Source organism: Macrobrachium nipponense, chromosome 37, assembly GCF_015104395.2.
Source record: "Macrobrachium nipponense isolate FS-2020 chromosome 37, ASM1510439v2, whole genome shotgun sequence".
Lineage (NCBI taxonomy): Eukaryota > Metazoa > Arthropoda > Malacostraca > Decapoda > Palaemonidae > Macrobrachium > Macrobrachium nipponense.
Genome location: NC_061097.1, coordinates 17,492,337 through 17,636,515, shown reverse-complemented (window position 1 = coordinate 17,636,515; position 144,179 = coordinate 17,492,337). Strand labels below are relative to the sequence as shown.

General features: G+C 40.3%; 1 protein-coding gene and 1 long non-coding RNA gene across 2 annotated transcripts; one reads left to right on the top strand and one right to left on the bottom strand.

Annotated features, from left to right (window-relative positions):
* Positions 1–30,971: 30,971 nt before the first annotated feature.
* LOC135209041 (methyltransferase-like 26) lies at positions 30,972–87,992 on the top strand. The gene is made up of 4 exons (XM_064241584.1): positions 30,972–31,129; positions 49,409–49,700; positions 69,625–69,843; positions 85,582–87,992. Exons 2-4 carry the CDS (start codon positions 49,413–49,415, stop codon positions 85,720–85,722), a joined length of 648 nt encoding a protein of 215 aa, XP_064097654.1. The 5' UTR covers positions 30,972–31,129; positions 49,409–49,412; the 3' UTR covers positions 85,723–87,992.
* Positions 87,993–88,251: 259 nt separating this feature from the next.
* LOC135209042 (uncharacterized) lies at positions 88,252–108,711 on the bottom strand. Its single transcript, XR_010313286.1, has 2 exons — positions 93,937–108,711; positions 88,252–93,639 (listed from the first exon to the last, which is right to left on the bottom strand). It is a non-coding gene; the product is annotated as an uncharacterized LOC135209042 (long non-coding RNA).
* Between the last annotated feature and the right edge of the window lie 35,468 nt (positions 108,712–144,179).

Below are 144,179 nucleotides of genomic sequence, written 5' to 3'. Positions count from 1 at the left end.
CAGACAAATTTAAGAATGGACAAGAAACAAATGCCAGATGCCCCGCATGCAAGGGGAACCACCATGCGTGGAACAGAAAATGCCCGATAAGGCTACAGAAGATAGACACTCTTAAAGGAACCACACCTCGGAGCCTCCCTGGACACACACACACACAGACCAGACCACAACACACGACAGCAGCTCCCACCACCCAGCAGGGATCAAAGTCCTTTGCTGCTGCAGTTAGGGGGTCGCAACAAGCCCCCAAAAACACACAGACACACCCCCAGCATAAGACACAGTCCTATGCTGCTGCAGCTGGAGGGCCTAGACCCAACAGGACTCAAAGTCAGCCTCAAACTCAGAAAAAGGAACACAAAACACTCCCCAAACCACACCCAGACCAACACACACCAACGAAACAAATAACAAACACTAGAAGGAAAATCAGCTTCTCAGAATCGGCCAAGCCGACCAACACATACATCCTAACCTCTCCTGTTCCCGAAACCCGACAAATCCTCCTAACTCCAAATCCTAAAACTAGCTCCACTGTTCCTGGCTCCCCAAAGCCATATAACCCAGTCTCCCCTCCTCCTCCCACCCCACAAAGCAACAGGTTTGAAGTTCGCCCAGAACTAAAACAAGACAAATATATCGCACAGACTCAAGACCTCACAAATCTACTGGTGCAAATGCTATTCAAGTTTGCAGAACTAACAGGATCAAACTTCTCAGAGGAAATAGCCAAAGAAGTCGTTGACAAGTGCATAAGGACGTCCAGAGGACTCTTTGCATCACCATGCCTACACTAATAAACAACAACAGTGCAAATGGCACTACAAATACACCCGGTGTCAGTTTCATTCCAAGTAATAGTACCAGGTACATCTCCAGTGCCAGGACCAACCTCAGAGTTGGTAGTCAAGGCACATCAAGTGCAAATGACGAACTAGGAAACAACAACAACACAAATGACTGCAGAGACACAGACACAATAAAAGTCCTCCAGTGGAACATACTAAGTGCAAACAATAAATACGCATTCCTGCAAGCACACACACAAACAAATAACTACGACATCATAATGTTACAAGAAACACTTGTAAGGGAAAATGCCAAATTTTCATTTAAAGGGTACAAAGTGTACAAAACACCATACACAGACACTAAAAGAGGACTAATCACCCTAGTTAAAAACACAATCCCCTCAAAGAAGGTAGACAACATCCCTTGCGGAGATGATGTAGAATCACTCAGCGTAAAACTCACACTTGCAAACACAACACTGACGGTACACAACATATACAGGGCTCGGAACAACACATTCGAAGGGGAAGCACTCTTCAGTGCAGCGACACAGGAAAACACACTAATTGGAGGAGACTTCAATGCACATCACCCAAGCCTGAACTCTACACAACAAACAAACACAACTGGAAGACATCTACACCAGTTATCATGGAATTCCCAGAGGTGTGCCTATTAAACAGTGGAGAGCCAACTCACCTAAAAGGAGGAAGACTAGATCTTACCTTCACAAACTCCGCCCTAAAGGAGCAAGCAACATGGAAGCTGCACGAGACCCTCACAAGCGACCACATAGCCATTGACATTGGCCTACGGCTCAAAAAGCTGCCCCCCATACCACCGCCACCAGAAAGATGGAACCCCAAGTTTGCAAACTGGGCTACATTTGAAGCCATAATGACGAGATGGGCGAGGAACTACCTTGAAAACCCTGCAAACGATATAGAACTCTTCTATGAAGAGTTCATCAGCAAACTCAGAGAGGCAGCAAACATGTCCATGCCAAAGATCAAACGATCCAAGATCGATCACAAAGATGCATGGTACTACTGTGAAAGGGTCAAAGAACTCAATGCCAGAGTAAACAGAGTGCGGAAACTCTTCAGACGGGAACCATCTGATGAGATGCACAGACTTCTCAGAGAGGTAATAGCCCATGCAACTGAAGAGACAAAAGAAATTAAACAACAGGCATGGTATGATTGGTGTGCAAACATCAGCAGACAAACTCCAGTAACCCAGATCTGGAGATCCTTGCAAAAATTGCAGGGAAAGGAAGAACAGCGCAAAGCATCCACCCCAACCCACAAGAAGAAGCTGACAATATAGCCAGAAACTTTGCAGAAAGGACAAAATCCCACAACCTTCCCCAAACAACACGGGAAAAAATAAATGAAGTTTCCCCAGCAAGATGGAGGGAAATCAATACTGCCTGCAACACACCTGATGACACAGACACACCCTTCACTATGGAAGAACTAAACAGTGCACTCAGCAAGGGGAAAAGAGACACAGCCCCTGGAGCAGATGCAATCACTTACAGCATGCTGAGACACATGGGAGACCCTGCCAAACAGGTATATCTACTCCTGGTAAACAGGACATATGCAGAGCACACCAGGCCAAAGAAATGGCAACAGCAAGACACACAACCAATACCTAAGCCAAAAGAGGAAGGCGCATATAGGCCGATATCCCTCATCAGCTGCACTGAAAAGGTTGCAGAAAGAATGGTTCTGAACAGACTACTATGGAAAGCAGGGCCCCTACATCATAGGCTCTATGCCTATAGGGAAGGAGTAGGCACCCATGAGTGCCTTACAGATGTGCTAAGTGCCATAAATGGCAGAAAATCCATAGTGGTCTTCTTAGATCTAGAAAAGGCATATGAATTAGCCAATGCAGCAGCCATCCCTCTCCTCCCTAGTCAGAAAGAGGATCAAGGGCAACCTGCTTACATGGACAAAAGGATACATGCAAGACAGAGAAGCAAGAGTAGTGTTCCAAGGCAGAATGTCAGAATACTACTCTCTTGAAAACGGCACTCCACAGGGGGCATTCTAAGCCCCTTCTTATTCAATGTCCTTATAGAAAATGTAGCCTGTCTCGAGCTACCACAAGGAGTAGAGGTCTTCATATATGCTGACGATGTTTGCATCGTCAGCTCCAGCCCTCAAAGACAGCTCCAAAAGATGCAAGAAGCCTTGCAAAAACTTGAGGACAAGTGCACACAACTGGGACTCAAAATCAACAGAAATAAGACAAAAGCCATGGCAATAAAACATGATCAAAATCCACCCAACCTTCTACTGAAAGGAGACGTCATAGACTGGGTGGATAGCTACACATATCTGGGAGTCTGCATTGCAGATTCACTATCTCCTGAGAAGCAAATACAGCTCCTCCAAGCCAAAACAAAAATAGGGCTTAATGCCCTAAAGAAAATCACATCATTGCAAGAAGGTGCGACATACCATCTGCTCAGGAGGTTCTACATACAAACCATCAGAGCACAAGTAGAATACGCAGCACCAGTCCTGACAAATCTCAGAAAGGATCAACAGCAGAGGCTGGAAGTCATCCAAAACAACGCAATGAGACTTATACTTGGAGCCCCAATGTGGACAAGAATTTGTCTCTTGAGGGCAGAGACACAACTGCAAGTCTCTCAAGCACAGGATAGGCCAAAGAAATATTGCCATTCTGTGCAAAACCATCAGAAACGACAGAAATAGACCACACAAAAACAAAATGCAAGCGTGCATAACTTGCACGAAGAACTAGACCCGCCAAAACCTATGCGGGCAGTATACTCCAGACACTGAGAGAACTGGTATGCAGGACACAGTGAGACACATAACAAAGGATGTCCCACTGAGGGATACCAAAAACCACCTCCCTGGGTCGAAGACCCAATCCGGTATAACTTCACAATACTACCGGCAAACAAAGCACTGTGCACAGCAGCACAAATGAAAACTGCAGCAGAAGAAGCAATCGGGAACACAGCAGCTGAAAACATATATTACACTGATGGCTCAGTTGACACAGAAGCTCCAGCAACTGCAGCAGCAGTGGCTGCCCAAGACTTCAAAGGAAGCTGGAGGCTATCCAACAATGCCTCCATACTACAAGCGGAACTAATGGCAATCTTAAAAGCCTTAGAAAATTCCAATTTAAAAGAAGGACACACAACAGTGCATATTGACTCCAAAGGAGCAATACTCGCTATCAAAGCGACAAATCCAAAAGAAATGTGACACTGATAACAGCCATAAAATCATTGGCCAATTCACATCAAGCTGCTGGCAGGAGAGTCACACTAAACTGGATACCCAGCCATGTGGGAATCCAGGGAAATGATGAAGCTGACTTCCTTGCCAAAGTGCCCTCAGCTGCAGTACAGTAAGCATAAAAGTGCAACCATCCATAACACACCTAAAGGAAATGGCAAAAAGCTATGCCAAACTCCAAGAAGAGAGTGAAGTACGACGTCACTACCTACAAGAGTCAAGGACGTCCAAGTGGTATGTGGATGTCACAAATCTAACGCCGCATGACATCACAAAACAAACCACTAGAAAACTCTCAGTCATCACACACAGATTAAGGCTAGGATACCTCTGCACCTGGCAAATGATAGGAAATGAGGGCAGGTTATGTCAGTACTGTGACCGAGAGGCAATCCAGCCCTCGAACACTACCTACTAGACTGCCCGGAGACACAATCTTACAGATCAAACCTAACTGAAATAGAGCTGACACCAGCACAGATCACCAGACGACCATCTTAAATAACATAGGGACATATGGGAATCTCCTAATGTCTCACCCACCTCCCAGGTAAAAGGATGAATCACACGGCATTTCTCCATAGACACATGGGAATCTCCTAGTGTCTTGTAAACAAAAAAACAATGAAAGCCACACAAAGCACAAACCCTCTACTTCACTGGTTGCAATGGGAGTCATAAACATCTTTGGGAGCATATGTATAAGTGTGAGTATGCATGAACATGTATATATACTATAATACTTGCTTAATGTTGGTTTGATATATATTGCAATATTTTCAGATGCTACACACATGTATATATATTGCGCCTAAAATGTTTATAGGTAACGCCTTCTTTCCCTCAAACTAAAACTCGCTCCCTCCTTCCTACTCAGCACTCTTCAGCTAGGCTGAGTCTCACTGCTATAAAACTTTCTCTCCTACTGATGGGTACCGTAAGGTTCAAAGGGGTTGCAATCCTGCCTGTCACCCTATCTCCTTTCCAAAACTAACCGCCAAAGCACTGTTTTTTTGTATCTTTACAGATATTCCAGTTACGGGCTGCTCTAGGAGCAAGAGCCCGTGCCAGCACAAGGCTGGCTTAATCTCCAACAACAACAACCATTCCAATCAGTTCACGCTCACCTTTCCTTGAAAATGAACCGATGATACGGTTGGAAACGTTGGAATTCCATTACTAAGATTTGTTAATCACTTTTGTTATCATAACAATAAATTAGTAGTTTTAGAAAACATTTCTTTAACCAAGATATGAACATCGGCCAGCTATTAGCAAATATCAGCCCTGATGAGAAGAGAATAAGAGAATAATAAGAAGAATTGAAAAGACCATATATAAAATCAATTCCACTGATGCTGCCATCATCTTTAACAAAACATGTTTAAGAGAGGGTCTCCTACCTTCATATACTACTCTACGGCTACATGACCCATCTGCACAGGAAGACCCGGGCACTAGGAGCTTCAGGAGGACCCTGCTTCAACGTCAACTTTCGGCGAAGGAACGAGACAGAGTCGCACTCCAGGATGAGATGAAGAACTTGCACACCGAGTGGGACAACCTCCGTCGCAGTAACAGCAGGAACCCTGTAGCAGCCCATCCGAGTGTCCGGGAAGGCGATGCTAATTATGGAACGGCCAACAGAGACGACGATTCCCCCCAGGAACGGGCTCACCCCACCGCCATCATGGAATGTCTGCACCGCCTGGATGAGAAGGATGCCGAAAAGAGAATGAGGACGATAACGAAGAAGCTGGTCGCCCTCAACGGAGGAAAACTACGGCTCCCGCAGAAGAGAGAAGAATATATTAATTTGACCGACTATGTACCTACCGCCGAACAAGACAGAATTCTGCGTATGGGACTCAACTGCCATTTCTCTACCCGACCGAGGCCCATGGAGGAAACGCCTTGAGATCGAGTACCTGCTGGACACCATACACAAGCATGAAGATCAAGACACCATACGAACCACGGACGCCCTGCAGCCCCTCCTCTTGGCCGAGGCCCTCACGGAACGCGGTGATTACAAGAGTGATGTGATCGACAGGCGCCTGAGGGAAGCAGCCAAAGAACTCCGAGCGAAAGAGGATGTCACCGTCCGTCGGGCCTGATAAAACCGCTGCATTTGTACTCATCCGCACTGAGGAATACCACCACAAGTTGGATGAGATACTGTCAGACAGCAGCAAATTCCAGAGAATTACTAAGAACCCGGTAGATGACATTAAACGTGAGGCCAATAGGATTATTGAGACTGTCAATGCAGCTTCCAATGCCCTTCACTTGCTGCCGATCGTAGGGGACTACGACCTTGGCTATATATACGGGAATGTTAAAACCCATAAACCAGGGAACCCGTTACGCCCCATCATTAGCCAAATTCCCGCTCCTACATACCAGCTTGCGAAGAAATTGAATGCTATTTTGACTCCTTACGTTCCAGATGACCACAGTTTGAAGTCCTCTGCCGAGTTTATAGAAGCCCTGAAAACGACACCGTCCGGAGGAGTTATTGCATCGATGGACGTGGAGTCCCTGTTCACGAACGTCCCCGTGGATGAAACAATCCAGATATTCTGGATCGTGTATACAGAGACGACTCCACGCCCCCATTAAACATCCCTGAGCATGCCCTCCAAAAACTCCTTGAAATATGTACGAAAAGGGCCCCTTTCTCCACCCACAGAGGCCATATGTACACGCAAAAAGACGGCGTAGCGATGGGTTCTCCCCTCGGAGTACTTTTCGCGAACTTCTACATGGGTACTGTGGAACGTCGGGTATTCGCCACCATCGAGAAACCGTCTATGTACGTCCGATATATTGACGACACCTTCATCAGTGCCAACACGGTGGAAGAAATAGAGCGCCTGCGACAAGCCTTCCACGACCACAGCAGACTCAACTTCACCATCGAGCATTGCCGTGACCGTCGCCTCCCCTTCCTTGACGTTCTCGTCGGGCAACAAGAAGAACGCTTCGTAACACAAGTGTATACGAAACCCACGAACCTGGGCATGTGCCTGAACGGCGATAGCGAGTGTCCAGAGAGATACAAACGCACTGCAATCAGCGCCTTCATCAAGAGAGCTCTCTCACACTGCTCTTCGTGGAAGGACACGCACACTGAATTAGAACGTGTTGCCCAAGTTCTAATTAACAACGGGTATTCCAACCGGGACATCGAAAAAGCCATTCGCAGAAACATCGATAAGTGGTACCAGCAGGAGCCTACGCCCCGTCGCCCTTGAAGACGTCACTCTCTTTTACAAAGGGAGCATTTCACAAGAAATACAAAGAGGATGAACGAGCCCTTCGTAACATCATCGAAAGGAATGTCTCCCCACGGACCCTGCGAAAAAAGTAAAATTGATCATTTACTATAAAAGCAAGAAGACCAGTGGCCTGATTATGAAAAACAACCCAGCCCCTGTGATGCAGGACCCTCTCAAGAAAACTAACGTTGTCTACCAATACAAATGCCCTGTCCGGGAATGCCCCGGCGCCTACATTGGTATGACAACGATGCGATTTTCCAAGAGGATATCCTGCCACGCTCAGGAAGGCGCCATCCATAATCATGCAAAAAACGTCCACAATACCAGGATAACTCGGAAGGACATTATTCCTAATATTGGTATTATCGATAAGGCAGCAGACCACCGTCGCCTCCGCCTCTTAGAGGCCCTACACATCGGGAAGAGAGACCCAGCCTTAACACCACTCAAGAGACTTCACTCCTCCCGACGGTGGCACGTAGGGCGCTGCCCGCCGGCACCATAGAGCCGATCGAACGGACCAATCAGGTGCCCCTGCCCAATACTATGCTCCCTGTCTCCAGCGTCCGCACGCGAAGAGCAGTGCGAGCTTCCACCTCTGCAAGACGGCTTGACTCAGGGACTTAATCCTCTGTTCAGCCAATGAAAACGCAGCGCCCATCAGACAGAGCACCTGGGACACAATAAATACCGCCGAACGACCCCATTCCAATCAGTTCACGCTCACCTTTCCTTGAAAATGAACCGATGATACGGTTGGAAACGTTGGAATTCCATTACTAAGATTTGTTAATCACTTTTGTTATCATAACAATAAATTAGTAGTTTTAGAAAACATTTCTTTAACCAAGATATGAACATCGGCCAGCTATTAGCAAATATCAGCCCTGATGAGAAGAGAATAATAAGAAGAATTGAAAAGACCATATATAAAATCAATTCCACTGATGCTGCCATCATCTTTAACAAAACATATTATTATTATTATTATTATTATTATTATTCAGCAGATGAAACCTATTCATAAGGAACAAGCCCACAGGCGCTATTAACTTGAAATTCAAGCTTCTAAAGAGTATGGTGTTCGTTAGGAAGACGTAAGACTAGGTAAAAGGAAATACAAAAAGAAGAGACCACACATTAAAAAACGAAATTCAGAAATTAACAAACAGATAAAAATGTATTAAAATGCAAGGAAGGAGAATAGTAAGAAAGTAGTAATGTTTTGCACCTCCGCTTAAATTTCTGACGCTCCAATTGCACGACATCGTCTGAAGGGAGGCTGTTCCACAGTCCAAAGGTGTGAGGAATAAAGGACCTCTGGAACTGAGAAGTTCGACGGACGGCGAGGCACAATAAGGAATATTCAATTCCTAGAACATTTCGAATGGAGCTCCGAATGTTATTTTCTTATCAAAGAGCAGAGAGCAGTTGGTGCCGGGGGAGGGGGGGGGGCGGGGTAGCCTAACGACCTTTTATAGTTTAGGCCGGAAGAAAACAAGGAATCAAAAAGGTTCAAAGGGAAGTCCCCACTACAACGATAAAGGATCTACCGAGTTATTTGCGACCTACCAAAAATTAGGATGCTATCTACCAAACAACCCAATTAAGGCCTATGGCAATTACTTCCTCAAACTATATACAAGATAATTTAGTCAACAGTGAGGTATTTGATTAATTGTAGTAAAAAAAATTAAGACCTATGGCAACTACTCCATCAAACTGTATAACAAAACTATTTTGTCTTAAGTGAGGTATTTATCTAATTTGTATTCCCAAAATAAGCACTTACGACCTAAGAAATTACTTTCTCATACTATATACAAAGTTAATTTCAGACAAAATTATTCTAAAAAAATTGAGCTAAACGAACTAAGCTCGGACGAAATCTATCCCATCATGCTGGCCAGAGATTTTTTCAATATAATCTCAATTGAAGATGAAGCGGTCTCCTTTTCAAGACAACACAGAAGATGTTGTACATATTTCTGCAGGAAAAAAGAAAGAGGAACAAAACAGGAGAATTCCGGCCAACATTGAGGTGTCCAAAAAAATGGGGTGTCAAGCAACTTGGTTTCTTGAAGGAAATTAGTTTTTCCACTATACCTATTTAAATTCGAAGATCAATGCAAGATTGGGTGTGTGCGAAATTTTAGAATTAGTGTATTCTTTTGTTCCTGAAATTCCAATAGCCTTCACTGGAAAGTCGTTCACTGCCATCACTTGCTGTTTTAAAATGTGTCGTGAAGTTTGTAGTGTAATAGTATCACATCGAAGGAGGGGTCAAATGATTGGCACGCAGGAGAATCCTGTACGGATTGGCGAGTCTTTTTTCGCTGGTCGTCGTAAAATATAACCGCGGTTGAACGTTGACTGGCGACCATCTCTCGAACTCAAAAGATTCTGATGCTGAAGTTATAAAAAAGAAGAAAAAAAAAAAAAGAACCACGGTGCACGAATTGATGGACCCTGGGTTCTTGGTTAAGAAATGTTTTGATTGTCGGTATTGTATGTCCAACGAAGAGATAAGGAACCTTTGATTCCTATCACAGAACGTGAGTGTAAGTTTCTCTGTATGATCTATTCCGACGAGTCAGGCGGCCGGCCTATCATTGCTTGGGAATATCGGTTACCAACACAAAACCCTCAATCATCAACATGGATCCAATATCAGGCATTGAGCGATCGTGCCTTGATACCAAGATTGACAGTCAAGCAAAAAAGAGGAGTACCTACTCAACATTTTCAATGGCATTTGGATCATTACTGCTGGAAAATACTCGGGGAAAAACAATGATAGGTTCATTGCTCTTTACACGATAGAAGATCAGTTTACAAACAATAAAATGAATAGCATTTTTTTTAACTAATAATACAATGTATTCTACAGTTTTTTGGATGTTGATTTCTTAAATAAATTGTGTAGGTCTTTCATCATTTTTTTCTACAAACAGTTTATCCTTTCTTTCTGTATAAGTTACAAAGCAATTCATAGCAGCAAATATTTAAGAAAATGGATGGTCGATAACATACTATAGTAGAAAATGCATAGTCGATAACATACTATAGTAGAAAATGGATGGTCGATAACATAATATATTCAGAGGCGGACTGGGCCACTTTAGCTGCCGTGGCAAATGATTTTGAGCGGCCCTATTTTGTGACGTGTAAGCGTTGCTAACTAAGCCAGCGTAGTGTCTTTCAGGTGGGGATGTGGGTGTGTAGGGGGCGAATCCCCCAGAAGCAAGAGCATTTGCACCCTTTCTCATAAAAAGCTACTGTGCCGTTGTCGCGGAAATTAGATGCAAATGAGTACAGACTGGACTTCAGTTGACGCATTTGGTGTGAACATGGTTTTAGTCAAAATGACTTGCATCAAATGAATTGACGTCACTCGACACGACGCGACGCATTTGGTGTGAACGCACCCTAAAGGCTGCTTTTACACCAAGCGAGTCGAGTCGAGTCCATTCAAGACTAGTCAAGACGATTCGTGTCTCTTCTTGAATCGCCACATTAATTCAAATTGGAGAGTTTACACCAAGCGAGTCGAGTCATGCCGAGTCAAGGCGACTCAGAGTCAGTGACTCGGGCGGACCCCATTTTTCATCAGTCACGATGAGTTCGCTGAGAGGTGATCACAATGAATCCTTAAGAAATGGCCATTCTTTCCTCAACTGAAAGTGCACTTTCTTATGTCTGGTGCATTTAACACCACTAACATTTTAGATTGTTCAGTTGTCATTCTGAAGAAGTCATCAAACTGCTCTGGATTGTTTATCAAGTCTGGGAATAGATGTCCGAAGCTTCCAAACTCTGACCTTTTAGCTTAATCTCATGAATCCTTCATTTTTTACGCCTATGGCTACTCCTTCGCCGCCTCACCCACAGCAACACCGATATTTCAGCGAGAGAGAGAGAGAGAGAGAGAGAGAGAGAGAGAGCGTTTGCGTCCATCAGCTAGTCCCCCCTGTTGAGCAGCTTCTTGAGCTTGATTCTGACTTTCTGACTCAGTGGGAACGGCGCCGATTCAAAATGAGTCTGATCATAGGACTCGCCTTGACTCGCTTGGTTTAAAAGCAGGCTTTAACTGTACTATATCATGAACGTGAGGTCACGCTCATGGAGCTATAAACATGGAATGGACAATATGCGCGAAATCGCCGTGCGCAACTGCATGCCACCATTGCAAAGGGTGGATAGAGAGAGAGAGAGAGAGAGAGCTTTGTATCACAATGCCCACCTCGTCATATTGGAGTGTAATCTGTTAATTTTCCATGACAATATCTTTTCATCAAAATCGGTGGAAAATTAAGGACGACTGAGTGAAAAAAACGTCTGCAAGACTAGGCTCTAATAGCTTAATTCAGCGTCATCTCCATCTTTTCCTATGGCGCCGTGCAGTGACAATCAGCGTCCATGTTTATAGTTCCGTGGTTTTACTTCTTGTAAGAACTGCCCCTTTATTACAAGTTTCTCAACTCTCCTTTCTTCCCCATATGCTTTTGTATTTCATTTTAGACATTAACAGTTTCTTCCTTCATGCGTAGTTTGTATTCTTGACTAACTCTTGTAACGCCATCTGGTACATTTAATTCACCCTTCTCCCAAAGTATCCATGTGACCACTTCTCGCCATGAGTTTTTGTCTGGTGTAGCTTTCCAGTCACCATGAGCTCCATTCTTATATTAATTTTTATTGCAGAGTCTTACTGAACAATTATACAGCTGTAGGGCTTGTGGAAAGAATGCCAGGCAGTACGTTGCTAAAAAGTGTATAATTACAGAATTTACGGGAGGGAAGAGGTTGAGAAAAACTTGGAAGGGCTAGATAGATTGATTAAATATTATGGGGCTTAATATCCAGGAAGCACGAGTGTGTGCACAACAGAGAGGCGACTGATGCTGTGGGAATTGAGTTGCTGCTGAAGAGCCTTGTATGTAGTACTAGCTGTATGCAGCAACTTATGGAAGTTTTCTGCCAGTGACTTGTTTCTCTCTCTCTCTCTCTCTCTCTCTCTATCTAGAGCCGCCAAGGCTATACTCTTCAATTCGGGGAGATAGTTCAACGTGAAACACACTACAGAATCTGCAGCTATAAAAAATTAAAGGGAATTTCTATGTTCTGTTGCAAAACATGGTCTGGTTACCAAGTACAATTTATTTGTTGACGTTTTGATAAGAGGTTACATGGCTGCGTATGCATAGAACTTCATGATTCCTAATTCTAATTACTTATATTTCCAGAATATCTGGCAAGTAAATTTAAAGCTTGACCACTTTTATCAGATATTTAGTTATAAAACCATTTGTTATAATCTGATATAGCCTATCTATACTTCAGGAGTGCTGCATATTTTTCACGGTATAAGTACAGGACGATTTGAACTGCTTCGAAAAATATAAATACCTTTTATCACGGAATTGTACAAAGAATTTTCAGTAACATAGTAAGTACGGATTCTTTGGAAAGTTACTTTCTAATTAAATTCAAGATGTATATTTTTGAAGTTATAATTGACTTAACACTAAATTTAGATTATAGTAGATTAACAGCCCCTAAACCAGCAACTCTCAGGATGGGAAAGGTAACTTTTGTACACTCGAGAAATAAAAAGAAATGAGGAGGCCACCATTCAAAACCGACCTATGGTGGGAAATGACCTCAAATTTAGCCTAGTTTAAATGAAGAGTTGTCTTCTTCATCCTCTACTGGACATTTCCAAATCTGATGATCTTCTGCATGTGAATGGCCAGTTTTGGTCCCTTCGTCGGTTTAAGTTTTGAAACAAAGTCCCTTTGTCATCTTCCCTGATTTTGTCCAAAAGTTTTCTTTACACGAATACTGTTGTTGTTAGATTGATTAAGTAGTCCTTGTGCCAGCACAGCCTCTTGTTCCTTAATTAGGAGAAGTCCCGGACCTTTTATAGATAGCGACCTCCCAAAGGTGTTTTCGAGGGTCGTTATCTAGGACTAATATTTCTTTCGGGCAGGGGTCATTATTTTTATGATATTCACAGTCTTTTGTTTGTGTTTTTACTGTCATCCCCAACGGGTTTGTACTGACCATGCCACAAAGGTGAATACATACCTGGTTAAAACGTTTGGGGTCACTATCTTGGAAAGATCCGAAGACGTATTCGTTTCCTCATATTGCTAAATGGAAGAAATCGCGAACATTTTATATTCTACGGCATTATTGATATCCTCAGACTGCGTTTAGCACTGTCCATCCCTTCGCAAGATCGTTAGACCAGGAGGCTTTTTTTCAGTGAACTGATTTAACAGATAATTGTCGTTACTGTAGGGGAAATTTTATTTAGATAAACTTGTGTTTCTTGGTAATTCAATTTTATTTTCTTATTCTTAAGTAAAAAGAACAAAGTTTAAGATGTATATGTGTGTAGTACATCACACTATTATCGCCTGTCAAGATTTCTTATATGCTTACACCTGAAAAGTGCGTTTAATTCGTGTGTTTTATGTACTTTTTTGGTCAAAACGATAATTTACTGATGTAAACATAGGGATAACTGCCTTTGTTATTACACTTTGAAATGCGATTTAATAAATATCCCTCTTTAGATTTAAGCGGTGAATACGATTTTAGACATATGAAATATTGCAGTTCATGTGAATATCGATATTGGAGAAATCGAATTGGCGAAATGTTGCAGAAATTAGCGTTTTCTTGTTTGTGTGAAACTTTCAGACTGGCGGGATTCTGGAGACTGAGGTCACGGGATTTTTTCCACGGTTTTTTTTTTTTTTTTTAAACTTCCCTGTCTTGGCCTCGTGTGCATTTGGGACTTCGGTATCAATTGTTTTCAAGTTGATTTCCTTTTGTAAGTTGTCCGTTGGCGCATGTCCGCCTTTCAGTTCGTGTATTCTGTTAAATTTACGTAGATTGATTTCATGATAAAATTTTGAACCCCAATTTTATTAAAGAATTAAACTATGTAAATTTCACATATCCCACTAATAATCCCCTCTTGAATCCAAAGCCAGCATGGGTTACAAAACAATTCTTTTCAAGGGCTATGTTTTCTTTATGCAGTGAGAAATTGAGCCTCTTTTGCATTTGCACCAATGTTTGATTCAGGGCCCAAGACAGATTCAAACCTTTTTCCTGTCATATATTATCATTAGTTTGTTTTCAATAAGTAATCGAAAATAAGGATAGAATTAGTCTTGCATAGACATACGAGTTTGTATGATTATGAAATGTGCCAGCATTTTCTTGCTTTTGTTTAGTTTAGTGTTCTCAAGACAAAATTAATTTATTTTCTTGTTCACTACTAATTAGATAATTAAATATCGTAAATGTGGATTATTATGTCTCAGTTGGTGAAAACTACTGCACCAGGTAAAAAAAAAACGCTCTCAAGTTCAAAGTAAATGTAACTGTCGTTTCTCTCTCTTGTAGAGGAGACGGTTTAGTGTTATACTAAATTACAGGTACTGGAATTGTAGATAGATGCAATCCATAGCGACAGAAATTATATCTAATATCATAGGTAGGTTATTCGGTTGTATGAACATATATATACTACATAATTAATTAGTCAATTACTGAACACTTGAAAACAAATTTAAAACAATTTTATGATATAGTGTGGTTACGTAGTACTGTAGGAGTGCTGCATATTATTACTGGAACACAGCATTCTTTAAAACTACTGTAAATCACACTGACCGTCCGTCACAGAATTGTACAAAGAATTTCCAGTCACATAAGATGGATTCCCTGGAAAATGACTTTGTGGTTGATCAAAGGTGTGTTTACTTTTGTTCTTTTATTGAATTGGAACTGAATTTAGATTCCAGTTTGATTAATGGTCGCTAAACCGCATTAATTCAAAATACTACTTATTATTTTTATGTTCTCAAGTAATAAGATAATTGTGAATTGCATATTTACATCCCATTTTTAATGTGTTACAAGGAGTCTGACGATTGGAAGTCTCAAATATTTTCGACGTTCAGAAAGCTCGCTGCATATTATATTAAACAATGCGCAATGTCTTACTAACGGTGCGTTCACACCAAAAGCGTGTCGTCGAGTCACGCCAATTCATGACGCACCGTGAATCGCCAGCCCAGTTTAACACTGCTTTCTATGGGCCTTTGATAGAAACCTTTCACACGGAATGCATCGAGTGACGTCACGTCGCGCCGAGTCAAGTCACAAATAGAGCTTGGCCTATTTTTGACGTCAGTCATAGTGAGTCTTGTGCCAATTGGCCTTAAATAGAAATGGGTTTGTTAGGGTTTTCTACTTTGTTTTTATATTGCATTTTCAGTTTACGAACGCAAGTTATGTTCTAATAAAATTGTACTCTTTTATATCTTATTTTCACTTTTCTATAGGACAAAATTTAATATAATTAAATTTCGTTTTATTTTTTCTTTGTATCCGTATGATATAAATTTAAAACCTTGAAACTTACCTATAGTTTTTGAGAATCTTTATGGTCTAGTAGTTAATTATTATGTATGACTATATATATTATGTCTCTTCATGTCTCGGCTAATTCGTTTAGAACTGTATCTTTTAATTAGTTATCTTGTAGAATTCAATAAAAATAAAACTTACCATAGAAAAATGACCATTTTTTCTTGTTCTAATTCCCTGCCTGTAGTTAGTATTTTTTTTTATAGACAAAAAGGTTAATAACGGAAAATTCCGAGATTTATTTTATTAGATAAGATAAAAAAAAATCCCGCATGGAAAGAGAGAGAGAGAGAGAGAGAGAGAGAGAGAGATAGAGAGAGAGAGAGAGAGAGATCAAGAAAAAAATATATGTACTGCAAAAAATCCCTGAGAGAGAGATTTCAGTAATTTATAACACCAAGAGACAAGGCATGGTTTAAAAAATTCAGAATATTTCCTACTATATTTTGATAAATCGAAATATCTCTCCTGGAATATAGAAAATCAGCGAAAAATCGAGAGAGAGAGAGAGAGAGAGAGAGAGAGAGAGAGAGAGAGAGAGAGAGAGCAGGGTATATGAGATATGGATTCCAGTTTGAAGAAAATGTGGCCCTACCTGACCTTGGCAGCAGGTGTTGTTGGGACGTTGTTGTCCAGATGTTGTTCGAAATACGCAGGAATAGGCATTGTTTACTGTGACTGCCAATTCACTGATAAGGTTCCTCCTGACTATTGATGATGGAGCTGAACAGCCCAAGGAAAAGGAACTGAACGAGAGAATTGCGGCCTTGCGAGACACCATCCAGTGCCAGAGAGAGCAGCGGGTGAACTTGGACAGAATAATTCTTCAGCTTCAACAGAGGCTCGACCAAGAAGAGATTCAGAAGGCGGGAGGAAGGGAAGAACGCACTAGTGTGATCCAGATCACTCGGGAGGTGTTGCGAAAGCAGGCCGGGCGGGCGAGGCCTGCCAGGGGGCCTGAGATGGGCGGGCGAGGCATGCCATGGGTCTCGGGATGGGTGTGCGAGGTCCGCCACAGGTGCCTGGACGGGCAGGTGAGGCCCGCCATGTGTCCCGGGACGGGCGGGTGACGCTTGCCAGGGGTCCTGGAATGGGCGGGCCACGAGTCCCGGGACGGGCAGGCGGTGCCTGCCAGGGGTCCCGGGAAGGGTGGGCGAGGCCCACCAGCAGTCCCAGGATGGGACAGTGTGGTTCAGGGACGATCGGACAAGGCCCACCGGGGGTCCCAAGACAGGTGAGAAATGCCCGCCAGGGTGCTCAGGACCGGTGGGCGAGGCCTGCCAGGGGTTTCGGGACGGGCGGGCAGGACCCACCAGGGGTCCTGGGACAGGCGGGCTGGGCCCACCAGTGGTCCCGGAATCGACAGGCCACGGGTCTTGGGACAGGTGGGAAGGGCCCGCCAGGGGTCCTGGGACTGGTGGGCGGGGCCCGCCTGGGGTCCCGGAACTGGTGGGTGGGGCCTGCCAGGGGTCCCAGGATGGGCGGGCCTGGCCCGCCAGGAGTCCTAGGATGGGTGGGCGAGGCCTGACAGGGGTTCAGGGACGAGCAAGCAAGGCCCACCAGGGGTCCCATGACATCTGGGAGATGCCCTCCAGGGCGCCTGGGACCAGTGGGCGAAGCCTGTCAGCGGTCCCAGGACATGCAGGCGAGGCCTGCCAGGGAGCCCAGGTCGGTCGGGCGAGCTGTGCCACGGGTCCCCGAACGGGTGGGTGGGGCCCTCCACAGGTCCCGGGACGGGCAGGCAATACCCACTAGTGGTCCCAGTACAGGCGGGCGAGGCCCTCCAGGGGTCCTGGCACAGGAGGTTGATGCCCTCCAGGGGTCCCTGGTCAGGAGGGCGAGGCCTGCCAGGGATCCTGGAATGTGCGGGCCATGGGTCCCATGCAGGACGGGCAGGCAGGGCCCGCCAGGGGTCCCGGGATGGGCAGGCAAAGCCCACCAGGGATCCCGGGACAGCTACGAGATGCCCGCCAGTGCACCTGGGACCGGTGGGAGAGGCCTGCCAGGGGTACCGGGACGTACAGGCGAGGCCCGCCCTGCTAGAGGGCCTGGGACAGGCAGGCAAGGCGTGCCATGGGTCCTGGAACGTACAGGCGGGGCACTCCACGGGTCTCGGGACAGGCAGGCAATACCTGTCAGGGGTCCCAGTACAGGCGGGTGAGGCCTGCTAGGGGTCCCGACATGGGAGGTTGATGCCTCCCAGGGGTCCCGGGATGGGCGGGCGTGGCCTACCAGGGGTCACAGCCCTGCCACAGGTCCTGCCACGGGCGGGAGAGTTCCACCACTGGTCCCATGATGGGTGGTTGAGGCCCTTCAGGGGTCCAGTGATGGGTGAGGCCTGCCAGGAGTCCCAGGACAGGTGAACGAGGCCTGTCACGGGTCCTGGGCGGGCAAGCGAGGCCCTCCAGGGGTCCCGGGACAGGTAGGCGAGGCCTGCCACGGGTCCCGGGACAGTCAGCTGAGTCTTACCACGTGTCCCGGAAGGGGTGGTCGAGGCCCATTAGGGGTTCAGTGATGGGCAAGGCCCACCAGGGGTCCCCGGACAGGCGGACGAGGCCTATCACAGGTCCCTGGCAGGCGAGCGAAGCCCTACAGGGGTCCTGGGTCTTGAAGGCGAGTTCCACCACAGGTCCAGGGACGGGCAGGCGAGGTGCGCCAGGGGTCCTATGACGGGCGGGCGAGGCCTGCCAGGTATCCCGGGTTTGCCGGGTGAGGACTGCCAGGTGTCCTGGGACGAGCGGGAGAGGCCCACCAGGGGTCCTGGGAGAGGCGGGAGAGGTCCACAATGGGTCCCGGGACAGGCGAGCCGTGTTGTTGTATTGTAGTGTGTATGTGCATATGTGTTTTTCTGAAGAGTGTGAGTGAGCGAACTGTCGAGAGAGAGAGAGAGAAAGAGTGTAAGTGGTGGGTGGATAGTTAGCGATGGTTTGCATGTTGTGAGATCGTTTTGGGTTGTCTGCTGGTGTGGTTGCCGAGTCAGTCTGTCAGTATGTGATCCGAGTCGGTGATGATCAGACTGTATTTGGCAGTTTTTGGGACATTCAGTTTGGTCAGAGGTAGTGAGTTGCTTATATTTGTTTTTTTTATTGTTTTGATGTTTGTTGTGCTTGTGTCCTTCTGAAGGTTGTTTAGCTTGTGAGGTTCTGTTGTGCTTGATATGTGAGTTGTTGTGTTTGTGAGTTGTTGTGAACTCTTCGTGTTGATTGGTGTTTGTTTGTGTTGTTGATCTGTTGTGTAGTCTTGGTGTTGGGTGGTGTTTATTTGTGTTGGACTTATGGTGTTTGTTGAGCTGTGTGAAGTTTTGATGTCGAGTGTGTTTGTTTGTGTAGTGATTTGTCGTTTTGTTTTGAGTTGTTTTGTGGTTTTGGTGTTTGTTTTTTTTTGGTGTGTGATATTCAGTGGTTGTTGTCTCTCAATGACTGAATCCAGTGGACAGCACAGCGTCTCGCCCTGATTGTCTCAAGTTTCCTGGTGATTAAATGTGTCTGAGATTATGTTTTTTATCTAGCTGAACCAAGGGTCCTGTTAGCAATTAAAGTATCGTAAAGGGGAAAGTGTGGCTGGGGGAAATTTGTAAGCCAGGAGTGGTTAATGTAATGTGGGGAGGTCTTACTTGCTTTTGTCTTTTTTAGCTTTTGATTCCACCACACTGGGACGGCAGGGCAGGCCCGTCGGGGGTCCCGGGATGGCGTGTAGATATCATACTATAGTAGAAAATGGATGGTCGATATCTTACTATATTAGAAAATGGATGGTCGATATCTTACTATATTAGAAAATGGATGGTCGATATCTTACTATATTAGAGAATGGATGATAAGTATCCTACTATATTAGAAAATGGGTGGTCGATATCTTACTATATTAGAAAATGGATGGTCGATATCTTACTATATTAGAAAATGGGTGGTAGATATACTATATTAGAAAATGGATGGTAGATATCATATTATAGTATAGAAATGGATGGTCAATATTATAATATAGTAGAAAATGGATGGTCGATATGATACTATAGTAGAATATGGATGGTAGATATCATACTATAGTAGGAAATGAATGGTCGATATCTTACTGTATTACAAAATGGATGGTAGGTGTCCTACTGTATTAGAAAACGGGTGGTAGATATCATGCTACATTAGAAAATGGGTGGTAGATTTCATACTATATTAGAAAATGGATGGTAGACATCAATAGTAGAAAATGGATGGTAGATATCATCCCATACTAATCTATTAGTAAACTACAAATTGAGAAAAAAGAATCACAGCTTAATCTGTGAAGAAACTGGCGTTAAAGAGATATTTCCTCAAGAGTTGCTTGTTATGCGGGAATGAATGGAACGATTCGAATCGCCGCGCCCCGGGACAGACGAGGAAAAAATTGCAAATTTGTCACCTGAATATATCTGTGACACCTAGTCGAGCAGACGGGGAAAACACACTTTGCCCTTATACTACGAGAGACAAATGTACGAGAAAGCCAACGTACACGATACACCTGAGATAAGAGATATCTCCCCATAAATCAAGTCTCCTACGACATAATCTTCATGGCCGGGCCAAGCCCCTCATTCATTCGAGAAAAATAGTCGCTCTTCTGAGGCTTTTATTCGAAGATTTTCGGACCTGAACTTCGACTCTCTCTCTCTCTCTCTCTCTCTCTCTCTCTCTCTCTCTCTCTCTCTCTCTCTCTCTATGACGTGTGTGCCTTTGTGTGTGAGAAAATAGCTATTCATTCATACTTAAACTTCAACTCACCTTGTTTCATTCCAGCATTCAACTCTCTCTCTCTCTCTCTCTCTCTCTCTCTCTCTCTCTCTCTCTCTCTCTCTCGTATGAGCGTCTCTTGTTACCAAGTGCATATTTGGCAAGCACGAACACCAGCGAAGCTGAGAACACGAGAGGGAATGCAATTGTATCTTCAAAAATTACGGGTCAGAGTTAAAAGCGGGAGTGGCTGAAGCGAAACCCACGAGGGCGCACCTTATATGCCCGCCCATTCATTTTGGCCGGCTGGAGACATCACGTACACTAAATTCACGGAGGAAATCTTTTAATAAGACGTCCCAATATGTTAGCACCGTTGGGGCGACGGCGGTATTCTCCGTCTTTAAGTCTCCTGCCGACCTTAAGGACGTCCGTGTTAGCACTACGCAGTTGCACCGTCGGGGTCTTTTGGGTGTGATTTCGGAGAGAACTGTACAGTCTATAAGGATGAGACTTTCAAGGAAAAAATTCAGTTTCAAAAAAAAAAAAACTCAATGTTTGTTTGTGTCGTTATTATATCTGTTTCTTTTTATCCACTTACGAAATGGTTGGAAAAAGAAAAACGCCCCCATAAGCGAAGCGTTGCGTTGAGATAATCGTAAAGAAATTAAGAAATTAAACAAACGGACACACACAAAAGACAGCAGCTGACAGGAGACCGATGAAGTCAGATAAACAGACTAAAAGCTGTCAAATGCTTGTTTACATTGGTAAATCACTAAGACAATATGCAAACTCAACCGTTCTAAGTAACTTGGCCAAACAGCAGATCACGTTGCTTTGAAACCTGTTATAATAATCTTAATCATATCTATAGACTTGACGTTTCTTTTGTGGAATGCGATATGTTTTTGTCTATGAATTAATGTGAAAGAAATGGCGAGTAAATTGGAGCTAGAGGAAGAGGAAGCATGAAGTTACGCCTAGCTCCTAAGGTGGAGAACTTGAAACCACGCCAAACTAACAGCAACAGTAGTCAGAAGCAAAGATTACCTGGTAAACAGAAGCCACGACTCTGTGATCAAAGAACAGTGAACTGTGATTGTTTGATAACTAGAAATCACCAAATAGAATAACTGTGTAAACGAAACTTAATAATATTAAGACTTTAGGCAAATATACATAATCGCGTGCACAAATGTACTGCAAGACAAAACGTGAAGACCAGTGGACCCATGTTCAAGCTATGAATTAACAATTGAAATACTTTCTTCGAACCACCAAAGAGAATTAACCACCTAAAATTACCAACCCAAAGAATATTTGGTTTATATAAGAGCGCTTGGACTATTTACCTGCAAGTGGTAAGGATACAGGAACATTTCAGACTTAAATCTAGGATTTTCGAGTGATTTCCAGATAAACAAATCGGCAAAGCAATCCGCAAAAGTCAGTGTAGTTTTAATGGAAGAGGTATGACACCCAAGACTAGCATTACTTATGGGAATATTACTCTCATCACATACCCGTGGTTAGAATAAACTCGGAGTTCAAAACTGGGTACCTGAGTTGAGGGAACACTTGAGCCTTGTAGTTTCAACTACCTTTCTGCTATAGCCTATGAAAACAGAAACTTGAATTTCTTGTGCTAAAGGCTTACTTCAAGTTCTGGATTTTTAAATAAGAAACTCCATATTAACTTAAGTCTTCGTAATTTAGGTGCCTTGTATAAAAGAGGACTTCATTCCTTTAACTCCCAATGACTGAGTTGATACTGTTTTCAGAGAACTTGCTCCAACTTCATAGAATAAAGAACAACGTAAGATACAACTACCAACACAAGATGTACAGCTTAACATGGAATATCAAAATCAAATTAGTCTACCTATGATGTAAGATACCTTACAACCCTAATTACCCAATTGTCAGATAGGAAAGAAGCTAAAGCTACAGATCTCAAGTTCAAAAGATAAATGACCTTAGCTCCAGAAATAAAGATTAGCTCTTGAAATAAAGAGTGGCACTCAGCACTGCTCCGGATGTACTAAAAAATATCCCGGAATCCCTAGCATCTCGGAAAAAACGTCTGAAACTGGAGATTTTTACCCTCTTGAAAAAATCATAAGAAAATCAAGCGTTTGGCGATTCCGAGCTCTGAGTCAGTTAATGAATTGATTTTATATTAAAAGCTCTCGACAGAAGACTACAAAATCCAAGATACCTAAGATTAAAGGATTTGTGAATCTAAGAGCAGTGGTTGACATTCGGAAATAAAATTAAGTGTAAAGTGCATTCATAACACATTATTAAGTAATACTGGTACGCGGCAAGAGTCTTTGATGTTCCAGTCTCAATTGCCTTAAACGGGTTTGCCTTTTGTACAGGAAAATCTTATGGGGTTGACTGTATGTGTAAGGATGCATTTTGGCCCATGAATTTTTCGAATTGCTCCATAGAGCTCAGCGTCTTAAATGCCAGCACTTGCTGACTTAAAATTTGTTTACAAGAAATTCGTGATTTAAAATTCAATCGAAATTCTGTAGTTGGCAAGGGACCGTTATTTTTTGCTATTTTTTATTCTTGCTTCTAGAACACATCAGTGCAGGGAATTTGGATTCGTATAGAAAAGAAACTAAAGTGCGAGGGGCTTCAGTCCACTTTAAAACCTTCGGCCCCACTTAGTAGTGACGAAGTCACCAGCAGTGTGACATGGCTGAACTTTACAAAGGAAACTAGAAAAGAAGAGTTTAATAGTTAAATTGTGGTGTCAAGGAAACTAAGTGGAATTACGTACACGCTGTGGGAGGAGACAGTGAGTCTTTTTAGATATTCACAGATAAATTCTCTGTCACTGAGGTGGCAAAGGTCCTCTTCCATTATTGCTGTTTCGTAGTTCTCTATAAATGAGTTCATGCCCCATTAGGATACATTACCTTACTTTTCGTGCAGGGGAGATACTATTGATTGTGGAAATTGGGGATCTTTAACAGAATGAAAAGTGAAGAGAATGAGATAAGCGGTGTCAGAATTAGAAGAGACAAACAAATTTGTGGAAAATGATAGCCATAGTGTTCCAATAAAAGGAGGAAAGTAAATAATATGGATGAACATTAACGACCTTGGTAAACCTTTAGTTCTGCAGGAATAGAAGCTTAACAAAGAAGAAAAACTTTTCAAGAGACTCGAGGTATATACATACACCTTCCTTATGTATCACATTCCAGAACAGGTTGCTTATAAGGCGCACCCACGCAACGACGTGTGGTGGCTTGTGTAAGGCTCCATTCAAAATGAATTATCTGTTTACACACACACACACACACACACACACACACACACACACACACACACACACATATATATATATATATATATATATATATATATATATATATATATATATATATAGAAAAAACCTATAGTACACATATCACGAAGGCAAACACACACATTTAAGGATTTAGAATGTATGTAGGATGGAAAGTACACTTTCTGTGCTTTTTGCACGTGTTTAAATAAAGATTGTTTTAGAGGCTGGTACTGTATTTACGCATGAACTGTACACGTACACCTTGCATTCACTTAAATAAAAAACTAAATTCAATTTAAAAATATTTTCGGCAGAAACTTTATTTTGTTTCATGTAGTGATGAATATATGTATGTATGCACACACACACACATAGTACACATAAGATATACATAATCTATATATATATATTATATATATAATATATATATAGATATATATAGATATATATATATATATATATATATATATATTATTATATATATATTATTATATATTATATATTGCTACTTTCAAAATGCATATATCTCCTCTGTGACTGTATAAAATGTTATGTAGAATTGTGCAACATTTTTTCAGATTCCTAGATAGCTTAGAGATAGGATGTTTTAAATGTGTGTTCAGATTTCGCATAACATAATGTAAAAGAATATATATAACGTAGAATGTAGAAAGAGAGAGATTTTCTTTGTCCGTTCGAAACTACGATTGTTTCCCTATTATGTCAGCACTGTGAGATTAGAGGAACTCCAAGTTCTCCGTTTACTTTCCTAATCTGTCAACACATTTGATAAGTGAGCTCGAGACTTCATTTGTGTTTTGAGAATCTGTCATCACGTAAGATAAGGGGTTCTGCTTCGGTCGATCGAGACGAATACATGTCTTTTTTTTACCAGACTGGTCTCATACGCATATGTCTTTGCCGAGTGCCACGTGCAGATTACACATTTTGTATGTAAAATTGCGTAAGATTTCGAAGCTTCTGGAAGCATTATTGCCAAAAACGTTTTTGTGTCATCCACTGTCCAGTTTCTGCAAGGGAGAAGAATTTCATTAGATCTCAGATACTCGAGGCGTTCAGATCTCTCTCTCTCTCTCTCTCTCTCTCTCTCTCGACATCCTTGAGATTATATTAACGTAACGTAAATTGGTCACTCGTAACTTGAGAATTTCATGTTTGATATTTCTTAGAGTTTATTTAGTGTTAAATAGTGTCTTTTGTGGAATCTGAACAAACATTGTTGTTGTAATGGCACCTGGTTTTTGTGAAAGTGTAAAACAAGACTGCAGCAAAGAAAAAGTTGGTATACCAAAAAGGTAAAGTGTGTTATATTTTTATTAGTTGCAACTAATATCTAAAAACTAATAACGGATAGGAGCAGTGGTTAGATAACAACTAATAACTGATAGGAACAGTGGTTTGGTAAAAACTGATGGTTACAATGTTTTGAGTGAAAAGATTTACACTTTTACATATTGCAAATTTTTTGTGTTTTGTGTTTGTTTCATTTTGAGCAGTTTTTCATTTTCTTGTTGAAGTGTGCTTTTTTATTTTGATACTGTCCACAATTTTCGGTATTTTCATTTGCATTCACAATTTAATTGACTTAGTTATTTTCATTGCTTAATCATTGCACATTTAATTAAATTTAACACTTGTGAATTAATTTGCATTTACTTAGAATTCTTTTCAAGTTTTATTATTGTTTAGCACTTGTGAATTAATTTCAAATTTTCAATTATTGCCTAACACTTTTGAATTTCAATTGAATTAATTTTCTTGAATTTTGTGATAAATTAATTTTGATTTAATTTTACTTAATTGATTCAAGAATTAATTAAACTTTACTTTGTTTTCAAGTAACAGTAATTTTCCCTGATATTGTAAATTTCACTTGTAAATTTTGAATTTAATAATAAATTTTTGTATTTAAAATTTGTATACGTGTTTTTATTTTTATACCAGTATATTTGCATATGATTATGATTATGTTAGGTGGAAAAATAGAGTGGTAATTGATCTGCTTTCCTTCAGTTTACTTGAAGTGACTTAGAACCAGGGAATTACTTAGACTTCTGAAATCAGGGAAATACTTAGACTTTTAAAGTTGTTGATGGAGTGATGTCCTTTGATTAATTTAATTACTTACAAGATTACCTCACACCTGTTTTGATGAACTTAGTCTGATTTTCTGCAATACTGGTAAGTTGTTAAGGGATCACTGTTGCCTTTAGAGTATTCAGTCGTTTAATACCTGTGATGAGGGTTCAAGTGTCTGGCTTTTGTGAGGTAACAATTGATGAATGGTAACCAGATACTTGGCATTTCGTCACAATATATATATATATATATATATATATATATATATATATATATATATGCATACATTATATCTAATGATATTTTAGTCTTTAACCTGTCAAAATTATATGGAAATTCACAGTTATTCCCATGTTAGAATATGAAGCCATACCATAGCAAACCATATATGAAGCTATGATTGTCACTTAGATTTTATTCATTTTGACGCGTTGCTTTATTCTTTCAACATTCCCTTCTCTCTCTCTCTCTCTCTCTCTCTCTCTCTCTCTCTCTCTCTCTCTGTTAATTTTGATTACAATTCTGTATCCGCCGTGATGGAAAAAAAAGTAAATATTTAATATTCTGTAATGACTACCGTCGATGTCTGAGTCTTAGACCTTACGAGATTTCTAAATCTGTTCCAAGTACTTTTGCTTGTCTGATTTTTATAGATCGCTGGGACAAATGCCCCTGAAGGTATTGTGCTAGCACCTCTGCCTCGTTCATGTCTAATAGGTTCAATCTTAATAACTTTCGACCCCATTGGCGGGGTAGCGCCGTCAGTGCACCTCATTCGGTGCAATGTAGGCATTACTTAAGGTTCTTTGCAGCGTCCCTTCGGCCCCTAGCTGCAACTACTTTCATTCCGTTTACTGTACCTCCGTTCAATTCTTTCTTGGAACTTACTGTCCACCCACTCCTAACAATTGTTTCATAGTGCAACTGCGAGGTTTTCCTCCTGTTACACCTTTGTAACCTTTTACTGTCAATTTCCGTTTCAGCGATGAATGACCTTAGTTGCCCCAGTGTTTGGCATAATGCCAAAAATCTATATATAAAATAACTTTCGAATCTTATGACGTATTACTATCTTGTTCAGCTTGTCACGTCCTTACTGCAGTAACTTGTATATCATATCTCTCCCATTCGTTAGTTCGACCTAAGATCAAATTCATTATAAATAGTCAACTTTATGTTTCCGTTAAAAACTCTAAAATCCTAATCAGTTTTGATGTCTGCAGGGTATGATTTTCATATTTAGAACACAGCTTCCTTGTTGGTAGAACCTTTTAGATCCAACCATCCTTTGCCACAGTTTGAAGTTTCCTATAGTCGACAATAGACACACGGCAATCATACTTTGTTTACTTGCACACTTAAGGTAAAACTATTGCCTTTGTGAAGAAGGTGACCTTCGGGCCTAGAGAAGGTCAAGAAGTATGGAATGGTATAACAGGCAACAAAATGATTGGCCTATTTGTGATACATTCGGCTACATTTATGTCCATTTTTCAAACAGATAAATATATAGATGTGGAGCAATGAAACACCTTATTTCTACACAAGTTTAGAGCCGATATAATAATAGTGATACGTTCCTTTCTCAAACAATAGGTTTATAAAAGTGGAGCAAGGAAACACCTTATTTGTTCATTAGTTTATTAACACTGATATGATTTTTTAATGTATCAAGGGCGGCAACTTAATGCACATAAGTAATTCATACCGTAAGCGAATGTCCATTACCATTAATGTTATAGAAAAGTTTATGGTTATATTGATTCCAAGAAAATTTGATGGCTGATCACTGAATTAATAAATTCTAGTACATAAGGTAAGCATCCCTGATAAGAGCTGAGGTATAGCGCAAAGTAGTCGTTTTCATTCTGCGGAAGCTTTGTTCTTTTGTTGTAGGCGCCACATGAAGTATATTTATGCATGTATTATGCGAGTATCGACGAATTGAGAGTTACAACGTATATCTGTCAACGTAATTGATTTCATGGCACGTTGAACGAGTTTTTTTTTTTTATTTCAATTTGCTCCCGGGTATTAACAGGTACATTAATCGAAAACTGCTATTTTTAATCAACGGCTGTCGTTTGCACATTTGTTTGTTTGGTGTTTTTACGTTGCATGGAACCAATGGTTATTCAGCAACGGGAGCAACGGCTTTACGTGACTTCCGAACCACGTCGAGAGTGAACTAACTTCTATCACCAGGATTACACATCTCTCACGTTGAATCCCAGCTGTGGTGTCTTATGACAACTGTGATCACAGATATTGTGCACACTACTTTTTACTGGCGATGTGTATGCTATCATATCATATCATGTAGCTATGATAGCCATGTGCATCTCTGAATCAGTGTTACTGTAAGGAAGGACATGAAAAAAAAAGTAGTATACCCGTAAAATATTAGGAAACCGTTGTTCGCCAGTTTCTCTAGGAATAAGACATGGAACACGGAAGTCCGAAAGTCTGTATAGATTTCATTATTTTAGTTAATGGGTTTCAGTTCGTTCATTCACTAGCTCACGGTGTCCACAATTTCCTCTCTTAGGATGCAGAATGTGATGCTCGATATGAGTTACGCGGTTAGAGAAGTGGTGGCAGAATGTACCGTAGCCAAATTAGTGCTGGGATAAGCGACCAACGAATGCTTAGTACCGTTTGAGTACAAACCCATCAGGGGTGTGAGGGAAGGCCAGGGGCTACCAACCTTATCGTTAATCTGTGATTAGAAAGTTGCCGCAGACCATTACGAGTCTGTGTGAGGAGCATTGGTCCACATAGAAGCCGAAAAGGCCAGTATAGTGGAGAAGAATCCGACCACAGAACTGAATTATTAAGAGCAATGAAAGAGAATCTAACCGGATACTAATGTTAGGATAATTCACAGATTATGACTGTAAATGGCGCATTGAAGGGTTGAGATAAATGTAAATTATGGTATATGTAAAAACAAGGCTGCTTTACTCCGTTCATTCTTGCGTCACATACTATACTTTCACTCTCCTTCCATTCATTTACCCAAATTTTAATTTTCCTCCAACAACCAGACAATTGCATTGGTCATAGTCCAGTAAACTATCATTATTTTAAGAAAATAAATGAAAAATCCGTGTTGAAAAGTTTTAGGAATCCTCTTTGACAGCACAATAGATACTTAAAATACGAGATTCATTAGATTCAATTTGAATATCGGGCTGGCTGCTCTCACTAATCGCCAACATATGCTGGAATTTTCCTCAACTGTTTTCTCTAATGCAGTATAGCTACTTCAATTGTATTTCAATTATGTTAAGTGTAATTTCAGACCTGTCAACCCTACTGGAACTTTTGCTGGAGATTTAAAAAAAATGCGACAGACTCATAAATCCAAGGCAAAATGTCATTATTTTAATAAAATTCATCCAGTAATTCTCAATATATTGCTTTTATCTATCTACTTAGAACATAGATGCATAGTTTCATGAAAAAAATACACAAAAATTAAAGAAAAATACAAATTTTTATCCATATGACAAAATGGCGGTGTTTATAGCCTGTTGTACAGATCATTCCATGTATTTTATGGGCAGAATATGATAGTGATATAATTTTTGAAGATTAGAGTGTGCTCAGGTATATGCATAGTATGTTGCGGAATTAGATTTCACAAGTGATCTCTACTTGGTTTATACTCATAGCAAGCCTTATGGGCGAACTAATTCGTTTTACAGGCAATAAGTGATCTAATGTCCCTTCAATAATAATTAAGACTGGTTCTCTGAGAGGTGATGTTCTTATTGACAAACTGAACACCCTTTCTTCATCAGTGTTACTGTGAGGTAAGGTCAGAACTAGCTTGGCAACCTTACTGAGGAAATAATTATGTTTACTGAAAAATAAGCATTAGTAACAATTACGAACTTAAACAAATTAAGTGCGGAAGATTTTATCTAAATGGGGGAGAACCGAGTGCCAATGCGGAATGCGGGAGGTATTTTCGAAATACGGGAGACTCCTGCAAAATGCTGGAGGGTTGGTAGGTCTGAATTTGCTATACTAAATACAGAGCAATTGCTCTGCTGAATATCACATTAAACTACCGAGGTAACTAACTAGGAAGAATAGTTTCTTAGGAGGACTAATATTATTTGGAAACAATAACTGGCTTTGATTTTATGAAATATATATATATATATATATATATATATATATATATATATATATATATAATATATATATTATATATATATATATATACACGCACACACACACACACACACACACACACACACATATATATATATATATATATATATATATATATATATATATATATGTGTGTGTGTGTGTGTGTGTGTGTGTGTGTGTGTGTGTGTGTGTGTGTGTGTGTGTGTGTGAATGATTTAAGAAAATAAAAATTGTAGACTAATAGCACACATCAGTCCAATTATATAGTTGGTTACATTTTCACGTTTGAGGTATTCAAAATAGTGAATTAATTGCATCTTTTAACTATCACCTGAATATCTTTTAAATAAATAAATAAAAAATATTTGAACACGTACGCCTTCCATGCATAAACATTTAGTGTTAAAAGTTTTGACTCCCGATCAGAATATGAAATCAAACTACTTGATATAAAAACTAAAGAGGTAACAATAATTGTTATTCGACACTAGTTAACGGTTTAAGAACTGCCGAATATTTCCTCGGCGATGCATAACAAAGATCACTATGTGTGACGTCATCAGTACGTTCTTTTTATATATTAATGGGAATGCTCGATACCGCTCCGCTCAGCTGCTACTTTGAATCTACCTCATTGAATGTAATTCTAGAATGTAAACATCATAGATTTACGTCATGTCTCTTCGTACTGGCGCCTAAACTTTTTTGTATATATAATATTGAATTATCATGTTATTGCATAAAATATAAATTAGTATAAAATATTATAAGTATGGGATAAGCAAAGTCTTATTGTATAACTTGATTAAAGACCATGTCATAATTCTTAACAGATTACGAGATACATTACTTTATTAAATTAAGGATTACCATAAGGTAGAATTTTGAAGGCGTTTGACAGTTCTCGCCACCAACCCCCCGAACATATCCCACCCCCTTTTTGCTGTGGAATTCGGGTGAAAAGTTCACGAAAATTGTGCTCCTAACACGATTGCTACCGTCCAGGTTCATTCCAAGGTAGATATATTCTTTTATTATTGGTGTTATTTGTTTGTTTAGTTCCAAGTCTTGTGGTTGCTTTTCGTTTTTAGGTTATCAGAAAGCTTAAAAGTTATTTTACAGGAAAAAATAATGACACACCCTGCCTTCCGTCAGGTGTTCCAGTGCCTACGCGAGGTGCACCTCGACGGCTGCTTCTTTGTGGTCACGTAGATTTAAAATTATTTAGATACTAACACAGTTGAATTGGTTAACTATGGCGTCAGTGGTTTCGACAAGTGCTATAACTATTTCAGACTTAAAGGGTTAATATGGTAACTTAGTTCTTTATAGGCTACTTAGGCTAAGGTTAAGCTAGGGTTTGTAATCAAACAGTTTTGTCGGACTGGATTGCTCTATATAGTAGATTTTGGGGCCACAAGGATGAAGTTAAAACAAATGGATAGCTTAGGGTATTGTGACCTTGAATAAATTACAAGGATGCATTGTAACCTTATTCTACACTTGGTAGTTAGGGTAAAAAACCGCAGGGGTACAGAGTGGACCATTTACGATCAGCATGAACAATCCAAAAAAAAAAGTTACATTATAACGCGTCCTGACATCGGAGATGGGCATCAGTCGCGACTTCTTGTTGGTGAGAAACGGAGCTAAAGACCTCTACTCTCCTTTCGAAGTACCTAGCTACTTGATATTAGGGGTTGTATTTACTTTGGGTAATTTTTCGTTTGATAGAGTCCACCCAGTGATTTTTGCATGGAAAACCATTTTTTCTGCTAGTTTTCTTGTTATGTTGTGTTCTGATGTTACTCATCATCATCATCCAGGTGCCATATTCCCAAGGACGTCGGCAATCATGGCTCGCCATTCCTCTGTTTCCGGCTCTGCAGTTACTGAGCTGCAGACATTCTTCCTCCAGTCATTCTCACCAATCCATCCATATATTTTTGTCTAGGTCTTCCTCTCCGTCTTCTTCCATTAATTTAGCCAGTGAAAGAGAGATGCTCTAGCTAGTTCTTGTCCTCTCACTATGTGACCCACAAATTGCATTTGTCTACCTCTCACTGAGGCCAAAAGCTCTCTTTCAACGCCTACTCTCTCTAATATTTCATGATTATTTTTCCTTTCCATGATATTTTTAACATCCTTCTCCAAAACCACATTTCTGCAGCCTGTAACCTCTCCTCGTCTGCCTTCCTCAAAGTCCAAGTCTCAGAGCCTTACAACAATACAGACCAAACAAAACATTTCTCAAACCTCTTCGTTACCTTCATAGATATTTTCAAGTTGGTGACAAATTTCTTGATCTTACCAAATGCATCTTTTGCCATTAATATTCTCTTGATCAATTTCTTGCATTTTCCATCACTAGTGACTGTGCATCGTAAATAATTAAAACTATTGGTTTGTTTAACTGTTTCAGCATCAATTATATCTATTCTTTGGGGGTATTTCATCCTTTCTGTTTTCTTAATATTTATTGACAGACCTCTTTCTCTGCTTGATTGGTGTAAAGTACTACTGATAAAAGCTTGAAGTTTATCATGGAGTCTGCAACAATTGCTGTATCATCAGCATATCTGATATTATTAATATTGACTCCTCCAACCTTAATTTCTTCCATACCTATCTCTGAGATCTCTCATTATTAGTATTTCACTATAGCCTATAAAGTGAAGAGATCAGGTGATAACACAAAGCCCTGTCTTACACCTCTCTTGATGTGCCTAGTCTCTGATTCATCATTTTCTACTTAAACTGATGCCTCTTGATTCCAATATAAATTCTTTATCAATCTTAGATCTTTCCCATCGATATTTATCTGTTCCAGCATCTTATAAGGTCTACATGTCTAACCCGATCAAAAGCCTTTTCATAGTTAACAAAACAAACATATAGATCTTTTTTCACTTCTATTGCTCTCTCCATCAACATTCTCAAAATAAAAATTGCATTTCTTGTCCCTTTATCTCATAAAACCACATTGTTCATTGCTGATGTTACTATCTTGCGCAAAATCCTTGTTTTCCATTGACCACCACCTTAAGTATCACAACGGTAATGGGGCCACCCAGGTGGGAACTGGGGGCTTTGGGTGGGGGAAAACGAAAACAAGCAATAAGCGGAAGATAACACCAGAATACAAAAGAGCACAAAAAAAATAAACAACAGAAAAAATAGTGTTCCATGCAAAAATAAGAGGGTGAAAGAGCACTTACAGAGTGACTCGGGACGAGGTAGCTATCTTGAGCTCTTGTTTTCTGAATTTTCCCATTTTCTAAATCACGATTTACAAAAGTGGGTAATACAGAAAATGAGTAAAATAAGAGAAGCAGTCTAACCTAACAAACCCACCTAACCCAACCTAGGGGGAGGTTATCCTTACTTAGTTGGGGGGGAGAGGCTTCACCCCACTGTGACCCCCCTCCCCCTTAGAAAAATTGTGCCTTAAATGATGTACAATGACAAATTGTCTTACCTTATTGATGTCGATCCGACCTTAAAAAGCACGCCTCATCACACTTGGGGTACTTCACTTCTCTTGGTAACACAGCATGTTCTCATAAAAAGGATAAACTTTTTTCATTATTACATATAAATCGTGATAGTACTACATCAGTCTCGGTAAGTGTACCTACAACTTTCCCACATGGAGGCCATCGTTGAACTGAAAATTTTATACATTCAACTTCCCTGCCAGATATATACTTAGCTATAGACTCCGTCGTCTCCGACAGAATTTCAAATTTCGCGGCACACGCTACCGGTAGGTCAGGTGATCTACCGCCCTGCCCTGGGTGGCAGGACTAGGAACCATTCCCGTTTTCTAATCAGAATTCTTCTGTCGCCCGGGCCATCAACATTGTTGTTGGTTCCTCTCGATTGGTTTTTCTTTTTTCACCGGCAATTGATCTTCTTGACCGACTTTTGGTGACGTATCTGGATTGTTGGATTGGCATACGCTTTTGTGGACTGTTTTGTGGACTTGATTTTGGATTTTTCTTTAAAAATGTCTGACTCTGGAATGGTTGTGAGACGTTGTGTGAATGTAGGCTGTAAGGTGAGGTTGCCGAAAGCTTCGGTAGACCCTCACACTGTATGCAAGGGTTGCAGGGAGTATGAATGTTCTTTTACTAATACTTGCAAGGAATGTGAGAATTTGAGGTGAGAACGAATGGAAGAATCTAACTAATTATTTTAAAAAGTTAGAGAGAGAAAGAGTGAGGAAGGCTTCTTATAGAAGTTTAAGTAGTTCGAGATCTGAACTAATTCCTAGCTTGGGATCTTCCCCAAGGGTAAGTATTGCTACTTCTCCTTCCATTGCAGCCCCTTCTCCTACTGCAGAACCTGTAGATTCAGCGAAAGAACTTGCGGATCTAAAAGCAGCCTTCAAGTTGATGGAAAACAAAATGGCTGCCATACAAGGTAAGGCTAGTGATTATTCAGTGGACAGTGATATGAGTGTCCCCAGTGTAGTGGAGGGGGCATCTGGTCGGCTCCGCAACGCTCCTAGGTCTAGACCTCTTCCAAGCTCACATGCCCAGAGGAGAAGGAATGTCGAAAACCGAAAGGAGGTTGTGGAGAATCCCCACCGATCAGGTGTCCCTTCGGCGGTTTCTGTGACACCCCAGACTGCCAAGGATCGCTATTGTAAAAAGCGTCCTGCGTGAGTGTTTTTCGTCGTCGGGATCTTCATCTCCGAGACGTGATTGGAGGGATTCAGATCGATCTCGACCACTCAAGAGGAGTTGGAAGGCTCCGACGATTGATTCGAGCCCAGAAAACTTCCCTGAGGAGTCTCCTTCGGGAGTTAAGAAGGCAAGAAGAGCCATTCTTGCAACCAGAGTGAGAAGGAGTCAGGAGGTGGAGGCTATGGACTCCTCCCCTCCTCCTTCCCCTCCTCCCGAAGAGGATAAAGAGGAGGTTACGAAGAGGTTCATGATGGCTATGCAAGAGCAGATTTCGTCTTTTGTAGGAGTTCTGTCAAAGGAGCCTCCTAGAAGGAAAGACTCTTCCCTTCCGATCAAAAGATCCTCCAGACGTATGGAGGTATCTGCCGCCAGGATCAATGCTCCTACTCGAGGTGAGGTTTCCTGTACGAACGTGGATGAACCTATCAGACGTCTGGCACCGGCCAGGAGTGAGGAGTCACCCAGGAGGCAGGAGCCAAGAGCCAGGAGTGAGGAGTCAACCAGGAGGCAGGAGCCAAGAGCCAGGAGTGTGGAGTCATCCAGGCAGGAGGCAGGAGCCAGGAGGCAAGAGCCAGGAGGCAAGAGGCAGGAGTCAGGAGTCAAGAGGCAGGAGGCAGGAGCCAAGAGGCAGGAGTCAGGAGGCAGGAGCCAGGAGTCCGGAGTCAGGAGGCAGGAGTCCGGAGTCAGGAGTCAGGAGGCAGGAGTCAGGAGGCAGGAGTCAGGAGGCAAGAGTCAAGAGCCAGGAGGCAGGAGTCGGAGACTCGTTCCTGGAATTTATGACTCTTCTCCAAATAGGAGCTCCTCTCCCTCAGATCGTAGGAGGTCTTGGAAGGACTCTCCCTCCAAATGTGAGCTTTCTCCTTCGTCTGATCGAGGTTTAGACGATTTGTCTGATGACGAACCTCCGGCAAATGAGGGACTCTCGAGTTATAAGGTCTTAGCCTCATTATTGCTACAAGAGTTTGGAGACTCTCTTAGTCCGGCGGCTCCTCCTCTCCTCGTTCTCTCTTTTCGAGCTCGGCTACCGCAAAATCTTCGGCCTTTTCTGAAAATGAAGCCTGCAATTTCTATGAAGAAGGCACTCCATTCTTTAGATTCTTGGATGGACAAGAAGAAAGAGTTGGGAAAGACGGTATTCTGCATGCCTCCTTCCAAACTACATGGAAAGAGAGGTATTTGGTATGGGACAGGAGAGACTATGGGTCTTTCTCTGCCTGCCTCGGCAGATGCGGACTTTTCCAATTTAGTGGAGGCCTCTAGACGTCACTCCTTAGGATCGGTCAGATCGACGTGGAGCACTTCGGAGTTGAACCACTTTCTAAAGGGACTTTTTGTCACTTTAGAGGTGTTCAACTTTCTGGATTGGTCACTCGGAGTTCTGGCCAACAAATCTAAAGATCCGGAGTTTCTTAAAAACCACCCAGAGATTCTCCATAGCGTCCTGTCTTGCATGGACAAGGCAGTACAGGACGGTTCGGGAGAAGTGGCTTCCTTTTTGGTTTGCTGGTCTCCTGAAGAAGAGATCGGTATATGGATCCCTATTATCAAAAGGGGTTTCTCCGAGCCAGAGGACTGCTTTATTGTTCGCCCCTCTGTCGGATCATCTGTTTCCTTCTCAGTTAGTGAAGGATATATCTCGCTCGCTAACTGAGAAGGCGACACAGGACCTACTAACACAAACGTCCAAGAAAGGACGCCCTGTAGTGTCGGCGATTAAGGACTCTCGTCCTCCTCAGCAGCCCTTTCGTGGAGGTGCAGCGGCTCGTCCCCCTGCCAGAAAGAAGAGCTCTGACAAGAGAGGAAGGTCTTCCTTTAGACCTTTCAAGAAACCAAATGACTTGTTGCTCCTTCAAGCACCAGTGGGCGCCAGACTCCTGAACTTTGCAGGAGTGTGGGCAAAAAGGGGAGCCGACCCTTGGTCAGTGTCGGTCCTAAAGAAAGGATATGTAATCCCCTTCGAGGACAGCCCTCCCCTAACATCTACGCCTCGGGAACTGTCAGCGAGATACAGAGACCCTGTAATGAGAAAGACTCTCCTTCAAATGGTGGAACAAATGTGGGAAAAGGAGGCCATCGAACTTGTGCAGGATCCACACTCCCCGGGATTTTACAATCGCCTTTTTCTAGTACCAAAGGCATCGGGGGGGTGGAGACCAGTTCTGGACGTAAGCGCTCTGAATCGCTTTGTTCAGAAAAAGAAGTTTCGCATGGAAACTGTCCGCTCATGTAATGTCGGCTCTTCGTCCAGGAGATTGGATGGTCTCTCTGGACTTGCAAGATGCGTATTTCCACGTTCCCATTCACCATTTGTCAAAGAAATATCTTCGGTTTGTAATAGGAGACAAGATTTTTCAATTCAGGGCTCTGTGCTTCGGTCTGTCTACAGCTCCGCAAGTATTCACCAACCTGATGGCGAATGTGGCAAGATGGCTTCACCTAGAGGGAATAAACATCTCCCTCTACTTGGACGACTGGCTGATCAGGGCCAAGTCGGAGATTCAGTGCTTGGAGGACTTATCAGTAACAAGGAACATGATAGAATCGCTGGGATTACTCGTGAACCTCGAGAAGTCGCAGCTGATCCCAGCCAGAGCTTGGTCTATCTTTGAGATTCAGATGGATTCTCGGGGTTTTCGAGTATTTCCTTCGCGAGAAAGAATCACTCAAGGTTTGTCGAAAATCTCGAGCTTCTTAGAGAGAAAGAACAGTTCAGCGAGTGATTTTCTGAGCCTTTTTGGGACCCTGTCCTCACTGGAAAAGTTCTTCTCTCTGGGAAGGCTTCACCTTCGCCCTCTTCAGTTTTTCCTGAAAGGGGTGTGGAGTTGGAAGACGGGACAACTCTCGGACATCTTCCCGCTTCCACAAGAGGTAAAAGATCATTTGAAGTGGTGGATCCTTCCTCTTCAAAAGAACGAAGGCGTATCGCTTGCCCTGCAGAACCCAGACCAAGTGTTATATTCCGACGCTTCGGAGTCGGGATGGGGAGCGACGCTAGGAGCAAGAGAGGTGTCAGGCACCTGGACAAAGGAACAGGTGTCCTGGCACATCAATTGCAAGGAACTAGTGGCCATACACCTAGCCTTAAAGTTCTTCGAAGAGATAGTCAGAGACGGGGTGATACAGATAAACTCGGACAACACCACGGCTCTGGCTTACATACGCAAGCAAGGAGGCACGCACTCTTTCTCCCTCTTTCAGTTAACAAGACACCTTTTAACCTGGACAGAGGAAAGAGGCATAACTCTCCTCACAAGATTTGTTCAAGGGATAAAGAATGTGAGAGCGGACAGACTGAGCAGGAGGAATCAGGTCCTTCCCACAGAATGGACTCTACACGAAGAAGTGTGTCGAAGTCTTTGGTCCCTGTGGGGGAGACCTCACATAGACCTGTTTGCGACGTTCCTCTCCAAAAGAATAGAGATCTTTTGCTCTCTAGTGGAAGATCCGAGAGCCTTCGCAATAGACGCGTTTCTCCTGGATTGGTCAGGTGGGACGCATACGCCTTTCCCCCGTTCAAGATCCTGGGGGAAGTGCTCAGGAAGTTCGTAGCTTCAAAGAACACGAAGTTGACACTAATAGCCCCATTTTGGCCAGCCCAGGAATGGTTCACGGAGGTACTGGAGTGGATAGTGGACTTCCCCAGATCTCTTCCAAACAGACCAGATCTACTCAGACAACCCCACTTCGAGAGGTTTCATCACAACCTCCCAGGTCTCGCTCTGACTGCCTTTCGACTATCGAAAGACTTGTCAGAGCGAGGGGCTTTTCTCGCAAGGCTGCGGGCTCTATCGCTAGAGCCCGCAGAGCTTCGACGAGAAGAGTATACCAATCGAAGTGGGAAGTCTTTAGGAGGTGGTGTAAGAGTCAGAAGCTGTCCTCCTCCAGTACCTCTATAGTGAATATTGCCGATTTCCTCCTCTTTCTGAGAGAGGAATCACACCTATCTGTCTTAACAATAAAGGGATACAGAAGCATGCTGTCTTCAGTATTTAGAAATCGAGGGCTAGATATTGCAGACAACAAAGATCTACACGATCTAATTAGATCCTTTGAAACTTCAAAAGCAGCAACTCCTAGAACACCTAGTTGGAATCTGGACGTGGTCCTGAAATTCCTTTCATCGGATAAATTCGAGCCTTTACATCTGGCTTCCTTCCGCGACGTCACTAGGAAATGCTTATTCCTGTTGTCTCTCGCTACAGCCAAGAGGACGAGCGAATTGCACGCTCTAGATTCCACAGTGGGGTTGGGGTTTTCAAAGGAGATGCTGCCATCTGTTCGTTCCAGACAATGTTTCTGGCGAAGAACGAAAACCCGTCAAAACCTTGGCCCAGAAGCTTTGAAGTAAAAGGTCTATCTAACCTCGTAGGCAGAGAGATAGAGAGGTCTCTCTGTCCAGTGAGAGCTCTTAAATTTTATTTAGAGAGGAAGAGACGATGGGAGCTTGTCAACAAGGTCTTTGGTGTGCGGTGAAGAACCCCAAAAGACTCATGTCCAAGAACGCCTTGGCTTTCTTTGTGAGAAGCGTAATTAGGGACGCTCACAAGAACTGCTCGGAGGAATCCTTCGGTCTTCTAAAGGTCAACGACCCCATGAGGTGAGAGCAGTAGCAACGTCCTTGGCGTTCCAAAAGAATGTCTCTTAAAAATATCGTTGAGACTACGTATTGGAGGTGCAATTCAGTGTTTGCATCTCATTATCTAAAGGATGTGAGAGTGACCTATGAGAAGTGCTTCTCTCTAGGTCCATTTGTATCAGCAGATACAGTGCTGGGTCTTGGAGCAAAGACTGATCCTTAAATATTGTGTTTTTATCGTACATAAACCCTCTTGTCAGATATGTGCTTGGTTTTCTATTAGCAAGCTCACTGATGTCGCACGGGAGCATAGTGTCATTGCTGGTAGGGGATCAAGGGTATGTATGGCTAGTCGGGGAGTACAAAAATTTTTTTTTGTATATTTTGTAAAAATGAAAGTGTAATTATGTTTCGAGTTTTTGGTTGTTTGTAAGGAGTTCGGGGATAACTCCTTGCAATCTTAGAACTAACATGGATGTTAGGATCAGGTGATCGGGATCGGTGTTGTGCTCCTTGAACAAGGTGTATTGTCATGTTAGTGGAATAGCACCCAATGACAAAGGCCTTTAGGCTCTGCCGAGTAAGTGGATAAGACCCCATTGGCAGACCCACAAGGAACTCTTAGCCATAGATCAATATCTCGCTGAGGCTCTTGAGGCTAAGCAGACTCCAAGGCAGTAGCCGCGAAGTCTTCAGCCTAATAAGGTAGGAACCAAGGTTTATTAATACCTACAACATATGTTGTTTACCTGTCTATTTCAGTAGTTAGCTGTCTCTTACCCACCACCAATGGGTGCTAATCAGCTAAGTATATATCTGGCAGGGAAGTTGAATGTATAAAAATGATATTGTCATGTTACAATAAAAGTTTTATATATTTACCTGACAGATATATACGATTAATGGCCCACCCAGCCTCCCCGCAGGAGACAGGTGGAAGAGAAGAATTCCGATTAGAAAACGGGAATGGTTCCTAGTCCTGCCACCCAGGGCAGGGCGGTAGATCACCTGACCTACCGGTAGCGTGTGCCGCGAAATTTGAAATTCTGTCGGAGACGACGGAGTCTATAGCTAAGTATATATCTGTCAGGTAAGTATGTATAAAACTTTATTGTAACATGACAATATCATTTTTTTTGGCGGGAAGAACCTGTAGTCTTAAATGAAAAGCCAATCAAAACATAGTACAAAAATATATAAGAATTGTGACTGGGCAAAATCCATTAGCCAATAATATTACATTACATGGACGTACAAGGCTGTAATTAGAGGACCGCTATCAGGAGGTGGAGCTACTGCACACGTAGGAGGAAATTGTCACAGTGAGCAATGGGGAGGAGTCAAGTAGAAAGGATACGAACAAATGAGAGCGACTATGTGACAGTGGAAACATCAACAAAGAACTTAGAAAAAATGCATACTTACCATAATTTGATTATTTTTTCCTCCGTTATTATGCATTCGCGCAGGTATGTAATGTATTTAGAATAAATATCTTGTTTTCATGTGTTTTACCCAATAAAAATATAAATTACAACGTAGGAGGTGGGTGGACTCTACTGAAAAATGACCTTACTGTGTTCCATGGGGTCTTAGCCTAGGGTGCCAGAGATCACACATGAAATACAGAAGTTACAGTAAATGTTGAAAATTTGCCAATATCCCACACTGGACAACAGAATAGCTTTTCTGGTGTATTTCCATGCGTTTTCAACAAGTCTGATGTTGATTTTTTTCAGAAATCCGCAGTTTTGGAGTTGTGAGCATTTGAACCACAACTTCCCAAAAAATATGGATTTCTGACCAAAAATCTCCACCAAACTTGTTGAAAATGCATGAAATACACCACAAAAGCTATTCTGTTATCCAGTGTGGATGCAAAAACTCTACCTAAAAATCATGAACAACACAACTCGTCAGTATGTCACTGTTTTAGTGCGTATTTTGCCTGTGGCTTTGGTTACAGTTTTGCCAGTGGCAGTTGGTATTGTCTCACCTTATACTAAGTTGTAATTTCATGAAGTAATAATATCACGTAGCCTAGGGGTATCTACTGGTTAATTTCGTTACTGGTTACAATTTTGCTGTATAAGCTATGGTGGGGGGTGGGGTTACAATTTCATATCAAGTATTGGTAACTTATAATACAAAATTGGTAGATCTATATTACTATTCCGCGGCGGACTAGACTATAGCAGTTGCGGTTTTTCTATGCAGTTTTACCTCCTGAACAAGAATTTTAAGTAATATTTATTCGGACGACTGTAATTAACCCCCAGGGGCTCGTACTAAACACGGCAAAATACATTTGACACCCCAATTCCTAGTGGCTTTCGTATTCGCGGGGACAAACGGTGCGGAATGCTTATATAGAAATACCACAAAATTTGGCCTATTTGTCAAGCGTGTCAAATACTCTCAATTCATAAAATAAAATTATTTACCGCAATCTCTGTTGGGATCTAATAATTCCTCATCGGTGGTTTGGAAGTCTTCTAGAAGCTGATGGCCTGTATTTCCGAGGGGCTTGGGTGACAGTAATCACGAAGTCAGCTATGCAAACAGGTAAGGAACCAAGATGTCAATCATCTACATTTATATGTTTCCTAAAATCCTTTTCTGTCTCTCTCACCGCCAAAGGTGGGATTCAGCTATATATATATCTGACAAGTAAGTTTCATGAACAAAATGATATTGTTAAGATACAATAAAGTTTGATCATACTTACCTGGCAGATATATATATTTTAAGTACCCACCCACCTCCCCTCAGGAGACAGTGGAGATAGAAATCTGATAGAAAATGGGAATGGTTCCTGATACCCGCCTCCCAGCGGCGGGAATGGGTACTAACCACCCTACTCCCACTACGTGTGTCGTAAATTTTTAGAAATTCTGTCAGACTTCAGAGAATACAGCTATATATATCTGCCAGGTAAGTATGAACAAACTTTATTGTATCTTAACAATATCATGTCTATTGACCCCCGGACCACCGATGGGTTCTTGATTGTTTAACCAGTCACTTCCGAACAAAAACTCTGCCAGTCAACGCATGTTCGGTGGGACCAGTGCAGACACTTGCAGACAGTATCATGCTTGAAAGCCTTGCCAAGCCAGTGGTTGACAAATCAACCTACTATTTCCCAACTATGATGATTTGAATGCGCTGATGGAACTTCAGCCAAACAGTCTGCGATGAACATATATGAATAAATGAAGAGGAGTGATTCCAGGCGGAGATAAGATAAAGTCGGGACTATAAAAAGTTTCCGATTTTTTACGGAAGTGAAAATTCAGGTTTTTTTAAAAGAAATTTATTATTTAAGTAAATTATGGTTTGCTACTAGTAGTGGTTTTGAGGTTCAAAATGTTATTTTTATTCAGAGTCTTACTAGGCAATTATTCAGCTGTAGGATTCCTACACACGGCAGACGAACTCTCAAATTTTTGGTTAGTGTAGGTAACTTCCGGTAAACAGGTGTGACGTCCTCACACCTCTTCAATTGGATTTCTGCCGGCTCCCAAGTAACATTGGTAGCTCTGCGGACTTTCTTTGTTGTCTTTTGGAGGGTTTTTTACTTTTCCTGGATATTGGTGGCGTACAAGTTTTTTGGTGTACTTATTTCAGAATTAGCTTAGCTTATTTACTCATTTTGTCAACTTTTCTGCCTTGTTTTTGCTTGAATATGTCTGATTCAAATTCATCGGGAGTGAGGTTTTGCGCAGAGGGATGCAAAATGAGGCTAGTTAAAGAAATTTATGATCTTCGCTCTTAAGTTTACAAAATGTAGGGGTCAAGAGTGTTCGAAGGTACTGAGATGTTCCGTATGTCAGGATTAGGATGGTGACCAGTGGAAACTTTTCAGTTCACATCATCAGAAGGTTTTGCAAGATAGGAAGAGGAAAGCAGCCACTAAGGCACATAGTAAGACTAGTGTAGTTCTTCCATCTCCCCCTGTGTTGGCAGAGATCTCTCCTCCTGTTTCTTCTCCTATTCGTGGTAATCTTTCTCCCATTCTCAGTCCTCCTACCCCTTCACTTCCAACTCCTGTACCTGTTTTCCATGTTGCCTTTTCCGACACTGTTGCCAGTCTCAAATCAAGGTTCGAGAGGAAATTTGAGTATTTGTCCAATACCATGATGGAGTTAGGTGCTTCCATGAAATTGTTCATGGAGAAAAGTGAAGTAGTGAAAGTGCCCAGTGCAAGTGCAAGTGCAAGTGAAGTGCTTTCTGAGGGGGTCGCTGTCCGTTCCTCCAGTTCTCCTAAACAAAGGTCACTGTCCCCGCTCCCCAAGCGCCTCAGTGGTGTGATCGGTATGGCCTTGGCCTGCCACCTTGGTGGCCGTGAGTTCAATTCTCAGGCATTCCATTGAGGTGTAAGAGCTGTGTATTTCTGGTGAGAAGTTCACTCTCGACGTGGTTCGGAAGTCACCTAAAGGGTCCCGTTCCTGAATAACCACTGGTTCCATGCAATGTAAAAACACCATACAAACAAACAAAACTGTCCCGCTCCTCCACCTCGGGGAGAAGACATACCAGAGGTCCAAGGTAGACTGGCAGGGTTTGCCCATGGGCGGTCACTCCCTCTGTCGAATCTGAAGTGTCGAATCAGGTATAGACTGAGCGCCGTAGGAAAGGCGTCTCTTTCGGTGCGAATTTGTCTGACTCCAGTGAGTCGTCATCTCTGCGTTCACATCGCTGGCATAGTTCCTGGTCCTCTTGTCCTCTTGAGAGATCTTCAACTGCGGACATCTCCCCTCTCCCTGCCAAGAAGTCTAGGGATATGAATTCCAGTCCATGCCTGTATTGTAGTCGTGTGGCTCAGGCGTACGAAGGGGATGGTTCGACTCGTGACTCAGCTGACTCAACTGAGACTTGACAGGTGCGGGTACCTGTTGAGACGTGCCTGCTCTTCATTCAACTCGAAATTCTTTGACTTCATTTCTGGACTTTTCTGCAGAAGCAAGACGTAAACCTTCGTTGTCAGTTCAAGCTGAGCCTTCCCAGGAAGACCAGGTGTTAGCTCCTTTTCGGCAGCACTTTGAGTTGTTGTTGTCCTTCTTTAAAGGGAAGAATCCGCATTCAAGGAAGGAAGAAGCGGTCATGTCCCCTGCTCCTTCAGAGGTTCAAGAGCAGGACACGGGCCTGGAGCTCAAGCACAGGGAAGAGCTAAGGTAAGAGCGTGAGCAGGAACATGTAGGAAAGAGTGAGTCAGGACAGGTTTCGACTCAATCTACGACAGTTTACGCTTCCTTAATGAGGTTCCTCTTGGATTACTTTCCGGACTGCTTCTCTCCTGCTACTCCTTCGTCTCCACAGTCAATCTTCATGATGAAGAAGAAGAAGCAGCAGGAAGATCTGCCTAAATTAGTCCTCTCCTCTTCAACTGGGAAGGCCTTACGTTTCGTGGATAAGTGGTAAGCGACCAAGTGGGATCACCTTTACCTCTCATTACCTTCGGGATATCGCCCACAGGTCCTTAGACGCATTTTCCTTGGGACCGGTAGTGGCTGCTCAACAAGTTATGTAGCTTACCCAGCTCCTCTAACAGGACAGAGTCGCATCTCGCCTCTTTGTACGGTATGATTGATTATGAATACGGAGTGACTGGCTCTTCTTCATCCCTTTCATCCTACTCTTTTCCTCCGAGTAGAGAGTAGTGCAGACCGTTACATGCTGGACCAAGCATAGATGCAGGTAAGACACTCCTTAGAATAACCTATCTATTCCTTTGATTAGAAATAGAAGCAATATCCTCTCCTTCCCTTACAAGGCAGGGAAGGGGACCTTGACATGAGACAAACCCATAACTAGTATTTGCCTTATAGTCACCAACATATGGTTCTTCTCTTTCCCATAGGGGTGACTGGCATCTCCCCTTATGAGAAAAGCCCAGAAGACTGACTGATCTCGCAGTCCCATAACTCTGATCAGATACCAGTGGCTGGATCCTCTTCCTTGCTCTGACAACCAGGAGAGGAACCCAGGTAGGCTGAACCCCAGTCGGTTCACTGGAGCTCATTCAGATTCCTACCACCAATCAGTGAGTCTTCCTATTGTAAAGGACCAACTGTTTGTATATCGTGTAGGAACAAATCACAATTTTTGAAAGTAAATTATATTTCCTAACTATACAAACCTAGGTCCTTTACACTTAGTGCCCACCTCATGCCACCCCTCAATCTGTTACCTGGGCCGAAAGCAAATTGGAATGTTTACATCCAGTCGGAGAGACTATCAACGACCAGACTGGTAGTTAACTACCGAACCGCCGTGTTTGAGAATTCAACGGCCGTGTCCAGGCTTAACCTTAAGTAATTCCTATTGTAAAGGAGACCTAGGTTTGTAGAGTTAGGAAAAATATAGTTTACTTTCAAAAATTTTGATTTTACAGGGAATAAGCAGTTTTACATACAGAAAACAATGAGAAATAAATATAAATGAATAATAGAATGAATAATGAATATTTAACATCACTCTTACTTTTATGTTCTTGTTAGTGTATGAAAGACAGAGAGGAGGGGAGAGTGAGGAGGAGAGGTTACTGTTTGGAAGGGGGATCCCCCTCTAGAAGGACTTCAGGTATCATGAACTTTTCTGAATTACTTCTCTATGTTTTTTAGTGGCACTGTCTGAGGTAACTTCCCCACTTCGTTTTTTGCTGGCACTAGGACCAGCTTGAGTTACTGGACCCCTGTCAAATAACAAAACTGTTTAGAGACATTTGTCTCTGATGTCTCTTCCATATCTGCCTAAAATGATACAAAGCATTGTCATTAAACATGTTAGAGACAGATTGCAAGATCTTTGTTAGGACGATATGTCTACAAAATTTTTTAGATCACTCCACTTAGGAAATATTTCTGTAATCACTGAAGTAGGCACAGTATCCCCTCTCTTCCTCCTCCTTGTTGGATTCCTCATCTGCTGTCTGTTGCTGTTCTTACTGAAGGTCTTGCAGCTCCTCAGTGGTTAGCTCTTCCTTGTGGGCATCCACTGGCTCTTCTACATCCTTGCCAGTCACATCCAAGCCCATGGACTTCCCCAGAGACACATTAGATTCCACAACAGGCATAGGGTCGTCGGGGTCAGCCTCAAACCCCTCGAAATCCTTCTCGAGGTAACGCTGGCCACAATTTTTTCCAAGCAGAGTTCATTGTCCTGGAAGTCACTCCCTGCCAAGCCTTATCTATAAGGCTTATGCAGTTGTAGATACTGAAGTGATCCTTCCAGAATTCTCTTAGGGTCAATTCAGTGTCTGCGGTCACTTCAAAGCACCTTTGGAACAGTGCCTTTGTGTAAAGTTTTTCGAAGTTGGAGATGGTTTGCTGGGCCGTGGGCTGGATGAGAAGAGTAGTATTAGGGGGCAAGAACTTAACAGTGATTCGCAGGAGCATTGTCCATTACGAGGAGGCACTTGAGGAGCCATTGACTTTTGTTTAGGTATTTTTTCACACTTAGGCCAAACACTTCATTGACCCACTCAACGAAAATTTGCTGCGTGACCCATGCTTTCTTATTGGCTTTCCACATCACAGGCAGTTTATTCTTGATCACATTGTTTTTCTTGAACACTCGGGGAGTTTCAGAGTGACACACAAGTAGGGTCTTCATTTGAAATCCCCACTTGTGTTCCCACAGACAAAGAGCGTTAGCCTATCCTTCATAGGCTTGTACCCTGGCAATGAGCTTTCCTCCTGCGTGATGTAGGTCCGGTTTGGCATTTTTTTTTTCAGAAGAGTCCTGTTTCATCATAACTGAAGACCTGTTGTAGGAGGAATCCTTCAACCTGAAGATAGTTCTTGAATTCCTTAACGAATTCTTTGGCAGCATGTTTATCTGGACTCGCAGCCTCCCCATGCCATACGACACTATGGATGCCTGTATGGTTTCTGAATTTTTCAAACCAGCCTCAGCTGGCGTTGAAATCACCAAGAGCATCACTAGTTGTTGGCATTTTCTTACTTAAATCAGCATGCAACATCCTAGCTTTCTCACAAATGATCGCTTCAGACACACTATCCCCCACTAACTGTTTTCTGTTGATCCACACCAATAACAGTTTTTTCAACATCTTCCACTAGTTGCGATCTCTGTTTAGATAATGACGTGACCCTTTCCACAACATCAGCTGCCTTGATTTCATGTTTCTTTGCTAGGATAGAGCAGATTGTCAACACTGACCTGCCGTACATCCTAGCGAGATCAGCTACATGTGTACCACTTCCATACTTCACTACAAGTTCTCTCTTGAATTCTATCATATTATTGGTCTTTTCACTGAAGGGGTGGCACTTGCAGCTTTCTTTGGCCCCATGATGGGTACTTTGCAATGAGTTTTTATGGGAAAATTGGCCCAAAACACAACAAACACTTGCCGCGATGAGGACAGAGATGCTTGTTCAGCGAGAATGAAGCAGGCCAGAATGGGTCATGAGAGAAAACAGAATGCTTTCTTTGGGCGCTTCATACAGGGCCCAGTCACGCGCTAGGCCCGGATGGAGCTTTTCCGAGTGTACGAAAACCGAGGAAACGTACGATAACCGAGACAAAATTTAATATGAAAAAAGTCTACGAAAACCAAGGTTTGGCTGTACCAAGTACTATAGTGGAACCACTACTTACGAAAGTCCCTACGTACGAAAAATCCAGGTTACGAAAGCAAAGATAAAGATTTTTTTGCTTCTATGTACAAAAATAATTCAGGTTGTGAAAGGGTAAAGTCCGAGATTCGCCCGGGCTGCCGAGAAACAATTTTAAAATTCACATGCTGCCAACTCAGTAGACTCGCCACCATCCTCCCGCTCTCCCATTGGTTCCTGATGCTAGTCACCACTGTAAGATCCTCCTATTGGTCAGCATCTGTCCCATCATGCCTCTATGTAAAGGCATTCCTTGACCATTTTTTGCGGTAGCGTTATCGTAAACACCTAGAATTCGTTCGTTCACATATACTATTTCATTTGTTAACGTAAATTTGTGTAAGTGATTTTGCTTTCGTTGTACTGTAAGTTACTTTATCGTGTTGTGTGTGAACTTAATTACTTACATTATTAGCCATGGGTCCCAAGAATGTTGCTGAACTTCACGGAAAGAAGAGGATGGTTTCTATGGAGACGAAGATGGAGATAATCAAGAATTGTTAATGTTTTCTGCCATTTGTTAATGTGTTTCGTAAAGTTTAGTGTTAATGTTTTCTGCCATTTTTTAATGTGTTTCGTAAAGTTAAGTGTTCATGTTTTCTGCCATTTGCCCTCCTCCTCTGTTGCCACTTTCGGACATCGCCTCACTCGAAAGGTAAGGTTCCACATTTTACTACATATGTACGTACATGTACGTACAGTATTTCTTATACCCTGTACGCTAATACACTTTATTTACAGATACAGTCATGGTTATGTTAGGTATTGAATGATCAATTCTTGTATTTCATTGTTTATTGGTCAATTTAGCTTTTATTATGAAATTTACTGTGGTGTTTTTGTAGGGCTTGGAACAAATTAGGCAATTTACATGTAAAACGTAGTTCTAGATACGAAAAAATCAGGTTATGAAGGCCTCTTCGGAATGGATTAATTTTGTAACCTGAGGCACTACTGTATATATTTTCCTTAAAAAAATATTCTTAGTTGATTCTTGGAGTTTCTCAGGGAAGTATTAGGAAGATTAGCTCACACTAATCAGCTTTGCTTTGCAAACTAGTAGTGCTTCTTTACTCCGTGAGGACAGTGCATATTGTGGGGTAATTGCATGAAAGTGTGTGATAGAAGTTGTAGTTCAGGTAATGTAATCTTTGATATTAATAAATGTGCCAAATGCAACCAGTGGTCTGTCTAAAGTAAGTGTAAATGTTAATTCTAATTATGTATATTTAAAGTCAGTGAGTGCGCACTTAGAATGTTTATACGTACTTCCTTTAGTTTCCCCATTTCAGTCAACCAGAGTCCTCCCAATGTGTCGGCAATTTTGTTAAAAGTTCTTTTTTAAAACATTTAATTTGTGAAGCTTCTTTTATTTAATTTTCAGAATCATGTCAGAAGCCAAAGTTGTAGAAAAAGCTGCAGAGAACAACAAAGAACCCATATTCAAAGTTCTGGAAAAGGTGATTCCTGAGAAGTTTGGTGGTGATGCAAACCTGTCCGCCCTTGAAATTTCCTCAGGCAGTGGTCAACATGTCGTTTATTTTGCAGAAAGGTTCCCAAAAATATCTTTCCAGCCCTCTGACATTGAGGACAGGTGCATAAAGAGTATCAAAGAATATATTTCTGAGGCTAAACTTGAAAATGTGAAAGAGCCCTTAGTAATTGATATTTCCAAGGTGAGTTAATAGTGTTTATTTATATGTAGTCTTATTCTTATTTATTTTTATATTTTTTTTATAAATTTATAAACTGTGCAGTAATTTTTTAAATTTCAAATGTTTAGCAGTTATTTGTTAGAACCTTGTAATTAGCTAATGTCATTATTAATAGCTTTTCCTGATAAAAGTGCACTAGAGTTATGTGCGTATTCGTTTATCTGAATCACATGAAATTACAATCATACTTTTTTTTTTATTAGTGGAAGATAATCAAGCTTGTTGGCTGTGTAGATACTGTTGGGGAATGTTTTTTTATTTTGGGTGAATCTTACCTACTGTTAAAGTTAACTTATATGTGCCGATTAGGCGAATCGGTATTCAAACAAAAAATTGAATGTGTATCCGGATGACTGTCTAGTTCACCTGTTCTCCACGAGGTGTGTGTTGAATGTTTTAGCTCTTGTCAGAATTATCCTTGCCTCCATTACGCTTAGGTGATTGTTGGTATTCTAAGGAGTTTGGTTGTTTTGCACCAGTTTACGGTAATTTAGTTTCATTGTCTTAGGATGTCTTCCACCGGAAGCAAAACCAATAACATCAGGTTGTGTAGGAATGATTTGGTGTAAGCAGGATGTTGGAATTTATAGATCAAGATTCGGTTTGTACCGGCTGCAGGGGTACAGTGTGTGATCTTGGAACTAGATGTGAGGAATGTAGGGAATTGGTCTGAGGACTTTATGCCTGAATATGTCAAATATAGGAAAGAAGGGAAGCTGACAGATTGCGAAAGCAATTAATTAGGTCAGGACTTGAAACTGTCGGTTCTATCCCACCTAGTGTCCCTTCTGCAACTATCCCTACTCAGGCTAGGCATTTTGGGAGTGTTAGTATTGACACTTCCTTTGTAGCTCTGCCTTCTGCTCCCCATTCGGTTCAGGAAAAGCGTATCAAGAAGTTAGAACATGACATTAACCATATTTTAAGTTTTAGTACAAGTTGAACTGAGTTTGTGGCAGGGAACGTTCTGAATCCCTCCATAACCGGATGTTAAGAAATGGAGTTAAGCATATCAGAGAGACAGGCATACAGTGAACCCCCTTATTCATTGACTACGGATTCATGGAGTCACGTATTCGCAGATTACTCTCTGGGACATATACGTACCCCCATTATTTGTGGGAAATTTATGTATTCGTGTTATTTTTCTATGAGAAATATCCACAAATTCCTGCTTTTTTAATCAGTTTCTTCATAAAAAGCACTTTTTGTTATAAAACTTAAAAAAAAAAAAAACAGGTACAAGCAGTCCGCGGGTTACGACGGGGGTTCCGTTCTTGAGACGCGTCGTAAGCCGAAAATCGTTGTAAGCCGGAACATCATAAAAAAACCCAAGAAAACTTTACTTTTAATGCTTGGGGTGCATTGAAAATTATGTAAACTGCATTCTTATTGCATTTTACATAAAAAAAAACCTTCAAATATTGATTATTTTGCATTTTTGGTGTCATATTTCATCTGCCAGATCAGCATTGTAGGCGTCGTAACCCTGGAACATGCGTTGTAACCCTGGAAATAATTTCTGATGAATATAATTGAAAAGCACCTTAACCTTGGAACGTCATAACTCGAACCTGTCGTAACCCGGGGACTGCCTGTATACATGTAATCATTCTTAGTAGGTTTTTTTTGAGTTTGATCTAATAAAATAGGCAGTTTTAAGTGTTTATAGAGGGTTTTCAACTATTTGTGGGTTCTAGCTATTCGGGGGGGTCTAGTGCGCATCCCCCGCGAAAACGGGGGGAACACTGTGCACAAGTAATCCTGACACACCTCCATATAGGCCACACTTGTGTGACACATGGGCAGTTGATGAGCAGCCCACAAGGTCCTGCTCCCGAGTGCTCAGAGTGCAAGGTGTTTATAACTGTCAGACGTGTTGTGTGAGTGTCCAAAGTATTACAGTGGTCCCCCCATATTCTCAGGGGATGCCTACCAAACCCCCCTGCAAATAGCTAGAACCCGCAAATAGTTGAAACTCCTATAAAAATGCTTAAAACAGCCTATTTTGTTAGTTAAAACTCAAGAAAAAACCACTGAAAATGTTTATATCTGTTTTTTCAATAGTTTTATCACAAAAAGTGCATTTTATGATGAAATTGATTAAAAAAACAGGAATTTGTAGAAATTTCTCATTTAAAAATACAGACAGTCCCCGGGTATTGGGGATCCGGTTTTATGGTTTTATACATTCAACTTCCCTGCCAGATATATACTTAGCTATAGACTCCGTCGTCTCCGACAGAATTTCAAATTTCGCGGCACACGCTACAGGTAGGTCAGGTGATCTACCGCCCTGCCCTGGGTGGCAGGACTAGGAACCATCCCCGTTTTCTAATCAGAATTCTTCTGTCGCCCGGACCATCAACATTGTTGTTGGTTCCTCTCGATTGGTTTTTCTTTTTTCACCGGCAATTGATCTTCTTGACCGACTTTTGGTGACGTATCTGGATTGTTGGATTGGCATACGCTTTTGTGGACTGTTTTGTGGACTTGATTTTGGAATTTTCTTTAATAATGTCTGACTCTGGAATGGTTGTGAGACGTTGTGTGAATGTAGGCTGTAAGGTGAGGTTGCCGAAAGCTTCGGTAGACCCTCACACGGTATGCAAGGGGTGCAGGGAGTATGAATGTTCTTTTACTAATACTTGTAAGGAATGTGAGAACTTGAGTGAGAACGAATGGAAGAATCTAACTAATTATTTTAAAAAGTTAGAGAGAGAAAGAGTGAGGAAGGCTTCTCATAGAAGTTTAAGTAGTTCTAGATCTGAACTAATTCCAAGCTTGGGATCTTCCCCAAGGGTAAGTATTGCTACTTCTCCTTCCATTGCAGCCCCTTCTCCTATTGCAGAACCTGTAGATCCAGCAAAACGAACTTGCGGATCTAAAACAGCCTTCAAGTTGATGGAAAACAAAATGGCTGCCATACAAGGTAAGGCCTAGTGATTTTTCAGTGGACAGTGATATGAGTGTCCCCAGTGTAGTGGAGGGGGCATCTGGTCGGCTCAGCAACGCTCCTAGGTCTAGACCTCTTCCAAGCTCACATGCCCAGAGAAGGAATGTCGAAAGCCGAAAGGAGGTTGTGGAGAATCCCCACCGATCAGGTGTCCCTTCGGCGGTTTCTGTGACACCCCAGACTGCCAAGGATCGCTATTGTAAAAGCGTCCTACGTGAGTGTTTTTCGTCGTCGGGATCTTCATCACCGAGACGTGATTGGAGAGATTCAGATCGATCTCGGCCTCTCAAGAGGAGTTGGAAGGCTCTGACTATTGACTCGAGCCCAGAAAACTTCCCTGAGGAGTCTCCCTCGGGAGTGAAGAAGGCAAGAAGAGCCATTCTTTCAACCAGAGTGAGAAGGAGGCAGGAGGTGGAGGCTATGGACTCCTCCCCTCCTCCTTCCCCTCCTCCCGAAGAGGATAAAGAGGAGGCTACGAAGAGGTTCATGATGGCGATGCAGGAACAGATTTCGTCGTTTGTAGGAGTCCTGTCAAAGGAGCCTCCTAGAAGGAAAGACACTTCCCTTCCTATTAAAAGATCCTCCAGACGTATGGAGGTATCTGCCTCCAGGATCGATACTCCTACTCGAGGTGAGGTTTCCGGTACGAACCTGGATGAACCGATCAGACGTCTGGCACCGGCCAGGAGTGAGGAGTCACCCAGGAGGCAGGAGCCAAGAGCCAAGAGTGAGGAGTCAACCAGGAGGCAGGAGCCCAGAGCCAGGAGTGTAGAGGCATCCAGGCAGGAGGCAGGAGGCAAGAGCCAGGAGGCAAGAGGCAGGAGGCAGGAGTCAAGAGGCAGGAGCCAGGAGCCAAGAGGCAGGAGTCAGGAGGCAGGAGCCAGGAGTCCGGAGTCAGGAGGCAGGAGTCCGGAGTCAGGAGGCAGGAGTCAGGAGGCAGGAGTCAGGAGCCAGGAGGCAGGAGTCAGGAGGCAAGAGTCAAGAGCCAGGAGGCAAGAGTCGGGGACTCGTTCCTGGAGGTGATGACTCTTCTCCAAATAGGAGCTCCTCTCCTTCAGAACATAGGAGGTCTTGGAAGGACTCTCCCTCCAAACGTGAACTTTCTCCTTCGTCTGATCGAGGGTTAGACGAGTTGTCTGATGACGAACCTCCTGCTAATGAGGGACTTTCTAGTTATAAAGTCTTAGCCTCATTATTACTTCAAGAATTTGGAGATTCTCTTAGTCCGGCGGCTCCTCCTTCTCCTCGTTCGCTCTTTTCGAGCTCGGCTACGGCAAAATCGTCGGCCTTTTTAAAAATGAAGCCTGCGATATCTATGAAGAAGGCACTCCATTCTTTAGATTCTTGGATGGACAAGAAGAAGGAGTTAGGAAAGACGGTATTCTGCATGCCTCCTTCCAGATTGCACGGAAAGAGAGGTATTTGGTATGGGACAGGAGAGACTATGGGTCTTTCTCTACCTGCCTCTGCAGATGCCGACTTGTCCAATTTAGTGGAGGCCTCTAGACGTCACTCCTTAGGATCGGTCAGAGCGACGTGGAGCACTTCAGAGTTGAACCACTTTCTAAAGGGACTTTTTGTCACTTTAGAGGTGTTCAATTTTCTGGATTGGTCACTCGGAGTTCTGGCCAACAAATCTAAGGATCCGGAGTTTCTGAAAAACCCAGAAATTCTCCATAGCGTCCTGTCCTGCATGGACAAGGCAGTACAAGACGGTTCGGGTGAAGTGGCCTCCCTTTTTGGTGCTGGTCTCCTGAAAAAGAGATCAGTTTATGGATCCCTATTATCGAAAGGGGTTTCTCCGAGCCAGAGGACTGCCTTACTGTTCGCCCCTCTATCGGATCATCTGTTTTCCTTCTCAGTTAGTGAAGGATATTTTTGTACATGCAACTTCCCCGGCAGATATATACTTAGCTTATGTCTCTGACGTCCCGACAGAATTCAAAAACTCGCGGCACACGCTACAGGTAGGTCAGGTGATCACCCTCTCCCGCCGCTGGGTGGGCGGGAATAGGAACCAATTCCCGTTTTCAGACCAGATTTTTTCTGTCGCCGGTGCTGACAACATCGTTGTTAGTTCCTCCTGCACGGAATTCTGCTTGCTTTGCTAAGGATTGTTTGGTGAAGTATTCTTTTCTTTGGCTTTGGTATACGCTGATTTGGACCGTTATTTGGATTTGCTTAGGATTCTTCATTAGGCTGATGTTGTGCCTGAAACTCGTTTTAGGGTTTGTGTGAAAGAAGGATGTAAGGTGAGACTGCCCCGAAAGCGGCGGTGGACCCTCACACTATTTGTGTTAAATGTAGGGGGAATGAATGCTCAGTTAGTAACACATGTGACGAATGTTTGAGTTTGACTGAAGTTCAATGGAAGAGTTTGACTGCGTATGTAAATAAGTTGGAGAAAGATAGAATTAGGAAAGCTGCTAAAAGTTCAAGTAGGTCCTGCTCTTTGGATCAGGACAATCTTTCTATTTCTAATGTAATTTCTCCTTCTGCTAACGCAAGTTCAGCTCCTTCCCCCCGCAGCGAAATCGTAGATTCGTCTCGATCGGAGAAAGCTGCAATGGAAGCGTCGTCGATCCGTAAATTGCAAAGGCAATTACGAGAAATGGAAGGTAAGAGTGAAGTGTGCAGTGAAGTGTACAGTGTCCCCAGTGTAGTGGAGGGGGTGGGGGCGTCTGACCGACTCGCATTGCTCCTAGGCCTAGACCTCTTTCAGACTCCCATGACCAAGGGAGGAGGAATGTCGAAAGCCGCAAGGGGGATGTAGAGTATTCCCAACGGTCAGGCGTCCCTTCGGCAGGCCCTGTAAGCTCGTCCCAGGCTGCCTTGGACAGCTATAGACAAAGCGTCTTAGGAAGTGTTTGTCCGACTCGGATTCTACTTCTCCAAGACGCGGATGGAGCTCCGCTTCTAAGTCGCGCCCTCTGAAGAGAGCCTGGAAGGCGCCTGCAGGAGACGCATTAGACTCCAGTCCAGAGCCTTTTCCGGAGTATTCTCCCGCTCAGAAGAGAGAGCGATGAAGTCTCCTGTTTCTTCTCGGAAGGAATTCGTACTTCTACAAAGAAGTTCTTGGTAGGACTGCAGGAGCAGCTATCCTCGTTAGTAGGCTCGCTGTCTAAGGAGCCTTCTCGCAGGAAGGACGTCTCTCTTCCAGTAAAGAGCTCTCTTAAGAGACGGTCGTCAAGTCGGCGTTCGGACTCTGGTAGGCGCCTCTCTCCTGGAAGGCGCTACTCCCCAACAAGGCCGTTACGATACGCCTCTCCCTTTCAGGAACGATCTACTACTCCGACCAGAAGAGCTTCGTCTAGTAGGATCCCACATTCCTCTAGACGCCCGAATAAGGGCGCAAGCCCCTCTCCTGACAAGGATAGTCGACCCTTTCTTAGGAGTAAAGAATGTTCTTCTCCTTATAGGGCGTTGTCTGAGAGATACAAGCGCCTCTCCTTGCTATCTTAAGGAACAAGATAATCTCCGTTATTCACGGGGACGCAGAGAGAGAGAGAAGAAGAAGTCTCGCCCCCCAGACGTTCTCGGAGAGATTTTAGCGCCTCTCCTAGCAGGCGCCATCGTGATGTTAGAAGGTATTCTTCAAACAGGCGTTTACTCCTTCCAGACGCCCAGAACGGGACGCTAGCGGCCTCTCCTCGCAGACGCCAGGAGCCTGAAAAGAGCAGGATGGGTTCTCTACGCTCTACTCCTGTTAGGCTTTGTTATTTCTTAGGAGTTACGAGTTTGCCTTCTTACGAGAACATTCGGAAGGAAGTAAACCCCTCTCCGGGCAGGAGCCAGGATGAGAGCAGACGTTTTTCTACCCCAAGGCGTGTAGCGCCTGATAGACGCTACCGATGGAACGCTAGCGCCTCTCCTCACAGGCGCCAAGAGCCTGAAAAGAGCCTGTTACGGGATTCTCGCCCTACTCCTTATAGAGTTACCTGTAAAGATGCGAGCTCTTCCCCTCTCAAGCAGCAAGAACCTCCTGCCTCTACCAAACTTCCTTCAAAGGAAAAGAGCGCTTCTCCTTCTAGGACTCCTTCTCCGAAGAGGCATTCTTCTCCTAATGCTACCTTTGAAGAGGTATCTGAGGAGGAACTTCCTGTAGATGCGGTCGTCTCCGATTACAAGAGACTGGCAGCCCTGCTTCTTCAAGAGTTCGGTGACTCTCTTCGTCCTGCAGATCCTCCTTCGCCGGGATCACTGCTTTCAAGCACTAAAGCTTTCCAAGTCCTCTTCGTTCGTGAAAATGAATCCGACCCTTTCGATGAAGAAAGCCATAATGACTTGGAGAACTGGCTCCTCTCTAAAAAAGAAGCGGGCAAGACGGTTTTTTTCCTGCCCTCCTTCGAAAGTTGGCAGGTAAGCCAGGTTTCTGGTATGACACGAAAGAGCCAATGGGATTGGGGCCTCCCTTCTTCAGCTGATGCTGATTTTTCAGCGTTAGTGGATGCGTCTAGAAGACGCGCTCTTCATTCGGCAAAGGCCTCATGGGGAATGTGCGAAATGGACCATTTACTTAAGGGTCTATTTCGCACACTTGAGGTCTTTTAATTTTATGGATTGGGTTGCCTTGGGGAGCTCTTGCTAAGAGAGCACAGGATCCCAGACTTTGTTTCGATGGAAGTTTTAACAAGTGTACTTTCTTGCCTGGGATAAGGCCTTGATGGATGGATCTACGGAGTGGCTTCTCTCTTTGGATCGGCAGTCCTTAAAAAGAGATCTGTCTTCAGTTCTTTTTTGACGAAATCGGTGTCTCTCTACAGAGATCCTCTCTGCTTTATTCGCCCCCTGTCTAGTCACCTGTTTCCACAAGAGACAGTGAGAGATATATCTAAGTCGTTATCCGGAAAGGCTACTCAGGATCTGCTTGCGCAGTCGGCGAAAAGACTAAAACCAGCAGTACCTTTGGCTAAAGAGAGAAGCCTGCTTTTCAGCAACCCTTTCGAGGGAGGAACGAGACGGCTAGGACCCTCTCTTAGGAGTAAGGGACCGGTTAAGAGAGGAAGATCAGCACGTAAGCCCTTCCCTAAACCACAATGAAAAAGTAGTCCTCCAGACTACAGTAGGAGCCAGACTGCTGAAGTTTGCGAAAGTCTGGGCTCAGAGAGGGCGGACAACTGGTCCCTCTCTATCCTCGAGAGAGGATACCTTATCCCCTTCAGGGAGAAGCCTCCCTTAACAACAACTCCAAGGGAGTTAACAGCAAGATACCGAGATTCTTTAAAGAACCAGCCCTGCTTCAACTAGTAGAAGAAATGATGGACAAAGAGGCGATAGAAAGGGTGCAAGACCTTCAATCTCCAGGGTTCTACAACCGTCTTTTTCTTGTACCAAAAGCATCAGGACAGTGGAGACCAGTCCTGGACGTAAGTGCCCTGAATTGCTTCGTTGTAAAAACGAAGTTCACGATGGAGACGACTTCCTCCGTTCTTGCAGCGCTTCGTCCAGGGGATTGGATGGTGTCCCTGGACCTTCAGGATGCCTATTTCCATGTACCTATCCATCCCTCGTCCAGGAGGTACCTAAGATTCATGGTACAGGGCAAAGTTTTTCAATTTCGAGCCCTATGCTTCGGTCTTTTTTGGCCACGGACGGCCCCTCAGGTGTTTTCACGGGTCTTATGAAGAGAATGTCGCTCATTGGCTTCATATCGAAGGAGTAAGAATCTCGTTGTATCTCGACGATTGGCTGATCAGGGCCCAATCAAAGATCGTTGTCTGGAGGACTTGAAATTAACACTGGATCTAGTTCAGTCCTTGGGACTGTTACTAAACCTCGGGAAGTCCCAGATGAATCCCCAGCAAAGCATTGTCTATCTGGGGATTCTGATGGATTCTCGGGTTTTTTTTTTTTTTTTTTTTCGTGTGTATCCATCAAAGGAAACGACAAGAGAGAATGTTTACAGAAAGTGACGACCTTCCTAGAGAAAGAACAATGTTCCGCGAGGGAATGGATGAGTCTTCTGGGGACCCTTTCCTCGTTGGAACAGTTCGTTTCTCTAGGGAGGCTACACTTAAGACCCCTACAATTCTTCCTCAGAGAGAAATGGGATCAGAAGCACCAAGAGCTTTCGGACTCCTTTCAGCTCTCGAAGATAGCGATAAAAAGGACCTGCAGTTGGTGGTTAGAGCCAAACAGATTGAATCAAGGGCTCTCCTTCAGTTGTCGAGCCCTCGACTAGTGTTATTCACAGACGCCTCGGAAAAAGGATGGGGAGCGACTCTAGGCTCGAGAGAAGTGTCAGGCACCTGGAATGGGGAACAGGTTGTCCTGGCATATCAACAAGAAGGAACTGGCTGGCTGAGTCCTCCATCTAGCTCTCGTTCACTTCGAACCTCAAGTATTGGGTTCCGTGTTGCAAGTGAATTCGGACAACACGACAGCTCTAGCCTATATAAGGAAACAGGGAGGGACTCACTCCTTCTCCCTGTTCGAGAAGCAAAGGAGCTTCTTCTTGGACCGAGGAACGGCGAATAACTCTTCTAACCAGGTTCATCCAGGGGAGAAGAACGTGAGAGCAGATCTTTCTGAGCAGAAGAGATCAGGTCCTTTCTACGGAATGGACTCTGCATTCAGAAGTGTGCGACGAGATTTGGGACCTCTGGGGGAGACCCAATATCGACCTGTTCGCAACGAATTGGAATGCGAGGTTGGAGAACTACTGCTCTCCGATTTCAGATCCAAAGGCAGTTGCAGTGGACGGTCTCCTTCTGGATTGGAAGGGGATCGACGGGTACGCTTTTCCTCCTTTCAAGATAATAGGAGAGGTGGTAAGGAAGTTCGTTTCGACGGAGGGAACCAACTGACCCTCATCGCCCCATTCTGGCCAGCCCAAGAATGGTACACAGAGGTACTGGAATGGATGATAGATTTCCCACGAGGGCCCTTCCACTGCGGAAGGATCTTCTCAGACAGCCCCACTTCGACAGATACCACAAAAACCTCCCCCGCTCTCAGTCTGACTGCCTTCAGACTGTCGAAACAAAAAAAAAGACTCGTCAGAGCGAGGGGGTTTTCACGCAAGGCTGCAAAGGCAATTGCTAGAGCCAGAAGACCTTCAACTCTTCGCGTGTACCAGTCGAAGTGGGAGGTGTTCCGAAGATGGGCCAAGTCCCAGAAAGTATCCTCTTCCAGTACCTCTGTAAATGAAATAGCGGATTTTCTCCTTTGAGGGAGAAATGCAATCTGGCCGTTACCACAATAAGGGGATATAAAAGCATGCTCTCATCTGTTTTAGACATAGAGGCCTTAATATCTTGGAAGACAAGGATCTGCATGACTTGTTAAGGTCCTTTGAAACTCGAAGGCCAAGACTATAAGACCACCTAGTTGGAACCTGGATGTGGTCCTTAGATATTTAATGTCCGAGAAATTCGAACCTCCTCAAAATTCCTCATTCAGAGACTTGACTAGAAAGTCTCTCTTTCTCTTTGCACTAGCCTCTGCTAAGAGAGTTAGTGAACTTCAGGCTTTAGAAGGAACTGTGGGCTTTAAGGAAGATTCTGCAGTATGCTCCTTTAATCCCCTGTTTTTAGCAAAGAACGAAAATCCTTCTAAACCATGGCCAAGGACTTTTGAGATTAAGGGGACTGTCCTCTTTGGTAGGGAGAGACTTAGAGAGGACATTGTGCCCAGTCAGGATCCTCAAGTTCTACCTAGAGAGGAAGAAGCTACTTGGTGGAAATGTAGATAGCCTTTGGTGTTCCGTAAGAAATCCTAAGAGGATGATTTCTAGAATGCTCAAGCGTATTTTTATTAAAGACGTTATCAAAGAAGCGCATGCTTCCTGTGAAGAGGAACATTAAGGCTTCTAAGAGTCAAAGCACATGAGGTCAGAGCTGTAGTCTACCTCTTTAGCGTATCATAGGAATATGTCGATACAGACTCTTGTCGAATCCACCTATTGGAGGTGCAATTCGGTGTTTGCATCAAATTACTTAAGAGACGTGCGAGTCACTTATGACAAGTGCTTCTCTCTCGGACCGTTGTGTCTGCGGATTCGTTGCTGGGGCAAGGAGCTGACCTAATCCTTTATAGTTAGTTAAGTTAGTATTTTTAAACGTTTTTTGGTGTTGTGTTTTTATGGTCGATTGGAATGAGTCTTGGGAATGCTCCTTTCAAATCGTAGTGTTAACAAATGTAGTGTGGTCAGGTGGTCGGGATTGGTTTTTCGTGCTCCTTGTTAGTGATTTGGACCTAGGCTCTGTCATGTAAGAGGGTTAGTCCCCGTTGATACGACAAAGGTGAAGGCTCTACCCATGTAAGTGGGCCAGCCCCCATTGGTATGATCCAAGGACAAAGGCTCTGTCAAGTAAGCGGGCTCGCCCCCATTGACACGATCCAGAAGAGCTATCAGTGTCAGGTCTCATCCCCACTGAAACTCTTCAGGCAAGCAGACTCATAGACAGTAATCATGAAGTCTTCTGCCCAATAAGGTAGGAACCAAGGTTTTAATAAGTTTATATTTATGACCTACAACAGATTGTTGTTTCCCTGTTTTTTATGTTATTTATATTGAGTAACTATCTCTTAACCCGCCACCAAGGGTGTCAATCAGCTAAGTATATATCTGCCGGGGAAGTTGCATGTACAAAAATGATATTGTTAGTATACAATAAAGTTTGTACATACTTACCCACCCGCAGATATATACGATGAATGGCCCACCCATCCTCCCCTCAGGAGATAGGCGTAAGAGAAAAATCTGGTCTGAAAACGGGAATTGGTTCCTATTCCCGCCACCCAGCGGCGGCGGGAGAGGGTGATCACCTGACCTACCTGTAGCGTGTGCCGCGAGTTTTGAATTCTGTCGGGACGTCAGAGACATAAGCTAAGTATATATCTGCTGGGTAAGTATGTACAAAACTTTATTGTATACTAACAATATCATATCTCGCTCGCTAACTGAGAAGGCGACACAAGACTACTAACGCAAACGTCCAAGAAAGGACGCCCTGTAGTGTCGACGGTTAAGAAGGACTCTCGTCCTCCTCAGCAGCCCTTTCGTGGAGGTGCAGCGGCTCCGTCCCCCCTGCCAGAAAGAAGAGCTCTTGAAAGAGAGGAAGGTCTTCATTTAGGCCCTTCAAGAAATCCAAGTGACTTGTTGCTCCTCCAAGCACCAGTGGGCGCCAGACTCCTGAACTTTGCAGGAGTATGGGCAAAAAAGGGGAGCCGACCCTTGGTCAGTGTCGGTCCTGAAGAAGGGATATGTAATCCCCTTCGACGACAGCCCTCCCCTAACATCTACGCCTCGGGAACTGTCAGCGAGGTACAGAGACCCGTTAATGAGGAAGACTCTCCTTCAAATGGTGGAGCAAATGTGGGAAAAAGAGGCCATCGATTTTACAATCGCCTTTTTCTAGTACCAAAGGCATCGGGGGGGTGGAGGCCAGTTCTGGACGTAAGCGCTCTGAATCGCATCGTACAGAAAAAAAGAAGTTTCGCAGGAAACGTCCGCCTCAGTAATGTCGGCTCTTCGTCCAGGAGATTGGATGGTCTCTCTGGACCTGCAAGACGCATATTTCCACGTTCCCATTCACCATTTGTCAAAGAAATATCTTCGCTTTGTAATAGGAGACAAGATCTTTCAGTTCAGGGCTCTGTGCTTCGGTCTGTCTACAGCTCCACAAGTATTCACCAACCTGATGGCGAATGTGGCAAGATGGCTTCACCTAGAGGGAATAAACATCTCCCTCTACTTGGACGACTGGCTGATCAGGGCCAAGTCGAAGATTCAGTGCTTGGAGGACTTAAAAGTAACAAGGAACATGATAGATTCGCTAGGATTGCTCGTCAACCTCGAGAAGTCACAACTGATCCCCAGCCAGAACTTGGTATATCGGGGATTCAGATGGATTCTCGGGGTTTTCGAGTATTATCCTTCGCAGAGAAAGAATCGCTCGAGGTTTGTCGAGAATCTCGAGCTTCTTAGAGAGAAAGAACAGCTCAGCGAGTGATTTTCTGAGCCTTTTTGGGACCCTGTCCTCACTGGAAAAGTTCTTCTCGCTAGGGAGACTTCACCTTCGCCCTCTTCAGTTTTTCCTCAAAGAGGTGTGGAGTTGGAAGACGGTCCAACTCTCGGACATCTTCCAACTTCCACAAGAAGTAAAAGATCATCTGAAGTGGTGGATCCCTCCGCTTCAAAAGAACGAGGGCGTATCGCTTGCTCTGCAGAACCCAGACCAAGTGTTATTTACCGACGCTTCGGAGTCGGGATGGGGAGCGACGCTAGGAGCAAGGGAGGTGTCAGGCACCTGGACAAAGGAACAGTCCTGGCACATCAAATGCAAGGAACTTGTGGCCATACACCTAGCCTTAAAGTTCTTCGAAGAGATAGTCAGAGACGGGGTGATACAGATAAACTCGGACAACACCACGGCTCTGGCTTACATACGCAAGCAAGGAGGCACGCACTCTTTCTCCCTCTATCAGTTAAACAAGGACACCTGTTAACCTGGACGGAAGAAAGAGGCATAACTCTACCTCACAAGGTTTGTTCAAGGGATCAAGAATGTGAGAGCGGACAGACTGAGCAGGAGAAATCAGGTCCTTCCCACAGAATGGACTCTACACGAAGAAGTGTGTCGAAGTCTGTGGTCCCTGTGGGGGAGACCTCACATAGACCTGTTTGCAACGTTCCTCTCCAAAAGAATAGAGATCTTTTGCTCTCTAGTGGAAGATCCGAGAGCCTTCGCAATAGACGCGTTTCTCATGGATTGGTCGGGTGTGGACGCATACGCCTTTTCCCCCGTTCAAAATCCTGGGGGAAGTGCTCAGGAAGTTCGTAGCTTCGAAGAGCACGAAGTTGACACTCATAGCCCCATTTTGGCCAGCCCAGGAATGGTTCACGGAGGTACTGGAGTGGATAGTGGACTTCCCCAGATCGCTTCCAAACAGACACGATCTACTCAGACAACCCCACTTCGAGAGGTTTCATCACAACCTCCCAGGTCTCGCTCTGACTGCCTTTCGACTATCGAAAGACTTGTCAGAGCGAGAGGCTTTTCTCGCAAGGCTGCGGGCTCTATCACTAGAGCCCGCAGAGCTTCGACGAGAAGAGTATACCAGTCAAAGTGGGAAGTCTTTAGAAGGTGGTGTAAGGGTCAGAAGCTGTCCTCCTCCAGTACCTCTATAGTGAATATTGCCGATTTCCTCCTCTTTCTGAGAGAGGAATCACACCTATCTGTCTCGACAATAAAAGGATACAGAAGCATGCTGTCTTCAGTATTCAGGAATCGAGGCCTGGACATTGCTAACAACAAAGATCTACACGATCTAATTAGATCTTTTGAGACTTCTAAAGCAGCTACTCCTAGAACACCTAGTTGGAATCTAGACGTGGTCCTGAAATTCCTTTCATCGGATAAATTCGAGCCTTTACATCTGGCTTCCTTCCGCGACGTCACTAGGAAATGCTTGTTCCTGGTGGCTCTCGCTACAGCCAAGAGGACGAGCGAATTACACGCTCTGGATTCCACGGTGTGGGGTTCAAAGGAGATGCTGCCATCTGTTCTTTCCAGACAATGTTTCTGGCAAAGAACGAAAACCCGTCAAAACCGTGGCCCAGAAGTTTTGAGGTGAAAGGCCTATCTAACCTTGTAGGCAGAGAGATAGAGAGATCTCTCTGTCCAGTGAGAGCTCTTAAATATTATTTAGAGAGGAAGAGACAGATGGGAGCTTGTCAACAAGGTCTTTGGTGTGCGGTGAAGAACCCCAAAAGACTCATGTCCAAGAACGCCTTGGCTTTCTTTGGTGAGAAGCGTTATTACGGACGCTCACAAGAACTGCTCGGAGGAATCCTTCGGTCTTCTAAAGGTCCAAGACTCATGAAGTGAGGGGCAGTAGCAACGTCTTTGGCGTTCCAAAAGAATATGTCTCTAAAGAATATCATTGAGACGACATATTGGAGGTGCAATTCAGTGTTTGCATCTCATTATCTGAAGGATGTGAGAGTGACCTATGAGAAGTGCTTCTCGCTAGGTCCTTTTGTATCAGCAGATACAGTACTGGGTCTTGGAGCAAAGACTGATCCTTAATTTTGTGTTTTTTATCGTACATAAACCCTCTTGTCAGATATGTGCTTGGTTTTCTATTAGCAAGCTCACTACTGTCGCACGGGAGCAGAGTGTCATTGCTGGTAGGGGATCAAGGGTATGTATGGCTAGTAGGGGAGTACAAAATTTTTTTTTTTATATTTGTAATGAAAGTGTAATTATGTTTTCGAGTTTTTGGTTGTTGTAAGGAGTTCGGGGATAACTCCTACAATCTTAGAACTAACATGGATGTTAGGATCAGGTGATCGGGATCGGTTTTGTGCTCCTTGAACAAGGTGTATTGTCATGTTAGTGGAATAGCACCCAATGACAAAGGCCTTTAGGCTCTGCCGAGTAAGTGGATAAGACCCCATTGGCAGACCCACAAGAACTCTTAGCCATAGATCAATATCTCGCTGAGGCTCTTGAGGCTAAGCAGACTCCAAGGCAGTAGCCGCGAAGTCTTCAGCCTAATAAGGTAGGAACCAAGGTTTATTAATACCTACAACATATGTTGTTTACCTGTCTATTTCAGTAGTTAGCTGTCTCTTACCCACCACCAATGGGTGCTAATCAGCTAAGTATATATCTGGCAGGGAAGTTGAATGTATAAAAATGATATTGTCATGTTACAATAAAGTTTTATACATACTTACCTGACAGATATATACGATTAATGGCCCACCCAGCCTCCCCGCAGGAGACAGGTGGAAGAGAAGAATTCTGATTAGAAAACGGGGATGGTTCCTAGTCCTGCCACCCAGGGCAGGGCGGTAGATCACCTGACCTACCTGTAGCGTGTGCCGCGAAATTTGAAATTCTGTCGGAGACGACGGAGTCTATAGCTAAGTATATATCTGTCAGGTAAGTATGTATAAAACTTTATTGTAACATGACAATATCATTTTTTGTCTAGCACCATAAAATCTGCGATTTATGGCGCCATAACAGGCCAAGTTTTGGTTATTGGCACCATAAGATGCTGATAATAGATTTATGGTGCCATAAGGTGCTCATAACAATCATGGCACCATAACATACCCAACAGAGCCACCATTAACAAAATCTCTGTGCCATAAGCCCATAAATCTCCGAGTTTCGATTACTGGCGGTTTTCGCTTATCAGCACCCTGCCATGAACGGAACCTCTGCCAAGAATGGAACCCCTGCCAAGAATGGAACCCCTGCCAAGGACAGAACCCCTGCCAATAACCAGGGAATGCCTGTACCGCAAATAGACGAATTTCCCACGAATAATAGGGGCAATTGTTCCTGAGAGAAGTCAGTGAATGCGTGAGTCCGTGAATCCGGAGAACGCGAATACGGGGGATCCATTGTACCAGCAAAGACTGTCAACTTTTGGAAATAAACCAATGAAAGAAATTTTATCATAATCTTTTACATTTTCAGTGGTTCTGATTTTGATGTTTCTGAGGAACGGTGATTTATGTAATAAGATTTAAAGATAAGTGGTACATATATAATAAGAGCACAAAAACCTTAGAGCATTTAGTGAATTTTAAATCAGACTTTTAAAAAATTACTTGACGTATTCAGAATTTTAATATACTGTATGTACGTACCTTTTTAGCTTGTTTATGAAAACATGAGTAAATGTATTTATTGCATGTATGGATGTGTTCTAGTATGAAAGCAGGTTTTTATTTAAATTTTACTTAGCCCTGGCATTTTATCTAATCCTTTGGGCCAGCCCTATGAGAGCTGAAAGTCAGCTCAGTGGTCTGGTTAAACCAATTTATAATGATATTAATAATATTTGCAGTCCCCGGTTTATGATGGGGGTTCCATTTGTGAGATGCTTTGTAAGCCAGAAATCGTCATAAGCCTGAACATTGTCAAAAATTGTCGAAAATCCTAAGAAAACCTTACTTTAAATGCTTTGGGTGTATTGAAACTATGTAAACTTCATTTTTATTGCTTTTTTTCATCAAAAAAACTTTCAAATATTGATTATTTTGCCTATTTGAAGTCATATTTCTTCTGTCGGATTGGCTTCTTAAGTGTCGTAGCCCTGGAATGTGCGTCGTATTTTCGGAACGTCGTAAGCCAAAACTGTCATAAATCGGGGACTGCCTACCATTTAAAATTAGCCTACTTTTCTGAGTTAGCTTTAACCATAAGTCAGCTGCAGTATGTACATAACTTTTCTCAGAATATGCAAAATAGTATCGATGACTTTCATCTCCTAAATTTATTATGTTCATAATTATTGCTATTAGTTTCTTTGTCATTTATTTTGATTGCAGAGGGTAATGAGATGACAAAAATAAAGAATAAATTTTGGCGATCTCAGTGCATTTGAATGTCGCCGTCAAAGTGTAAACAAAACACTGCCCTCTACTTATTGAGGAAAATGAACACTAAACTATTTGCTGATGGGAGAAACATATTCTAGCATAGATAAAGTTTTATGCTCGCGCTTCTTACCTCTAGCGTATTGAATGAGTAGATATACCGCTATAAAAAAGAAATGATCAAAATTGCATCACCTATAAGTCTTTCAGGTACTCAAAGAGTAAGGAGTGGATATGTAAAAGAATATATTGATTCATTTAAAGATGATGATAACATATATGACTTCATACATTTTCATTACTGACAATTATTTTCAGAAAAGAAAAAGAGATATGGGATTATTTTGCTGTCAAGAAGTTGTAAACATTAAGTGGTGTTACCCTCGTGGCCGTGCAGCAAACTAATGGTGGCTGATTCAAAATCAAGTTGAGCCACCGGAGTTCCCAGACCACAGAATGCCAGTTTTAAGAGGTTCAACTGTACTGAGCTTGCACTCATCCACAAAAATACCATGTGGACATAAAAATCAATAGAATCTACTTATCTTGCAAAACAAGTCAATAAAAAGTTAATTACAAAAGAAATGGAAGAAACTATACGGATCTTCTTCCCAGCTATCAAAGATTATCCAAAATTTTCTTAACATCCTTGGAGGAAAATGCAAATTTTGTAAGAATAGTTCAGGATGACAGGTATCAGGGAGAATGACATCCTCAGCTGATTGCTGAGCTTCCAAATCTTGATGAAGCAGTTCAGCCTTTTCCCTAGGGTTAGTAACCAATCTAACCATCATCTGTTAGTAGTGGTGGAATGGCAGATGACCTTAACCCAAAGATAGATACTACAGATACTACAACACTTTTTGCTTTGTTGATCATGGAAGTGAAGGAGGACCTGTTGTGGTGAATAGATGACAGGAACCTCCTTTGGGGGTTCTGTTGAACCTCCTTTCACAGGAAATGTTCACTTCTTAAGATGTATCATAAGTTCTATGGGGCACAAACTTGAATGGCTTGTTTGTCTCAAGGTTGTGGACTCATGAAGATTTCTTACTTGCTCATCAATGTTCTTGAGAGAGCTGCAGCACTGCTAGGGTTGTGGACTTTCCAAGATTAGCTGATGTGAGACACTTGCTGATGAGTGACACCATAACTATAATTTTGTATATCAGCACACAAGAAGGTACAGTCCCCTACCACTTTGTGAGTTAGCTAGGCAGGGGCAAGAGTAGATAGCTCAATATGACATAGAGTTTAAGCCAGATTCATCCCAGGTTGCTGGAATGTGTTGGGCAATTAGCTTAGTTGCCAGGGTTAGGTACATGCAGTGGTCCCTACAAATGCATGTAGCAGAGAGGTATTCAATGGTTGATTTGTTCACCACTTTGTTAAACCTGCACTGGGCTGCAATGGAAGGCACCTTCCAACATCCTAAGGACAACCTCAGTGTTTGCACCTTTCTGTTGCTCTCCCTATATGAGTCAGCAGGTGAAGATATTGACCCTGTGCCCTGGGTGAGAGCTCACGAAGTCAGGGGCATTACTCCATCCCTAGTATTCATGATGAACTTCATTATTACAGGCACCGAGGGCAGGTGTGTCACAGCACCAAACCCTTACACCTCTTCCAACCTATGGGACAAGTCTTTGAATACCTTCTCCTTAGGTCTTGTGGCAGCTCCTTAGCTCCCTACTTAGGCAATATAGCATCACAGTAGTGAATCATTGGTTAAATGGAGTGGTTGGTACACTTTCCCTATTTGTATTGACTTTTTCCCTGCAGCCACACACTGTATTCTCACTGGCTGGTAGAGATTCAGGTAAGATACTCAACAGAGCTTCCTATCTTGGAATTTCATTAGTTAATAAATGTAACTCCCTCCATCTGTACTCCTAACAGAGGAGCTATTAGAGGATAATTGTCTGTGATTTAATATTATGCTACCATCCGAGCTGGTTGTCCCATCTTACAAGGGAGCCTATGTCCTTTTTCCTGAAGTGAGGTTACAATAGTCTATACTGGCACTGGACCTGTCATCATGAACATCACACACACTAGGGTAAACAGAAAGTTGTATGTTTCATCTTTCCACTTGCTCACATATGTGACCTGTGGGAGATCAATACCAGTCATGATCTTGAGACATTCCCTCCTGCTTACGACCATGTTTTTCCCAGATATACAATTAAAAGTCTTCAGGTTTTTACGTATATCTGAAAAATGCAAATTATCTTGAAAAGTTGCCATGATACTTAGGTTCTTATTTCAAGTAATGTACATACTCATATATGACTCTGGTTGTAGACTTACATTTGTTCTTTTCTGCTTATCATGTAGTTTTTAATATATATATTATTTTTAATATGCATATTATGAGTCTTATACAAGATGACCCAAGTTAATAATGATGATGAAAGACAATTATTCATCAGTATAGTTTCCCATTTAGTTGTAGACAAAACTTAACTTTTCAGTAGTTCAAGCAAGTTGTAGAAAAAACCTGTTTACTTTCATTGTAGTATGTAATTAGTAGTATGAAAATGTAAAACCAGTGTACCTCCATTTTAACATTAACATTGCAGCCTTTAAGTGAATGGAGCAGTACTGTAGCTGAGAAGTCTGTAGATGTCATCATTAATATCAATATGGTCCACATTACACCATGGAAATGTGCTGAAGGGCTGTTTGCTGCAGCAGGAAAGCTACTAAAAGCTGGTGGTATTATGGCTACATATGGACCTTATGCAATTCATGGCGAGATCACCCCAGAGAGCAATGTATCTTTCAATGAGTCTTTAAAGGTAAGATGCACACATTATTGACCTGCCAAGTTAGAACAACCCAGATTTGCAATACTCTCCATGCCATTCATTCTGGTCTTAGCTGCCTCTATCCTTATCATTCTGGTCTCAGCTGCAAACTGTCAAGATCTCTCTTTTCCTCTTATTTTGATTCAGAGTACATATTCTGATTTTCTTCCATTTTCCATTTCATTTCCCTTTCATGTTGCTTTTTACTTTGTGTTGTAGGGGGTTCACCAGTAGTATTCACTTAAAATGCAATGATATTTCATAAAAAATATTGTTTCTTAATAATACTAAGTACGTACTAAATTTCATGAAAATGTGGCTTTTAAAGTTCAGTATAATTGAAAGTGCTAATTGGATGAATCAGTGTTAACCACTTCCTTTTTCTTGATTTTACTTATATATTTCCTGTTTGAAAATTAGGCATGTGATATGAAGTTTGTGCTGTAATTGCTGTAACTACTCATTCGGTCTTCATTGCTGTTCCCATATACTTTATTCAAAGCTGCTACTGTTCTCATATACTTTAATTCAAAGCCACAGCATATTCATTCATTGTGCAGTCACAGGAATGTGGAAAAGATTTGTACAAAGTTTAAATATAGTAACTACAAGTCTTTCTCCAAACTTTGACAAAGTGTCAGAATACTGGGCATATCCTACTTACCTGACAGTGTTTCTAGAGTGACTTGGATTTTTGAGTTTGTGTTAGATCTTTTATTCCTTTAATGGGTCTGGACACTTAGTTTTCATGAAGAGAATATTGTAATACTTGGACTACATTTTTAAAGTGTAATTATATGAAATACCTAGTCACTTGTTGATTTTAGTGCCCAACACCCATGATATTTAGAAGTCTGATGAGCAGGTTACCATCATTTTTTGCAATACGTATTCCTCTGTCTGGGCATAAATCCTCATGTATCAAGGTACAAAGGTGCAGGTAATGTTAATTATTTGTTTGAGATGAATCTTACCTACTGTTAAAGTTAGCCTACATCATTGTGCCATTAGATGCAATTGGCATGAAAAAAAAAAAAAACTTGGTTGAGCTGAATGGACTTTCTGTAATCACCTGTCTCACTAGGGTGTATTGGGAAATTCATGTTCTTGTGAGAATTCTTCTTGCCATGCCCTTGTGCATACGGTGTAAATCTGCTGTATTAATTTGGGCTATTTTTTTCTTATTATTATAGTGTTGTGCTTATTTTTGGTGGTTTTGCATTATGTCATCTACAGCAAGTATACAGAAGCATTTGGTTCTGTAGGAACTAGTTTTTTATAGACTGAATGCATTTGGTTGGGAATGATAATCACATGGGTGTTGCTGGTAGGGTAATAAGTGTGATTTTTCTCTTCTCAGTGAGAAACTAATAAATTTGAGAGGTATTGGGAGATGTGAGAGGCAGATAGTTTATGTAGACAATCAAGTCTGGTCAAAAGGCTACTCGATCAACATTTTATTCTTCCAGTTTTATTCCTCTTTCACTCCTGTTCTGTTCCGGAGCTCTAAAAATCATTAACGTTCTTTGGCCTAATAGTGAGGCTGAAGTGTGTACTAATGAATTTTGTATGTTGTTGAAAGGGCAGCTGCTCATGCTGCTCATGTACTGTGCTAGGTTAAAATAATTTTGAAGAATAGAAATAATAAATAACATTAGTTCTGAAGGCACAGTGGTTCTTGAGGAGTGTTAATGTTACCTTGATAGAATTGTTTTTGATAGTTTAGAATGAATGTCTTGTGTTGTACAAGTAAGTTCAAAGAAACAGAAACAGTTGTGTTCATATTCATAATAATAAAGTAGCTCAAGCTCAGTGGTCAGTAGCTGTTTTTGGTGCATCTCATCATTGTCTCCTTGACCTAGACGTATTGAAGGTCATTGCTAAAGTTGACTCGAATCAAGGGAGTAGGGAATTCTTGGCACAGTGTTTGAACTTTTCCCTCAAGTGTACTGCACCTGCTGCCAGTTCCACAAGAAAATAATGTGTGGATATCAACCCAAAGTGCCCCGAAGTTCTTGTGCTTTCAGCAATCTTTTTCAAGGTCATCAAGGCTTACATTCGAAGTAAAAGAATTGCAGAGGTAACAGTAACAGATGTTTTGAACTCTTGAGATCAAGCAGGATGCCATCTACAGAGTTTTTGAAAAGTGTCAAAACTTCAGAGAAGAACTTTGCATTGTGTGGGTTTTCAGGGTGGGATATTTTATACCCTTTGTTACTCTTCCACCTATGTAGGCATCGCTGGTCTTCCCAGCCCACTTTTCACACAAAGAAGTTCCAAGTTTTGAAAATCACTTAGATTTAATGCAGGTAATTGAGTCAGTTTTAGACTAGTAACTGAGGTTTTTACCATTCCATTTTCTTTGTTCCGAAGGTCCCAAAGGGACCTGGAGACCAGTATTAAACATTTCAACTCTTAACCCTTAAACGCCGAGCCGGTATTTCCGAAAGTGTCTCCCGTATGCCAGCGGCGTTCTGGAGTGAGCGCCGAAGCGGAAAAAAAGTTTTTTTTTAAATCACAGCATTTTTGGCTCCTTTTTTGTCATTGCCTGAAGTTTAGTATGTAACCATCTGAAATGAAAAAAAAATCATTATCATATATAAATATTGGAATATATGACAGCGCAACAAAAAATTTTGTACATGAACTTTCCTGTCAGACATATACTTAGCTTACGTCTCTGACGTCACGACAGAATTCAAAACTCGCGGCAAACGCGACAGGTAGGTCAGGTGATCTACCTTACCCGCTGCTGGGAAGCGGGTGTAAGAACCAACATACCTTTCTTGCCAGATTTTTTCTGTCGTCGGTGTCGACCACACCTGTTGTCGGTACCTCTTGACAGTTGGATTCTTTTCTCGTTTTCGCCCTGGATTGTTTCTACGGACTTTTGGTGAAGTACCCGATCTTTTGGCCTGGCATTCGCGATTTGTGGACAGTTATTTGACTTTTCTTTGGATTTTTCTTGGATTCATGATGTCTGTTGATACTAAGAAAACTGCTATGTTTAGAGTTTGTTGTATGACTGAGTGTAAGGTGAGGCTACCGAAAGCTGCGGTAGACCCTCACACGGTATGTTTGAAGTGTAGAGGGAATGAATGCACCTTTAATAATCCTTGTAATGAATGTGAAAAGCTGAATGAGGATGAATGGAAGTCTTTTGTCTTCCTACTTGAGGAAGCTTGAAAAGGATAAAGTTAGGAAAGCTTCTTCTAGGAGCAGTAGTAGATCTCGTATTAGCGAGTTGGATATAGATAATCCTATTTTAGAAGTAGCTCCTTTGTCAGTTTCAGCTCCTGCTCCCTGCACCGAAGCCGAAGATGCGCCTTCGGAAGTGGCCTCCATGAAAGCCACCATTCGCAGTATTGAGAGGAAAATCAAACAATTAGAAGGTAAGAGTGATTCCAATAGTGATTTGTGCAGTGAACCCAGTGCAGTGGAGGGTGCGTCTGATCGGCTCCCTAATGCTTCCAGGCCTAGACCTCTTCCAGACTCCCAGTCCCAGTGGAGGAGGAAAGTCGAAAGCCGCAGGAAGGTTAGGGAGCATCCCCACCGGTCAGGCGTCCCCTCGGTAGCTCCTGTTGATCGTTCCCAGGCTACCTTGGATCGCTCCAAGAGAGAAATATTGCGTCAATGCTTCTCGTCTTTGCCTTCGCCTTCTCCTAAACGAGGATGGAGCTCTTCGGAAGCCTCGCGCCCTTCGAAGAGAGCCTGGAACGCTCCCTGCGCCCGTCCATCCAGCCCTGAAGTTTTTTCGGAAGAGCCTGAGGTGGAAGCGAAGAAACGTAAGAGATCTCAGGAGTATCGTTCCCCGAGCAGAGATCTAGCCTCGTCACCTGTTCAAGAGTTTGTGAATTCTCCTGCAAGGGTGTTGGCTAACCTTCAGGCGCAGATTTCGGCTCTGGCTGGCTCTTTTTGCGTGTCGTCTCGTCGTAGGAAGGACGTCTCGCTTCCTGTAAAGAAGTCCAGGCTCCCCTCTCCTGACTCTCGCTATTCGACGGAAGCGGCCCGCTCACCTGTGCGTTCGGATTCTCACAGGAGACTTTCTGCTTCGGACAAGATCCCATCTGCGTCCAAGCGCCATTCGCCTGACAGACAGGATGTCTTTGTTTCTCCTTCGGACAAGGAGCAGACTGCTCGTAGGAGATCTTCACCCTACAGACGCTCTTCTCGAGACAGGATCGCTCCCCTTGATAGGCGCCAAGAGCCTAGTAGGCGCTACTCGCCTCGTAGCCGCTCCTCGTCTCGCCTCCACTCTCCTGTTGACAAGCGCCCTAAATCGGACAGGCACTCTTCGCTGGACAGGCGTCAAGAGCTTGTTAGGCGCGTTTCTCCTGGCAGGCGCTCTTCTCCTAACTTTCACTCTCCTCGAGTCAGGCGCCGAGATCCTAGCAGGCGCTTCTCCCCTTGTAGGCGCTCACCTAGTAGGCGCTCGTCGCCAGAGATCCTCTCGCCTCGGTTCAGGCGCCAAGAGCCTGGTAGCCGCTTCTCGTATGGCAGGCGCTGTTCGCCTGGTAGCCGCTCTCCTTTGGATAGGCGCCAAGAGCCTGATAGAAGTTCTTCTTCAAACAGGCGCTCTGCTCCTGACAGCCGCCTTACTCCTGTTAGGCTCCAAGAATCTGGAAAACGCATTCCTCCAGACAAGAAGGATGTTGCAAGTAGGCACGTTTCTGAAGCTTTGTCTCCAAGACGTATACGTCTTACTTCCTCTAGAGACTCTCTTAAGAATAGTCGCGGCTCTAAGGATCATGAGGGTTCTTCAGCTCAGGAAGAACAGGATCCATCAGAAGAAGAAGGACCAAAAGACTCCTCTGTTTCCTCCTATAAGAGGTTGACAGGTTTGCTCCTGCAAGAGTTCGGAGATATCCTTTCTCCTGTGGCTCCTCCTTCTCCTCTTTCTTTATTCTCCACTTCGAAGACGTCGAAGGTTTCGTCTTGTGTAAGGATGAAACCTACTGTTTCCATGAAGAAGGCGCTTAGAGGTTTTGGGGAATGGCTCCTTTCTAAGGAAGAGAAAGGGAAGACTGTTTTTTCTTTCCCTCCGTCTAAACTGACTGGCAGATTGGGATTCTGGTACGAATCGGGCGAACCTTTAGGCCTCGCTCTCCCTTCGTCTGCGGACTCGGACTTCTCTTCATTGGTGGATTCTGCTCGTCGTTCCGCCCTCTTGTCCGCCAAGACTACGTGGGGGATGAACGAACTTGACCACCTACTGAAGGGAATGTTCCGAGTCCTGGAAGTTTTCAACTTCCTTGATTGGTCTTTAGGAGTTCTGGCTAATAAGACCCAGACCCCTGATTCACTGTCTCCTGAAGATCTTAACTGCGTCCTCACTTGCATGGACAAAGCAGTGAGAGACGGATCGAGTGAAGTCTCCTCACTGTTTGGAGCTGGAGTTATTAAGAAGCGGTCTGTCTACTGTTCGTTTCTCACTAAGGCAGTTTCACATGCACAAAGGGCCTCGCTTATGTATGCTCAACTCTCTCCTCTTCTGTTCCCCAAGAAAATTATTCAAGATGTCTCGAGTGCCCTTTCAGCTAAGGCTACTCAGGACATGTTAGCACAGGTGGCCAGGAAACCTCGCTCTGTCTTCCAACCCAAGGCCAAGAAAGAGACTCCTCTGAGGCAGGAGCCCTTTCGAGGAGGACCCGCTGTCAGAGGTTCTTCAACCAGAGGAACTAGACCTTTTAAGAGAGGTAAAACCTTCTCTAGGTCAGTCAGAGGGAAGAAATAGCGATCAAGGACTCCAGACATCAGTGGGTGCCAGAATACTGAAATTTGCCGACGTCTGGGCCCACAAAGGGGCAGACAATTGGTCCCTATCGATTGTCAGCAAAGGATACCTCATTCCCTTCTCGTCAAGACCACCATTGACGACAACTCCGAGGGAGTTGGTGGCCAAGTACAAGGACCCCATCATGAATCAAGCCCTTTCTCTAGCAGTAGATCTCATGCTAGAGAAGGAGGCTATAGAACTAGTGAAAGATCCCCGCTCTGCGGGCTTTTATAACAGACTATTCCTAGTTCCGAAGAACTCAGGAGGATGGAGACCGGTTTTGGATGTAAGCGCCCTGAACGTCTTTGTGGAAAAGAGGAAGTTCGCCATGGAGACAACTTCCTCAGTGTTAGCGGCTCTTCGTCCAGGGGACTGGATGGTGTCTCTAGACCTTCAGGACGCTTACTTTCATGTGCCGATCCATCCTTCTTCACGGAAGTATCTACGATTCATGATGGGAGGAAACATCTTCCAATTCAAGGCCTTGTGCTTCGGCCTATCGACTGCACCCCAAGTTTTCACGGGGTTAATGAAAAACGTGGCGCAGTGGCTACATTTGGAGGGAGTGAGGGTGTCGCTTTATCTCGACGACTCGCTAATCAGAGCAGAGTCTCAAGAAAGATGTCTGGAGGACCTTCAAAAGACCCTTACATTGGCAAGTTCTCTGGGACTTCTGGTGAACTTCCAGAAGTCTCAATTAATCCCCAGTCAAGAGCGGATCTATCTGGGGATTCGGATAGCTTCTCTGGCTTTTCGGGCTTTTCCGTCGCCAGAGAGGATAGCTCGTTGCTACGAGAAAATAACGACCTTCCTAGAGAAAGATGCATGCACAGCGAGGGAGTGGATGAGTCTGCTGGGGACACTCTCCTCGTTGGAGCAATTCGTTTCTCTAGGAAGGTTGCATCTCAGGCCTCTACAGTTCTTCCTATACCAGAACTGGAGGCGTCTCTCCCTAGATCTGGAGTTCTCCTTCAAGATCTCAAGAGGAATCAAGAGAGACCTTCGGTGGTGGAACAACCCACTTCGTTTTGTGGAAGGAATGTCTCTTTACATGCCGAACCCCAACCATGTGTTGTTTTCCGACGCATCGGAAGCAGGTTGGGGAGCGACGCTCGGGACAAGAGAAGTGTCAGGCACCTGGAAGGGGGATCAGGTGTCCTGGCACATCAACAAGAAAGAGTTGATGGCAGTCTGGATGGCATTGAAAGCCTTCGAGCCCCACGTCCGAAATGCAGTAGTGCAGGTCAATTCGGACAACACAACAGCCTTGGCGTACATCAAAAAACAGGGGGGGACGCACTCCTTCTCCCTGTACGAAACAGCAAGGGATCTTCTGCTGTGGTCTCAAACAAGGAAGATCAGTCTTCTCACCAGATTCGTACAGGGAGAAAGGAACGTCAGGGCCGATCTCCTGAGCAGGATGAATCAACTCCTGCCTTCCGAGTGGACCCTCCACTCAGAGGTATGCCAAGACCTGTGGAGAAGATGGGGCAGACCTCACATCGACCTCTTTGCAACAGCAAGGAACGCAAGAATCGAACTTTACTGCTCCCCGATCTCAGACCCAGGAGCAGTATCAGTGGATGCGTTTCTCCTAGATTGGACAGGTCTAGACGTCTACGCCTTTCCCCCCTTCAAAGTACTGGGACAAACCCTCAAGAAATTTGCTATCTCGGAGATGACAAGAATGACGCTAGTAGCTCCGTTCTGGCCCGCCCAAGATTGGTTCACAGAGATACTGGAATGGTTGGTGGACATTCCAAGAGCACTTCCACAAAGACAAGATTTGCTCAAACAACCCCACTTCGACAGGTATCACAGAAACCTCCCCGCTCTCAATCTGACTGGCTTTCGACTGTCAAAAGTTTTGTCAGAGCGAAGGGGTTTTCGACAAAAGCTGCTAAGGCTATCGCCTCAGCTAGAAGACCTTCGACCCTTAAAGTCTACCAGTCGAAGTGGGACGTCTTTCGCCGGTGATGCAGGAACCAGAAGTTTTCCTCTTCCAGTACCTCTGTGACTCAGATAGCAGATTTCCTAGTTTTCCTCAGAGAAAAATGCGGTTTGGCAGTATCTACTATCAAAGGATACCGGAGCATGCTGGCTGCTGTGTTCAGACATAGGAATTTAGATCTTTCGAATAACAAAGATCTTCATGATCTATTAAGATCTTTTGAAACTTCCAAGAAAACTTCGAACGAAGTTCCAAGTTGGAATCTGGACGTGGTTCTTCGTTTCCTGAGGTCCTCTAGGTTTGAACCACCACATTTAGCCTCCTTTAAAGATCTTACGAGGAAAGCTCTCTTTCTCATGGCTTTAGCATCCGCTAAAAGGGTTAGTGAGATTCATGCCCTAGAAGGAAGGGTAGGTTTCAAAGGAGATTCCGTGGTTTGTTCCTTCCTTCCTTCGTTTTTAGCAAAGAATGAGAACCCCTCAAATCCTTGGCCAAGGAGCTTTGAGGTTCGTGGATTATCTGCCCTAGTAGGGGAAGAACCTGAAAGAACTCTTTGCCCTGTTAGGAGTTTAAAATACTACCTTCAGAAGAAGAAAACCCTTAAGGGCATTGAGGACAGACTATGGTGCTCTGTAAAGGACCCCAGCAGACCATTGTCGAAAAATGCGCTGTCTTTCTTCATTAGAAGTCTTGTGAAAGAAGCACATAGATCTTGTAATGAAGAACATTTCAAGCTCCTAAAAGTCAAGGCTCATGAAGTGAGAGCCATTGCCACTTCCTTGGCCTTTAATAAGAATATGTCTCTTCAGAATCTGATGAAAACTACATTCTGGAGATGTAATTCAGTATTCGCCAACCACTACCTAAAAGACGTCAGTATTACGTATGACGAGTGCTTCGCATTAGGCCCGTACGTATCGGCGGATTCGGTGCTGGGGCAGGGAGCTGGAACATATCCTTAGTAGTTTTTTTCCCTTGTTTTTGTTAATTGAGTTCATATGGTTGTATGAAAAATGATGCAGGTAGGCATCTTTTTTTTCGTTTCGTAATACTAATAACTTTAGTTTGGTTAGGTGATCGGATTTGGTTTGAAGCTCCCTGCGTTGGTAGTGGACAGGTTCTGTCATAGAAGAGGGCGAACCCCCATTGACATGATCCGACTTGGATTCTACTAAGTAAGCGGATATCAAGTCCCGTTAGTAGACCCAAAGAGTCTTTTCAGCTGTAGGTCACGCCCTCGCTGTAGCTCTTATGGCTATGCAGACTAATAGACAGTATCTATGAAGTCTTCAGCCTAAACAGGTAAGAACCAAGGTTATTTTTATCCTACAACAGGTGTTGTTTACCTTTTCTTTGTTATTTTCTGTCTTGTACCCTCCACCAAGGGTGTCAATCAGCTAAGTATATGTCTGACAGGAAAGTTCATGTACAAAAATGATATTGTTATTTTACAATAAAGTTTTGTACATACTTACCTGGCAGACATATACGATTGATGGCCCGCCCAGCCTCCCCTCAGGAGACAGGTATAAGAGAGAAAAAATCTGGCAAGAAAGGTATGTTGGTTCTTACACCCGCTTCCCAGCGGCGGGTGGGGTAGATCACCTGACCTACCTGTCGCGTTTGCCGCGAGTTTTGAATTCTGTTGTGACGTCAGAGACGTAAGCTAAGTATATGTCTGCCAGGTAAGTATGTACAAAACTTTATTGTAAAATAACAATATCATTTTCATATATAATTGTATATAAATAATACTGTGAGCAAAACGGTTAAAGCTAGTGAGTTAATTATTTCTTTGTTGTATTGTACACTAAATTGCAATGATTTTGGTATATAACAAATTGTAAAACAATCAAAGCAACACAGAGAAAATATTATCACAATATTATGCATAAATTCGTAACACGCGGACGTAAAAAAAAAGTAGTTTTCAAACATTCACCATAAATTGAAATTTTGTGCTAGAGACTTCCTGTTTGTTGCAAAATGAAGGTAATTGATTGAATATTACTACACTGTAAGTGTTGTAGCTTACAATTGCAGTTTTTGACCATTTCGGTCGAGTTAAAGTTGACCAAAGGTAAAATTTTTTCTATTTATCGTGATTTATATGAAAATATTTCAAAACTGATAAAAGCTACAACCATGAGTTATTTTTTGTTGTATTTTACATGAAATTGCACACATTTTCATATATAAAACTTTATGTAAAAGCTAATATAAAATGGTGCAAACATTACGACAATCAGACAAAAGAATTTCTGATTTTTTCGGCAGAGTTACCGCGCGGACGTAAGGAAAAAGTTATCTTAAAAAATTCACCATAAATCAAAATATTGTGCTAGAGACTTCCAATTTGTTGCAAAATGAAGGTAAATGATTGAATATTACTAGAGAGTGTAAGAGTTTTAGCTTACAATTGCAATTTTTTACCATTTCGGTAGAGTCAAATTTGACCGAAAGTTGAAATTTTGGAACCTATCGTTATTTATATGAAAATATTTCAAAACTGATAAAAGCTACAACCATGGGTTGTTTTTTGTTGTATTCTACATGAAATTGTGCACATTTTCATATAGTACAAAACTTTATGTAACGGCTAGTATAAAACATAAACATTATGACAATCTGACGAAAAATTTCAGATTTTTTTGGAAGAGTTACCATGCGGACATAAGGAAAAAGTTTTTTCACAAATTCACCATAAATCGGAATATTGTGCTAGAGACTTCCAATTTGTTGCAAAATAAAGGTAAATGATTGAATATTACTGAAATGTAAGAGTTTTAGCTTACAATTGCGTTTTTTGACCATTTCTGTCGAGTCAATGTTGACCGAAGGTTGAAATTTTGGCACTTATCGTTATTTATATAAAAATATTTCAAAACTGATAAAAGCTACAACCATGGATTGTTTTTTGGTGTATTCTACATGAAATTGCACATATTTTCATATTTAAAACTTTATGCGAAGGCTAATATAAAACGGTGCAAACATTGCGACAATCAGACAAAAGAATTTATGTTTTTTTTGGCAGAGTTACAGTGCGAACGTAAGGGAAAAGTTTTTTCAAAAATTCACCATAAATCAAAATATTGTGCTAGAGACTTCCAATTTGCAAAATGAAGATAAATGATTGCATATTACTAAAATATATGAGTTTATAGCTTACAACTGCATTATTTTACCATTTAGGTAGAGTCAAAGTTGACTGAAGGTTGAAATTTTGGCACTTATCGTTATTTATATGAAAATATTTCAAAACTGATAAAAACTACAACTATGGGTTGTTTTTTGTTGTATTCTACATGAAATTGCACACATTTTCGTATATAAAACTCTATGTAATGGCTAATATAAAATGGTGTCAAAATTACGTCAAAGTGACGAAATAATTTCTGATGTGTCGCTGATGCTTTTTAGTGCGAGAAGAAAGAAATTTGCGCATGCGTGCCTTGGTAACGCTTGTAAACAGAACAACAGCTTGATCCATGAACTCCCAGCATCCCTCAAGGTGCATCGTTCAAAAGTTTTCACCAAGTAGGCCTATAACTATTTTTCCGCGAATTTAAAAAAAAAACTTTTTTGTGTCGACGTATCATACGTCAATTAAGCACCCAACAGACAATTTTCGTCGATGTTTAATACGACCAATAGGCGTTTAAGGGTTAACAAGTACGTTCGTTCAACTCTGTTTTCGATGGGCATGTCTACTTGGAACTTAGTGGCCTTCCTGAAGGGTGACGGGATGTTATCTGTCGATATGTAAGAAGCATACTCTTTTCTCAATCCATTCTCAGTTGAGGAAGTGTCTATGCTTTGTCTTCTAAGGGGAGGTCTTCCAATTCAAAGCTTTTGTGGTTTGGTCAGAGCACAGTGCCACAGGTATTTTCCCCTGTTTTGGCTCCCTTAGCAGGGAGATGTGTAATGGGAGTGAGTCCGAGTCGTCCTAAACTTTGATGACTGGTATTTCTCATAAACTCACATCAGGTGACTGTCTTCTGTTTCTGGCCTTGGTACTGGCTGTTCAGATCAATGTCAAATCCATGGATCTTCTGACATAGTCACTTATCTGGGGATAAAGATAAGATCTCACTTTTTGGGCTTTTCAAACAGAGACAGGTAAACAATTTTATATCACTTGTGAGAGCCTCTTTACCCTTCAAAGCCTCAAGCCAAGAAGTGGCTACCTCTGTTGGGTCACATCATCTCTGTAATGAAGTTAACATGGCCCATCTAAGACTGACCAAATAAATTTTTCCTTATGCATTCTTAGGTCAGGCTTTGTTTTCCGGACTATTCCAGCAGTAATTTCTTCAGATCTTTTTACATTCTCTTTGTTGGTGTATAGATTGGTTAAGACTGTTGATGGGCCTTCCCCTAGCCATCAATGGCCCAGACCACAGTTGCATCGGGGTCGGGTCAGGGATCCAGTGAGGAGAACATCAAAATGTTAGGGAGTTGAACAGTAAAAGAGATCAAAATGCATACATACAACTTAGAGCTTTTGGTGGATTGGAAGGGTCTTATGTGAGCAAAACTTCCAATGAAGACATAAGATGATAGCATTCTACTCCAACAGTTCAACCTCTCCTTTGTATGCGAGGCAAGGAACCGCAAATTGAACAATTTGTTTAGCCTAGCAGAGATACTTCTGGTTTGGAGAGAGTCCAGGAAAATTTTTCTTCCAACATTTTGTTCCTAGGAGAAAATGAGAAATATGTTATTGCAGACCAACTTCATATTCATGCAAGTCAGAAGTTGTGGAACCTTTGGCAAAAAACTCAGTGTACTGTGCTTCATGCCTGGATCTATGGCATGGCTAGTGAATGCTTTCTTTCTTGAGTGGTGAAATCTGAACCTTTATACTTTTCCTCCATGTGCTGTCTTGAGGAATAATTTCAACAAGATGTTAGTGCTGAAGTTGTTAGCTCTTGGTAGCCTCAACCAAACAGTTTTTGAAGCTAACTCTCCTGGAGGTAAAAGTTCTGAGCCTGCCAATTGGTAAAGATCATCTTAGACAGTTATATTTAAGAAGATTTCGTCAAAACCTCCACTCATTTCATCTGTCATTGTAGAAAGTGTTGACTGTCTCATGCAAGGTAGGGGCTTTTCAAGAGCAGCTAGGAAACCAAGCGCTAAGTCTAGAAGGCTCTCCACTGCTAGACTTTAACAACAGTGGTCAGTTTATTGATTAGTAGTGTTTGTCGTAATGGATATCCATCACCTGTACCTTTATAGATAACATGATCAAGTTCTGCCAGTATCTTAGGTATGCAAAGTAACTTTGTTCTAGGGTTGAAAATACATATGCAAACTGCTCTATGTATATTGTCTACAGTTCTGGGACATGTTAACTTGAATGATTTTCATAATTTCCTTTTCATTCATATTAGGACAAAATTTTACTTAAGTTAGTCAAGTGTTTTTGAGTTATGCCTTGTATTTTTATACATTGAAAATATTTATTTTTACCTCAGTATTAAAGAAGAGAGAATTGAAGTACAATAAAAAGATATATTTTTATAGGTTTATATAAAAGAAATAATTGGGTGGTTATTAAATTGTCATGGCAGTTTATTGAATGTTCTTATCCAATATACAAAGACGACTCATTGAAAACCTACATAAGACAATACAGGCAGTCTCCAGTTATTGGCAGGGGTTCTGTTCCTGGGGGTTTGCTGATAAGCAAAAACTGCCATTAACTGAAACTCAGTGATTTATGGTGCCCATAAGGGTTCTTATGGGCATAAGAACCCTTATGGCGCCAGATAACTGGAACTCGTCCCGTTATGGCGCATAAATTGCCGATTTTATGCAGCTAGACAAGCCCCATAAAACCAGATCACTGATAACCAAGTCTCCCAATAAACTGGGGACTGCCTGTATGAGTAACTTGTTCTGGTTGACTGCTACTGTTTGTTTCTTGAATTCATTGTAATAGGCATACAAAAATGTGTCAAAACAGAATCCTATGAACCACCTTAGTAAGACTATTACATTTAATGTGGCCTTGGTATGTAGGTATTTAAAGTAGTTTATTATTATCTATTTCCACCTCAGAATATGGATCAATATTGCAACCTGGCTGTTATGTGGTGTACAGTGTGCAAGAGGCTGACTTCATTAGGAATTGGTCCCTCATTTAATTAATTACTATGCATTTCAGGGATTGAGAGTCATTGTTTTTCCCAAATATCTTTGTCTAATTATTTGATCAAAATGGTATTTTGACACTACAAGACACCCCAGCTGATTTTTGGTAATACGTATAGTGCATTGTCAAATGGTGTTAGTTAAGGCATTTACTCTTGAATTAAAAGGTGTTGCCAAGCATCGCCAACCTCTGTTTTTGAATGTGCTTTACTCCCCTCCCGTCCCTCCCTACCTCCCCATTCCCATCCTCAGCCTTCCCTCAACTCACTCTCCTGGCCTGCCCATCTCTGCAACCCTTTTCCTGTCTTATTATATTATATATTGAGCAATATTGGATGTTATACATATGTTGGTTGTTGTAGAGTGTGTGTGAATTTTATTATTGCTATTGTATTTGACATACTATATCATTGTCCTGAGTGGGAAACCCTTTCGGTGCTCACCTGACTGGCACAGGATAATAAAGTAAACATCTCTGTTTTCTTCAAGATGCACTTGTTAACCAAAGTAGATTCGAGAATTCCTCAATAACTATTGAATATATATAGCACTGCATAATGTCATATGTATGTGTTGATGGCTGCAAATACAGGTATTGGGAAATTAAAAAGTAAAAAGGTGTAATTTTCCATTTTTTCCCAAAAAACTAAGAACTACAAAATGAACGGGCAAGGTAAACACACTAAAGATGTGGTGTGTACATCAAGTAAAATCCTATTTTGGAACCTATCACAAAAATAGGTTTGTATATGAAAATAGTGCATCACTTTACATTAATGATATAAGTAATATGATTCAGGATGCATGAAACTCTCCTCTTCAGTAAACTCAGCATGATGCAAATGAGTTACATCCTTATTACTGGTGTTAGATTAGTAGAAATGAAATTGTAGTGTGATATGAATATAGAAACACACTTATGCACAATGATATGGTAGTGATAGTAGTTTCCTCCAAATTTTATCCATTTTCTTCTTTACCTGATGATGCATATGGGGGATTTGGGGGGAAGTGAGCAGGCCTTTTTCTCCTTGTCTTGATTCAGCCTGTATAATGTAGTACCTAGTATCACGATCTCTTAATCCTTTACCCCTCATATCAACGTGTTGACTATGAGCAGGTAAGATTAGGTAACTAAATTAAATTCCAGTTTAATCTACAAACCAGTATACAATTAACGCTACTATTAACAAAAAATGCTGAGAAAAATTAACTATTGAGAAAAACGAGGACTCATGGTCCCTGAAATGCATAGTAGCTCTTCGTTGTCTAGAGCTGGGCAGATGTATCACCAGTTCTCTTAATTTGTCCCTCAAATGTTTTACTACTTGTGTTTTTCATTAGATAGTTATCGTACATCATCCAAGTTGGATTTTGGAAATATTTTTTCTAGATCTGGTCACACTGTATCCTTATTTCCTTTTAATTTTGTGTAATATTTTTTTTATAAAATAATTTAATTATAAACTTTTATAAATATGTGCAGTATAAGCTTTGTCAAAATACTAGTCTTAAATGAAAAGAATGTTTAAATCTTAAAGTATTTTTTTAGCTGTCTTTATTTCAAGCCCAGCATTTTTTAATTTGTAGATATCTCTGATAGACTAGTTCATTCTCAATCTTGTTCTAGTAACCATAGCAGTTCTGAACTTTATTGGTTTGCCTACTCTAGTAGTACTTGAACAAAGTACATTGTAGTGAAGGAAAATGGTTTGTATCTACGATACAGAAGTTTTGTAATGAGTTTCTTGAATTAAGGGAAACTGCAAGATTTGTACAGTGATTCAAGTGCGCTCATAATAGGGCATCTTTCTTTTTTGAAGTAATCAATATTTTATTTTAGGCAAAGAATGCTGAATGGGGTCTTCGCGACATTGACGACTTGGAAAAGGAGGCCAAAAACAATGGTCTCACTTTTGATGCCATGTTTGATATGCCAGCCAACAATAAAACTTTAATCTGGGTCAAGAGTGACTCAGAGTAACCTCTGAACTCTCATCTGTCTACCATTTATAAGTAACAGGAAGTATTTTGAGGGACACAGTCATTGGAAAATAGTTGTGGTTCTTAGTTTGGTCATCAGAAGTTTTATCCATAATATAACCATGCATGGTATACATGAAATTTATACACTTACTAATGCTTGCAAACTAAATGGATGATAAAGCATACTGTGATGTAATCTTAACACAGACTCTGGCAACACAGTATTTGTAACTGCCATTTTCTTCAGCTTTATTTTTGAAATTAAGCCTAGTTGCATGTCATTGAAATGGTGGAGGAATGCTGTGAATATATTTTATTCCCATTTTGACTTTAGATATCTTTATTAAGTCTTTCTGTTTGTGTGGTTTGATAAATCCTTAACAAAAGTTAGAAATTGCTAAAGGTAACTTATTTTTATAAGTATGAAACTCAGAAGTAGATTTTTCATCGAATGGAAGATTGAAGATTAATAATGAGAGATGGCTGTGAAGAATTTAAAATTCTATTTTTCAATCCAGAGAGAGATAGATATTGAGATTATTTTTTGTCTTAGTTTAACATGAAGTCAGGGAGTTTTAGGATTGCACACAACAAAGGTTATGGAGCCTCAATTTGTTGTAAAACCTGCCTAAATTTGATTTTGCACAATTCAGTTCAGAAAGGTATATAGGTCATACATAGACACTGCCTTGGTGCAGAATACTATGTGCAGTACCTATATAAAAAGTTTGGGTGTAGTCAACTTAATACATTGAATTATAGAAATTCAAATAAATAATTGGGGGTTTTTGGGCATCCTATATGCAGTCATTTCTTATATGAACGAAAAGTCTTTTAGTTACTGTAAATGCTAACTTTTGTAAAGGTTTTGCTGTAATGCTGTATTGCCTTCAACAAAATAATTATATATATATTCAAGTGCCACTTGGGTTCACATATTCATCCTGATGATGATCACATTAGCTTCACTTAAACTCCTTGTAGTGTTTTCTCTTAATGTAATTTTTCAGGGTACTGTATTTACTATGGTACACGTACTCCTATCTTTTATGTACCAAAGATGATGTGTAGGCTTTAGATTCACATATCAAGACCAGTGATGCAATCACTGTTATTTTTCTATCATTGCATTTAAATACTTTACTTCAAGAAATGCTCTGTGCCTTTGGTTTTACTAAGTACTGAGTGAAACTATTCTTCCTTCAGTTGCAAAGTACTAAAAAGTGTTATGCATGTATTTTTACACATTTCATATATGCATGTATTTTTACACATTCACATTTGCATGTCTATTTTGTAGTGGGTAGGACTTTATGGGAGGATGATTGTTGAGAATGCACAGAACTGACAGGATTTTTTGTACGTATAGTGTACTGCATTGCAATTTCTGTAGCCAGGTGAGGAAGTCAAAAGGATTTAAACATTACAGAGCTGAGCCTTGCAGCTGCTAGGAAATACTGAATGTGTATGGAGATGTGTATTTTCACTGTTAAGTTTTTATTGATACATACTCAGTTTTTTTTTTAAAGCAGAATATATTGAGCATTATAAATCTATCATGTGAACATATGATATTCCATTACCTTTAGAGCTATTTGTCATTATAATTTTTGACTAGTATTTTGTTGCTGGTTTTAATAATTTGACAGCTTGTAAAAGTAGGGCTTGGTGACAGTGCATAATTACATAAGTAATTAATTGCTTTATTATAATTTGGCACAATTTAAATTTGACACTTGAAATGTGAGTACTACATACTTGTAATCAAATTTTATTACTGTGATATTGTCTTAGTGATTTCACAGGAAAAAGTAGTGAGTCCATATATTTTACCATAGAAGGAATATTATAACTACTATAAAGTTGTTTACTATACATCTAACAAAAATGTACTTAAAAGAGAGCATCATTCTTAATCAAACAGAGTTTTATAAATATGTATTGAATGCTTTTTTACTTTATAAGATTTGATCTTCATAGAAATGAGAAAATTTAAGTTTACAGGTTTACAATATATTGCATATTTTACACCTTTATTTAGGTAATAATCAGTTAGACATATTTGTACTAAGTATTCATTATTAAAATTATTGCAAGACACTAATGTAATAAAGGTTGTCACAAGTGGTCAAAGGTGTAAAACATCAGCAGCTTGTGTTGGGAGTTCCTATTATTTTTGTATCAAAATCAAGTGATTTTATTATTTTTGCTACTGTAAGACAAGGAATTTTGCCTTTCATTGTGCACTGATTAAAATTAGAGGAAAAATTTTTTTCATTATACTTTTAAGCAAATTTCTAAAAGTAAAATGTCCAGTAGAATGGTTTTGGATTTTAAGCTGTTGAAAGAATGAAAATTGAACCCATACTTTGTTATTAGTCTACTTTTACCCATCCGTTGAACTACAAGGGCTTCTTCTGATACCCAATTCTGTCAAGTGTTTCATATAAATATATAAAATTTTTCTGTGTAATGTTATGAACATTGGAAGAAATAATTATTATACCTAATAATGTTAGAAAAAAACTTGTACACTGAAAATATATTTATTACAATTACACATCATATCTGTAAATCTCCAAATGCCAGGCACTATTACCTTCCAACAAGAATGCACAGAATTTTGACATGAAACATTCAAATTGGTGGCTGTTCTCGAGAACAAATTATACAAGGCCAGAGGCTTTGCCTATTCAAGTCGTGTGAAACCCATTGTAGCAGTAAAATCAACTGTCAAATTTCTTTTTAAAGAGGAATTACAGTACAAAGATAGAAAATTCTTCCACAAAGTGCTGGACTGGCCATGTGCTGACTAAACAAGGGTGGTACCTAGAATATAGAGGATGTCCAATTTCACCAAGTGATGTTACACATTTTTCTTTCAGCCTGTATGCATTAGGAAAAACTTAAAATGAAGTAAAATTATGCTGGACAAGGTGGGTTAACTCCTATGAAAGGCTATGGTTTATATACATAGGAAAAATAAAAATTTTTAAAATTTAATATTACACTTCATGAACAGTGACTAACCACTTTAAGAGGAAGGTAGTACCTGCAGGTCAAATTGGGTGTTAATTGTAGAGAAAAGGCACTAGCAGTGCTTCCCTTTACCTCTGCTCTGTATGTTGTGGCGTGGAATCACATTGGACTAAATCCTTTAGGACTAAACCTCCCTCTGGAGAGGCAGGAAACAAACTAGTAGCCTTTGTAATGGATAAAGGGCTCTTCCTTGCCTCCCCCTCCCCCCCATTATATTGGGGGAGCTTGCATTCTAGGTTAGTAAGAACAAGGGCTTATAGTGTCACTTACCTATACTCATTGGGCCGAACTTGTACTCTTAGCACAATTGTTTGTGGGTATGGGTCATGGAAAAGAGAAGGATTGGTGCATAGACCACTGCCCCCCTCAGGAGCACACAAGCTAGCCAAAGCACTCAAATGAGCTTTGGGATTCCTGGACAGTTTCTGGCAGTAACACTACTTGTTCAGCTGCTGGAAGTGTTCCTAGACAGCTTTTTCTGGCTGTAATCAGCATACAAATGAAAGAAAACTCTCCAAACCCAGGAATTGATAACTCCTGAAACTGAAAAGTGGAAAAGTGCATCCCAGTAAAGCAATATGTCATCCAAATCACCACCTTGGATTCGAAGGGGAAGAATGAGGAAACTTAATCTCGTCAAGAGAGACAGGACTTGAACTATGAAGGAACAAGACTGATCTCCACCCTACCAAAAACCAAATGCGATCAGAAAGCAAAATGACTTCCCCAATCTTATGCCAAGGCCAGTAAAGAACTGTGGATGGGTAAAGACTGGCCAACAAATACCACATAATGCTTTAACACTAAGAACATGAATCACTCAGAACTGAAGTTCCTGAGAGATGGAAACTGTCAAAACTTAAAAAAAAGCCAACTCTGATGGAGAGGAGAGGGCTAACCCAATTAGATGGAGACTATAAAGGCAAACCCTAGCCTTTATGTCACACATTGAAAGGGACCTGACTCGGCTAAGGTAAAAGAAAAAGTCTGTGACCTCTGAGCAGAGGATTTCTCCTTTCTTTGATGCTAATCATAATGTTTTTCCCTTCCTGAAGCATGCTTGCTGAAAAAAATTAAGAGGTACATAAATACATTCATTGCTACCATGCAAGAAAAATCAATCTCTCGGGAGCTGCTCGAGAATTCCAGTCTACAGTAAAAGGAAGTACACCTCTCGGTGGAAAAGGCAAATGAGAGAATAAGGGTACAGAGCTGGAGTCACTCACAGAACTTTGACCAGAGGAACAACGGATCAGAAAACCCCTCCCAGAAGCCAACATGGAACTGCCAGTGTCAAGCAAAGAAACGGTGAATATCGCCCTTCAAAGAAGTTAACGAAAGAGACTAATTCCATCACTGCTCCAAGAACTAAAAAAGAAAACAGAAAACTTAAATTCTCCAATACTCAAGGGAGCAAGGGCCAAAACACCACTGAACTTGAGGCTGACAGTCGAGCTGAACTGCAATATCATCCTGTGGTGTGGAATGCATAAAAAAAGCAGCCAATCTGACAACTTCAAACTGTCCACCAGAGCAACTGCACTGCTATAGGAAGTAAAGTATGAGACTGCTCACCTGTAGTCATGACAGCAGTGTACTGCTCACCCACCACCTAGACTCAACCATTCTGAAAATTTGCAACATTAATCATGATGCAAACTCAATGAGAATGGTATTGTGCAGATGAGGTGCATAAAACGGAATACACTCCCGAGGTGAAAACTTTATCCTAGGAGTATTCCCTACTTCATATGCTTGCAATACCAAAGGTGGAGAGTAAGGGGTTTTGGTCTCTGAAAGCTTTCTTAATACTTACTTAAAGGAGAAATGGCAAGATATCTTAATCAACAATTCAGTGCCATATGAGATACAGAAACACAAAGATTTATACTATCAATGCAAGAAGTCGAGGTACTACCCAAACCTATGAAGAATTGGTACTCAAAAGAACTCGTCCTTCAGTTATCACAAAAAAAAATGTGTCCTTCCCCTCCTTGAGGGGTAATAGAGCCATACCCATTAAAAGACTAGTAAAAACAGGTTTGTGATGCAAACTTGATACAGAAGAGGTCAGAGTTCAGTCTCTAACCCCTGGTTGGTGTTCTCTAACAGGGAATTGGACCATCATACCAGGGTACCAATATTAAAGGACTCTTAATGGCTCTTTTCCCAAAAGTTGCATCCCCCCTGTTGAGAAGACTGAGACATGCAAATCTGGAAAAAGGAATTTGGTTTATTAAGGAGGGTAGGACAAAATCTTAATGCAGAAAAGCCTGTAGCTGTTCCAAAGAACTCTGCTAATAAAAATGCTCTGCTCCATGCATCTGTCACTACAGGCAAAAGAGGTTACCCTCCATTGTGTTATTGGAGGAGGGAAATGGCCACTTTCAGCTTTAACAATATTTTCTGAGGGAGAAGGATGGGCTTCATGTCTGCCCAGCACTGAAGAATTCTGAAGCTAGAAAATTTATAATCTAATAGTTTCAAGAAAGACAAATGTTTATCTCTCATAAGGAGAAAATTGTTCAGTGGCATGGCACTTAGAAATGCCAGGAAGGAGAATCTTACTCTTTGACTCCAGTCATACCTATTAACAGCCTGTAGGTGAATGTAAGTTAATATAAATCACTAAATGTTCTGGAGAAAAGTTATAGAAATGGTCTTCAACACCACAAATATTATTACAGTGAATGGAAACCATTTTGACATTAACTTTAAGAATGGGAGACAAGTAAACAACCCACAAGCTGCTTCAAACCACCCCAGGAGTCATCTCTGGTGCAAATACATCTTGTATGAGAACGGCATGGAAATATAGTTTGCACAATCTGCTGGCAACAAAGGCACTTCCTGGTCTTTAGAGCAGGATGTTAACATTCCTTAGACACCCTTCCTCAAACACCACATAGACTGCAAATATGGAATGAGCCCTGGAAGCGCCTCTAGAGTGTACCCAAAGGTCAACTCCATACATAAGATCAAGGGTGTTCAAAAGTTAAACCCCCAAAATATTTTTCTAATTATGCATGGAAAAAACTAAGAATTGCCACTCTTGTGTGTCTGCAAGAAATTTGAAAAATGGGATTGCTTGATCCCATCTGATTTTGAAGGCCCATACTGCTCCTACCTCAACCAAAGGAGAAGACCCGACAGAACTGTGCTTCTTAGGGTGTTCGAAACTCCTTAATGAACCAGGTGAGTCATTGGAGCACATACAAGCTGTAGTGGACTCACTGTCAACCCCATTTCGGTTTAAACACTACTGCCCTCCTGTGCAGTGTTTGATGAAACCGAGAAAGAGGAGGAGCAAGGTTTGAATTTCAGCTCCTTGAACCTGCATGGTTAGCTGTGTTCACAAGAGGTGAATGAATTGATAGAAATTTCCATGGAGGAGAAGACTACTTGGAACAAACACCCTCCAGAGAGCATGATCAGCTCTAGCACAGCAATGATGCAGGTTCACCCCCAAAACCAAACCTCCCAACGAAGGTTTGGGAAGAACAACTTTACCCTGCATCACTGCAAACCAATTTGTAGACTGAATACATAACTAGCGAATGCGCCATGCAAACCCTACACCAAGTGGGTCGTGCAAACCTTTGTGTGTGTGACCCCAAGAAGTTACAGTGAAAATAGTTACTCTTTTCACCTGCCTACTACAATCGTTCAACCTGGGTGGACTGCAAGAGCAAAATACCCCACTGCCAGCAGTAAAACCCCTATCTGTGTAAGTCGTGCAAACCCCTCTCAATCTGATCCTGAATAGTTGTGGTGAGAGGAGGAAAGACTTTTGTACCCGATGAACAAGCTGAACAGCCTTAACAGTGAGGCCAAGAGATCACAGAGAGATGATACAGTAGCAGACCCTAAGTCTAAGTGGGTTGGTGCCATGTTACCAACCCTACCTGAAGAAAGCCAATGATAATGAAATATGCTACTGGCCCTCCTACCCTTCCTTCTGCTGGTCCTACTTGACTTGTAATAGCCTTGTACTACAAGTCTGGTATTTAGTCAGGAAATGCCGACTTACGTCACACCTATCTGAGGAAGCTCACCAGGATAGACTACTGCAGCTGGAAAACCCTTTTGTAATGCAGTAGTCTATAAAGCCGAGACCATTGTAACTGTTAGTATCTTCTCCAGGAGATCTAAAGTACCTCATACACACAAACACACACTTCAAAAGTTAATAGTTAGTCTGCAAATCAGCGATCCAGACAGGTGATGATGAACCCTTCATTGAAAGCTGTTATGTTGCTGGCAAAAAGATTATAAGGTTGACTTTGACCTAAGCTGTAGTTTGTGTTGTCTGGTCTCCATTGAGACAAGAACCAATAAAAGTGTCTGAAAAAACACAACACTAGTACTTTTAGGCATAAAAGGTCACATCTGAATGCACTTAGGATTTATAAATCACAATATTCATACATTAGAAACAGCCAGCAAACATAAAAAGCCTGAGTGCAAGAAACACATCTGAAACATATCACAGCTGTAAGGATAATGTCAAGTTGTGTGAGAATGGGCATCGCTTCCCTCATCCCCACCATGGTACCACCCTTGCTTAGCTGGTACATGAAAGGCACAGTGTTTGTATCCCATAGGAACAAACAGTTTTAAGGGTTAATCATTATTTTTATCATAAACTTGCTCTTTAATTAATATCATGTATATTGTGTAACGATGGGCAAACTTACAAACATGTCAGATTTGAAATAATATTTTCACAGAACTAAACATGGTTGGTTTTACTTATGGTGTAATGCCTGGTAAAATTAAGATGAGCTTGCCCAAAAGCTGCTTGAATTAATTAGGTCAGGGTATCTTGTATCATCTGTCAGGGTAAGTACGTATCTCATATCATCCGTCAGGTGGCCTGTGGAACAAGTTCCCTTCTGATTATGGAACATATTGCTGTATTTCAACTACTTTTTCTAGTAAGTATTATTAGCTCTCTCCAGGCCACTATGAAACAAAGACTAGGAAACAGAATCATGAGATGATGAAGATAGTTAAAGTTGTTCATTTCTGACCTGTCCACAGCAACAGGTCCCATCAAGAGAACATCCATGAACTGAATGACATCTCACAAATAACAATGAAGATTTACCAGCATCTTCAAGAGACACAAAGAGGTAAAAATAAAGAGGGCTACAAATTCTCACTTACTGACCTTAGTGAGAGCACAGTACTGTTTTGAGACTGGAGACTTTCCTTTACAGGAAGCAAGGTGTATTTTAGTAGCATAAAGCTGGGACAGTATTAACAGCAATGAAGTCCAGAAGAGTTGGTAACCATGTTCTCATTCTCTCTAGGTACCACTAGAGTTTTCTCAATGAGGAAAGAAAAGAGCATACTTCCATATTTTAAGTAACACTCGATCATGGCAGGAGTTCAGATGTTCATGTCATCCTTCCTACCAAACATCTGGTCCTTTCCTATGGAAAGAGAGGCATGGTTAGTTTCAGGGACTTCATCCTCCCTAATAGGGACCTGGTTTTCTATGGCAATAATGCTACTGTTTTTTTTTCACTCTCCTTCAGGCTTAATTTACTCTAGGAATACCATTGCAGTATAAGAAATTACAAGATCTCTATATAGCAATAGGTGCTGTGATGCTGGAGCATTAAAGACTTGTCATGATAACTAACTGTGCCTGTTTCTAACTCTGGATTAAAAACTACTAGCATGAATTGGAAAATTGAGACTAAACACTATACTACTAGCTATGAGTTGGAAAATTAAAGACTAAAACACATAACTAGCTAGGAGTTGAAAAATGACAAATTTTTAATCAATTTGTATTTTTCATAGCTAACAAACCTGAGGTTTTAAGAATAGGATAACTTCCCAAGCGCCAGCTGGTAACCGGTTAACACAATCAAAGATTGTAAAGCAAGGAATCTGTGATATCTGGCAACTCCTGCATGTACAAGGCGAGAGCTGGTCAGAGACCGTGCACCAGACCTCGTGACGCTTGGTCAGAGACTGCGCACCGGACCTTATGACACTCCAGTCTTTTCTTTAACTGCCTTGGGGAATAGACACTTTCACTTTTGCTCTCCTTCCAAGCTGGTTGTTTTTCTGCCTGTGTTCTTTCCTTTCAGTGTGTGTGTGATTGTTTTGGTTTGTTATGGATTCCTCCAAATCTTTACGGCCTCGTCAACACGTGCCCGGGCATGCAGGGTTTCCCATGCTCAAGGTTTCTAGCATCTACATCTACAGATCCTCACAACATGCAGTAGGTGTAGAGCTAATTATTGTACTATAACGAATCCCTGCCTGGAATGTCACTCCGCCTAAGTCGCAGTGGAGGGCGTTTTATAAGAGGGAACATTGCAGTTTCAACTCTTCCTTCTTGGGAGGGGTTTTCTTCACCTCGTCTGCTCCCTCTCCCTCGATTTCTCTTCCTGTGGCAAGTTCTAGTGTTCTTGTGTCGCCCTCCTTTTCTTCCATTGATTCATCAATGGAAGTATCGCGAGTGCCATGGGGGATGTTAGGTTTAATGTAGCCCCCTCACCCTCGGGTTCCGATTCTCTTCCTGCGAGGGAAGAGGCTATACCACCTAATTCTTTTGTTTCAGGTTTAGTTATATCCAAGAGTGAAGCGCTTTTGGCATCACTTGGGCAACAGGGTTCATCTTCTTTGGATGGACTGTTCTCGCATTTCTTGGAGGCTCATAAACCCCTCTGGCCCCCATTGCTCTCCCACCTCCCCCTGGACTCCTCTACATTGGCTCTCGCATGCTGCCATCTTACGGAGCCTCTCCAAGAATCAATGAGTCGTGCCTTATCGCTCCGCCAGTGAGGCCATCGACTAGCGCTGGTCATAGAGATGTTGTGACATCACTCCCAGCTCCCTCTCAGCCTAAGATGTCAAATGCGGTGGCTGCTCATCCGCTCGTCTCTATGGCGTCATCGTCCCCTCTCGCTGAGCCATCCAAGGCGTTGTTTCATGCGGTCTTCAAGAGGCTGGACTGTTTTGGAAGAGAGGTTTTCTGCCTTCGCTACAAAGAAGACGGTTCGTAAATGTAAGGTCTCTTCTCCACCTCCTGCTTCTAAGAGACCTCATAGGGAAGGGAATTTAACTCCTCCTGCTTCTTCTCCATCACCGCCTTGCCATCATATCAGACACTGGAGGATCAAGGACTTAGTGGCTTTGTCTTTTGCGAGCGGAGGGAGCGCATCGTCTTTTGCCTCTCACGACCATGTCTCCCCCACACGTCTGTGTTTGTGCAAGTGAGAGGATTTCTTTGCCATCTGCCCCGCAAGGTTGTGCTTCTCCATCATAGGTTCATGTTTGTGAGGTTGACAGTGAAACTTATGGAAGGAAGGCATCCTCGTTTTCCTTACATGGCCGTGTCTCCTGTGCATGCTAGTAATGCATCATCATCATCTTCTCTTCACGACCATGTCTCTCCTCATGGACGTGTTCGTGACAGTATGAATGTTGAGTCTTCACTGTCCGTACGCGGACTTGTCTCATCCTTGCACGTACGGGCTGATGATTTTGGAGGTACTCCCTCTTCATCTGTTCCTGTTCCTGTTCCAGTTCGTCGGCATAAGGACGATAAGGCTCCAATTAAAAGGTCGAAAGTTGCAGAGACAGTAGTGGACTTGGGATGTCTCCAACTTTGAAGTAAGCCTATATAGCCACAACTCTAGTATGGTAGATGGGAGAACTGCAGTACTAAAAATAACGTGTGCCCACCCTTGTATTTTATTTAGTTGTCACCAATAATCAGTGAATCGTTTTTGTGTGACAACACATTAATATAGTTGTGAAGTCTTTATGCTATAGCAGCTAGGGTATCGTACTAGTCAGCATGTTTGTTACAGTTTTATGTTCTTAAGTTTCTCATAATATGAATAGACTGCCCCTGCATGTCCAGGTCTTTCAATCCTGTACCTTGAATTTCTTTATGCAACAATCTAGTTTAAGGTGTGATGACATGTGACACCTCTTTCACCAGCATAGTAAAGCACTATTGTGGATCTCGCTAATAGCAACTACTGCATTACATTGCAAGAGACTGACTTTAGCCTCTGCATCCATGGTTACATTTGAAGATAACTCTACTGTGGTGCCTCCAAATTTAGTTCAGTGGCTAAGGGAAGGGAGAAGCATTGTCAGTCAGTCATTAGCCCTCATCTTGTTCTTTGTTGTAAAAAGAGGCAGGATGGAGATGGAAACAGGAAATCCCAGCAGTGTAACACCTAACAGTTGAGTCACCAAACAACCTATTGTGGCATCCATGACGATTGCAGTCGACATCTCATCAATGACTCTGAAGTTGAAGACTACTGTGTTCTTGGAAAAGTCTTGCGTTACCTCTTGGGAACTCCTGGAAAGTCATTGACTTAGTGGATAAATTTTTAGGTACCTTGGATTTCCATCCAAATCCCAGTGAATGAAGCTACATAATTTTGGATGCCATTTAAGATCACAATGAAATTGTACCTGTATTTGAAGAGGTACAGTTATGGGCATGGAAAATCCAGAAATTGCACAAGTGTGCAATATCAGGAAATATTTTCCTGATATTGCACACCTGTTTTCCTTTCAGGTCAGCAGTCACTTTAAATGATGAATGTACAGGAACAGACAGCTCTGTAGGAGTTATCAAGGTACCTCTTCAAAAGACCAACAAGAGTCTTATCTTTTAGATGTAGCAGATAGTTTTCTTACTACACCTTGCATAGAGGTAGTACTCTAACAAATAATCAGTGTCACTACTCCATATGCCCAGGTTTCTTGTTCTTGGATGCCAAATTGATATGATATTCCTCTTGTGGCTGCCACCTGGACAACCATCTTTTCCAGCTAGTCTAAAAGTTACAGTTGACTAGTTATCAAGATATTGTACAGGATGATGTCCTCTTGGAGTATCTGCACCACCATAGGGGCAGAAACTGGTAGATTAGGTAATTGATTGTGAATACCATGTGCTTCCAGATGGCTGATGCACTCATATAAGCAGGCATCTGTCAGGTATTTGGGTGCCAAGGTCCCTTTTCTTAATCTTTAGGTAATTGAATGCTGTGAAACATCTTAGATGGACTTCATTTTCAGCTCCACTATTTCTCTTGAGGTTGCTATTTGCACAATGAATTTTCAGTGGGTAAGGTCAATTAACAGTCCTTTGAACATTGCAAGGCCAGCAGCCATAGCAGTGGTTATTGTGGCATAATCTTGTCATATTAGGTACAACATAAATGGAGTCTCAAACTTGTGTCATAGGTCTCAATATTTATAACTGTCTCTTAGCTGGAATATTCAATACAAGCATCATCAACTGATTGCTGTGCTTTCCTGCAACAATATGGTATGCTTAATTTTCCAGTAGTAAAAAAGGTGATTGGAAGGGCTTGTTTCCATTTTATCTAACTGTTGCTGTTAATGTGACGCAAGTGACTGTTAAACTGATACAGAAGGAGATTGAAGAAAATTTATTCATTAGATACTCAGGACATAAGGATATTTTTCACTTTTCCTTCAGGAACAAATCCTTCAGACATGCTCTATTAGGGTTTAAAAAAGACTGGTGGCCTCATTAGTCTAATTTATAATTCTGTAATTGTTCAGAGAAACATTTCTCATTACTGTGCTACCATATATTGCCAAACTCAGTCATGGACACATGGCCTTTGTCAGTGCCAACTGATATAGTGGATCAATTCTGAACATTGTGACCACATTGTAAGTGAACCCTACTTCATTAATGGCATCTATTTTATGAAGGATGTTACACCTGGAAAGTTAATGGAAAATTCTCCACTGAAAATGACTGAAGATGTTGTTGCGTCTGCTTGATACAGAACTGGATTTGATGATAATGGAATTAATCTAATGTACCTGTGACCTTTTCTGATTGTCTAAATCCAGTTGACCAACATTTTAAATACACAACAGTTGAATTGTCATCAGCCTTGAATCTGCCATATCACTATATTTCAGAAAATGTGCCCTAACCTTGCTTATAGTAAGGGAACTCCCTGGGAACAGATCTGTCTGCATGGAAGAGGAATGAGGAGCTACCAAGAGATTAAGCACTGTGCATAACTCTGGCTCAGAAACCAAAGAAATCCCATGGTCTCTTGACTATGCATTTTCCTTTCCTTCTAGCTTAGTTTGTCATTTGTTTGAACTTTTTTACAAACATGCAAACATCACTAGACTTGTCATCACACTATGGGTAGGTGTTCACTTGGGAGCAGTTGATATACTCTTTCAATTATGACTTCATGAAAGGGTTGTTCACTTGTGAAATAAGTGAAAAATCCTTTTTGAAGGACACTATGTCTTTGCCACTTGAGCTACAATGATCTGGAAGAGGAGACTGGATATATCAGGATGGAGACTGAGAAAATGACTCGATATATATCATGAAGAAAGGACATGTAAAGACCTTTACTGGATTGGAATGCAAGTAGGTAATGAACAGGACAGGAGAATGGAGAGGCCCCCATTTACTCTCAACTTCGTAAACTGAAAATGTTAATGAAATAATGATGAAATGGCTATGATCAGCATTCCTAGTTTGGCTTGAATTACTAGGGAATACCAATCATTTTTCTTCTTTGAAAAATTTCCACAACCCTGTTAATCATACAAGTTCAACTGAGCATGCTTAACTTATGCTCACTGTCCTGAAGGAAAGGTTTCATTATAAAATGTATAATGATTGTTTTTGTTACAGAGCAGTTGAATTACAAAATCAATAAAAAATATGCAATCACAACTAAAGAAAATGCCTATATAAAAAACTATTACTGTTCTGCTCCTGCTGTTTTCTCACTCCACCTCTGCCTCTGATATATAAAGGCGATCAACTGTGAAGATGACGGATGGTGAAGCAAGTTCATTGATAATTAAAATCTCGTTTCAGGATCACATTTTTAAAACGCCTCTTAAAAACAATTTGATGTGAACAGGAAATATCAATCAAGAAAATGAAATAAGTTATTGCATTACAGGCTTGAAGATCAGAGAGCAAGGAAAATGGAAAACTCTATCAAAGAATAATGAAGTCCTTTAACCTAAAAAAAAGAAAAAAAAAGGAAGGAATCATTGTACATAATTGGTTGGGCACTAACCTTTCACTACAGTGTTCTAATTAAAGCAGCTAATGAGTTTGAGACAAGTCAGCTCTTTACCAGGCATTATGGACAAGTGAAACTATGAAGTTTGTAATCTGCATAGATAAATAAAATTTACATACAAAACAATTCACACAAAAGATGAACTTTGGTCAGCAAGCCATCATGGCACCCCAACTTCACAATCAGAGCGCAAGAAAGTTACAGTGACAACTATTAACAGATATTATTTTTGAGCCACAGAATAAAGAGGATACTAGAAAATATATTTGGAAAAACTCAACCAATTGTTAATACTACATATTTGAGGATACCAAAAGCTGTAATCGTGTTTTATCTGGATGACACTTACTTGGGCATTCCATTTCTCAGATATTCTGTTGCATATCTCATTACAGATCTTTCTTTTACTAACAGGAAATCTACTTACACCTATCACTAAGCTAGTTTAAGATGTGAGAAATACTGTGTCGATAATCTTGCATTAATACTTTTTCCTAATAATGGAAGGCATCAGTCTTAGTTCAAGAAGGATTTTATATATACAAGTATTTGCATCATGAAAAATTCTGTGAAGTGAAATGGAGAGAACAACATATATACACCACAAAATAAATGTTACATGATTAAGCTTCTAAAAAACTTCTTAACAAATGATAAAATTCAAAATACAGTCTAGATAATGGGCATCATCAGGTCACAAACAATCAGCATTGCACCAAAAATGTCACAAACTGGGAAAAACATATATTTCCACTTTACTAAAGTGTAAACTCTGACAATACTTCTCAGCCCACAGATTTCAGGATCACACACAACTTTCCTAAATATAATAAAACAAGTGATGCAAATACATACAAGAACGTGAAGGGTAAGCTAGAGCACAAACAATGCTAAAGTACCAGACACATGCATAGTAGTACTCGTTAGGATGCAGTTTGTTCTTTGAAAAACCTATGAATCTATGCACTAGTCCAATTTACTTAAAGCACTCGCTGAATAATAACTCTATATAGTATCAACATGTGTCAGTCATTGTTTTTGCTATAATTTCTGCTCAAATACTGCTGCTGTTGAAACAAAAAGAAAATCCATCCTCTCATTTGTGACATACTTGTTACTACTGCAATATCAGTATAATAGAAAATAAATTTTACAACAATATCTTATATTATTAACTAGCAGGTATTTATGTAGTTACTTAAATCACCTCAGAGCGGAGTAATTAATTCATAAGAGAAAAACACCCACAGACCATAGGTGATATTACTTCTGTAACTGAACCAATTTACATTGATAAACCGTCATCTTTAGTATTTGAAGAATTCATCATATTATATACATCACTACATTTACAGTAATAATCCATTTCTAGATGGTAAACACAGAGGCAGTTATTATAACAAAGAAGTTAGCATTTCATATTTGTTTTGCCTTATATTCAATGACAAATAACGTAGCTGTGCTGGAGAAAATACATAAAATTACTGTTTATAAAAAGCATTTTGGGCACTAACACCTAGCAGTAACTGTGGCACTAAGGGTTACTTAATGGCCTGAGAAGTTCTTTGTAATTCAAGTTAAAGAATTCACAATAACATTTTTGCAGACCTCTATAATAATTATCATATGCTTTTAAAAGGCACCTCACACTACTGTAGACCCAATACTAATACCAGAATTATCATTTGGTCATTATAGCCAATGTTACTACTCGAGATAATTTTAAAATGTTACATAAAATAGAATAAATTCTAAAATAAATCACAGCATATTCAGACTTTATTAATACCATATAGCCAAAATAAATATTTGTTTACCAACAAACTTAAAATTACTATATTTACATTTTACTTACTAAGGAGGGGAACTAGAACAATCCAAAACTGGTAGGCCGCAGATGCATGTGCAGATGATCTCATTATTAATAAAGATTAGGTACTTAACCACAATAAAAATATTCACTTGTTCTTTCTGTATGACCATGCACAACTAGTTATACTACATTAGTGAGTAAAAATTTTGATATGTTCATACATGCTACAAAGTTCTTACTTTATCTCTTCAGGAGTCTTGCCTTACCTCTTCAGGAGACTTAAATTATGTTAGTATTTGGCTGTCAACTATACTTCCAGATAGACAATCTCACAATGGTTGTAGTTGTGTGATTTAAAAAATTGTTGTTTTGAGAATCAGTCAACTACAGTATCACCAACACCATATATGTACAGTAGTACCAAACAGGATCCAGTCATTATGGGATTTCTGTGCCTGGGCAGGTATGTTAGGATTTTGCTTATTGAATTCTGAAAGGGCTTTGAGGTATGGTAAATTACTAATAACCAACCTCAATAGCACAGATCAATATAATTTTTACATGGAGGAATGTAAAATGTTGCTAGGCTGTGAAGAGTGAAAAAGTAATGTAGATACACTTCCAAATATCAATTACAGGAGATGGTCAACTTTGCCTGTTTTGGATTCAGTGGTGCATATTTGTCTGAGAGATAAAAACCTCTGCTGCAAAATCTTTTGCCAACTTCTTGATGTGAGTTTAGCTCCTGGAGGATATGGCAGATCAGTCAAAAGTGAGCCTAACACATGCTTGTGATACAAAAAGAACAATACTGTTTGGACAAGTACAGGGAATAGCAAGACCCTTATGATGTATATTTTTGACAAGTGCAGGAGATAGAAAGACCCTTTTATGTATATTTTTAAGTTGTTGTAATAAAAGAATACAATTGCTTTAACTTTCGATGGGAGGGTTACTGCCCTTTGTCAATAACCCTTAAAGCTACAGATGTCCATACTTTAAGTTTAATATACGTACTTCAAAGCACACAGGAAGGGTCTTTTTGTTTTATAGATAGAAACTTGTATCAAGTTAGTTCCCTCATAAATTACACCATCAAAGTCGTCAAATATGCATACAAGGAAGTGATTTTCATATTGTTGGATCACAAGCAGTGAGCAGTACACTGGACTTTTCTGGTCTAAGGCAATTGCACATGCATCTACTGGGACTATTCCCTATATCTTCAAAAGTTGGAATAAAGTGATCATCCTGAAGGGACCACTTGTTGCTCTCACATATGGGAACCTGAACCTCACTCAGTTCACCAGCTACCTGGATCTCGTTTCCTCTTGATCTGAGAGTCCTCAGTATCAAGTCTCTACATTGGTACCCCTGGGACTGTGAAGGACCTCTTTGTCCACAGTTGGAGCTTTGATCCTGTGCCCAACATTCATCAACTAATCTTTGGTTCTTAAGTTACCAGACAGAGGAACTATAATTTAAGTAATTAACCCTTCAGTCACATGGTATTAAAATGCCATGTCTCCAATCATTTCTCAATTAATATATATGCCAAGCTACTATGACAACCCATTCCCCCAAGACCCTTATATCCTGTAAGTAAATTCCCCAAACTTCCACCAATGTTTGAAAAGCGCCTCAGTGGTGTGGTTGGTAGGGTCTTTGCCTGCCACCCCTATGGCTGCGAGTTAGATTCTCGGGCATTCCATTGAGGGGTGAGAGACGTGTATTTCTGGTGGTAGAAGTTCACTCGCGACGTGGTTCGGAAGTCGCGTAAAGCCGTTGGTCCCGTTGCTGAATAACCAATGGTTCCACGCAACGTAAAAATACCATACGAATAAACAAACAAACCAACCAGTGTTTGAAAATGGAGTACCTCAGGCACTCAAGTTCCTCTTGCTCATAAATTGACTGGAATCTTGCACTGGGTTAGGGCTTTGCTTCCCCAAAGTAGCTTTGCCTACTACGGACCAATTCTTGGCAAAATGCTGCTGAAGTGACCAAATGTCTGCTTATATAGGAATAGTACTAGGAAATACTGTCAAGAGGATTTCACATGATAAGCAATCAGTTCTACATCTGGAACCTTGCTATTGTCATATACTCTGGTCTTATCCAGTCTCCTCCTGTGCAGATATTTTGCTGTGATGAGTTGACTTCATAACTGCCTCACTTGATGAGAACGCAATCTGAAGTTCCAAAAATTGGCTAGCTATTCACATTTCTGCAGGGAAGATGATCTCAGAACTAGTCACCACAGTTATTATGATTCAGGAAACTCTGGACTTGCCCTTAACATCTGCATACCACACTACACATCTTTGTGTCCATTTTATAACTGCAGAACTAAGGGAGATGATAATGGGAGGACTGCTACAATAAAGAAATCCTCAGAGAGCATAATGATTCTGTAAAGGTGCTGAAAGTCTTTTTCTTCCTTTAAAAGCAGATTTAGCCTTGGAAATACCACTGGTGACAGCAACAAATAATGTTGATCCTCCTGAGACACTTTTTCCAGTCTCATACTTCACATGTCTTCCCCCAAACAGCTGGGAACTAGTATAACTAACTTCATAAGAAGGGCAATGTTGTTCTGCCAAGATGTCACAACTTTCAGAAAAATGAATAAATTCAGTAGCCAATGTAGTATATCAATAGAATAATTGCCGTGTGAGTAAATTGATATTGCCTTAAACACAACAAACACTGAAACTGCTTGCCAACACATCACAAATATACACAAACTATCTGATGAAAATTTATAAAAAAAAAGTAAATGGGAAGATGAAAAATTAAATGGAGACTTTAGAACATCTGTGAAAACAATTGATGGTGAAAAATTATACACAGACTTAAAAACATCTGTAAAAACAATGGGGATGAAGAAAAGGTATTAAATGAATTTAAGCTCATCTGATACATATTTGCCAATAGGCAAATGACATCTTGCCTATCTTATATTTACCACATAATTTGTGAAGTGACAGCAACTTGTCACTACAGTATTTGTTTAGCAATACATTTAAGTTTCTGCAAAAGTATGAGATTTGCAATTTGCATGAACAAACCTGCCTAAAATTTTAATAAGATCATCTAGCCAAAACAAAATGCAAGAAAAATGACATAAAGCACAACATATAAGATGTTCTTTTGTGCACTGCACCCTTCAAATTTTTTTATTCACATATTCAGAATATTCATCTGGCTACCTAAATCACAAAGTCCATGTCCTATACATTTGGAAGGCTTAGCTATGGCTTTGAAATGTAATGTCTTGACTTCAGATAGTTAATTGGCATTACTACCCTACAATGCAATGCAAGTGGGATCACAGACAGCTATCCTGGATGATCAACTCCTAGGGTTTACCATTTTATTCTCTTTAGCTGTCCCAATATTAGTGAAGGACAGTGGTTATCATATCTTACAATAAAGGAAAATGTATACAAATACATTCAATATGGTATCCATCTGCACTATGATGTATAAAATATAATTTTTAATCCCACTTATGTGTATGGAATACAGATGAAGTTTTTGGAGGCATCAAACCTTTTGAATAATCATGAAAGGATTTTTGGCCAAACCCTTGGGTAATAAATATCTGCCCTAGAAAGGTGGCCATTATAGTACCAATAATTAGATACAGAAAAGAACCATGATTTAAATCCAAGATGTTAAATACATAAAATAAATGGATATTATTCTGATATGCATATATACATACAAGATGACAATTATGGTTTTGATATAGTACAGTGGTACCTCAGAGTTTGAACTTAATCCATTCCAGAAGGCTGGTCAAAATGCAATTCGTTCCAAATATGAAACAAATATCCCCATTGGAAATAAAAGGAATCAGGAAAATTTTTTCCAGCCAACCAAAAAGTCTCCCTTTCCAAATTATTTCTATTATTAATGTGTTCAAAAGTTAAATTAAATGTGTAAAGTAATAAAAAAGTATGTTATGCAAAGTAAAATTTCCAACAAATTTTGTTTCTGTGTACGATTTACGAACTGTTTGGTGAAAATGGCATGCGGCCAGCTGGGATGGAGGGAGGAGAGACAGGAACCCTTTGAGGGAACAGAAACGGTCGCAGCAGGCTGATAACAAAATCAATTTTATTCACATTTTACAAGGATAATCAGAGGAATCGATAGTGAGAGAGAGAGAGAGAGAGAGAGAGAGAGAGAGAGAGAGAGAGAGAGAGAGAGAGAGAGAGAGAGAGAGAGAGAGAGAGAGAGAGAGAGAGTGTGTGTCTTGATATGTTTACACTTGGATCTTGAGTGCAAGAAATAATTATGCCACAACACATCACCTTACTGTTGGCAAACAGCAGAATTTGAAATAAACATGAGGATTTTGCAAACAAATAAGTAGTGAGTAAAGACTGCAGAAAAGGAGAGAGAGATTAAATAACTTTTCACAAGGAAGTTGTTTAAACAAACAATCAAAGGCATGCCAATGAAAATGGTGCTAGTGTGTTTATTATGGAGCAGATTTACTTTTAGTGCTAAAAAATTGTAAAAAAGCAAGCGTCACTCAATAGGTATTTCAATGTAACAAAAACAAGTGATCTGGGCACATCAAGTGTGAGAGAAACGGGCGAATAATCATCCCAGCCCAGCTGGTAAGTCAGTGGGAAGCAGACCCTGTCTCCCACCCATAACCCAATACCACCCCTTCACTCTCCTCTCTATAGTCTCAATCAGCGCACCAAACACTGGCTCAATTAAGTCTTATTTTTTATATTACTGTACGTATTGTATTTGATTGTTTTCATGTTTTATTATATGTTAAATACTATTTAAAATTCCATTCTATTTTTATTGTGTGAAATGGTACTGCTTTCATGTACATATATTAGAGCTTGTGCCTTGTATGATAAGGCGCCCTATGAGGTAATGTTAGACTATGATAATCTTACGCTAAGTCGGTTGGTATTGCACTTCCATCTTCAATGGAGTGTCTGGGGGTTTGTAGATCATTTACGAAGTCGGTATTATCTTGTTGGTTATTACGACGATGTGTTAAACTCATGGTGAGGAGGTTCTTGTAGAAAACACGAAATATAAAACTATATGTATTCTTCTGAAGTTTTATATGCTGAAGATCAGATATGATTGTACAAGTCTTCTAATAACGATAGCTTGATCGCTTCTGCCAATGATGATGGCTAATCCTATTCCTCTACATGATAAAGCTTAGGTAAAGAGGTACAGGTCTTCTAATGACGATAGCTAACTCTGTTCTGCTCGTCTACCATCTCTGTTACAAGTTATGAAGGAACAGACAGTAGTTCGAACATATGAACATACATACAAATGACATAGTTTCATACGAACACACAATCAAAATGAGACACGCTACAGATCACGTAGGCCGTTTGAATTATAGGTCGGGGTAGTTGTCTCAAGCAGGGAGCTTGGACTAATGTTTATAAACAATTGAATGACTACAGGTGACGGCATGTTATCTTAGCGTCTCTAGTCTGATCACATTCCTGCAAGCAATCTGGTTGACCTCTTTAATATAAGCCTTTTATATATATGGACTATTATTCCATATTTTTATTATGTAACACTTACATCAGCTCGGTCAGCTACCAAAACCAACTACTGAATATTACTCAAACTTGACTTGCATTTGACTTATAGGAGTGTGATACAGACACTATGTGAATATATATATATATATATAAGTAAATAAAAATTCATGGTATACATGAATTGATTCAAGTAGTAAAATATAAAACAATGATATTGGTAAATAATAGTGATCACGTGATATATAATGATACAGTTTTTTCACTTCATCTCTTTAAGATACTTATGCTACAGGAAATACTAATGTACTCTGATAATTGCATAGAATGAAGATTAACATGATAAAAATCATATTTTAACTGATAAAAAATTTCATATATGAATTGATAACATTATTAATGTTTATGCTGATTGATTCGTTGATTTTTATGCTAACTGTTACATATCTGATTCATTAATCAATATACTAACTCATATATAACTGCAGATATTGGTAAGATAAAAGGTAACAGATTGATTATAGGCTACCTGATTTGTTTATACATATGTATATGGATTCATATAATTATGATTAATATATGTGCACTTTAAATAGATTCCTATTGCGTACACGCAAAGATATATTTAGATTCTGTTATTCATGATCATTTATATAAGAGATTCCTATTGCGTACACGCAAAGATATATTTCGACTGTTATTTATGATCATTTATATATAGGATACATGATACTTTATATATATAGGATACATGACCGAGGTTATACTACTTCACTTTTAACTAGCGTTCGAACAACTTTTCGTCCATTACACAGTTCCAGACAACCACCTATAGCCCAATGAAACGGCCTATTTCACAGGGTTAAAACAAGGGGAAAATTTGCCTGGGCGGGTCCAACGTTCTATTTTGCGCTCATACTTATTCTCTGCATCCTAAGCTACACGATTACGTTCGCGATGAATAAAAAAACATCCCCAGCACGAGTCCTTCGCCAGCAAAGTAGAGTTGAATATCCTTCGGGTCGTAATTGTCGGAAGTATGTCCCTTTCGTAGTCGATTCCGACAGCCGCCGGAGCGTTCCGCATTAAAACGAGATTAACGACGAGATACGGTGTCGTCGGTCGAAGAAGTCCATGATGGTGCTTATTCCTTTCACATTGTAGGCGGTCGTTACTTGACTGTAGTCGTCCGCTGCGACGAACGATTTTTTGAAGTTGCGATGTGAAACTCTCGTACTGCAGGATACTGTAACCAGGTTCCATTAATCAGCCTGCAAGTGAAAATATACTTGTCACAAGGGCAAAGTAAATTCAGACGACATCCAAATACAGGGGAGGGGAGAGAGCCATTTAGACCAGACTTAACCCACATGAATTCGCTGATATTTTGGAATTCAAAAGAGTCCGCTGTACAAACTTTTTTATCCATGGCATTAACAATGAGTGAACCTATCCAGGTCTATGAGGACTGTAAAAATATCCATAATTATAAAAATAAACAGTATTCAATACGAATCCCAAAGAAAATTCGATATTACTGGTAGTAAGTTACTAGACAAAGAAGTGTGAACGGAGCTATTTGTAAGATTGCCAGGCAACATAAGAGTCAAAGAGAAGATTAATCATGATTCTGTATTTCTCTATGCTAACTGAAATTAAGTTGTGATAAAATCTGATCCTATGTGCCCTAACAAAAGTTTCATATTCAATATTCTCGCGCGCATCCTCTGAGGTTAATTTTAAAAACTTTATTAATAGGTAGGAGATGCAACGAAAAAAACCCACTATGTAAGCCTAATTTCCTAAATAAACTTTGGGTTTTTCAAGAAAATGTGACATTTTACCATGAATGTTTTACTTGAATTGTAATAGGCTAATGTTGCAAGTAAATATTTCACATATATATCTTGATACTTCTAAATGTCTATGAGGTTCAGAAAAATTAATTCATTTTGTTGTTATAGAAATTCTATTTGCTTATTTTGTTATTATTTTTAAAATGATTGCAACTCCTTAGCTAAAGTTGCATTGCGCACACCGATAGACACTTGTACCTAACGTCTGCCATGCCCATGAGAAGTTCGGGCTAGGCAGTCCTTTCCTCCCAGTCATTCTGCTTTTGCAAGCGCGAGATGAAGCCTGTGTAAGCAGATTATTGAGGTTAAAAGGAACAAATACTGATACGGCAATGATGACGTCGTCACTTGGCAGGAGATTGCTCTCAGCCAGCTAAGAGTTACGTTACTTGCTGTAATAAAGTACGACTTTAGGATAAATTTATTATCTTTTAATACTCGACCCACACGAAAAGAATGTCTGAAAAAAAAAACAGTACCAAAATTGAACAATATATTAGTTTCATGTTGGAAATCTGCATAATTGTAATTATGTGAAATTAAATATTCCTTATTCAAACTATATGAAAAAGGTTTCCATACAAATTCTATATATATTATTAGCCCTGTATAAGATTCATATAGGATTATTCCATAGATAACATTTTCACGTCTAGACTTCCTGACTTTAAAATCTCTTTTATTTTATTTTATTTATTTATTTATTTATTATTATTATTTTTTTTTTTTTTCATTGACTACGAATATAAATCACCGGGACAGACAATATGTCAGTAGGTTTTGGATATGTGTTTGAACTTTTAGCTTATTTGTCATTACTAAAGCATTAAGTTAGAGTTCAAATCTTTACGCATATATATTTGGATATTTAATAACCTATGGTTACGTTTTGCTTATTGATTTTATCGTGATTCCTTTTTTATTATAATTTGTAACCCTTCCGACTTCTTACGGAGTGTATTATATTGACTCCATTTGTATCCATATTTATTTTATTTTTTTATATTTATTTATTTATATATATATATATTTGATAAATTAATGGTTGGCTTGAATATGTGGAAAAGTGTTCTAGCGGCGTACCGTATAAGGCTACTTGCGGCATCAATTCTATAGATACAAGATATAAATGATAAAGGTATTTAAAACCGCGAGAACCGCTATAATCCAGTTCGGATCCAATATCACGAGTTGTAAAAGACTCGTAAGACATTGACACTTCCTATTTAATTATCCGGTATTCTACCAAACCGATTGACTCTGGGTGATAAAATATATTATTGGTTTTCTTAATGGAAAGGAATTCACACAACGTGTTAAGGAGATTATTATTGATTTACACCACCCGAGTCACAGATTATTATGTGTTGAATTCCATATTTACTGATTTAGCACTCATAAATATTCCTAACGCACTCAATTGCGGTGTTTGTTTTTAGTGCTATTAATTCTATATAACGTGTCAAGGAACTATTAACACTAAGAAGTGTTTATTCCCTCTGTCAGACTCGTAATTCTGTTAATAATTCTACGTATATTCTTTCAAGGATTGATTTGGCACAGGATAGGCTCCTAAACTGACAGGTGTCTTAGTGTATCCCTTGTTTTCATGACACGTGTTACAATTAGTTATGTGCTTTTTATATCTGTAAGCATTGTAGGCCAGTAAAATAGTGATTTGGCTTTCTGTGACATAGTAGGGAACCCTGGATGACGGAATGCAACCAGTTTATGACGATTGGTATGAAAAAGATTATTACTACTACCTGGTCGTTAGTCATCTGCTGTGTTCTTCGGGTTTTCCTCGTCACGGACCTACATATAATACTACATTTGATTACATAATTCTGATACACATACTTTAAATATACTTTTGCTTTAGGGTTTCTGCTCGAAGTGTTTATTGTTTTTGCTTAGCCGCTGACCCTGTTTCCGTTTCGAAGTGTTTATTGTTTGGTGTTTATTGTTTTGCTTATCGCGTTTTGTTGACACATTGCTTTGTTCAGTTTGTAACAGTTCTGCGCTCCAACCCAGATATTCAATGCTCGCGATCTCTTGGGTTAAGGAATTTTCTTGTTTAGATACGGTTTTAACAATAGGCACGGATGTTTCTATATCTTTTAGTCCAATTAATGGTTCTTTGCTGTATGGTGCGGGATTGCGGGATAATGCGTCAGCTATGATATTTGCTTTCCCAGGTAGATATCTTATCTTGGCTCCAAAGAACTGAATGATCATTTGTCACCGAGTTCCTTTTGGACTGTGATTAAAGCCTTTGAAAAACTCGGTAAAGGACTCATGTTCAGTAAGGACTTTATCAGGATAGCCATAGATTATGAACTTAAAATTTACTAGTGAGTTAAAGATACCTAGCCCTTCCTTGCCTATTACTGCATATTTACTTTCAGAGGGCTTTAGTTTACGTGAATAAAAAGCTATAGGGAAGAACTGTTTATCATATTACTGAAGTAATACCCTCTTACCCCTTGGTCTGAGGCGTCTGTTGCAATAAAAAAAAAATTCCTTATTTAAATCAGGGATTTTTAAGTTAGGTAAGCTGCATTATTCCGCTTTTAAGATATCGAACGCCTGTTGATGCTTTTTAGACCATAGTAAATCTACGCTCTTCTTCGTAAGATCTGTTAAAGGAGCTGTCATGATTGAAGAGTTACATATTTACATACGATTGTAATACCCACTACAGCGCAAAAGTGCTGTATCCCCCTTTTACGTTAATAGGTACCGGAAGTTATGAATAGCCGACACCTTACCATGGACTACTTTAAGACCTTGACAAGACACATAAAACCTAGATAAACATGTTCGGTTTTAAAAACTCACATTTAGATATTTTACTCTGAGATTATTTGTCTTTGTCTCTGTAGCACTAGCTCTACTTTATGTGAATGTACTTCTAAGGTATTAGAAAAGATTACAAGATCAACCATATAAGCATGTAGGGTATCCCCTAAAGTCTCCAAACACTATATTGTAATTGGGGTGCAACGTAAGCCGGAGGCATACGTAAAAAATTGATAATGTCCCCTGAGTGTGTTGAAAACGGTGTATGAGGTACAATCACTTAGGTAATGGTATCTGGTAAAAGCTTTTAAAGTAAGTCCAAGCTGGTGAAAAATTTATTCTAACCTAACAGAGATAAGATGTCGTCGCTACATGGCACTGGAAACTATCGGGAGTCGTTTCCTTGTTTAAGCGACAGAAATCTACGCAGATACGCCAAGTCCGATCTTTTATGGCATGACGTTTTGAGGGAAAATTATATGGGCTATTTGATTTCCTAATGGCTCCTATTACTAACATATTTCAACTTCGTCATTTATCTCTATTTTGAAATTGCAGTGAGAGTCTATACGAAGGTACGTATATAGCTTTATGTTTGTCCTTAGACCGTATTTTGTGTTAAATTACATCCGTTTTTCCCAGAGATCACTCGCTAGTGGAGAAACTTCCTGGTATTCAGGTAAAAGATAAAAAAAAATTTCTGCTGAATCACCTCTGCTTGAATGACTTTACTGATATTACTTTAGATAGATTATCAGAGAGATTCATCCACGACTGGTTGGGCGGGATTAAAAGTTAGCAACAATAAAAGAAATGCGATATTTATATGTATAGGTTTTTGTGGATTACTATATTAACTTGTTTGCAGCGAGTCAACCGTGTCTAGGGCTTTGTTCGCGGAAATCGTTATATTTCAGAGTGTCGGGAAGGATTAAAATTTCATTTCCCAGCAAAGTCTTTTTACACGCACTAAGACATTCGAGGGTGCATGCTTCTCGAGATTTTGCGTGCAAAGTGCGACTGCGGTTGTGGGAGAATTCTGTTGGGTCATTTGAACAATGTTACGATTTATGAGACAAATGTATAGTTCCTTTATATAAGTTATTATTTGATTAACTGTCTCATTTTTGTTCAAATGGATTTTAATATGTTTGAAGGTTTATAGGATTTCCCTTTGATAAACACGCCTTATTTTGCAGGATGTAAGTTAATATTTTGTATACCCCTAGATGAATCTTACAATTACACTAGATACAGATCAATGTTTTTTATAACTATAGAGGTATCTGTAAACGCTCGCTTATCCGGACTTCTCATTAGGGAAGTTCGAACAACAGACGGTGAGTCCGTAAATACAGGATATTACGTGTACTAAAGGAATAAACAAGATATTCTAATTTTTACGGCGCGTACAGTCGGGCTTTATCCACCACTACTTATAATAACTTACGTATTAAAAAAAAAACGAAAACCTGCTCTGATTACTTTATACGGTCGTGTGTTTCATAGGAAAAATCCTTTTTAATTCAAAAAGATATCGGTATGTATGAACAACATCGCTTTTCCCCACTCTGCTAGAGTCGCTTATTGTATGGAATTTGCTATGCTTTGAACACTTCGGCAGTTTTTGACTGACCTTGACCGCTTGACTAGGTGACACAGTCACCGAGTTTGCTTGTTTGATTCTGAACGGGCTACTGTCTATTTTTTTTTTTGTAATAATTAAGATCCTTCTCTTTATTACCATCGGCAACGTATTGTGTGTTTTTAGCATTATGTTGCTGGTTACGTATAAAGCAATGAATGACGAACTATTAGGAACTGAGCGGTTACTAATAAGACAAGTTATCACTACTGCATTCAATATTAACTGTTTGTACTTCATTCTTTGCTAAAATTTGAAATAGTGAGGGATCCTGGTCAGCGCATTTAGCCTGATGAAAGTTTTTTACAGACATGTTATTCCTTGCAATCCAGCCATATTTTTAAAGTTAAGTTGAGTCATTGAGGTTCGATATTTTATATAACTAAAAAAACTCAAGGCTAAAACTGCGATCGGAACTTGCAAAGGAGCATTTATTGTCATGACCCGAAATAGTGTTACCTCTAATTTATATAGATTTGTACGGGTGTTCCACTTGTTTTTTTGTGTGTTTTCTAATCACTACGGTGCTTAACGACCCTATCCATGCATCTGTATAAATACAGACGTCCACTGCGTAAACGCATATTCACTGTTTAATATGATTTGTTACGTAAGGGATTAATAATCACCCAAAATGATAAAATTAACATAGTATATGATTATGATATTTTCAGTAGAACTTCTGGAAACAGACACTCAAAGATAAAAAGCTCGCAGTAGCGAAATCTCAATGATGTAGATAATTTCTGTAAAAAAGTAAGATTAAGAATTTCTCGTAACTTCAGCCACAGGAATAACGAAATTCGACCTGCAAAGGAAACACTCAAAGTTACTCCAAATGAATAAAAAATTGTACTTAGCTTGCTTTTGTGGGAAGTCACGGTGTTCCGATAACGACACACGGCCTTGGTCCTCCTTCTCTATTTAGCGGATGACCTGGTTTGGCTTCAGTTTCCCCCGTGCGCGTTGTTTCGATGATTCGAGCCCTTGAAAGATCCGATGCTGCAGACGCGTTCGGTTTGTTTCTTGGAGTGCCGGAAACACTCACTAACGATGTTTTCTTGAATGATTCTAATGAGAGACGAAGCTTGCGTTGTCGTAGGAAAAAGGACACGTCGGTTTTGTTTCTTGAAGTTATTCACTAACGATGATACTAAGTTGCTTGAAGAATCTCTTGCTTTCGTCGTCGTTAAAGAGTTCTTGTTGTTTTCTGAAGTCGCTCACTAACGATGATACTATGTTGCTTGAAGAATCTGCTGCTTCCGTCGTCGTTGACTTCTTATGATACATGATTTATTATTCTGGTTTTTCTTCGTAGGACGTTGTAGAGTTCTTCTGGTACGCTGGCCACCAATATTAGAGCTTGTGCCTTGTATGATAAGGCGCCCTATGAGGTAATGTTAGACTATGATAATCTTACGCTAAGTCGGTTGGTATTGCACTTCCATCTTCAATGGAGTGTCTGGGGGTTTGTAGATCATTTACGAAGTCGGTATTATCTTGTTGGTTATTACGACGATGTGTTAAACTCATGGTGAGGAGGTTCTTGTAGAAAACATGAAATATAAAACTATATGTATTCTTCTGAAGTTTTACATGCTGAAGATCAGATATGATTGTACAAGTCTTCTAATAACGATAGCTTGATCGCTTCTGCCAATGATGATGGCTAATCCTATTCCTCTACATGATAAAGCTTAGGTAAAGAGGTACAGGTCTTCTAATGACGATAGCTAACTCTGTTCTGCTCGTCTACCATCTCTGTTACAAGTTATGAAGGAACAGACAGTAGTTCGAACATATGAACATACATACAAATGACATAGTTTCATACGAACACACAATCAAAATGAGACACGCTACAGATCACGTAGGCCGTTTGAATTATAGGTCGGGGTAGTTGTCTCAAGCAGGGAGCTTGGACTAATGTTTATAAACAATTGAATGACTACAGGTGACGGCATGTTATCTTAGCGTCTCTAGTCTGATCACATTCCTGCAAGCAATCTGGTTGACCTCTTTAATATAAGCCTTTTATATATATGGACTATTATTCCATATTTTTATTATGTAACACTTACACATACAGTATGTTTTTACCGTCTCTTCTCCTTCTCTCCTCAACAATATCACGATGCTTGATAACTTAAAATCATTCATTCCTTATATTCCTCAAAAATATAATCAAAATACAGAGCTCCCTCTCTCTATCTCAAGTTAGCTGTGCGTCACCGCAATGACATATGATTTTGTTCACTGTTTATCATAAACTTTGTTGTAAAAAACTGTATACTTTTAATTATTTTGTTGAATACGGTTATCATTAAACTATACAGTTTCACTCAGCACAATGAACACTGGCTCAATTAAGACTGTTTTTATATATTTTATTGTTACTGTATTGCATGTGATTGTTTTTATAATTTACAGTCATTGTTAAATTTATTGTGAAATTCACTTTTATTTTTTTATGTGAGCTGTTACTGCTTTTAAATACATACAGTAATATCTTAACTGTCTCTTCTGCTTATCTCCTCAACAATATCAATGCTCCCTCGTTCAATCTCAAGTCAGCTGTGTGTGTCACCGTGTTGACATATGATTTTTGTACATCTTTTATGGTAAATTTTATGTCGAAATTCTTAATTCTTTTATTTACCTTGTTGAATATGGTTATCATTAAACTATATATTGTAAAGGAAAAAACATGTTAATACAGTTTTTCTTGTAGGACACGGTAGGCTGTCGAATACAAGTATAAACAAGACAGTCAGTAAATTCCAAGTACGAACATTTGTTCGACAAACAACACAAAATTATTTAGAAAATTTAGTTAAAAAATGGGATGTTCAACTAATGAGGTACCACTGTACTCCAGTTATGCTACAATACTTCAAAACCAAACCACATACCAAAATATACCTCAGGATATCTAAGAAAAATCTTGGTGACCTTACAAGACAGGATTCCACAAAACACAACACAATATCCAAGCAGTATGTACATTTTTCAATAATCACACCAAAACTAAACCTGTAACAAAGCTCACTTTTACTGCAAGACAGCTACTTGCACATACCACAGAAGCAGGGGAGCATTCATGGAGGAAGACACGAGTATCATCATTGAATTTTTCTTGTTACACTTCCGTCAAACTATAGTATGTACGTATATAAGGAAATGAAGACTAATCTAAATTAATAACTTGCACAAAAAATAATTCTATACTACTTTTTGATGAATCAATCATCAAAAAATGCAAACATGACAATAAAGCAAAAAGTCACTCAGGATCAAAGTTCAAAGAAACTCTTACCTATGTCTCTTGCACATCCATTTCTAGCTAACAAAGATTACCCACTCAAAGGTCTGGTTAAATAATCTATTAATAACAATAACACCACCAACAATAGTGAAATACAATCCAAAAATGGTGTCCCAATCTTCTGATAAAATATTAAAGGAAAAGTTTTAAATGAATTCATGAAATTGTAAGCATTATATCTACAAAACGTACCATTCAAATAGTTCCCGCAAGACAAAAGGCCTTACATCACTATAGCAACTCTTGCAAAATATAATACCACATCCGCATACTGATTCCCAAACATAAAATATAACTGAAGATATATTGTTAATACTTATTCATCCCTATACCCCTTCAAAGGACCACATGGAAATAAACATACCCAATGTGCTTCACTGCTGGTTACCAGATACCGCTAAATAACAAAATATAAAACTCACTGGCTTCTAAAAATGGCCTTTGTTCCAATAATTCAAACTTACTCATTACAAATATAATTTGAAAATACTTCATATACACAGCAAAAGATGCTTGTCAAGTCAAACACAGTAAGTATTACAATAAATGTCAGACCTGTGTAGCTCTTACATATAGCTAACCCATTGCACTGAACAAAAAATATTCTATATCAAACTACAGATTCAGTATTTAAAAAACCCACACAATAAATACTTTATTTATCTTCAGGAATGAGTGCATTTAGTAGTGAAGTCAAACACCAATATGTACATTAAAATATTTACATATGTTTCAGATGAATAAAGAATAAATATTCATACTGTAATCACTACTGACATTGTACACCATTAAGTATGTAGTCTCTCACCCAAAAAACAAGTTACGTACTGCCTTTTGGAAAGCTGGGTTTCAAAATTCAGCATTTTGAGAGGCAAGGAATTTATCTTCAATGGAGGTAGAGAAGAAGCAGTGGTATAAAGGCTGAAACTTCATTGCTTAAGAAATATCGAAATACTACTGAAGGGAAACCTAGAAAAATAAAATTAAACTAAGTGAAAATAGCATAAAAAATACAACTACAATTTATATCGATCCCTTTAATTTACACATACTCTCATACCGTATATTTCCATGTAGAAGACAACCTCTAGATATGACAAGGTGAAAAATTAATGCGAATTTTCATGCATTTATCTCATATCTGTAGTAAAAGATGACTGCTAAACTGCAAAACCATTTATGTATAGGATAGCTTTTGGTTACCATATCATGCGACTTTTGAAGACCTAATTTTAAAACTAATTTTAAGGGTGTCACATCATACACAATATATACAAAAAATCTGTAATATTCACATATTACTGTCGTAATATAAAATACAAACATACGAATATGCATCCCTTCACTGTATCTTTATGAGTGTTATACTTTACTTCAATGTCTCCAATACTACTTATCTTTATGAGTGTTATACTTTACTTCAATGTCTCCAATACTACTGTATGTACAGTATTTTCATACTACTATTGTATTATAAAATACAGTGATCATGCACCATTTACATTGTTTAGGTTTTCATGCACATGGACAACGATACCATTTGGGAATTTATATTTAACATCAATTTCCGTTTGCAGATAACATGGTGGGGGGGGGGGGGGGTGGGGGGGGGGGGGGGGGGGGGGGGGGGGGGGGGGGGGGGGGGGGGGGGGGGAGTTTCGTCTTATCTGCCATACGCATTAAAACAACAGTAAAATGTGTTCTTTCATGCTCAGTAGTTTTGATTAAAATACTTTTCTCTCCAATATTACTTACAGTCGAGTTTGATGGCATTATGGAGTTATGGAAAGTTTCATCCATGTTGCCGATGCACAATAAATTGTAGTCATTAGAAGCTTGAACATTATTTTCACAGTGTCTGCTACAACTTGCAGCTTAAATTCAGCAGTGCAGTGGACCCCCTGTATTTGTGTTCTCCGGATTCGCGGACTCACGCATACACGGATTTCTTTCTGGAACATTCCCCCCCATTATTTGCAGAAAATTCGCCTATTCGCAGTATTTTTAAGTGATAAAAATCCACAAATTCCAGTATTTTTATCAATTTCAGCATAAAATGCACTTTTTGTGATAAAACTATTAAAAATCTCAAGTATGACACTTTTTAGTGGGTTTTTCTCGAGTTTTAACTAACAAAATAGGAAGTTTTAAGCATTTTTATAGGGGTTCCAACTATTCGCAGGTTCTAACTATTTGCAGGGGGGAGTCTGGTACGCATCCCCCGTGAATACGGGGGGACCACTGTACATATATTTCTTTGCTAATCTTTTCTCCTTAGCAAATAAGGGTATACAGTAGAGTACTAAAAATACATGAGTCCTATTCTACCTAATGTCATTAGCAACATAAATACAATGGTTGAAATGCAAGCAAAACACCTAGTTATTCAATTCGGTTGTTCATAGTACAACTGTTTCTCGTTTGGTTGTTTATGGCTGTCCGTACATAATTACGCAAAGAGTATAGCATTACTAACGATACTTTTCTCATTCTCTTAATTTTTTAAAAATTATTTAACAGGAAGATAGGATCAAGAGATGGAGGAAAAGAGGTTAGTGTCATGTACAACAATTATTGTACATAATTATTGTTCGTATGACTGAATTGTTCTAACAGTTTTTAACCCAAAATTGCATTATTTCAGTAATATGATAAATGAACTTTTAACAAATACGTAATTAATTTTATGTTATCTTAAATGTTATTACTGTACTGTACTATTGTAATTACACTACCATTAAAATTTCTGAAAGGTTACCATAAGATAAATGTTTCTGTGAGTGCGACTGTAATTTGATGATTACATTTTCTCAGTTGGGCTTGCACAAAAAAAGTTGATTTCATTGACATGGAATTATTTCTTGAATATGTCAATAATATAGTATAAGGTAAAAATGGTTTCATTTCCTTTTTGTTATCAGTTTATTGCATAATGTGAATCTTCTCATGTATGTCGGTGGTTATTGCGCAGAGGCTAGCCTATTGATAAACATCACTTAGAATTCAAGGATTGATTTTTAAAATGGTAGAATAAGATGACCCCAATTTTTAGGGGTGAATTTTAGGATTTAAAGGTCGTCTTATAAGCAGAAATATATGGTAATTACATTCTTAGTTTACGTAAAACTAAAGGAATAAAACTGCTTCTAAGCAGCAACATAAAATAAGTCTGAATGAAAGAAATGTAACAGAAAGAGAAACTACTGTAGGTGAGATTGATTACCAAGCACATCATACCATCTCCCATTCTGATTTCTAAACTACTGACCACTAAAAGTTAGGGTAAAGGCTATTAATAAGCCATTTAACCAGACCACCGCATTGAAATATTTGACTTTCACAGGGTTACAGTAACAGTACACGCTATTAGCAACCTTTTGTTATTTACAGGAGAAACATCTTGTACAAGAAATATGGAATTGACAGTTTCTTTTGATATTTTCCCCAAATTGGTTTGGGGGCTTTATGAACAAAATTACAAAAAAAGCAAGACAGAAAAATTGTCCTGAAAATCTACTAAGAATCAAAATTTCCTACAGAAAATTTTTTGCACTATACAAACGACTGAACTTTTGGACCAAATTACACAACTTCCTCTGTCTACTTCAAACAAATGAATACTACCATCCAAAAAGAGCCAACAGCAAAAGGCTATGGTTTGTATTCCATGAAGTACTAAATTTGTTTTCTTAAAACTAAGCATTTACATAAAATATGAGAGACTAACAAATGCTATAACAGGAAGGTGACTGTCACCAGGAAGCGTGCTCTGTATCTGGAGAGTGAAAGACACAATCAGTCTGTGATGAAGGTCATCAGTTGTGAGATTTACCTCACTAGCACTAATGGTAACTTATATTTCACCTTTACTAGTGCAAATGGTAACTTATATTTTCCCAAACCATGATATTACACTAAACAATGATCTTTAATGATGGATGTGGCAGAATGAGAGAAAAATTTGGTAGTAAATATAATAGTAAACCAACTGTGGGATAGGGTACACCTTCCAGCTGCCACCATGTTTCAATAAAACTTTGAAAACCACAAATATCCTTAGGTGAAAGGAAACAATAGTTGAAGAATTTTTCTGGCGGCCCACTTGTTCTCAAACATTTTACTGACAGTCACTTGAACAACGCAAATGGTTTGTCTTCACACTTCCTTTACTCTGCCAAGTAAGAGTAAGTCATCTCTTGCTTGGAAGCACAAACTTTTCCTGACTACATCTCTTAGTCAGAGGGCCACTGTTCCCTTAGTAATTAGACACCTAAACACCTATGATGGAACATGAAAATGGCAATGAGTACCTGTATATCTGATGGGCCACAGGTGGTTTTTAGAATAATATCTGACTATATGGGCATTCTTTCTGTATCCTCAGTCAAGTCTAACGAGCAAAAAATCATACATCAGGTCTTACAGGATGGACCTACTCTCTGGATATTACTTTGAATTTGCCTGCTTTACCCTGCAATTCTAAAATTATTCCGCCACTCATCATAATGAAGCAAAAGGTAAAAATAGCTTAAAGCTATACTCTAGGTATCAAAATTTAATTACTGCTAATAAGTTTAGATTTACTCATCTAAACACTGTCAACATTTTTGAGAATTGTAAAATTGTGAAAAAACAACGTGTAAACTTAGCTGGAAGATTCCTGATTTTATGAGATACTGTACAAAACTTCTTTTCTTCTGAATAAAATGACCCTTACCAGAAAGGTATATTTATGCATGAGAAGAAAATACTGAGTCTATTCTCCATTAACTGCCCTGATTACTGCTTTCAAATTATCATCCTCCTAAAGACTATTGTTCATGAGGTTTCTCATTTCCTTATAATCTAACTCATGCTAAGTGATCCTTAAACCAGCCCAAGAAGAGCCGTTGTTATGCTCAAAGGTCTGAATAAACTAATCCTTTATAATTATAATAAGTGATCCTTAATACAACCCAAAAATGAGTTAGTTCAGATTAACTATGTAAGCCTGTGTTATATAGAAGCTAACAAATACGCAAGTGCATTACTCCAGACGAACAAGGTTAAACTATGCTGGCCTTATATAGGCATGTTGTCATCTTATGACACCTTAACTGCATGCACTGATGAAAAGAGTGCAAAGCAACATTGGAAAACTTAGCAAAGCTTACACAACTGCTTAGTACCACTGAAATGCAAGCAAGCCTACATATAACACATGATTTACACTGGAGTACTCATCTATCCACTCAATAAATAAGCATGTAAAGAAAGGGAAAAGGGAGAGATCTGCAGATTGCTAAATGCCAACACCAGCTAAACAGGGGGTTCTACTCAGGCAGACTGGTTTTAAGATATGGCTATGGAAAATGGTGTCCCACCCATCATTTAATGTAGCCGCAAGGAACAGCTGATAATCATTGTAATTAATCTGCCGTTCCAACCAAGATGAAGCCTAAGGGCCTGCCAACACTAGTGGGCATGCCCGTCAGGCACTTCCAGCTGTTTATATTTTCTCTTGCATCTGAAGCAGTGAAAAGGGTTATGGGAACAGAGTTTGCTTGTCGGGAAGTGCCCACTAGTGTGAACAGGGCTTAAGGCAATTCAGATTGGCTCTGAAAAGCACTTGTATTTGTGAAGGGATCTACCATCCTTGTATCTACATAAAGATAATAAACTTAAAGAGTGGGTTACCAAACCTTCCAAATGTAAAGTATGTATGCATACCACTATAGCTGATAAGCCACCTTCAATCCACAGATATTTTGTCAACATTATAGTAAATGATGTACAAAGAGTTTCAAATTACAAGATTCTATGGACATTTCCTTATCATATGGACGATAAAATAGTAACCTGAAATATAAAATTCAAAAAAGCTTCAACTAATGAAACATTATTATTGTAATAATATGTGCCTCAGACAGAGATTGTGGGTTTACAATTTTAATACACATGCTAAAACCAACACTGACATTGTATTTAAGGAAGCTTATCCAAAACACTCTGGAACACCTCAAAATCTTCTATATTTCATGCTTACCAAATACAGTATGTAATAACAAAGCACCAGCCGTTATCTACACAAAACCCTCTGCCAATGTAAGTGTACTGATTCCAGCTTCTTAATACCTGACTACTGTGGTAATACATTATGTTCAAGTATCACATCTAACCTTGGTGAGTAGCTCAATTATAATTCTATATCATAAATACTACAAATGAGTATACTGGATATCTGTGGACATAAAAAACCTGAAAAACTTATACTTGTTAAATACTTTCAGTAAAATGAATTGGGAAAATAACCTTCACAGTTTTTCATATTTTTGTGCTTCTGTTAATGGAGTTGCCAGGTAAATCAGGATGCCTAAATACTTATTGTTTTCAAATCAGTGCTTTGATAATTATTATAAAATAAGCTGATCCACTGATATAATATGCAGTGATGTTTATTCTTACAGTGATTCAATATTTAAACATCTGAAAGACTACGTGTATCAAGTAACCTATATAAACAGAAATAAAAGTAGTCATGATGCAGATGCTGACAGGCTACATTATAAATATTAATTTTAAGATCTTGTACAAAAACCACTAATCCAATTACAAACTACTAAACCAATGGAAGTTTATAGAAACTCAAAACCTACTACTAAATATGACAGGGTGTAAATAGTTCTTAAGATCAAAACAATAGTCAAGAAGGCAGTTATATACAAGAGTAAAACTCAATCACAAGGAAGAAAGAGTGGGCTTAAAATGGTAAAAGACGGGAAATCAATAACAAAATTAAATAACATTCTAGTATTCAAATTTGACTGGGAATCTCACGATTCCTCAAATCTCAATAAGTAAAAACAATCCAAATGCATAGGACACATCCAAAAGCTAGGGATTCGAAAATAATTTGTACCCTGAGCAGAAACTGCAATAGCAATGCCCAAATATTTGCATGTTAAGGATAATTTTTATTTCTCTTACAAACCTTTCAGTCTTTTATAAGGATATACTTTGTACCAAGGCAGTTAACTAGTGGCAAGAAACCAAAGGGGTAGGAGACATACCTAATCACTCCAGCTGAAGACATTCACTTTTCCTTTGGTTATGGTGACAAATGTGGGGTTAATTATAGAGGTGTGATCCTCAGAAAAGATCTTAGGGTTGTATAGCTAAGAAAATTTAAATTATTTTGCATTTGAGATTTGCTTTATGAAGATTACAAACCATTGTCTTTTACATCGTGACACTGAAGAACATTAATACATACTAATATTCTTCCCACCTTGAAGCAAAAGTTTTCCTGGTCTCATCATGAACTTCCTCTTTAGCTGCATGGTGAAGCAATTAATCAGTGGCATTCTCCAAACTAAGAACATCTCTTGCTCGTGTGGGTTTAAGGACCACTTCAACCTTATGACATGCCCATAATGACCAAGCTGGTCTGCCACTACATTCTAAATGGCTTAAAATATATCTGGCTGACAGATCAATGGCATGGTGAACTATCTACTCTGGCACTTAACTTGCAGTGCCGGAAGTGCCACAACCATTGCCAGAATGTTGATGTGCAAACATCTGAAGTAAATGAGTAGTTCAAGCATGCATCCTCTGTCCTCATGAGCATATCATATAGTTGGAATTCAGTGGAACTACCATACTGGGGTTTCTGTCATCCAACTGCCAATCAAGACTGTACTTCACCTTCTAGCTGAGAGGCATAGGGCGTATCACAAGATCCAAAGCAGATGACAAGACATCACTGAAGCAACTGGAAGTGGAGTCACCTGTGAGGAACAAGCTTCCCCGTGATCCACAGGTGACTCTGCTAAAGCAGAGGTTGTTGTTCAATTTGTGCAGAAATGTACTCACACCTCCCTGAACTTACTGAACTAGGTCTAAAGGAAAGACTTACCACTAACATGCTGATCAGCATGTTAAAAAGTCCCCAAATCATAAACTTTGAACAATTGTGTCAAGATAAGCCAGCAGTCTGATTACTACACTAAGACTTTGAACAAAAGGACATACACTAACACCAGAATGAACACTCACATGAATTCTTATGGGGTAGTTGACAGGCTGTAATAGAAGACTTCCTATTCACAGAGCAGAGGTATTTTAGTCTTGATGGGTATCTGGAAAAACATGCCGTTCTGTCAGACTCAAGTCAAAATACCTGATTCCATTAAAAAAGGTTATTACATTTTTTCAAGAGTTAAACTAATACCTAATTGTTCATTCTAGGTAAATATAAAACCATAATAAGATTTTACATAGCAATATGCAATTTGAAAGTACTCTACTTATATTTACTGTACAAAGGGAAGTACTGCAATAAAATATAATTTAAAAAAATGTAGTTACCCTCTCTGATAGCATCCAGCAAGGAATGAGCAGTTTCTATGCTTAAGAGCGTGAAGGACATACTTGTCTGAGGAGAGACACTAATGCCAGGAATCCAGCTCCTGATCGATTTTGCCACCAGGAAAAGCCAACAATAGAAGCCTGGAGAGTAGTCACTAATGACTCTCACTGTCTTTCTCCAGAAAAGGCAAGATATTTGAACCATTCTTGGAAAACAGGCTAGGAACCAGACCAGTCAAATAGAGAAAGAGGAAGGCATCAGTTCTTAAAACTAACCTATAACTATTCCAAAGGACACAGACTACTCCAGGGCTCCATACACACTTGCTGCCATTGCTAAATGGTGTAACAGGCATCCCTTGTCTTATAGCAGCAGGACAAGAGGACTGCCACTGAAACAACCATGAAAGCTTCTGCTTTTTATCTGTAGCAGAAGATTGCTTGGTACTCAGTCAAGCTTTAGTACAGATCTGTACTCTTGCCAAGCCCAACACTGATGGTGTAGCCACCTGAAGGCTTGGCTGCAGTCACCTTCACAGACTCCAAGGGGACTGGACATCACACAGAGGATAAGGATGACTCCAAGGGGACTGGACATTACACCGAGGATAAGGATGTTGTAAGTGTCATAAACCCGTTTCTACTACTGCTTTGACTTTACTATTAAGAAATATTATGGAGGACAGAGGAACTCAGCACTGAAAACAGACTGTTCTCAGTCAAAACTTATCTCCAGAACAGACAGCAAATAGCATTATGTACCTCAAGACCTAGTTTGCCCACAAACTTGTGAACTGACATGAGAGGCAAGTCAATGTCCTTCCTCCTAACACCCACAGACTCCTGAACTTTGCCTTGTCTTCCTCAGATGGCACACTCAAGAAGAAAAACTCTGTCACCACGTTGGGTAAAAGGTCTCACCGTGATTATGCCTATAATACATTCATGACAGCTATTCCAAGATGTTCCAAGAGGGTGAATGTTTGTCAGTACTGACTAATGAGTTCACTTGTAGTGGGAAGTTCTCTAGGGCATGGTACATCAGCTGAATTGGGGCAAGGGAAGTTGCTTGAGATGGGATTTCTCTGATCTGCCAATCAAGGAATTAACCTCTCGAATAATCCTCCCCAAGCTAGGACCATGACTGGTGGAAGAAAGTCTAATCTCTGGGGCAAAACCCAAGAAACACTCAATGAAGAACACTGGGTGCTGAAGAGGAGTCCTGGTCACATAAACAAGCTGTGACTTCATGAGTGTGCTTCTCCAACTCTACCAGTTGTGGTTCAATTGGCAAAGGACCCTTAAGCCCTACATACAGGATCGACAACAGGCTGAGAAGGGCCCACAACCAAAGCAGAAGATACATCAACCTAACCTCACCTATACTTAGCAAGCCATGAAGATGAATGTTCAATGCAAACAGGCCCAGACACAGTAACAATCCGAGGGCATCTAAGTTGATTGAGAAGAATTCCTTTTTCTACCCTTGGGTTTCAAACTAGCCATAAAACCAGTCAGAATGGCAGTATTGGACCACTGGTGCAAGACAGTACCCTGTACGGGAAACAACAATGCTTTTGATAGCTTGGAGACTGATCCTGCGCTGATCATACCAAGCAGATCGGTAGGCCTGGGAAACACAGAATTGTCCTTCCAAGACTCCAGTGAGGAACATAGGATTGGAAAAGTTAAAGCGGGTCCCCCACTTCCCGGAAAACATGAGTCAACATTCAGACTTTTGCAGGCTTATGTACCGGGGTTTGGAAACATGCAACCTCATGAACACTGGCATGCTAAAAAAATGCAGTGCAGAAATTTTAATAGTAAGTAGGCTAATTCAATAAAAACATGAAACAAAAGTGGGAATGCCAAGAAGTCAAGTGGGTGGATTTCCCACTCCCTATTCATATACCACCAGTTAACTACCTAGCTGCCAAGCTTCAACAACTGGATGAGCTTCCACCACAGACACTGAATACCCATATATAAAAGACAATGGTTTGTATCCACATATGAATAACTCTCATTACACCATAGTCAATCATAAACTTTTTTTATTGTCAGGTAGGTTGCAGTATACTCTTGTTATCTGACATACAGTGGCAATCTCCCTTACAGCAAACGACCAAAGTTTAACACAATATGCAGCAAAAAGTGAGGGAATTAAGCAATATACTGTACTTAGTAAACATATGCTAACTAACAGAAGCAGCATTATCGTAAAATATATTATGGATCTACCATCCATCCAGTAATGAGCTGTCTTCAATTCACTTTCTGATTTATTTCAACAATGCTCTTTTTATGGAGACACAACTGTTTTCAAAACATCCAAAAATTAATTCCTTTCAATACTTAGCTACAGTGATTCAATCACAGTTTTTCTGCCCCTTGCTTTTCCTTTTGCATGTGGCCAAATGACAATGGCCCTTCAATCACATTAAGCATTTACACTAAAGAAAGGTATGGTAAATATCACAAACTACAAAAATATAAATTTAGCATGTCTATAAGAATTTCACAAATCAGGGTAAAATTTCCATGGAAAACAAACATGTACTGAAGGACCACATCCATTTTTTAAATAAAATGAAAATTTTTGCTATAAAAATGTATTAAATTTTTCACAATCTGAAACATACATAACAATAATATACTGCAATTTATAAAACATTTATGCTTCCATAAGTGTGTTCAGGGTTCAAATACAATTAGATCTTTATGTCACTACGACTTTTCAACTTAAAAACTATGGTGCATCCCTTCTTACCTTCCATCAATCAGAACCTTCAAATGTAAGCTACAGCTTTTGAAAAACATAAAATTATCAGGTACAGCACCAGAACAAATACTGGAAAGCAGATCATGTAACCAAAATAATGGAAAAGGACAAATGTTCAGCTGTGAAACATGTTGCAGGTAGCGTTGAGCTTTACTGTAACAGTAATTGGTAGAAACTGCAGAATTCTTCAAGATGCATTGATAAAAACATTTTCTTTCTGACTGGCTAAAATCTGGCATAGTTTCCTGAGAGAGAGAGAGAGAGAGAGAGAGAGAGAGAGAGAGAGTGTTAAAACACTTACTACCAAATAATCAGTTTTGGTACACAAACACCTAATAAATATCACTTGCATTTAACTTATGTGCCTCCCACATTAACTTGACAACTACATTAGCAAAAACACAATTACAATGAAATCACAAAAAGGAAGAGCTCCAGGATTATGTCATGTTTGTTAAAACTACAAGATCACTAAAATTAAAGCCACCAAACTTATGAAAAAAATTAGGGGAAAGTAAAACCAATAACCTACTTAGTATATACAGTATACAGTATCATACCAAAGAAATAAGATTTCAATGATGAAATTTACTTGAATTAATTTTTTTGGTACAACATAACATATATACAATATATATTTACATATGTAATGTCTGTTGCTACTGTCTCTACATATGTATATATACAAGTATGTCTATACATATATAAATATATATACTGTATGCATATTGTATACATCATACTCTAGTACCGAAGGTGCTAAATATTGTAAGGAAATTAATAAAACAAAGCAACAATAAAAGAACATGCATAGCAACAGGTTTATTAAAATTTTGTTAAAAATTTGCTTAAAGTGAGAGTACATATGAAAATGAATTATGTGAATAAAATGTTATTTTGAATAAAATGTTATTTCACTTAATTGTATAAATCAACATCTCATACAAATGTCAAAATCAACATTTCATAAAAGACCATGATTCAAGGAGCAGACGACAAAGGCGAGACTCAGAAAGAGGGACTTGTCAACAAACTACAATAATGAAAGATGACACTAGGTACATGGACTCGTCTTCAGTCTCAAATAATAATAAAAGTCTCAATGCAGCTGGAGCATCATTAAGCAATGAAATCTTTCTCCAGACTGTATGAAGACGGCAGGTTGTTCATTGTCAAGATTCCTAGCAAATGTACATATTTTTAATCGAAAAGAAAGAAATAAAATATATAGGAACCTATAGATACATATGGGCGCATACCTCAAATACTTGCATAAGCAAACGACACACGTTGAGTAGTTATGTCAACTGGCAATACTTACTTATTTGCCAAGCCATCTGGCAAATGAACTGCCATGACAATACAAACCCGCTAATCGCATACTTTTACATAATATTTTGCGGTACTTAGAAAGGGTCCCTTCACACACTTCGCTATAAACTAAGTAAGGCCTTCGCTACCTATGCTGGTTGCTTCCTCTGCCAAAACCCGAAGTACCGTCAGGTCCTTTGGGAGTTCTTAAGACGAAGACATTATTTTGAGGTTCTCTGTGTACGTTCATTATATGAGAGCCAGAAGAATTCCTGCAACAGTAATCAAGTTTCAGTTACCACCACAGCCATTAAATATCTTGAAAGAAATTGTAAATCTAGTAATCTACCCATGATCTTATTCAAGTGGCATGCTCACAACATTTATTTGTAAGTAGCCTAACCCTACACCAGAGTCAAATTCGAGTTGGAGGAAAAGAACTGAAGAAAGTGGCCTAACTCTCATGGGGTGCCCAAAAGAGAATGACCTTCAGCATTATGCCTTACCTGGGATTGTACAATTTACAAACTTCCTAACTGGAAATACTGACAATCTTTACAATTCTAACAATATTAAAGGAACTAAGTTCCACAATTTTCATTCGGTGATAACTGATAATTTAACAATCATAAAAAAATCACATTTCATTTGTAATGAGAATTTCTCCACACAAGAGGAGTAAAACATGCAAAGCATTTCTTAAAAAAATCCAAATTTTTAAAACTAAATGGTATCTTTCCTAACTAAACAAACCTGAGCTCATTCACATAAGGAATTACTTTCAGCGTAGGCTGGAATACGGCCGTTAAATTCTTGAACAAAGTGGTTAGGCAGTAACTACCATCTGGTAGGAGGGTAGGCCCGCCTGCCTGGATGTAAACACTCCACTTTGCCTTTTGGCCCAGGTTTCACATTCAGGGGTGGCATGAGGTGGGCATTAATGTAAAGGACCTCAGGTTCATATAGTTAGGAAAAATACAATTTACTTTCAAAAATTGTGATTTGCTCCTACACAATATACAAACCCTTGGTCCTTTACATAAGGAAGACTCACTGATTGGTGGGAGGAATATGAGTGAGCCTCTAGAACTGACTGGAGTTCTGCACAACTGGGCTATTCCTCATGGTCATAAGAGTGAGGAGGAGTGCCCTGCCTCTGACAGCTTGAGTGGAGTTTAAGAGCTGCATGATCAAGAGTCAGATTTCTGGGCCTTTTAGAAATGAGTGAGGAATCATAACTCATCCGAAAAAGGGCTGTGAAGACTATTTAGAGTCGAAGGCATTAATGCAAAGTTCTGGGAAGGGTTTGCATTATTGTTAGTCTCCTTCCTCCCCTTGCTAGAGGAAGGAGAGAGATTGTTTCTGTGATTCTGATAAGAAAAATAGAAAGGAAGCTTGATGTGTAAGCTTACTGCATCAATCGCCTGACCAGCCAGTGTAAAGTTCGAGTCCTATCCTCAACCTGAAAGAAGAGGAGTAGAAGGATGAGGAGGGGAAGGTGGACAGGCCAATCACTCTTGCATCCTTCTTACCTCTAGAACCGCACACCATAGGTGAGATGCAACTTGTCCTCTTGAAGGAGCCAGGTAAGCAAACACAACCTGTGAGCATCCAAGTCCAAGGAAAAGAGGTTTCAAGGACCTGTGGGCAGACCCGAAGGAAGAAAGATATAAATATGGTTATGATGAGAGCTCATCTATCTTTCGGTCCAACATATTCTTTGGAATGATGAAATGTACCCAGCCACTGGACGTATCCAACTGCAGAGAAGTCTCACAATCTCGTAAGGCTCAGAGAAAGATATTCATTGGACACGTCTGCATTGGAAGTCTGCAGTGGATAAAGGCATTGACACTCAATGAAGGGTGTGATCCTTCATAGATACAGCAACAGCAACACATATAGGACAGTACAGCAACAGCAACATATATGGGACAAAGTAAAGACTGAAGGGGAAGCTGTCCCAAAGGGAGACGTCTAGTGATAACAGGATACCAAAGACGACATGTTCAAGCCGAACTGGTTGTTCGCAAAACAGTACCCGACGCAGCCCCAGTTCCATGAGGAGCGCCCTTGAAACCAGAAACAGGAGAACAAACCTGGGTTCGAATTCCTGGGGTTCCCGAGACACTATATTTTGTAGATAGCGTCCAGATTCCCGCTCCAGAAGGAGCAGGTGAGCCGAAGAGACAGCCAATTACGTACTTCCTCCCCAGAGAAAGGATGCAGACCCTTAGAAGTCTTGAGGCGAGACTTCTTCAGGGGCAGAGAACACCTTCCTCTTCTTAGGATGTGGAACCCTTTGAAGAGGGAGGTTAAGAGGCGTCAGATGACGAAGACGAAAGATGATGACCCATGAAAAATCGCTGTAACACGGGAAGGGAGGGTGCTATGTCATGGCAAGGAACCGCATCGATCAAGAGCAGAGAGTTCGTTCGTTAGAGCCGAGCACTCAGATTGGCAGAGGTGCTATGTCATGGCAAGGAACCTCACCGATCAAGAGCAGAGGTTCGTTCGTTAGAGCCAAGCACTCAGATTGGCAGAGCTGTCTGATCGAGCCGAGTTGAGTGAGGTGAGCAGATCACCACTACATAATTATGAGTGGTAATCGTCAATGAGAAACTATCACTTCTTCACAATTAATTGTTCTCCTGCGAGGCAGAAGCTCTGAGAAGAAGAATAAAGAGGGATTCTGTGTCTGCTGTCCCTACATGTTCAAACCCTAAGGTCCAATACACGAGGACGGTATTTGACCATTCACCCAGGTGTTGCATGCAGTTCCAAGCCCTCATAACTCCAAACCAGACTGAGAAGCAAACTCAACTGTACTGGTCAAGGCTCGTTTCCCTAACTGAACATTAGAATTTGTAAGAATTCCCACGCTCGGCGAGAAAATCCGACTCTTGTAAGACAATAATCGGGCAAGCCTTGTCTCACCCTGGTACTTGGAAATATGACGAAGCTGAGTACTCGGCGAGCACCAGCAAAACCAAGGGATGCAGGCGCTCGGTGAGACTCCCAATTATTGTAATACTTATCGGGAATGCCCGTTACCTGAGTGTTTGGAAATCACAGAAAACCAAATTACTTTTTAACTAAAAATTCCAAGGTATTTAATGGCTTAGCGAGACTCCCGATTTTTGTAATACCAGTTACTGGGAATGTCTGTCTTGTCCAAGTGTTTGCAAATTATAGAAAACCATAACACTGAGAATGCCGGAAATTCCAAGGAATTCTCATCTTGCCCAAGTGTTTGCAGATCGTAGAAGACCAAAACACTCGGAGAGTGCCAGAAATTCCAAAGGATTCAAGTGCTTGGTGAGACCCCCAAATTTCGACAAACGATCATCAGGGTGTGGCATAAAAACAAGTCATAAATGCGAGCATTTAAGACTGGTATGCGAGTGCAATTCAACAGCATGTACGCTCGAGGCTCCTAAAACACAAGAACCCATGGGGACTGTGAATTGAAATCTGTCCAAAGTACAGAAAAAACCAGGGAGACACATTCTCCCGATCTGACCAAAGATCGTTCCTCAACGATGTGGATGTATGTCCGGTAGGACCCTAAGGTCCTTCCAGGAACGTAGTCCCCCGACACTGAATCCTATGGAGAGCACTCTGCAGGATCCCTCCTATTTACCTCGCCCCTCTCGGTGTAGCCATAGGAAGTAGAGGGAATAGATGAGGAAGACGGGACGCTCTCGCTCGCCTTGCAAGCAGAACTAGCGGGATAGGGAGTCACGGGCAGCCATCAACCCGTGGTGATGGCCGCAACATGAGTCTAGAAAAGCGTTATCGTCTGGAGAAACGCTTTCCTGAGGAGGGTTATGAAACTCTCGCACGGCAGGTGAAACATTTCCTACAACCGAGACTGGTCGGACACGCAAATGTGACCATCGCCTGGGTCTGGGTGGGGTTCAGCGTGCACCTGACTGGAGAGGGCTGGTACTGTCCTCAGACGTGTCCAAGTCCTTGTCGAGGCTAAAACCTGTCAAAAGGACCTAATGGGGGACTCCCTACCAGTCTCATTGCATGCACGGTCCCACGGGACTGTCATGTCAACCCTGGGAACTGAGCAATCACTGAGAGAGCGGTACTGGCAAGGCGAGAGTCACCTGAGCGACTCGCTACTGAGTCATGACTGTGAGCGGACTCAGCGTCACCAACTATGGATGCACATGAATCCGTAGATTTATGTGCACTCGGGGAAACTCGCGAATGAGCACCTGACACGGAACTAGTCTTAGGGGCAGAACCTCTAGGACTAGCAGCAGAAGTGCGAACCAAAGTTTGCGCTTCTATGGCTCCCAATACACTAGGCCCTGGGAACAGCGTGACAGTTCTTGTTCCCAAAGGAACGGGCGAGCCAGCGTAAGACCCAACTGCCTCCTCAGTTCGAGGAGGCAGACCCTTAGAAGTCCCGTGACAAGACTTCTTAGGAGGAAGACTACCTTCTCCTTCTTCAGCAGGGAGCCTTAGAAGTCGAAGGGGTGGAGGCTGATTAAAAATATGATGATTCCGAAGAGGAAGATGACGACACTTGACAAGCTCTCTTCCTCCTCGACTTCTCCAAATTCTGCAAGACTTCTTCTACAGGATGAGGTATATTTACTAGCAGGAATATTTAATGATCAAAGGGGAGCGACAAAGGCTTTGTCCAGTGACGAAACTCCAGGATAGCAGCGGCAAATAAATATGATTTCCATTAGGGGAAAAGTACATACACTCGAGGACCAATATCACAGTATGCTATGAGTCACAGGTACAATTCCAAGGTTGGGATAGTCAACACGAAGAGATATCCAACCATCTACTCCTGTAATCAACTATCACCACTGTTAGCCTGTTAAAGAAAGAAATATTATTTAAAAAAAAAAAAATTATGCTACCTTTGCATCCAAAGGCACCACCCTCCGAAAAGAGAGGAGATCCCTCAAACACCAACACCACAAGCCCCTCTTCTATCTTCGTCCGATAGCTTAGCGAAAGGACAAAGGAGAAGAGGAAATACCAGAAGAAACAAAGGACAAACTTATGAAGTTCACCTAATTTCAAGCTTAAGCGTAAATTTCGGATGAATACATGTCTCGACCTAACTTTAACGGGCGAAAACATGTAATAAGGGTATTGGCACATCCTTACCGCCAACATTTAACACAAAGCAGAAAGGCGGCTAGCAAGGCTATGACAAAAAGTGGGTTTGCATAGTAATTATTAAAGTCAATTAATTACTAATATCAAATAATACAGTATAAACATATTCATTCAAAATAACAAATTAAAGATCCCTCAGGGCAAATTGTAATTAACGGCTAATAGCAAGAGCTCACAAACACACGTCTTCATCAAAAGACAGCCAAAAGCAAAGTGGAGTGTTTACATCCCGGCAGGAGGGCCTACCCGTCTACCAGACAGTAGTTACTGCCTAACCACCTTGTTCAAGAATTTAACGGCCGTATTCCAGCCTACGCTGAAAGTACTTAATTCCTTATGTAAAGGACTGAGGTTTTGTATATCATGTAGGAACAAATCATGGGTATGACACAAGTAACAAACTGAAGGGGGGGAAATATAACTATAGTGTGGCATTTCCTTTTTTTAATGAAGAATGCCATAACTTTACAATGCATAATCTGTTAATCTCTTACTCCTAAGTTCATATTGAAAGTTAAAGGTCACTAATGAGCAACAGAGGTAAGGGACAGGCCACTGCTTAGTTACACGATGTCTTACACCAAAATAGTACATAACCTCAAAAACCCAAAAGCCCAGCTTACAGGGCAGTAAGATCACATAATAGTGCAAATCTCTCATTCCCAAAGCAGGGCTTGAACTTGAAACTAATACATAAAGTGGAAAATTGCTGGAAATTACATAAAGTCTACCATTTATTCAAGACAATGGACATTAAGTGATCTTGGCAATCACACACATGAGCAGTGCTTTACTTGATCTAAGTAAAGCAGTTCTGCTTTGAACATGAAGTAAATGTTATGAAACATGAAGCCTATGATGTCAGCAGCTACATATCAGACTTAGAATATCAAGAACCATATGTCAGAGGAACAGAATATATTTCACAGTGAAAGATACCAATATGGTCATACAGAGTTCCATAAGAAACTGACTTACAAACAATATGAACAGCCCAAGTACCTTAGTGGTACAGTAATTACCACAGAGACATCGCCTATCTGGAGGAAGAGGGGAAGACAAGATGCAGCATCAAGGTTCACAATGGCCATGTCAGTTTGAAAAATAAAAATCCTTAACCTACTGTTTAGCTATGTACCAATTAGTCTCATTTCAAGATTTCTTACTATCATCAAATTGATCCCATATTTATGGCAGCACCTTCAACTAATCTTCTCATATGAGTTTTGTCACTTTCAAAGATAAGCCTTGAACCATCCAAATTATGGTCTAAATTTAAATTATGGGCCAAGAAAACACTGCCTTGAGCATGGACATCAAAAATTTTCTGTGTTCCACTTCACAGTAGTAGCAACTATTAAAATCGTAACGGGAATTTTTTATATAGCAAAGTTTCTCCTATTACTATTATCATTCTTAGTTATGGATTTAGCTAAGAGGTTACTAAAGTTATAGAAAGTTACTACCTAAGTATTTTTTATGATTTACATTGTCACCTATATTTCAAACTTCATTGAACAGAAGTGATATACTGTATATTGCTTGTGGCTAATCTTTTCAATGTTAGAAACCTACACAGAATTTTCTGTTAGCCTGTGCTGTATCTAGAAATATGGAATCACGTGTACAATGTGCCTCAAATCATGAATATGATTTTCTTTGTTAGTAACTTATATAAAAACTGAAGATATGAAGGACTTCATGCTTATTTCCCTGTGAATTAGTACATCTACAAAAGAAATCTTGTTGTGTCCTTTTTCTACTTTGAATTTTAGCCAACATTGTATTCAGTCAGCATTCAAAAGCTATATCATCACTAAAAACTAACATATATTTTCTAGATATGCAGAACATTTATTATTTCTTATGGCGACAATATAGTTACAGAACGCTCACAGAATCCTGTCAACAATGCTGTTGTTTCTATAAAATTAAAAGTAGAAAAAAAGTTGTGACAAGTTTTCATTCTTCGACATACTGATTCACAGTGATGTAAATTCACTCTCAAATTTTCAGTTTTTAGAAAAGCAATCCACAAAGATCACATTCATTATTTTTCCCACCAAACACAAGTTTAAAAGGAATATTTTCATTCTAGTCATTTTAGGCCTTAAAAGTACCCAAACCTTTTACCTGATGATATTGGTCACGTTGATATAAAATTTTATATATGTGCAAACAATAAAAAGCTAACCACAAGAATTGTATATCACTGCTGTTTAACGATGGAGTTTCAAATATAGGTTAGGTGGTTTGATGGAGTTTCAAATATAGGTGGTTATATAAACAATCACAGAGATGTAGAAATTGTCTATAATACATTAACTAAATCACTAACTAGGAATAATAATACAGTAGTACTAACAGGAAAAACAACAATGTAGACCGAGTTCCCTGTTATGTATTTTCATAGTTGCTACTATAGTGAAAGTGGTAGGGTATTGATTAAGATTAAATGAACATAGAAAGGCTTATGATCTATATGTGGTGGCCCATATTTTTAATTTAGACCATAAGTCAATTTGGATGGTTAAAAAGGATTATTTTCAAAAGTGACAATTCTCACATGAGAGGGTTGTTTGAAGGGATTGCCATAAATATGGTAAAACCTTGAGATGATATTACAAATGCAGGCCCTTTTAGTAATTCATAAAATTCCAAACACTACATTTTTAAGATTTTGTTTTCAAAACTGATGCTGGCTATGTGAATCCTGAAGCCCTACACACAGCTGATGTCCCACTTGAAGTTTTTGACTATGGCACTTCTGCAGCACAGGCAGCTGAAGACACGATAAATGCACAGGTAGCATCACAGGTTAGAAGATCAAGGAGACTGATGCAACTACCAGTTGAATATAGAATTACACTTACAGATGCCCAGACCTGTACTTAGATGATGGTCCCTCTTGCTCCCCTTTCTCCACTCTACCTACAAGAAACTGCCCACATGCTACTTTTACCGTTATTTCTTTTAAGTAAACACCAAATCAAAAGTCCTTGTTTTCAGTTTTTTTGTTTCTGTCAATAATATAATTTATTGATATAATTGTGGATTTTTAATGAACTATATTGTACTGTAACTACTAAAAGCACTCAAACTATGGTTAGTTAATTATATTAAAGTAAATATAATTTAGAATAAAATGGAAGTTACAACTACATAACTACATTTTGAAGCAATGAGTTAATGGAAGTTACAACTACATAATTACGTTCAGAGGCAATGACTTAACGACATCTATTCTTAGGGCCTTATTCAATTTCAAATGAGTTGCTGACAAGTTGCATTTAGGAAACTTACACATCAATGACTACGTATTCAACAGACCTCCTTTCAAGATAAATAATACTTCCTAGCTCACCTTCATGTACATTCATTCCTATTGATAATGATTTTCAAGATGACAGGTTTTAAGAGGGGTTACAGGCAGTCCCTGGTTAACGGCAGGGGTTCTGTTCCCGGCCAAGGGAAGATAATAAAAAATTAACCAGAACATCACAATAATTATGATACTATATGCCATTTATGACACCATGAGTGCCGACAAACTGCTTAACGATGCTGATAAGCCACTTACGGATGCCGATAAACAGTTTACCGATGTCAGTAAACCGTTTACTGGCACTGAAAATCTGGTTAATGACACCACTACTCAAATACCATAACACCGAAACGCTGTTAACTGATGCCACCAGTAAATGGGGACTGCTTATACAAAAGTTCCAGACAGGAAGGGTGGTTTGTACTGTATTCAGTAAACTATAGCAGCTGGAGCTTAGCCTGCTTTCTCTTAATATATACGTACCTATATTTACAGATATCCTACACGTTTCAACATTTATAATGGTTTCACACTACATACTTATCTGTAGGATATATATAAGACTTAATTTTTGTTACTAATATCTGACTTGTTTCATTATCCAATCGCAACAAAAAGCAAATACATACATACTATTTTGAAATCCTACAGTACATACAGTACGGTGTGAACATCTAGTCATGTTCAGGCACTTCGTCAAATATTTTGTATGTATGAGACTGCAGAAACTTGTACTACAGTACTACTTGACCCCTTCTTTACCAACAGTTTGTTTGAGGGTACACAGAGTACCACCATTCAAGACTATCGCATAGTACTGGGTACATGTAGGTGGTACGCACATACTACCAAAATTCCCAACCATCATCTTTTCAGCTTTAGACCTTTTATGTTTCGGTTTGAAGGTTTGGAGCAAAACAAACATTACTGCAGGCTATCTGGATTCAGACATTTGGATATATTACTGTGTACATATACATACATGCACATATACACATACATATACCTATAAGTATGTGTATACATACATATAGTACGTGTTTGGAAAATAAGCGTCATCTCTCTCTGAACTAGATGAAAACAAGGTACAGGGCAACACTCACTCGTGGTATCAAGTGTGGCAACTCTTGGAAGGGAAGTTAGGGTATGTCATTTTGCTTTGCGCTTCTGGGCAGTAATCATGGAATACGTTGTAGGCTCTGATACCGTTGTTTATAACCATGTTACGTGAAAAAAGATATAACCAAGAACCCATGTTTGGTTTTTTAAGACATACAAGCATGAAAATGTATAAAATCTTCTATGCAAGTATAAAATAATTTGTAACTTAGTTTTTCTGTGATTCTCTTCTTCTTTCTCAGGAGATTCTTTAGTAAAAAGTTCATACGTGAAAAGGAACGATTATACTAGCCATGTAAAGTAAGACCCATTTACTTTTTATTTACGTATTTCATTACCAAGAAAACTGGTTCGGTTGCGAATGCAATGTTAACATTTTGTTAAACATCTCAGTAAAAGAAGAGGTTAATAATAATAATAATAGTAAATGAAAAATAAGACACTAGCAATGCAGCTAGAGGTTGAATGGACACTACATGGGATGATTTTCCTAAGTTCTGATATTTATTTACTATGCAGTACGTATTAGGCTTTTTTAATACAATGTAAGCTTTATTGTTAAGGATTCAGAAATTATCCCCTAATTATTTCACATTTTGACAATGGGTATCTGGCTTCAGATTGACTTCTGTGGCATAATTTCATTTATATAAAATTGGTAGCATTTGGTTTTTTATAAAGAATTGAAATCCCAGACATGTGAGCTACAGATGTGCCTCGTAAATTTGAGGCAGCAGAAATAAAAGAGCAAATTCATCTATACATACAATACTTTTGATACTAGTAGCTAAGACTATGGTTATGTCATCAATGGCTATGAGACTAAAGAGGAGTGCTTTAATACTGAATACTCTAGTCATGGTATGGGCTGTCCTAGAGCAAGAGTTTGGCACATCAAAAGAAAACAGCCAAATCTATCTTCTTGTATTCAGAATTTATGATGATAGTAAGCAAAGGAATCCAAAGTACATAACCCTTTGATTATCCAATTTCACCATATCTAAAGCTTGACATTATCCGGACACAACCAGACCCCATATATAATGTTTATATAGATGAAAAAATTAAGAAAAGTACTCTCATATGGTTGGCAACACTGCACAAGTCTACGGACAGGTTGGTAAGGCTGCTTCCACTCAAACAGGCTGTGAAAGGGTTTGGAGGTATGGGATGCCAGGAAGAGTTTCCAGGGTGGGTGGGGGTATGATAGCTGGGCACAATGGAAGGAAATTGGTAGTAATGCTGTTTACAGGAATAAGCATGCACAGGTATTGCTGAGGAAGGCAGGTGACTGAGGAGGGAGTTTTCTGGGCTGGGAGTTGGGTGGGAATGCAGTATGGGATGGGTGGAGAAGGGTAGGCAAGCATTTGAATTCATTAGAGCTTTTTTCTTTATGTTCTTTACATTTATGCATTTTCCACATTTTATTAAGGGATATTACAGAAGAAGCATCGAGATGCAATTCAGTCGAAAACTGAATAAATTTTTTCCATAAGAAATAACTGAAAATTGATTAATCCGTTCATGGCCATCACTTATTTTTCTAACCTTGCCTTTTTATACAAAACATTACATTTAAATTACCATTAAATAAGTTCAGAGTTAAATAACATCGTATTAGAAACCTTTTTTTATTTTTAAACACGTAATATACTGTATAAAAAAACTGGCCTACGTCCAACACGGACATATTACCAATGGTTGACTGTGCACCATATGCTAGGGTAGGTACGTATAGTATGTACTGTAATGGGTGCACAAAACTCCTTGCTAATAATAAAATAGAAAAAAAGCCTAATTATTATACTAAATTAATAAAATATTAAAAATATAATGCTAAATAAGTCATACAAATGCCTCTTTCATACTTTTCAATAATGTCCTCAAGTTCAATTCTAGGGCTGAGAACTAAAAGGGCCAATGTCAAAAAATCGCCAATTGTAGTTAAGACCGTCACTAAACTAGAAATTTATCTCTGTTTCAGTGCTACAATGGCCAATGTTATAAGTTAAGCAATCACCCAAAAAAAAGCTTTTGTTTGCTGTACTTACCTGAACTTTAATAAAGGAAGTAATATTTTAAATGCGTTTTTCTGAAAACATGGTTTTATGACATTGGCCATTCTAGTTCTCAGCCCTAGAATTGTGGTTCTTACCATTTTCCTCTTCTGCTTGTCTCCAATAGCTATCTTGGAACTCATTATTGAATCAAAATACAGTACAGAAAGCCACAAAAACTAAGCGTGTACATGCTAAAAAACAATAGCAGTTGAGTGACCTGGCTTTAAACAACGCCACCAACAGCACCAACTACAGTGGTTCCCCCGCATTTGTGGATTCACACATTCGCGAATTTCTCTCTCAAAGGTTTTCCTGCCTTATTCGCAGAAAACTTGCATATTCGCAATATTACCACAAATTCCTGTTTTTTTTTTTTTTTTATCAATTTCATCATAAAATGCATTTATAGATAAAACTATTAAAAAAAACCTGGTATAAAAATTTTTTGTGGGTTTTTCTTGAGTTTTAACTAACAAAATTAGGTTTTAAATTAGGGGTGTGTGTGTGTGTGTGTGTGTGTGTGTGTGTGTGTGTGTGTGTGTGTGTGTGTGTGTGTGTCTGGCACGCATCCCCCGCGTTTGAACTCTGATGCAAACTTTACTCAAAATTTCAAGTTGAAATCCCATTATGTCGAGTTGTAATATGGTCAAGGGTTTTCGTTTTCGACGCCGTGACGATAACCAAAAATCAGCAATCATAGAGCAGATCCCCAAGGATCAGTGTTGAAAATTCAGTTATCAACGCTAAACAAGCGCCACACAACCATATTGCCGATAACCGGGGGACTGCCTGCAATTGCTTATTTCTAGAGTTTAAACATACAAAATGACCTTAATCATGCTCCATAAGTGTATACAACTAACTTTTAATGGAAATTAAAGTTACTGTACTAATTTCATTTAAAAGTTAGCTTCATACATTACCCTTAAAAAAGGAAATAAATGGTTGATGTAAAAATACAGTAGTGTGAAGATAATGTATATGTATAGTGGAACTCCCGTGCTCACAGGGGATGCATACCAGACACACCCCCGTGAGCAGCTAGAAACCATGAATGATTGGAAACCCTATAAACATGCTTAAAACTGCCTATTTTGTTAGTTAAAACCCACTAAAATATCTATACCTATTTTTTTAACAGTTTTATCACAAAAAGTGTATTTTATGATGAAATTGATGAGAAAATAGTACAGGTAGTGTTCAAGTTATGATAATTCATCTTACGATAATCTGATTTTAAGATGGGGTTAGCAATCAATACTGATACGACAATATTTTGAGAGTATTTTTATATTTTGCTCGTAACGGGTGCAGGCAGCAGCGTACAATCAGGGAGAGAGAGAGAGATCAAATTGCAATAGCCTAACTTTATCCCATCTTCTAGATAAATAAGCTCAAAAACACCAAAAGAGAACGATGAAAGTATTTTAACGTTATACTCATTGCATAAATGTGTACAGCCATCAACAACTGAACGAGAAACAACTTTTTTGGCAAAGTACAACTGAATTGGATAACAACAATATCCATCTGGCTTGTATTTCAACCATCGTACGATAGTAAACAATTACCATAGTTATGTTATAAATGACATTATGTAGAATATGACAGATACATTTTTATGTATGTAATAACTTTGTCATAGATCAAAGATCAGCAAGGAAATATACAGTTCAATTTAATCCAAGTTGCAGCTGAAGCTGAGAACACTTATGACTATTGTCGTCCATCAGCAACAAGGATAATACTCCCGTGAACTTATGCCATCAAACACACAACCGTACATAAAAATGACAATCATTTTAATCAAAACTACTCGGCTTGAAAGAACACATTATACTGTTGCTTTCGTGCCGATAAAAGATAAATACAGGCAGTCCCCGGTTATCGGCAGGGTTCCATTCTTGGTTGGGTGCTGATAAGCGAAAGGCCCCATTAACCGAAACTCTGCGACTTATGGCACTGAGTTTCCTTTAATGGTGCCTCTGTCAAGTATGTTATGGCACCAAAACTCTATTATCAGCACCTTATGGCACCAATAACCGAAACTTGGCTCGTTATGGCACCATACGTTGCCGATTTTATGGCCGGATCACCATTAGCCGTGACCGCCGATAACCGGGGACTGCCTGTAATGTAAAGCTCGTAATACAACAAAATCAAGTGAAAATAGCAAACGGAATCAGGTAATTTTTTTACTAAATAAACATGCCCACAATGTAATCTGTTAACGAAAAAAATAATTTAGTTCACAACAAGATGTGTCAAATTCATATTTTGACTTAAAAACACGTTGTATAACGAAAAATTACCCTGACTCATATAAGTAAAGTATCTAGACATTCTTTTATGATAATTAGAAGCAATAAAATTTGCTCAGAATTTAGTTAAATATGGCGAAATAAACTCGTATTAGCCATCAGCTGACTTCCAAACCATAATATTGACTGCTTTATAATACAATAATATGAGAAAATATACAATACTATTGTATACAGTGAGGTAATGTATAAACTTTTAAAAGATTCATGGAATAGATGCATATTCATTACATTTGTATTTTATGATTATAAGTAGCCATAAGCTGCCTGACATCGCTCAATTATGCCGATATTGGTCCGAAACTGATTCTTGTTTCGTGTCAATTTTTTTTTTCTACTGATAAATCATAGTCAAAATGCACAGAACCTCCAGAATTGGCCTATATTAATAAATTACTATACCATATATGTACTATAGAGTATACTGTAGGGTAGGCTACTGTATTTGTAGGTATACAATATACTATAGTATGTATAAGCTAGGCTAACTTGTTAATGTTCTTCAATTTCTCTTTTTACAGAATTATCATAAGCCAATATGCACTGACCCTAGAGAATTACTGAAATTATTAATTACTATACTGTAGTGTAGTGTAGGCTAGGCTACCCTATATGTAAAGATGGTAATGATACCCTAGTGTAGGCTAGGCTATATGGTGCTTTTACGTTGCATGGAACCAGTGGTTATTCAGCAACAGGATATATTTTTTGGAACCTAACCCCATCGTAAGTGAGAGAATACCTGTACGGTAATTTGTGGATATTTTTCATACGAAAATACCGTGAATAGGCAAATTTCCCATGAGTAACGCCCGTAGAGGAATCCGTGAATATGTGAGTCCACGAATATGGAGTCTGCGAATACGGGGGTTCACTGTACTGTTTCTCTCTTTCTCCCTT

What these genes read in the sequence shown, in the direction of transcription:
- LOC135209041 (XM_064241584.1), top strand. Translation starts at nt 49,413, where the DNA reads ATGTCAGAAGCCAAAGTTGTAGAAAAAGCTGCAGAGAACAACAAAGAA. An exon ending in TAGTAATTGATATTTCCAAG is followed by an intron (nt 49,701 to 69,624) that starts GTGAGTTAATAG and finishes TTAACATTGCAG; the next exon opens with CCTTTAAGTGAATGGAGCAG. An exon ending in CTTTCAATGAGTCTTTAAAG is followed by an intron (nt 69,844 to 85,581) that starts GTAAGATGCACA and finishes ATTTTATTTTAG; the next exon opens with GCAAAGAATGCTGAATGGGG.